At 37.2% G+C, this 107647-nt stretch overlaps 5 protein-coding genes and 1 long non-coding RNA gene across 9 annotated transcripts; 3 read left to right on the forward strand and 3 right to left on the reverse strand.

Moving 5' to 3' along the window:
* Positions 1 to 23026: 23026 nt before the first annotated feature.
* Positions 23027 to 28066, reverse strand: LOC140146298 (uncharacterized). The gene is made up of 2 exons (XM_072168095.1): positions 27993 to 28066; positions 23027 to 25783 (listed from the first exon to the last, which is right to left on the reverse strand). The coding sequence occupies exon 2, from the start codon at positions 25479 to 25481 to the stop codon at positions 23028 to 23030; it is 2454 nt and encodes an 817-aa protein (XP_072024196.1). The 5' UTR covers positions 25482 to 25783; positions 27993 to 28066; the 3' UTR covers position 23027.
* A 1650-nt stretch (positions 28067 to 29716) lies between these two features.
* Positions 29717 to 37592, reverse strand: LOC140136115 (uncharacterized). The gene is made up of 4 exons (XR_011856614.1): positions 37482 to 37592; positions 31409 to 31505; positions 30993 to 31093; positions 29717 to 29784 (listed from the first exon to the last, which is right to left on the reverse strand). It is a non-coding gene; the product is annotated as an uncharacterized lncRNA (long non-coding RNA).
* A 4467-nt stretch (positions 37593 to 42059) lies between these two features.
* Positions 42060 to 63333, reverse strand: LOC140146300 (meiotic nuclear division protein 1 homolog). The gene is given in 8 exon segments (XM_072168100.1): positions 42060 to 43422; positions 44933 to 45092; positions 46279 to 46329; positions 46331 to 46387; positions 50867 to 50982; positions 53448 to 53505; positions 55937 to 56002; positions 63163 to 63333. Coding segments are annotated over 8 exon segments (618 nt in total). The 5' UTR covers positions 63166 to 63333; the 3' UTR covers positions 42060 to 43315.
* An 87-nt stretch (positions 63334 to 63420) lies between these two features.
* On the forward strand, positions 63421 to 94760 carry LOC140146299 (uncharacterized). 4 transcript variants are annotated; one of them, XM_072168096.1, is made up of 9 exons: positions 63421 to 63665; positions 84789 to 84901; positions 85794 to 85860; positions 87632 to 87709; positions 87884 to 87959; positions 88150 to 88218; positions 88731 to 88810; positions 89976 to 90044; positions 91128 to 94760. In XM_072168096.1, the coding sequence occupies exon 9, from the start codon at positions 92743 to 92745 to the stop codon at positions 94045 to 94047; it is 1305 nt and encodes a 434-aa protein (XP_072024197.1). In that variant the 5' UTR covers positions 63421 to 63665; positions 84789 to 84901; positions 85794 to 85860; positions 87632 to 87709; positions 87884 to 87959; positions 88150 to 88218; positions 88731 to 88810; positions 89976 to 90044; positions 91128 to 92742; the 3' UTR covers positions 94048 to 94760. The 4 variants fall into 3 exon arrangements, with proteins under 4 accessions (XP_072024197.1, XP_072024200.1, XP_072024198.1 ...); XM_072168097.1 differs by lacking the exon at positions 87884 to 87959; XM_072168098.1 differs by lacking the exons at positions 85794 to 85860; positions 87632 to 87709; positions 87884 to 87959; positions 88150 to 88218.
* On the forward strand, positions 75553 to 75954 carry LOC140141030 (glyoxalase domain-containing protein 5-like). Its single transcript, XM_072162812.1, has one exon. It carries the CDS (start codon positions 75553 to 75555, stop codon positions 75952 to 75954), a length of 402 nt encoding a protein of 133 aa, XP_072018913.1.
* A 4841-nt stretch (positions 94761 to 99601) lies between the features above and the next one.
* Positions 99602 to 104529, forward strand: LOC140146301 (uncharacterized). The gene is made up of 2 exons (XM_072168101.1): positions 99602 to 103185; positions 103351 to 104529. Exons 1-2 carry the CDS (start codon positions 99704 to 99706, stop codon positions 103352 to 103354), a joined length of 3486 nt encoding a protein of 1161 aa, XP_072024202.1. The 5' UTR covers positions 99602 to 99703; the 3' UTR covers positions 103355 to 104529.
* Positions 104530 to 107647: the final 3118 nt, after the last annotated feature.

Below are 107647 nucleotides of genomic sequence, written 5' to 3' on the forward strand. Positions count from 1 at the left end.
AAGATTAGCAACACTCCTGAAATGATAACTGTCTCCTCTCTAAACTGAGAAGTTAACTGCCCTGTGAAAAACCATGGAAGTATGGAAAAACAAAACAAATTTCACTTAATAATTTCAATTTTATGTCACTTAACATCCAGAATGGTACAACATTATTGTGCAAAGTGTAAAGATAATAACAATGAAGCAAACATCAAAATAATGTCAAATAAGATTGTCAAAAAAGATGGTCAGAAAAGGTGGTCAGAAAAGGTAGTCAGAAAAGGTGGTCAGGTTATGGAAATTCCCAGGTGTGATCATAACCCGGGGGTGCCACTCATATACCATTGCATGTTGTCATCACTGACCAGACACTTTTATTTTTCACCCAAAACACTGACATGCCCAAGGGCTGAAAGGTAACCCTTACCACTGACCTGCTATGAAAAAAGGATACCCAAATCACTGACCACAGCCATGGTGCAAACAAAGGTACCCATATCACTGACCTTACATGTCCCAATGACCCTTTTCACTGACGAAGGTAGAAAGCAATATTTACCTAGTGTATTTCCAATCCCTTTACATACAATTTCTGTTATAATATGAAATAGCCTGGAATATCATCCTTAACACAAAATTGTGGTCATACTGCACTTTCTAAGGTCATAAATTATCCAATAAATTAATACAGATTCATGTAAAATGTAATATTTATTTCACCATGTCATGACTTAGTTGGTGTGAGAAATGCATCGTCTAAGCAGTGAAGCTTACCAACTTTAAGCTTATCAATTGGTCATGTGTGTGCCGAATTTTGCACCCTCTGGACTGGTGTGTTTTTGAATGGTACACAACCCGCGGCACACAATCGGAAGTAGAAACCCGGGAGTAGAAAGCAAGAAACATCAGCAAAAGCGATGAAAAACGTGATTGCATTTTCTTAATAAGCGTAGCTATTTACCTTTGATTTCAGTGCTGAATCCCGGGCCGAATCCATGATCCGCGCTAAGCTCTGAAATCTGAAATATAAAGCACTTTTTTTCCCCGTTTAACTTCGGTTTTGCGCGGGTGACAAACAGCGATGGCAAATGTCACTTCACGATTTCCAAAAGGCATGGTTCCTGTCATATCTGGTTCAGCAGTCAAACGTATGTCGTAATCCATTCCGATTACACAGTATCTGTACCTTGTACAAAATTCGTAGTCTCTACGCCCGTCTCTACGCAGCCCGCTCGGCAGCATGCACAAACATCACCGAGTTTTAATCATGGTACAAGACCGGGCACAAGACTAATATATTACACTTACAGACCCGGAAGTAAGAAGTTGTTTACAATCAGGAACGAAAACAGCGGCTGACGTCAAATGCTGGACTTTGATTTTCATGAACCCAAAACGCCGACATATCTATTGTAAAAAGGTACCCTTTTTCCAGAAAACACCAAAATTGAGACCCTTTTCGCGTCCCGCGCGGGACGTGGCCTATGCTTAAAAAGATACCCTTTTACCGCGAAATTTTGGTCGGTGATGACTTCATTGACGGTTCAACTGGCACCCCCGGGGATCATAATTAACTGGTACCTTAATTCTTTTGCGCACTGTCTTGTACAATGTGTCCTATCCATCGCAATAGGGTCGATGACGGTCATGACGTCTTCTTGAACCATTTTTTGATCTCGCATTATTTACTCACCATATTCAATCAGGCTTACATGCGCTGCGCAGGAGACCCTGATTTTCAGCATGGTACTGATTAAAATCATTAAAAGTACACAAGAAGACAAGCAAGCAAACACGGATAGCCAGAATGGAGTCAAGTGACTCTCAAAGTAGAGTAAACTAGCACTGACTCTCAAAAGTAGTCACCTGTGACCTGACTGTCACAAGAGTCGTCGACGGAGTCAAGAAATTTATGACTCTTCAAGAGAGTCAGACTCTGGAATAGTTTGGCTGTTTACACTGTGGAATGTATATTCTCCCATTCCATGGGATGGTGGTTCGGCCTAAATTTCATCCTGTCTGACGATCGCCTGTATGGCGTGAAACTCATAGTAAAGTCTCCTATTCCGGTAAATCTATCAGTACGACAGCAACTTGGCTCACCGTTCCGGTAATTTTTACCGGCATGACCTCTGCTGTTACGTAACGTAATGTTGAAAATCAGGTGGCAAGTACGGTTTTTCAGAAAACATCAAAAAATTGGAATACACGAGTCGTTTCTCCCTTCATTTCCATATTGAGCCCATAGCTAAGATATGAAACATGAGTATAAGGCAAACAGTAACGTGTAAAAGTCCAATTATTGTTGAGAAAATGAATGTTTATTGTGCGTAAATATACTGCACTGTCTTACAAAATATAAAACGTAATTTCAAGCCATTTGACTGAACTTACAAACAGTTTATAAAAGATTATTGTTGAACGAGACACTGAATTAGAAATAACATTGCAAAAGGTGCGAGAATAGGTTACCAGGTTGTGATGGTCTAGTGGCTAAGCCCGTGCCTGTAGTGTGGGAGGTTGGAAGTTCGAACCTATACCATAGCGGGGTGTTTTTTTTGTTGTTGTTTTTTGAAAATTATGAAAATATTTAGGAAGGGTTTCTGATCATTTGAAGTAGAAATAATGAGGTAAAATGAAAGAAAGCATTTTTTTTTTATCTTGACCGCTTAATGGTGTTCTATTGAAGATAATTAAAGTTGCTCTAGACAACGAAACGCTGATTCCAATTAGGTGTATGTCTAGGTAGGGTGTAAGGACGGTTAGTCCTGGCCCTGTCCTACAGACCCGTATACAATTCTCAAGGAAGAAAGTTTGAAAGTTGATTCGAGTAGGGTATGTATAGGTCTTCCAAATTCTACTAGGTGGAAAATTCCAAACCCGAGCAAACTCTGTATATGGCCATTTTTCAAAATGGCCGCCAAAATGTACTTATGAACCAGGTAAAATGACTATAACTCTGAAACTACTTGACCTAGAGGGGTGATTGAGGTGTCTACCCCGACTAAATCAAGGCTGTCTGATAGAATGAAGGGGGTTTCATGGATGTCTGAGGTCCATGACACCTGGAATCCAAGATGGCCGCCCGTAGCAACCATAATCATCATATTAGCCAGATGATATGACAATAATTCGTAATCTGCCTGACCTACAAGGGTCATTGAGGTGTCTATCCCCACTAAATCAAGGCTGGCTGAGTGAATGAAGGGGGTTTCATGGATGTGTGAGGTACAGGACACCTGAAATCCAAGATGGCCGCCCATAGCAACCCTAAATCATCATATTAGCCAGGTGAAATGACAATAATTCGGAATCTGCTTGATCTACAAGGGTCATTGAGGTGTTTATCCCCTCTAAATCAAGGCTGGCTGAGTGAATGAAGGGGGTTTCATGGATATCTGAGGTCCAGGACACCTGAAATCCAAGATGGCCGCCCATAGCACCCATAAATCATCAAATTAGCCAGGTGAAATGACAATAATTCGGAATCTGCCTGACCTACACGGGTCATTGAGGTGTATAGCCCCATTAAATCAAGGCTGGCTGAGTGAATGAAGGGGGTTTAATGGATGTCTGAGGTCTAGGACACCTTAAATCCAAGATGGCCGCCCGTAGTTACCATAATCATCACATTAGCCAAATGAAATGACAATAATAATCGGAATCTGCTTGACCTAGAAGGGTCATTGAGGTCTCTATCCCTACTAAATCAAGACTGTCTAATTGAATGAAGAGGGTGTCGCGGTTGTCCGATGTCTAGGACACCCACAATCTAAGATGGCCGCCCATAGTAACCATATAATATTCACATTAACCAGGTGAAATGACAACGGTAACTATTTAATATAGAAGAGCAATTAAGTTGTGTAACTTCGCTGAATCAAGTCACACCAAATCCAGATGGCAGTCATAGCAACCACTATAAACCAAATGAAATGTCATCAATTAGAACCAATGTAGGCCTACCTAAAATCAAGGCTAGTTTCCATGGTTATCTGAGGTCTTGGACCCCTAAAATACAAGAAGATGGCTACCCATAGCAACCAAATGCATATTTCCACAGTTATAACTCTTGCAAATGATTTGACTCGGGGTAGAGGTACATGAAATGTTGCCCACTTAACCAATGTTACGTTAATGATTGTTAATTTTGTTTGTTAATGTTACAGGTGAGTAGAGATTGACAGACATGACAGAGGAAAAGGAAGAAAGTACATCTGAGATCGATGGACTTAATCTCCTTATTCCCAAGCCTGCTCATGCTCCTCCAAACCATGAAAAATGTATCATTTGTCAAAAGAAGAGCAAGAAATCACAGTCACTTCAGAGTGGTGAAACTGGTAGGAAACGTGTATGAGCAGTGACGAAAGGAGCTGAACTCAAAAACGATGATGTTCACAAAAAGCTTAAGGTTCTGGGACCTGATTATATATTCAAGTACCATAACATGATTGCATGTTATAAAAGGTATATACAAATACACGAAACGTCCACATACCACCAGAGGAACCTCGGGTAGATGAGGGTCCTTAAGCCCACCTCATGCCAGCGCCAGTCACGCGCAGCACCTTCGTTCCCAGTGCAGGGCCAAGTAGCAAAACCAAACCTATTTATATTAACTGTGCGATATGTTGCTCTGATAGGGTACGAATAAAAGAAACAAGAAAAGAAAAGACACATTTTCAGGGTCTGGAGGAGCATGAGCAGGCTTGGGAATAAGGAGATTAAGTCCATCGATCTCAGATGTACTTTCTTCCTTCTCCTCTGTCATGTCTGTCAATCTCTACTCACCTACAAATGTATAACATTAACAAACAAAATTAACAACTAACATAACATTGGTTAAGTGGGCAACATTTCATGTACCCTATACTCCGAGTCAAATCATTTGCAAATGTTATAACTGTGCAAATATGCATGTGGTTGCTATGGCTAGCCATCTTGTATTTTAGGTGTCCAAGACCTCAGATAACCATGTAAACTAGCCTTGATTTTCATAGGTGCATTGGTTCTAATTGATGACATTTCATTTGGTTTATAGTGGTTGCTATGACTGCCATCTGGATTTGGTGTGACTTGATTCAGCGAAGTTACACACCTTAATTGCTCTTCTAGATTAAATAGTTACTGAGATATTGTCATTTCACCTGGTTAATGTGAATATTATATGGTTACTATGGGCGGCCATCTTAGATTGTGGGTGTCCTAGACATCAGACAACCGCGACACCCTCTTCATTCAATTAGACAGTCTTGATTTAGTAGGGATAGAGACCTAAATGACCCTTCTAGGTCAAGCAGATTCCGAATTATTGTCATTTCATCTGGCTAATATGATGATTATGGTTGCTACCGGCGGCCATCTTGGATTTCAGGTGTCCTAGACCTCAGACATCCATGAAACCCCCTTCATTCACTCAGCCAGCCTTGATTTAGTGGGGATATACACCTCAATGACCCTTGTAGGTCAGGCAGATTCCGAATTATTGCCATTTCATCTGGCTAATATGATGATTATGGTTGCTACCGGCGGCCATCTTGGATTTCAGGTGTCCTAGACCTCAGACATCCATGAAACCCCCTTCATTCACTCAGCCAGCCTTGATTTAGTGGGGATATACACCTCAATGACCCTTGTAGGTCAGGCAGATTCCGAATTATTGTCATATCATCTGGCTAATATGATGATTATGGTTGCTACGGGCGGCCATCTTGGATTCCAGTACGCATAAAGAAAAACATTGCAAACGTGTTGCAAAGAAATATTTTCAAATGATCATAATACTGACGGGCCTACACACATACACCACAGGCCTAGCAGAACAAAAAAGAAACAAATCAAAATGCTGTAGGATTCGAACCTTCAACCTATCGCACTTCAAACCACGGCGTCAACCACTAGACCATCACAACCAGCTGTACCATACTCGTATCTTTTGCATTCTTATTTCTCATTCAGGAACTCGATCAACAACAATATTTTTAAAAGTGCTTTTAAGTTCCATCAAATGAGGTGATATTACTTTTTATATTGACTTCAATATTTTGTAAGTCAATGCAGTATTTTGCTTGAATAAATATATATCAATGGAGTCAACTGGTCTTCTGACGATTATTATTCGATATAATGGACAAGGCCGGCTAGTGACACTTGTCGCTAACGGGACACGCACGATTGCGACACGGCCGTTTTGAGAGTAACTTTCCAACCTACGACTCGATTATTCCACCAATCATTTTCGCTGAAATTTTAATACAAGCTCACGTTAGTTAATATCCATCATTACAGAAAAGCATACGAAAGGGCGTTTACCCACTGTTGTAGATACAACCATTTTGGTGATCGTGACGTGCAATTTTTCTCATTTCCTCTGCCACTTTGGACATGTTCAAGCTTCTTTATTTTCAATATAATTCAACTTTTACTCGGTTTTTGTTCTTTGCACAAAGCGTTTGGTATCTTATCCGTGATCATGGTACGTAAATTAAGCAAAAAACGACATATGTCTCCCATTTCTGGAGCTATTTCGCTAAAACATGTTTGCCGGCCAAATTTTCAACATTTAGTTCCCATTCCTTTTTTAAAGGAATTTTTATTTTTAAAAATATTTAGGGGGGATCTTTGACCCTACAGCTTATGACGCACCATTAGATACCAAGGGGGGGGCTGGGTAGTTCTTTGAAAAAAAAAATTTTGTCGCGCCATCTGAGCAAAAAAAAAAAATTTGCTCCACTTCAGACTAAAAAAAAAAAAATTTGATCCACCTCGGACCAGAAAAAAAAGATTTGATGTCAAGGGTGAAAAAAATTTGTCACAGAATAGTGAAGAAAAATTAACCTCATATAGCTTTTATATTGCCAATTTTTTTCACGCTTGGCTGAATTTGACCCTTTTTTCATCAAGAATATATTTTAGCTTCAAACTGGTACGCATTATTTTGTGCGCATTTGTTTATGAAAAGTTATTATGTGAGCGGGTCTGCATGAGTGAAAACACTTGATTCACCAAATTCCACCCCATTGTCAAAATTATTATAGAAATCTGTGCCACATGACTGCTTGAGAGCATAGGCGTAGATCCCGGGGATAAATCCCCAATATTTGCTAGGGTGGTCCATCATACAATCATCCCCAAAGTTGGCGCCTGTATGTGGGTTTCTGACAAAATTAACCTAAAACAACCAATTTTTGCGGCGCTTAGCGCATTTATTCCATATTTCACCAGTTAAGCTTTAATATGCCAAAATATTTGGCGCCAGAAGAGGTTCATTATACTTCAAGAAAATTTTACACATAAAAAAAATATTTTGTGGCACTCGAAATTTAGTTGCAACAAAGCGTAAAAATGATTAAAAATATGGACAAATTTTTACAACTCGACAAACAAATTGTTGAAAATTAAATAGGACTTTACGATTGCAAAAAAAAAAAAAATTTGCCTCTCCGAGGTGTTGAAAAAAAAAATTTTGCTTCATCCAGGGGCTAAAAAAAAAAATTTTGCTTCACCGAGGTGCTAAAAAAAAAAAATTTGTCACGACCCCAACTACCCAGCCCCCCCTTGATATCAAATGGTGCGTCCCTATAATACCAATCACAATAGTTTATTAAGGGGTGATGTAGTTTACCATTAACGCAGGCATCCAAGGGAATATTGACCCCGACCATAGACGATCTTCTCTACCCCAATCTTCCTAGAGCCTTCACCATTTCGTTGGGGGCAAAATGTGTCTATATCTTTGAACTGGTTGGACATAGGGGAATCTTGACCCAATGTATTTTCAGATGCGGCAAATATTCAATCAAACAAATAACTGAAAATAGTGGAGTAGCTACAATCACTTTGCTACAAAGTTTTGGAAATGTGTAGCAATTTTATGCCACAGACTTATACAGTGAAGTGTGCAAATGTAACAAAAATCAAGTAGTGCAAGCTGATAATGCTACGTGTAAAAAAATGCCTTGCGTCCAACGCTGGGAAGAGTACTCTTTTGGTCTATGCCCTAGCCAGTTGAGACAAAGTCAGTCGATGTTGCGTAGCTATGTCAATGCTCAATTGAGCAAGCACAATCAAGCACTGAACCCTAACACGGCTAGAGAACACAGAATACTATGAATCATAGGGTAATGAGAAAAATATGAGCTTTCTTCTGATACCAATATCTCAGTTTTTATGAAGAAATTTGGGGGACGAGGCCCGGGGGACGAGGGTGTTGATTGGGTCACACCACTTTTAATAAACAAGTGCCCCTTTACATTTTCTTTATAGAATCCAAACAAGTGCCCTTTTCATTTTCTTTATAAAATCCAAACAAGTGCAGTTCAGATTAGTTTTATTTCATCGCAGCATTAGTATAAGTAAAGAATAAATGTAATACATGTACTGTTTTGGAATTAATTAGTATCAATATACAAAAATGCAATAAGAAATAATTAATAAACAAAATGAGATAATTATAGTAATACAATGTAGATTATAAGTAATATTACCGGGTGTCCCAAAATAAGGTTACATGGAGATTTTTGAAAATAAAGTATAATGTTAACAAATAAAATTTCTTTTTCATAACATAACCTATGTACCTTTTAAGATACAGAGTTGAAACTAAGCAGACAATTGAATACCTGAGTGGAAGAAGGGTCCAACTCCATTTTACCAAAATGAGTTTATCAGATCTTAAAAGACCTGTACCATTGCCATTGCAACATATATCATTTCCAGTGGTGTAACTAGACATTTTCATTTGGGTGGGTGGGGGGCAAGCGGGGGGCAAACATAAAAAATGAGGGGGCAGGAATCCAGCACCTTTTGGCGACAAAAGAAGTGTATGGTAGAAATGCGCGCGAAGCGCGTGAAAATTTTTGGCATATTGAAGCTAAATTGGTGACATATGGTAAAAAAGTGGAATAAATGCGCGCGTAGCACGCAAAAATTTGTGTTTTTTAAGGTTAAAATGACCAGATATGAGGTTAATTAATAACTCTCAGAAGTAGGCCTACTTTAACTTTTTCATTTGGGGGGGGCAAACAGGTGGCAAGGGTTCAAAATGGGGGGCTCCAGCTTATTTCCATCTTTGCTAGTTTACGTTTAACGCCCAGGGGGGGCCACTCATATAAAAAGTTGTAAGCATGCGTGTGATTGTGAACAAAAACGCGAATATGGGTGGTTTTTTCTACTGCAACACGGGCCCGTGTTAAGGGTCTCAAAATCGTTGATTATAGCAAATAAGGGTGTCATTTTTGACACCATGTGTCCGTGCTAAGGGTAGTTAAATCTAATCACATTCCTACAATCGTCATAATAAAATATACTGCCCTAATAAATATGCAGGCGATAATTATGTTGAATAATGATAACTGAGTAGGCCTAAGCCTACCAAATCCAGTTAGGAATTATCCAATTAGAGTATAATAATAAAGGAAGTAAGAAACCTTGAAAGTTGATGTCTTTTACTTTTTTCTTTAAAATTGATCATGCATCCTTGCTAAGGGTTGGATTTAATCCACTTGTAACTTTGTCCTTGTTAAGGGTATGGTTAACAAACCATTATCCTTGTTAAGGGTCATTTTGAAGACACAATGGTTGTCCTTGTTAAGGGTGCTTACAACTTTTATATATGAGTGGCCCCCCTGGGGTTTAACGTGAATGCAACCGTACCTTGATTTCATCTATTTTAATGTTAACTCATAACGTGAATGAATGCTTAATCAAGTAACAAATATGTAATCTTAGTCAAACGACAGTATATCGCAGGATTAAGACCTGAAAGCCCTAGCTGAGATAGCTGCCCCATAGACATTAGGCTAATTTCTAAATTCTATATTGTACACATCTATAAGTATGACATCTGGCAGCTGTTGCAGATGTGGCTTCCTTGCTCCAAACCCCTGATGTCTAGCTACTTTCTCTCCTACACATACAATGTATGAATATTTTATGCTAAAAATACATAACAAGGATTTAGGGAAATAATGCCCCTGTGCGCAATAGCTGCTGGCTGCCATATCTTTAGATTGTATACAATACAGAATGCAGATAATGTCATATGTCTATAAGGCATCTATAATGAAAGACAGAGATAAAAAGACTAGCGTTAGCGTCTGAAATTCTTACAACTACACAGAAAATGCTGTACTACTGCGAATGTCGGCAACCAATCATGGCACACCTTTGCCCCAACGTCAGATGAGAACTAGTCCGTCTGTCTTTCATTATATTGCAGATAGGACCTCCTGGCACTAATTCCTCGAATTATATTCTAATGTTTACATGGTCTAGGTGGCCAGTGAAGATTTTCACATTTTGGAAGTCATGATATTACAATATGCACAGATAGACAAACCTACATCTTTACCAGCTATATACATAAATCAAACATTTTAGAAAAGACCCAAGACGAAAGTTTGTTCAGCTTATACAAGGCAGAAAAAATAAGACTCATAACAATGTATTTTGATATAGGATGGCATGCACGTTGTTGGGGCACAGTGATTACGCTAGTTGTGTGTTGCGTAATGCATGACTGGCGCAGGCTTATGTGAATTTTGGCGAGCTAGAGTTGGGACTTTATCGCCGTGCGCAAAAACCCTGAATAATTTTCGCCTTATACAAGCCAAACAAACTTTAGTATATAGTCTCAGGAAAAAACAGCAACTTCATTTGTTGTATTTATAATAACATTAATATCAAATAGAATGCAAGTAAAAGACAACCAACATATATATTTGACACGATCTGGTCCATGGGGGCCAAAGGTGGCAAATTTGAAATTGAGATAAAGGCAAAAATATTGAGTAAAAAACTATGAAAATACATAAAAAACTTCATAACTTAAGGACCAAGTATGCTAGACATTTGGTGTTTTCAGTATATGATAGCCTAATATTTGCACAAGGTACTATTGTAACTTAATTTTCAAAAATGCCTCCTTTGGCCCCATTACGCTACTTGCGGTTCCGCCATTATGCACTATGTGCGGGGAGAGCCTCGAACTGGCAGCATACATGAAAGGAAGAATTATGTAACCTTACACAGAGCGTTATGACTAGTTCAATTCCCATTCATGTATGCTGCCAGTTCGAGGCTCTCCCGCACATAGTGCATAATGGCGGAACCATGCTAAGTAGCTTAATGGACTAGATCATGTCAAGTATGTTGTATACAATGTTATAAACAATTTTCAAATACTGAGCAGAAATTTATTTTGGTAATACATGATAGGAGACCCATAGCCATATACATTGGTACATTTATACAAAATATAACAAGACTTTAACCCTAACCGTACCAAACACCAAAAAACCACAGTTCACAAAGCATATGCACAGGCAGGTATCACACGTGATGCGATTGGGTCATCATGCGAACAGTCATATGGTCACGGAAAGCTTAGCCGGGCAAGCTACTCCCCCGTGGCAAGGTAGACCCGTGCACGTGTCTGGCGCCCGAAGGGTCGGTGGTTCTAAACCGCACCCGAGAAAAAGTTTTCTCTTCTTCTTCTTTCTTTCTTACTTCCTTCCTTCCCCCTCACTAAAAAGCAGCTAGGGTGTTAGGGTTAATGATCATAAATACAAGAAATTACTTCTATAGAAAAATTATTGCATTAATACGGCAAGGAAAGAAAGAGAATTTTTAAACTTTTTTGCAATGACTTACCATAGCAACTTTAAAACAATGAAATGTCATTGCATCTTAAATTCTGCTGTAAGTAGCTTTATGACTAAAAATCATTTTAAATCAACAAAATTAGTGTATTTTGTGCTTGTTTTCTGCATAATTTCTTATCAAACAGGGAATAACTTAATTATACCTAAAGCTTTGGCAATGGATTTTAATTTAGTTTAGAGTGATATTATAGTCACCAAACAAATCTGAGCATTAAGAAATACCTGTATTTGACTGTGTGATGGCCAAATATTGCCATACAATTATGGTAATTGATCAAGGTCTAAAAAAAAGAAGGAATTTTGACCCTTTTTTGCATATTAGCAACTGCAGACTTATATCATTATGTCACAAATTCTGCCAAAAAATGGCTCAATATATGACCAAAAATCATTTCAAAATCTAGAAAATAATGTGCTCTGTTTTCTTCTTACTACAATTTCTTATTATACAGCGCCAGTCTTGCATATTCGTACCTAAACTATAACCAATTACGCATAATTATGTTAGGAGCGAGTCAAATCTGAACAAAATCCAGCATTATAACCTTTGCTGAGGACCCCCTCAATATTTTTCATATTTCTATTTTTACACGATTATATTGTACATTATTACACCAACATACCCTGCAAAAATCAAGACTCTAGGTGCTGTAGTTTTGTCAAAATCAAGATTTGGAATAAAACGCAGGAACCATTGTTTTATTATTATGATGGAATTATTAGTCGCACGCATACACGATGTTCTTTTTTTGAACGAGGCGGCCGCGGTCGTGATCTACACAACAAAGGATCGTACCATAACACGACCGAAGGAGTGATACCTATTGGCGACATCAGTGCTGGTAGTAAATTCCAATTTTCGTTGCTAGCTTTGCCTTAGTTGTTCGGCTCAAAAATGAAAGGGGATATATATCTGACAGGAAAAGCTAACATTTTATGGCAAAGAAATGCTAATCTATTTTGTATGAAAATGTTATAATATGGCTTTAATCTGGTATTACACATCAGTTTTGCATTATTCATACCTGAACTTAAAAGGGCATTTCGTGATCCACAGCATCATCCCCCCACTTTTCTCAAAAAAAGATGAGATTTTTATATCACTGGAAACCTCTTGCTACATAATGTTTATGTACAAAATATTTCTTGCAGATTAATTTGTTTAGCAAAGATATCGTGAAATTTGAATTTCGTTCTGGTGCACCAGAACGAAATTACAACACATTGTCTATGGAGCAGTGCCCCGAGCAGTGCAATATACATAATCATGCATAACTCGCAACCGCACGATCGGAAGCAACTGAAATTTTGGGAATAAGCTTTTTTGTGGATATCTACCGAAATATGTCATAAAAAGAAGATGCTAGGATCACGAAATACTCCTTTAAATCAACAGAATCCAGCATTACCTGTATTTGACTGTTTGATGGCCTAGGCATTGCTTTTTGAGGGGGGGGCACATTGTATATTTTATGGAGAGGCACAGATTTTTGAATGCATCTGCACCCAATGCAAAATACAGTACCTGATAAAAAGTCTTTTGCATATACTGCCTTTTACATTGGAGGGCAGGAATATCTCTTATGAAGGAAGGTGTTCACCTTTTCCTCTTTGTTGTCTTATTGTAAGCCCGGGGGGGGCACTTCCATGACAGATATGCATCATGTGCCTCGGGATAGACCCCCTTTTTCAAACCGGCTTGTACCCAATGACCCCTTTTTTTGTGTTATGGTCCTATCTATTACACAATGACCCACTTTATAAAAATTCATGTACTCAATGACCCCCTTTTTCTATTTCCTGCTATACCCAATGACCCCCCTTTTAATTCCTAAATTTAGATGGTATTTGTGTTTTCCTCCAGAAATAATGAGATTTTAACCCATTTTTCACATGGCCAAGTTGTTTTTACGCAGTTTGGCACTTATTTATGTGTACTTAATGATACTCTTTTGGCAATCTTGTACTCAATGACTCCCATTTTACTTTTTATTACCCCAATGACCATCCTTTTTTCAAAGTTTCATACCGAATGACCCCATTTTTATTCAGGTTGTGTACTGAATGACCCCATATTTTTGTAATTGTGCATTTGACCTGAATGCCCCCCTACTTTTAACATGGCGAGGCACATCCCTGCCATTTCAGATAGGGATTGTAAGTAGTCATGAAATAGCCCAAATGTCCTATCTTTTATCCCCACATATTGCACACTTCTGAGGCGTGCATCACTATGTATTCTTTGATGTTGCCTCAGATGTTGCCATAGGTTAATTTCTTATGGCAGATATTATTCACCTCTTCTTTTTTGTTGTCTTATTGTGTGTAGCCATGTGCTGGGTCAAATGATGTCCTATCTTAAAACCATCCCCGCATATTGTACACTTATAAGGGCGTGCATCACTATGTATTCTTTGATGTTGTGTCAGATGTCCCCGTAGGTTGAATTTCTTATGGCAGACATTACACTCATGACGCTTCTCATTCTTGTGTACGCTTTCGTGTATAGCTTTTTGACCAGGACGCGCAAAACGTGCATCACAATATGAACATTTGTAACGTTTGTCTCCAGTATGAATAGCTTCATGGTATTTTAAATTGAGTGCATTTTTGAACTGTTTATCACAGTATTTGCACTTCTCAGTGTCCTCTGAATGTGTTCGTTCATGCTTCTTTAGAGCATGTTTTACCTTGGCCCTATAACTGCATTTGCTGCACGCAAAAGGCTTCTTGTCTGAGTGTACTGTTTTATAATGACGTAGCATTCTCTGCCTTAAAAGGAAGCCCTTTCCACATATATCGCAAACATGCTTTTCCCCCTTTAGCTTTGCATTATGTATCTTCTCATGTTTGTGCAACCCAGATCTGTATTGGAAGCTCTTTCCACAGAATTTACAGATTCTGCTGCCATGCAAGTTTTTATGGCTTTCAAATGCTTTCTTATTTTTGCACAATATCCCACATATCTCACACTTCACCGGCCCAAGATGGACCATTTCATGTTGATAACAGCTCTTACTACTCCTAAATTTCATTTCACAGTATTGACACTTGAAGGCATACAAATATTCTTCATGGCTTCGCTCATGTTTAAAACCTTCCCTCCCGGTAACAAACATGGCATCACAATATCTACAGGAAAATTTCTCTGTGCAGCTTAGCTGGTGTTGGTTACGCTCGTCTTTTGTATTGTGACTTTTTCCACATCTTTGGCACCTGTTTGTCTCTGCACTATGTATGCTAAAATGTCTCAGAAGTTCCAATCTTTTTGAGAAAGTCACATTGCAAAGAATGCAGCGATGTGATGTCTTGTCATCTGCTTCCTTAGAGTCTTCATCTGCATGTGATGTATCTTTACATACCCTTTCATGTTTTTCACACATAGTCATAATCTGAAACTTGTGTCCACAATGTTTACACACTTTCCTGCATGTTTTGAGATGTAATTTGAAGAAACCTTTTTGTCTGTAAGTTTTTACACACCTACTACACTTAAGCTTCTGGGGATGAGTACTTGACTCTGGTAGAATATCTTCATCACTGGAATTACAGTCAGGCATGCATACTCTTCTGTGCCTAGTCAAGCTATGTTTCCTCGTGTAAGTCTTGCTGCACTTTTTGCACTTAAATTGTCTCTTTACTTTATCACTTGGATCAGAGTCGGGCTCTGACACCCTTGCACTAAGCATAGTTTTTTCTTTCATCTTTTCTGGTAGAAAATCGTCATCACTGGAGCCATCATTTTGTTCTGTTTCCATGTCATCACTGGAGTCAGATTTATCAATGGAGTCAGAGCTTGGTATCCAGTTGTCTTCACCGCTGTCTGCTTTATCTCTCTCAGCTTTCTTATCAGCTGAATTTGGGTCAAGTCTTTGCACCTTTTCATCGGCAGCTTTCCTCATCCTCTCTTCACTTTCATCATTACTTGATTCATTTTCTGCGTATGTGATTCTTTTTGTTCTTCTCCTTAATTGTTTTCTGAAATCTTCATCATGGTCACTAGCATTGCCAAATTTGTCTTCTTCAACTTCCCTGTTGACACTTCCGTCACAAATTGAACCAAATCCTGTTGTTGTCCTATCTCCACATACATCTTCCATGACTGTAGATGCTTCAACATGAATATTATCATCTTTTGAGTTAACTGCTTCTGGTATGTTTTCATGATCTCCATTCCCTTCATCATCAAAATTGTCACTGTGTTGGACAACACACAAGTTCTGAGCTTTTTTTTCTTTCTCCTTATCACAATTTTCACATCCTTCAATTTTGTTATTATCAACTTCCCAATGTCCTTTTGCACTCACGTTAGTTTCCCCCTTCTCACTATTTCCTTTTTCACTCTCTATCATATGTTCAACACCTTTTGCAACTTCTTTAACAAATGAAACAGCTTCTACATTCTCTTCACATTCTTCTTCATTTAAGTTACATATAGCTTCTTTTCCTTTCACATAAACACCCTTTTTATGCTCTTTAATAAGGTCAACCCCATTTCCACTTTCCATATCAATCAAGTCAACTTTATTTTTCTTATCAACGATCGCTTCACTTCTTTCAACATTACTATCGTCACCCTTTCCACTTTCTGAGTCAGTCAAAGTAGATTTGTTTTGTTTCTCACCACTTTCTTCAGTTTTGTCTTCAATATCCTTTCCACTTTCTTTGTCGAATACATTACCTTCTTTTGTTTTCTCATTGTCAACTTCTTCACTTTCAATCCGGTCATTCGGTCCATCTTCATTTTCTTCCTCAATATCACATATTTCACTTCTTTCCATTTTGTCATCAACACCTTTTCCGCTTTCTTTATCACTCCAGGCGACTTCTTTTACTTTGTCAATGCCTTTATCACCTTTGTCTTCAATATCCTTTCCACTTTCTTTATCAAATAAATTAGCTTCTTTCACTTTCTCTACAGCATCTTTTTCCCTTTCAATCTGGTCATCAACATGCTGCCCATGATCCTCATCAATACCAAGATTAGCTTTGTTTGCTTCCATGTTATCCACTGCTTCGCTTTCTTCAACTTTGTCATCCACACACTTTCCACTTCCTTTATCATTCATGTCAACATCTTTAACTTTCATATTATTGGCTTTATTACTTTTGCTTTCAATGTCCTTTCCAGTTTCATTGTCAGATATATTAGCTTCTTTCATGTTTTCAACAGCATCCTTTTCACTTCCAATCTGGTCATCATAGTTCTGTCCGCATTCCTCATCAATAACAAAATCAGCTTTGTCTGCTCCCTTATCAACCTTTTCAGTTTCTTTCATTTTGTCTTCAGCATCCTTGCTACTTTCCTTATCATGTGAATTAACTTCTTTTCTGTTTTCATTATTGCAATGTTCCCCTTTTCCAATGTCGTCAACACCCTTGCCAATTTCTTTATCAATCAAATTAGCTTTCTTTGCATTTTCATTAACATCTTTGTTGCCATGTTCACTGTTCCTGCCCATATTCTTTGACTCGCTCACACACAATGCTACATCACAGAACTCTTCATGTAGTTCACATTTGACCTTTGTCTCAAACTCCTTCCCACAAAACATACAGGCAGGCATGCACCTTCTTTTGTGTCTCTTAAGTTCAGCCTTCTCCCTGAAAGTGGTTTTGCATTTTGGGCACCTGTACTTCCTCACATCTGAATGCCATGGACTGACTGAATGGACCAACAGCATGTGTTTTGTTAAAGAACCAGCATATTTGAATGATTCATTACATGTTCTACACACCAAATTTGTGTTTTCCTTGGTCATGCACCTTCTCCTGTGCGCGGTCAATTCACTTTTCCTCTTGAAAGCAGATTGGCATTTCGGACACGTGTGATTCTTTACATCTGAATGGGCATATAGCTCATGATCTTTAGCAGAATTTGCATGTTTGAAAGCTTTATTACATGTTCTGCACACTAAATTTGGTTTTACCTTGGTGATCTTCTTGGCACATTTTTTTGCCCGATTCGATCCCGACAACTTTGATTTTTTCTTTGTTCTTTTTTTCACAGGGATTGGCTTTGGTTGAAAATCATCATCACTGCTTTCAGCATTTGGTTCAGTTTCCCAATTGTCATCATCAGAGTCTGCAGCAACTGTGGAGTTTGGTTTCGAAGTGCCTTCAATGGAGTCTGCGTCTTCTTTCCTCTTGTCATCACCATCTATCACAGTTTGTTTTTCAATTGAATTAACTCCCGCGTCTTTTACTTTATCTTCAGCACTCGCTTCACTAGCATTGCGTTCTTGCTCTTCGTTCATTTCAATACTTAAAGCTCCATCAGCAGTAGAGTATTCTCCCGCTACTTCCTCATCAACCTCCTCTCTACTATACTCATCAATTGATACCTCATCTTTTCCTCCAATCTTATCAGCAGCATCTTTTTCACTGCACTCTACCACCTTACAAATTTTTTCATGCTTATCATACTCTGCTTTTGACCGTTTCCCTTTTCCACAATGGACAAAAATTTGTACACAAGTTTTCTCATGCCTCTTCAAGTACTCTACTTTCTGGAAAGAGAAGCCACACTTTCTGCATTTGTACTTCATTCCTTGAGCCACCATATGAAATATGACACAACGTTTCTCATGCTTCTTCAAGTAACCCATTCTATTGAAAAAGAAGCCACACCTTCTGCATTGATTCTTAACATCCAAGTGGACCACCTTATGAAGTACCAAGCTAGCAGCCCGTTGGAATGATTTTCCACATGTTGTACACTTTAATTCACCAAAACTTTTAGACCTTTTATACATTGCAATGCTCTTCACAGGACTTGATACTGCAGGTAAATCTTCATCACTGGATACATCATTTGGTTCCAGCTCCACATTATCATTATCACTGGAGTCAGCTTCATCTCCTATCTTGGTATTATCATTTCCTCTTTTGTTTTCAATTGCATTACCTTCATTATTCTTCTCATTAGAGCCTTGATTTTTATCTGAACACCTATCAACTTCTATTACATCCTGAAGAATCTGTCCAACTTTATCACTATCATTGTGGATATTACTTGCAATATCCTCTGACCCAGTCACATGCTTTGCTGCACTACAGACCACTTCATGCTTATCACACTTTTCCTTAGATTGTTTTGCTTTTCCACAATGGATACAAACTCGCGCACAGATTTTCTCATGTTTCTTCAAGTTTCCCATTCTCTTGAAAGAGTTGCTGCACTTTCTGCACTTGTACCTCACACTCGAGTGGACAACGCTATGATTTGCCAAAGAAACAGCCTGTTGGAATGATAATCCACATTTTGTGCACTGTAATTCACCAAACTTTTTAGATTTTTTCTTCTTGGATATGTTTGCCACAAGATTTGACTCTGGTTCACAATCTTCATCACTGGAGAGAGTTATTGGTTCCATTTCACAATTACTACCATTGGAATCTCTTTCATCATCAATAGTTCCATCTTCTCTCACTTTTCCCATCATGGTTCTTTTTTGAGACTGCATCTGGGTGTTATCATTCTCTCTACTTTCCTCTTCAATTGAGTTACCTTCTTTATCTATATTCTTCTCAGAGCCTCGATTTTTATCAGATTCTTCTTCTATCACATCCTGAAGAATCTGTCCAGTTTTATGACTATTGCCATGGATACTTCTATTGCCAATATCCTCTGACCCAGCCACATGCTTTGATGAACTACAAAATACTTCATGTTTATCACACTCCTCCTTAGACTGTCTCAATTGCCCACAATGGATACAAACTCGAACACAAGTTTTCTCATGCCTCTTCAAGTACACCATGCTCTTGAAAGAGATGCCACACTTTCTGCACTTATACTTAATAGCTGAGTGCACCTTCTTATGAAGTGCCAAGCTAGCAGCCCTTTGGAATGATTTTCCACATGTTGTACACTTGAATTCACCAAACCTTTTAGACCTTTTATACATTGCAATGCTCTTCACAGGACTTGATACTGCAGGTAAATCTTCATCACTGGATACATCAATTGGTTCCAGCTCCGCATTATCATTATCACTGGAGTCAGCTTCATCCCCTCTCTGGGTGTCGTCATCCTCTCTACTTTCCTTTTCAATTAAACTACCTTCTTGATCTATATTTTTATCCTTAGAGCCTTCATTTTCATCTGTACAACAGTCAGATTCTTCCATCACATCCTGACGAATGTGCACAATTTCTCCACTATCACTATGGATACTCCTATTTGCAGTATCCTCTGACCCAGTCACATGCATTGCTGCACTACAAACCACTTCATGTTTATCACACTCCTCCTTAGATAGTTTTGCTTTTCCACAATGGACACAAATTAGCAAACAGAATTTCTCATGGTTCTTCAAGTCTCCCATTCTCTCGAAAGAGTAGCTGCACTTTTTGCACTTGTAATTCAAATTTGAGTGGACCACCTTATTGTGAGCTAGCACACAAGCAGCCCGTGAGATTGCAGTATCCTCTAACCCAGTCACATGCTTTGCTGCACTACAATCCACTTCATGTTTAACACACTCCTCCTTGGATAGTTTCGCTTTTCCACAATGGATACAAATTAGTAAACAGAATTTCTCATGGTTCTTCAAGTCTCCCATTCTTTCGAAGGAGTAGCTGCACTTTCGGCACTTGTAATTCATATTTGAGTGGACCACCTTATTGTGATTTGCCAAACAAGCAGGCCGTGAGAATGATATTCCACATGCTCTACACTGTAATTCAGCAAACTTCTTAGACTTTTTCTTCTTTGATATGTTTGCCACAAGATTTGACTCTGGTTGACTATCTTCATCACTGGAAAGAATTATTGGTTCCATCTCACAATTGCTCTCGTTGGGTTCTCTCTCATCTTCATTAGTTCCATCTTCACTCACTTTTCCCATCATTGTTCTTTCTTGAGACTTACTGACTTCCTGCATCTGGGTGTTATCATTCTCTCTACTTTCCTTTTCAATTGAGTCACCTTCTTTATCTTTATTCTTCTCATTAGAGCTTTGATTATTATCTGTGCAGCAGCCAGATTCTTCTTCTATCACATCCTGAAGAAGCTGTCCAATTTTATCACTCTTGTCACAGATACTTCCATTGCCAGTATCCTCAGACTCGTTCACATTCTTTGCTTCACTACAAACCACTTCATGTTTATCACACTCCTCCTTTGACCGTTTCCCTTTTCCACAATGGATACAAACTCGTACACAAGTTTTCTCATGCTTCTTCAAGTATGCAATTCTCTTGAAAGAGATGCCACATTTTCTGCACTTATACTTAATATCTGAGTGCACCTCCTTATGAAGTGTCAAGCTAGCAGCCTGTTGGAATGATTTTCCATGGGTTGCACACTGTAGTTCACCAAACTTGTTACGTCTTTTCTTCTTGGATATGTTTTCCCCAAGATTTGACTCTTGTTGACAATCTTCATCACTGGAGAGAGTGATTAGTTCCATTTCTTGATTGTTAATGCTGGAACCGCTTTCATCTCTATTCATTTCATCTTCTCTAATTTTTCTCATTATGGTGCTTTCTTGCATCAGTTCACTGTTGCTCTTGCGATTCACACTTTCTTTGCCCTTCGCTGTTTTCTTACTTCTCTTGACGCCCTTTCTGTTATCTTCCTTCACACTACTATTTCCATCACTAAGATGAACCAGTTGATGACTTTGAAGTGCATCTAGTCTTGTAAATGTTTGATCACAGTTCTTACAAGTTAAAGGGCTCTCTTCATGGTTCTTCTGGTGTCTCAAGAAATCTGATTCAGAAGTAAATGCTTCATTACATTCTGAACAGTACTGTAGTTTTTCACACATTACTTGGGATGTTTTACTTGGCAATAAATTCACAGAGTCATCAATGTCATCTTGTTCTAGATTTTGGTCTCTATCGGCTTGAATGTAAACATCACATATTCTTCCATGTCTCAAAAGTTTATCAGAACTGGCAAAGGTTTCCCCACATCCTGAGCAGATATACTGTTTGTTCTCTATAGAATTGTTTTCATTATGCACTTTGGGACATACTATTTGTAATGACCTCATTGGCAACATTTTCATAATAGAATTGTCCCTTTCGTCTCCCAACTTGTCTGGAAATATTTCAATGATGTCCTGATCTTGAGTTTTGTCTACTTCAGCTTGATGATACAAAAAGTCACACACTTTTCCGTGCTGCAAACAAAGATGAGAATTGGGAAAGTCTTTCCCACATCCTGAGCAGACATACCCTTTGTGATGTAATAATAAATCAGGCTCTTCAAGTCCCAACAAACCACTGTCATTGTATGGCAGTTTTTTACATACTATCTGCAATGACCGTACTTTCACAACAGAATTGCCTGTTTCATCTCTTGAGTGGTTTACAATGTTGTTATCTTGATTTTGTTTTGTTTTCGTTTGACTGAGTAAAAGCTTGCACATTTGTCCATGCTTCAAACAAAGATCCGACTTGGGAAAGATGCTACCACATCCAGAGCATGCATATACGTTCTTGCTTAAATGACTCCTTTCATGCATCTGTAAATTACTAGTTCTAATAAATTTCTTGCCACATGTCTTGCATACATATCTTGGTTTTACCATCTTTTGTTTTTTGTTACCGAGTGTTTTCTTTTTCAAACAAAAGCTCACAGCAGAATTTTCAGCTTGACTTCTTGTAAGCCTTCGTGAAAGATCAGAATGGTAGAAACCTTTCCTATAACCAAAGCGTCCAATCGGTTTCCTAACTAGGTGACTTCTTTCATGCAATAATAAACTGACATTTCTGCTGAACATCTTGCCACATGTAGCACACTTAAATCTTGGTTTTACAATTTTTCTGCTTTTGTTACCATCATGTGTTTTCTTTTCATGCAGTGCAAGTGCCGCTTTTCCTGAAAAGAATTGACCACACTTGGTACATTTTACTTTAAGATCAAGTTTCCTTTTGAGAGAGGTGCTTTTGTTTGAACTCTGATTTGAAGTAACTTTACAAAGTTTCTGATGCCTTGCACAAGCATCAGATTGGGGGAAAGTTCTACCACATTTTGAGCAGTTGAAAGACCGATGCTTCTTTTCATGCCTCTCTAGATGGTCAATTCTAAAATACTGTTTTCCGCAAACCTTGCAACTCCTACCAGCAATCTTCTCCTCTGTGATATGAATTTTGTTATGCCTTAAAAGCCAATTTGGTCTGGTGAATTCTTTGCCACATGTCCCACAGACATGTGAATTCATTTTGTGCTTTTCAAGGGCATCCTTTCCAGCAAAAAGTATATTACAATGTAAACATTTCACTGATCGTTTACCACTTGCAAATTGGCAAGTTTGCTGATGCTTTGTCACCGTATCTTTCCGGGAGAAAGTTTGACCACATAGTGGGCATGCGCAATCATTTGTTCCTTCTGCAACATGCATACTTTCATGCCGTATTAAATTACTTCTAAAAGCGGTACTGCTTGCCACATGTTCTACAAGCATTCTTCTTTTCTGTGATCTTAGGCTTGCTTTTAGCAAGTATTTTCAATGCATGCTTACGTAGTGTGTTATTACCTGACAAAGGTCTAGCAAGTTGTGTCAAATTCTTCTTATGGTGAACTTTCATATGTTTTGTAAGTACATCTTTTCCTGAAAACAGTTTGCTGCATTTTGAGCACTTCAACTTGGCAACCTTTTGTGGCAAATAATGTTTCTTACGGTGCACCTTTATTATATGTTTTTTGAGTACTTCTTTTCCTGGAAACATTTTACTACACTTTGGGCACTTCAGCTTGTTAACCTGTTTCTGATTACGTCTGCCACCTTCGTTGATATGAGAAACACCCACCTCATTGCTTTTGCTGGGAAGTTTCTTTCTCGATGCAAGCTTGCAGAATTTCTGGTGTATTCTGAGTACAGCCACTCTAGGGAAAGATTCCATGCATGCAGGGCATGAGAAAGATTTCTGTCTCCGATGGGTCGTCACGTGTTTGTCAAGATTGCCTTGTCTAAAAAACTGCTTCCCACAAACACCACAAGTATATCTTCCTTCCTCAGACATGTTACTCTTTTGTCCCAACTCAGTACTTTGATCCTGTCTTAATAATTCCATTGCTTGAATATGCGACTCTGTAGCCCGTATACCAGCATTTGCAGGTTCTTCCCTTTCAATAGGTCCCCTGTGTCCTTCAGTTCTTTTTTTACGGTGCACTAACATTACATGTTTTATAAGGGCTTCTGTTCCTGAAAATAATCCACCACATTTCAAGCACTTCATAATGTTATCAGGTTCATTGTTGTTACCATTCATGACTTCAAAAGAACCTTCAGTCCTATTAGTACCTTCATCAGAAGTACCTTCAGCAGATCTACCTTCAGCAGAAGTATCCATCCTATTTGTTACACCTACATGACCTTCACTTGATACAGGGTTGCATGCTTCCTTATGTTCTTCCAGTACGCCTGCTCCAGAGAAAGCTTTTCCACATGTTGTGCATTGGAAAGATTCTTGTACATTGTGGGTGTTCAAGTGTCTTTCAAAGTTGTCTTGATTTCTTTGTCTTGAACCGCCACTATTTTGACTCAACTCAGTGCTTTGATCCTTTCTGATTGGTTCCATTGTTTGAAGACGAGGTCTTGCACCTGGAATATAACCATTTGCATCTTCCTCATGCCTAGCATCAGGACCAAATGTCACCTCTTCATTGCTCCCTCCTAGACACCGCTGATCACTTTCTTGATCTCGATGACCTATGCTACCAATATGATGCATAGCATCTGGTCCTCTAATTATCACGGGTATACATCCACCAACTGCCTCTGTACTCATCACACCTTTTCCTACTTGCAATGTAGTCTCCTTGCCAACCATGTTACCTTTCCCTTGCAGTGATGACAGGCTAATGTCACTTCCTGCAGTTTGTAACTCACCATGTGCCGGTGCCCCAACAGTACTCACAGTTTGCTTGTTAACAGATCCTCCAGACATCAGATCTAATCTTTGAACTTGAACATTTTCACTTAGGGCTGACAAGGAACATTCTCCTCTCATGTACGATTCAAAAGTCGTAAGATCTCTTGTGATATGATATTGAACTTGATCCTGATCCCCCCTCTGATCTTCCTGTACCTGATTCCAAGATTGATTCCTTTCTGTCCCATGGGCACCTTGATGCTCTGTCATCTGGTGAGTTGGAACTTGTCGCACTGGATCCTGTGTTTGAATCTGTTGTACTGGAGGCTGTGTTCGAAACGCTCTTCCTTGATTCCGAGCTTGCTCCTCATTTATCCGACTCAAAGATTCATTCCTCGTCCAATTCTGATGCACAGCATTAAAATCCAACTGGTCATCATAAAATCTCCTGGCATATTCTATACTGGAGATTGGATTTACATCTGGATTCTCTGTCATCTGGTGAGCTGGAGCTTGTCGTACCAGATCTTGTGCTTGAATTGCTCTTCCTTGATTCCAAGCTTGCTCCTTATTTATACAACTTAAATGAGTAAGCGTTCTTGCAAATGGGGACTGATGCATAACATTAACATTTGGTACCCACTGGGCATTATGAAATCTCCTGGCAGATTCTAGACTGGAATTACTTTGCATATTAGAGATCATATTTATACCTGGGTTAAACCCTTGGATTGCATTATTTATTTGTGGATTCATTTGACCAATAACTGAATTGATTTGATGTGTACTATTTACAGAGAAGTCTACCAGTGGATTAACAGAATTAGGTGTATTTACACCTGAACTGGTTTCTTGATTGACCTGACTTGCATTTAGTATAGTGGGAGAGGAAGATGAGGAATGCCCTTGGTCGTAACTTCCATAAACATGTTGTTGTATACGACTATTTATTGCCTGTACCAGACGAGGGTACTGTATATGTATAGGTGGATCAGCACCAGACATTTTAACCGTTTTCCCTTTACAACTACTGTAACATTAAAATACACAATATTTATACATTACTTGTTATTGGTTCAACACTGCAGAAAGTTCAACAATATCAAAATACGAGATTGTACACAAATCTGTCAATACAGCTGACAGTTTAAAGATTTCCCAAGTAGCTCACATAATTGAATCACCTTACACTGCTTGAACTTGTCAAGTTTTTTTTCCCCACAGCTTTGCAGTTCTACGTTCTGACTTGTTCTCACTTGTTCGTTGGCAGATATCGGTCAATCTCTACATACAGTTCACTGTGATCCCTGTGATGAAAAATGTAAAACATTAGTTATTGTTGTTGCATGTTTCCTCTTTCTTGAGAGTGCATAAATACATAGTTTCCTGTGTTTTCATTGGATAAGCGCCCCAATTTACTGACATGATATTTCTCATATCATACCCCCTGAGTGCATCAGGTGAGTAGAAAACAGTGCATGTGTAGTTAGTGCGTCCCATGCGCGTATAGAAGCACCGTATCAGGTAAGGACATACGCATGTGCAACTCTGCATGACAACTCGCACAACAACAACTGTTTCATAACTATCATGGCGCTTCAATAATCGGCTACAAAGCCGGTGTCCATATTGAAACACGGATTTCACTGAAATTTGCCACTCCAAATAATACAGAGAGCTTTCCTGAATGAAATTTGCAGTGAAAAAAAGTGGGTTTCAGTGGTCTCAGCAGAGTTGAGTTGGTGTGGAAAGTGTCAGTGCTGGCTTTATTGGAGAATTAGGGCTACTTTATGAGGATTATCGTGCAGACAGGTTTTAGTAAAATTGCTCCAGCCAAGAATTACGCCCGTGAATATTTTTTTTCGTTACGTTACATTATTTATATGGTATGATAAAATCGTTATTAGGTTCGGTTTAGGGGTGATATGGATTACATCTAGTCTCGGAGTCGGTATCAGGCTCGGGCTATCGCCTAGATATAATTCGTAACACCCCAAACCTCACCTAATAACTAATAGTACTATAATTTGTGCAACTTTGAGTTTGGTAGTAACATCAAAATGTGTCTCTGTATGTGAGAGGGTGTTCTGACTTTGCCACCTTTACTCCATATATTATGCTAGGATTCCGAAATGGTGCGTGCGTTTCAAGGCTAGACAACCCAAACACACAGTGAGATCACTACCAAACTTAAAGCGATGCCAGGTATAATAATTATTTTTGAAAATCACAAATTTGCTTGCTATAATTATAGCACGCAAATTAATCTGTATATTTACCTAGGGTCACGGGCAGAAGCTTTGAAGCGTGTGCTGCATTGGCTTAGCATGGTTTCTTGTGTGTACATATGCGGCACGTTGATCGCTGAGCTAACGCAGAACAAGCTAGTGCCGGTGACTCGAGGTAGATATATAGACTATAGTGGACATTTCTTCTGGAAAGATCACCTAATACACTCTTCAGCAAGGCGTTCTAAGTTAACCTAAAAAGGTTCTTGAGATGTCCTGTATGTAGAACCTTAAATGTTTCTACAGAGAAACAAGATGCCTGGATGACCCCTTTTGGGGTCATTTCCATTTTCAAGCAACATATCGTCACTGGGCGGGAAAAAACCTCATACTTTTTGCCCCTGAACATAGATGAAGCAAACCATTCAATATAAAGTCTACATCTACAAGGCTTTATCCATGTTCAAGGGCTTAAAGTAAATATGAGGTGTTTTCTGCATGTACTTTTGGCCCTTGAACATGGATGAAACAACCTCTTCAATACAAAGCCTACACCTACAAAGTTTTATCCATGTTTAAGGGCCAAAAGTACATATGAGGTTTTTCCCGCCCAGTGACGATATTCTCTTGAGGCTTCTAAGCACATCCCAAAATGTAATTACCCCATTTATTACACGGCAATAAAAATCAAAATTTGTGCAACTAAACTGGGCTTCTTTTGGTATTTCAGTTTTAAAATTGGATGCATGGACTTTGAGTTAGGCGTAAAAAAAATTTTTTGCAAAAAAAAAAACGGAAAAAAAAAGTCAGTGTCAAGCCTTATGTTTTAAAAAGTCAGTCGGGTTACGCCAATCAAACAATTTTTTTAGGCCTTACTGCCATGTAATAAAGGGGCGTAATTACTTTTTTGGGATGTTTTTATATTTATAGTTTGATCAGCTCGTAATCGGCGTAAATTGTTAGGTTTTTACCACTACGCCGAAAAGTAGACCCATGTTAAGAGTGATATAGTTGACCTGTCTGGTCTATATTGTGCGTGTTAAAAGAAAATAGACAACATATAGGACTTACATGAAAAATTTGTGATGCTTTTGGCAAGATGTCACAAGAAAATTCTCGAAATATAATTAGAAATATTCATCCGTAATGTTATATGGTCTGCCGATAATGAGCTGATCAAACTATATCAACAAAATATGGAAAAACTGTCCTAAACAAGTATAATATTTCTCTAGTGCCACTCCACCTCCAGCATGCAATCACATGTAAGTTCAGGTTTAAAACTAACCTGTCTTGATGCCTGTAAAAGTGGGTCCTCTTCATGTGTACTTGTTGATGTAACTTCAGATGATCTGCAATGATTATGAGCGAAATAGGTCAATGATGCTGTTGAGTGTTGACCCATCAAAGGCTGGCTATGTTCAGAAATTTTATTTTTGAAAGTCAGTGTTTTTATAACCACTACATACATAGGTTATAGTGGTTATTGTAATAGGCTGATGTTTTTAAACTAAAAATAGAGACAGTGGTCCCAGACAGGTCGACCAAAGATATGAACAAGGGAAGAGGCCTATGCACCATACAATGGAACAAAAAAATATTGATACTTAATCATTTAATACTATAAGGGTATACGAGGTATTGTTGGTCGAAGCAGCCAAAAAATTGATTTTCATTATCTGAATCAATATATTATTAAAAAATAACACTTTGGTGTTTTGCAAAAGTTCATTCTACAAACCATATACTTTGAAAACTTGCTTAATTTATTGTTGTTAATGAGTTATGTACATTTTACAAAAGTGTTGTTGTTTCAGCCCTCTTTACAACATAACTCAGGACCACAGGACCTACAAAAGTATATCTGTGATATTTGAATTCTTCTACATGCTCGCTATGAATGGAGCAAATGCAATTTTTACAAGCTGACCTCAAATGACCTTTGACCATAGTGCGTGACCTTGAACACCACTATTACATGAAAGTTTCCACAATGTAGCTATCAGCCAAACAACTAAGAAAATACTATAATACTAAAATCCACAATGCTTTGCTATTGGCCCCAGTAAGCGACCTTTGCGATTGGCCCCAGTAAGCGACCTCTCGCCAGCAAACTTTGTCTTTTTCGAGGCATGTCAATTGACCTGTTCATGGAGTATTTACTGGTAAACAATGTGCAATGGAATTTGGCCATTATCCACCTTTCGCCGCTATTTGACGGTGAACATTTGCATCGGTAAAATGCAAGGGATTCAACAGAAACACCCTATATGTTTATTAGCCAAGTTGCTGATATTGCTGATGTTCAAAGTGATTGAAAATAGAAAAATTGATAAATTTAGTACTATTGGGCTATTCTAAATTTGGGACGCAACTCCCCCCCCCCCCCAGGCCAAGCCCGAGGACTTGTAACAAGCTCTGGCCGTGTGGACATGATAAGAAGAACTTCAAGTTGACAAAATAAACAATGAATTTCTCAAGTTCCATTCCTACCTGCCCACACACCTCAATAATTCAGGGGTAGCACTAGGCTGCATTTGAGGGTCTCTGACTCACCAAAATACAGTTCGGACCCCCTATTTTTTGCAAGTTCAGGGGTTCCTGCAGACTCCCAGTTTTATAATCTAGCGCTACAGCAGACATACTATTTATGCTGCATTTGTGCAATTCTGACTCGCCAAACTCTACTACGGACCCCCTTTTTAATTTTCTGCAAGTTCTGGGATTCCTGCGGACCCAGGAGTGTTTTTTTCTAGCACTACCCCTGCACCTCATCAGCAATTAAGTATCTATTCAGTTAACCCCTGAGCACTACCTGCCGATCTAACATTGCCTTTGGTGGTCAATTACATGATATCTTCATTTTAATCACCAATCAGAATGGAGCTTTGCAAATAATTCACCCCCATTTTTTGTGTGGTGAAATTATTCTAACAATGTTGCTGATTGGTCCAATTGATAATGAAAACTTCTTTTTGGCCAATCGGCAGGTAGTTCTCATGGGGTTAATACTGACCTGAATTAATGTCTGTAAAAATGGGTCCTTATTAAATATACTTGTTGATGTAACTTCCAGTGACCTGCAAAGATTATGAGCAAAATAGATTATCAACCCTAGAACTACTGAGTCATATTTTGTAACATAGACTACATAAGGGGAATCCCCTAATTTTATATTATAAATGTCATATACCGTTATATTTGGTACCATTGTATACAGCAATGGGTCTCCTCTATCCAGTGATACCAATATAAGTACAAACATTCCCTACATAATGTCGCTATGACGTCATAATTTTGATTTTAGGGCACCCATGGAAATATGAGAAATTCTGGCTATGTACATAAAGTAATAGTATACATGTAGGCAAAATTGATTCTCGACTCAAAATACTACACAAATACGTTTTTCACCCAATTTTCTCATAAAAGGAAATAACAATTTCAACCAAACTTACAATTAAAAATTTGGTAGCTATTGGAATAATTTTACAACAGCAAAATAAAAATCACTCATTTTACTGTAGAAACCAATGGTGGGCCTCACCAACCCACCTCTATGGTCATCCTTCATGGCTGGACCTACTCCTGGGTAAGGTGCTGGGGTAAAAATTTTATCACTAAAAATGCACACAAAGGATGGATCTACGATTAGCTTAGGCAGGGCCTCAAATTTGTTTTTTCTTGCAGATACAAAATCTTGGCGGGGGGGTACTATTTCTAGTAGTTCTACGGTTAACATTGTAAACAAATCTATATTTTGCAGAAAACTCCACTGAATTTGGACAACCAGTTCAAAAGATATAATGAGCAGTTACAGAGTTTCCAAAACAATAGAAACAAAATGAAATACTTCCTTTGTTTGGCTATATCTCAAAATCAATATTTCCGACTTCAGACTGATTTTGCTTGATCACATCACATAAAACATTTGAGTAAAATATAATTTTAAGAAAATCCGAGGTCATGGGTCCAATTTTCAAGGTCTCAGGCAGTTCTGAAGGCCCATGCTCTAGCTAGTTCTTTAGCTTCACTTTAACTAAAACTTCCAAAATTGTCACTCTTTAGCTTAATTTGGTCAAATTTTAGTTAACTAGACCCCCAAAATATGTTGAGATTATACTTCAGTTTCCCCGCAAATCAGTTCGTAGTTCCTAAAGTTTGGCTCTCTGCACCGCACACCCCTAGCAGAATTAAAGTTGAGTCACCACTAACCCATCCCCACCCCTGAGTTAATGTTGACAGAATCATGTATACACCACATTTTATATATCATTCTTTTCCTTACTTTAATATAGCAATGTGATATTTCCCACCAACAGCTCCACTGGTAAAGATTTTAATATTGACCTGCCAGAAAGATCCTTTGGGCTTGTTATCTTTAGTCACCTGTAGTAAAAGAAATAATACAATACATATTATTTATGACATTAATTTTTACATTTTAAAGTCAGCAATTTGTTGCGTAAATTTTCTTCACAGTTAATTTGGTCAAATAACTAGACCCCCAAAATACAATCATGTTGAAAGTACACTTCAGTAATCCCAGCAAATCAGTTTGAATCTCAGTTCCTAAAGTTTGGTGCTCTAAGCTACACATCGCTAGCAGAATTAAAGCTGAGTCCCCACCAACCACCCCCAGTTAATGTTGACAAGATATTTTTACACTGCATTTTACAAAATAATCATCGTTCTTTTTCTTACTTGCATGAAATTTCCCACCAACAGCTCCACTAGTAAAAATTTAAATATTGACCTGCCAGAAAGATCCTTTGGGCTTGTTATAAATACATGTAGTCACCTGTAGTAAAAGAAAATACAATAAATATTATTTATTACATTTAATTTTTACATTTTAAAGTTAGCAATTTGTAGCGTAAATTTCTTCAGAGTTAATTTGGTCAAATAACTAGACCCCCCCCCCCCCAAATACATGTTGAAATTACACTTCAGTTTTCCCCCAAATCTCAGTTCCTAAAGTTTGGTGCTCTAAGCTACACACCCCAAGCAGAATTAAAGCCAAGTCCCCACCAACTACCCCAAGTTCATGTTGACAAAAAAAAGTTTACACCGCATTTTACAAAATAATCATTGTTCTTTCCTTACTTTATTAAATAAAACAGCGCACGCCCGGTACCCATCTATGTCTGAAATATCGAACGATGCGTTGAAGCGTAAACGCATAGCCGGACAGACAGACAGACAGACACACAGAGCTCATTATTTTATTAGTATAGATAGCAGCATGGAATTTCCCACCACTGGCAGGCGGCGGATGACATGATCGAGCCGGCAACTTGTGAAACCGCCTGGCCGTATGGCATTTTCCAATATACTCGGTTAGTTTTGTGGGGTTCATTATCGAACCCCAACGGTTTTAGCTTGTATTTATATTATTTATCAACATAGGCCTATTTGTTTGTGATATTTCAAGCGTTTTAAAATTTCAAAATAATCCCATTCAATTACACGGTTGACGATGAAAATTTACTGAATTTAGAGAATGCAATGCGGCCACCACCTGACCACTGGTAAATATTTTAATATTTACCATTGGTTTTATGGGGCAGGAAACTATCGGAAGTCGCGGGAGCCAATGTTGAAAAGTCACCCAAATTTTTTCTTAACCACTGATTTCTATGGGACAGGAAATTGTCTAAAGTTGCGGGGAAAATCTTCAAAAGTCACCCAATTGGGCTACTAAATCACGGGTTTGGCAACCCTGCCCATGTTGTAAACTTGCAAAATGCTCACCCCTATTTAGGGAATGGGCAAGGCCAAAGGTCAGGCCAAGGAGCACGATAAACGTTCCCATGGTGAAATCAATACTAATTTCAGAAGATCTATTGTCAAAGTTGATGGTGCCAATTAGGACATGGTCTCAGATTTGAAGCAGGTTTCACTGCAAAAGTGTGTAAAAATTCACCCCAGAGTGAAAATAGCCATGTTAAATTTCTAAGGTGTCTTTTCTAGGGTAAAATTGTTTGTAGAACATGATTTTTTTATCAAAACGTGTGTATCGTACATCGTTTTGCTACAAAATGTTGATTTGTGGCCGATTTTGCCCGAAAAACACACTTTTTGGGTGACAAAAATTTTCACATGCCAACTTTGTATACTCATAGAGTCTACAATATACATAGATATGGCCCTTTAAAATGTTAACATATCAGCTGAGGGTACTATTTGATGGATTCAGGTATTTGTCTTGTGATTGACTTAATGATTTGCGCGCCAGAATCATTCAAATATGACATGCCTCGTGACAATTGACATGCCAAAATAAGCCGTTTTCGGCAAAAAAATTGATTTGAAAAATTATAACTCTTGATAGGAAGGTGCTACAGTGATGGTTGACCTACCAGTCTATGCAGTATTTAATTGGCTTTCATTTGCTACCTAACTTTGTTCATTTTAACTAAGGGACAGACTTGCAAAATGTAAAAATGTTTCCCCTACCCCTTAAAATTTTGATGTGTGTAAAAATTCCCGCCATTTATAAAAATCGGGATAACAAGAAAACTACAAGAGCTATAGGCTTGAAAAACTAATCAGTTATGCACAGTATAAGTTCCTACTTGGGTATAACATTAATATTTTTCCATTCCTTCTCAATTTTCTTTTCTAATTTTTTTAACAATTTGTGAAATCTGTAAATTACGTAAAATTTGGCATTTGAAAAATCATAAAAAAAAAAAATATAGAGGCGACATGTTTAAAAAACTAATCAGTTATTCCCATGATACAGTACTACAGGGATATAGTACCAAACTTGTGCTAAAATGCATATTTTTTGAGTTCTAATTTTTTAACAAATTGATTTCGCCACCCCATTTTTGAGCAAAAAGCGGAACAATTAGTACCTGTAATATTGCGCAATCATGTGACCTATATTCAATGTGTGTGCACCAAAGAGATGTCAGACTTGCACTACAACATGAAGTGAGCCTTGCAGAGCCTTTATAAGTGTGCCAATAGAGTTCAAATATGTTGTGATGATGTTGTCAATTATGGATCTCATATTTTTATTTACGTCAAAAGCATATGCCTCTACTGTAATGCTCATATCAGGAAAACAATGACAGATTTTGCATTTCTGACTTCAGAAAAACTAATCAGTTATTCCCATGATACAGTACTACAGGGATATAGTATCAAACTTGTGCTAAAATGCATATTTTTTGAGTTCTAATTTTTTTATCAAATTGACTCGCCACCCCATTTTTGAGGAAAATCGGGAACAATTAGTACCTGTAATATTGCGCAATCATGTGACCTATATTCAATGTGTGTGCACCAATCAGATGTCAGACTTGCACTACAACATGATGTGAGCCTTGCAGAGCCTTTATAAATGTGCCAATAGAGTTCAAATATGTTGTGATGATGTTGTCACTTATGGATCTCATATTTTTATTTCCGTCAAAAGCATATGCCTCTACTGTAATGCTCATATCAGGAAAACAATGACAGATTGTGCATTTCTGACTTCAGAAATGAATTCTGCACAAAATTTCAGTCTAGAAAACATATTTAAAACAATATTTTTTGAAACTTTATATTTTGCCATTTTTGGCAGTCAAACCTGCTTCAAATCTGAAACCGTGTCTTAGGCAGTCTCAAGTAGTCTGGAGTCAAGATCACAAACAGTAGGTGATTCACTGTATGCATTTCAACTCAAGTGGTTTCTGGTTAAGCATAGAACTAGAGGGGGGTGCGCGCGAAGCACGCATGGCCGGGAAGCGGCCAGAGAGGCGTGCCAGCGCCACTGGTGGATTTTGTAATGTCAGAGAGGGGTTGTCATGGTCACATAATACTGATATATATGTAAATTAATTAATTTTTAGCCTCATTACTCGGATGCAAATGGATAAATATCATGGAAAAAGTTGTCATGAGGATTTGGAAATCAGCCATTTTGCCGATGACCCGCACATGAATATTAAAATGTAGTGCCGCACATGCGCAGAGGCCATGAAAAACAAACAAGGCGGTTCTCGAACCACGAGTCTCGCCTGCTTTCGCGATTACTTTTGGTAGAGGTAAATGAATTTGGTGGTTATCGGCTGGGCACGATTATCTGGCTGATGGTGACCGTATACCCATTAAGTTTAATGCGCATGCAACAGGTTTTACTAATTTGACTTCAGATGACCCTGGTGACCCTGAAATGACCTTCCAAAAAATTTGGCTTTAAATGTTGACTGTACCCACCGAATTTCATGCCTATCTGAAAGTTTTACTAATTTGACCTCAGATGACCCTGGTGGCCTCGAAATGACCTTCCAAAAATTTGGCTTTAAATGTTGAATGTACCCACAAAGTTTCATGCCCGTACAACAGTTTTTACTAATTTGACCTCAGATGACCCCAGGTGACCTCGAAATGACGTTCCAAAAATTTGGCTTTAAATGTTGACTGTACCCACCAAGATTCATGCCCGACCAAGTTTTTACTAATTTGACCTCAGATGACCCCTGGTGACCTCGAAATGACCCTCCAAAAATTGGGCTTTAAATGTTGACTGTACCCACCAAGTTTCATGCCCGTACAACAGTTTGTACTAAATTTGACCTCAGATGACCCCTGGTGACCTTGAAATGACCTTCCAAAAATTGGGCTTTAAATGTTGACCGTACTCACCAAGTTTCATGCCAAGACAACAGTTTTTACTCATTTGACCTCAGATGACCCCTAGTGACCTCGAAATGACCTTCCAAAAATTTGGCTTTAAATGTTGACTGTACCCACCAAGTTTCATGCCCGTACAACAGTTTTTACTAATTTGACCTCAGATGACCCCTGGTGACCTTGAAATGACCTTCCAAAAATTTGGCTTTAAATGTTGACTGTACCCACCAAGTTTAATGCTCGTATAACAGTTTTTACTAATTTGACCTCAGCTGACCCCTGGATGACCTCAGATGACCCCAAAATGACCTTCCAAAAATTTGGCTTTAAATGTTGACTGTACCCACCAAGTTTCATGCCCATACGACAGTTTTTACTAATTTGACCTCAGATGACCCCTGGTGACCTTGAAATGACCTTCCAAAAATTTGGCTTCAAATGTTGACTGTACCAACCAAGTTTCATGCCCATACAACAGTTTTTACTAATTTGACCTCAGATGACCCCTGGTGACCTTGAAATGACCTTCCAAAAATTTGGCTTTAAATGTTGACTGTACCAACCAAGTTTCATGCCCATACGACAGTTTTTACTAATTTGACCTCAGATGACCCCTACATGACCTCAGTAACCTTGACGCACTAACCAATACAAACCGGTTCTGTCTCGGGTCAAGATGCACCCACCCACCAAGTTTGAGGAACGTGCGACTCATAGTCTCCGAGAAAATAGGCGGAAGGCAAACTTTAACCAAAACTTTAACCAAATTTGTCACATCCACACACACACACACCCCCACACCCCCACATACACACGGAAAAGTGATTATATAGTCTCCTGCCTTATCAGGCGAGACAAAAAACAAAATGGCAATTCGCACACCGATTCTGCCACGGCAATTAACGCGACATTTAAGATCAATTTTCTTCACTTAAAATCAGTATTTGCAAAAACCAACATCCAAAATAATAAAATAAATTTATTTTGTACTGAATTCTGAAATTTTGTAGAATTTTGTTGCCCGGCTCAATGTTCCTAGTAACTACCGTAAGTTATAAAGTCAAGTGCTTTTCCGCCCAATTGGGTGTTTTGTGTTCTAAATTCCGGGTCTAAATTCGGGTAAATCCGCACAAATATCCGGTATTAGGCGCTTTTTTGGAAGCTTAAAAAATCGGGCTACTTGAGAATCCTTTACCGCGGCCTGGGGAGTCAATGCGCCGCGCCTTGACGCTGAAAAGTTTTGGCAACACTGAATGAACGTCGGACAACCCAAAATGCTGATGGCATATTTGATATTTTATAATAGCAACAAGGTGAGTGTGTGACATGTGAATACTGGCGGTAGTGTATGTTTTTTAAACTTGCAACTTAATTTTTTACGGCACAAAAAGTTCATATAAATTTCGGACAACCAAAAATATTTTCGGACAACCAAACATCTTTTTGAGGTTGTCCGGCGGACAACCTCAAAAAAATTCTCAATTCGAACGCTGGTCACAATCGGTGGATCGGATTGGTTGAAATCAACGCCACGTTTTTGACCTTACAGGGGTCAGAGATATGCATATTCATGTATGAAAACAGCGATGCGGATATAGTTGGGGATCGCATTTTTAACTATCACTAAATGTTTCGGAATTGAGGTCGCCTAAAAAGTAGACCGTTTCGGCCCGGGGCGCGGGGATGTCACATTTTGAACAGTATTGTCAGTGAGCGATAAGTGACCAATTTGACGTTCAGCACAAGCATGACAAGTCAAGTGTTTAGCCTTAAAGTTGTTTTTTAAAAACTTCCGTGGTCGTACCTGTGCATATCGCGTACACGAGCGTAAACGCAAAAGCAATAAACAATCACGCTGATTGGCTGATCAATGCACTTGACAACAAGCCGGCTGATTGGTCTTCGGCGAGGCGCGTAGTAGACGACCTTGTCACTTCTACGCGATCGCAATTCACCAGCGCGTACCCGGACCACAGAAGTTTAAAGAAAACAACTTTACTCCGGTGGTCATATTAACATTACAATAACAAGTCAATGCCAGGCAATGCAATATGTGCATAAAAAATAAATGATAAAGTACATGATGACATAGAAAAACAAATTCATTATAAAACCGGATGTGCACATTGCATACAAATATACTCACCTAATTGTTGCTGTCAGAAGCTAGAAGCAGAAGATAATTAAGAAGTTCTGCACTATTCTGCAAACCAAGAACCAAGAAAGTAAGAAAACGATGAATGTAAACACCGCGAGCATGGGCGAGCCACCATTTTGTTCTTTGGGTATTTTAAGCCCGTCGCCTATCATGCACGTCATACAAGAATTAGCTACTGATTGGTTTAACTGGAATTCCATATTTGGCGATATCGGTAAACTTTTTTTTTCGTTTGTTGAGTTACAATAATTTCTCCTCCAGTACGTATGAAATCGGGGCCTTCGCTCTTTCAATGACACTTTCCACATTGATACTGAGAAAAAAGTGTGTGTGTGTGGGGGGGGGGGGGGTGCTACCACTGAAAAATTAATTGGAAATAAACAAACAAATAAATAAACAAAAACAAAAACTGAGTGAGATCGGGGGTGGGGTGGTACGAAGGGGTATCAACAAGTTCTAAGCCTCACCTAGAAGGTACGGTATAGCAGAATTTCCAAATTTGCATTGTAATTAAAAAGTATGTTGTCTTATAAGGTTATGCACGGATATTCATATATCTGCCATTTTATTATTTTCAAGTGTGGTCCTTCGAAAGTCTTCAGATTCAGCAAAGATCCAAAAATGGATAAACAAGAAGCTCGTTCAGTGCAAGTGATTAAATAGCTTCATAAAAAGGGCATGACACCCAATTCCATCCATGAAGACATGGTCAGCACACTTGGTGATACCTCTCCCAGCTATTCCACCATAAAGAAATGGGCTGCTGAATTCAAGCGAGGGAGGGAGAGTTTGAAAGATGAACCAAGGTCCGGAAGCCCAAGATCTCCAACAGCACATCAAGTGGATGCCATTCACCGGATGGTGCTGGAGGACAGGCGCTTGACCATCCAACAAATAGCTGACAAGATGGGTATTAGTTATGGTTCAGACAGTGCAAAGTGGTTTGACTGACACCTCAGGCATGAGCAAGCTGTCCGTAAGATGGGTGCCGAGAATGCGGACTCCAGATCAGAATCTTGCCAGGCATAATGTTTTGAAGGAACTTCTGGGCGTTTTCAGACTGATCCAGATAATTTTTACTCCAGAATTGTCACCCAGGATGAAACATGGGTTCGTCACTTTAAACCACTGAGAACCAAAAAATCAAAGCAAGCATCATGAACTCCACCTCCAAGGAAGTTCAAGCAAGTGGTTTCTGCTGGAAAGATCATGGCTTCTGCTTTTTGGGATAGTGTCATTGACTACATTCAAAACAGGTGAAACCATCACTGGAGAGTACTACGCATCAGAACTGCAGCAGCTAAAAGAAGCTATTAAAGAAAAACGCATCTAAGTTGCAGGCTGGGTTTCTTCTGCTGCAGGACAATGCCCCTGTCCATAGAGCGCAAGTTGCAGTGGCTGAAGCTGTTAGGTGTGGCTTTGAATTGTTGCCCCACCCAACTTATTCACCAGATCTGACTTCTATCTGTTTCCAAAACTCAAATCCGAAATTTGTGAACGCCATCATGAGCCTGTCAGATAATGATGTCATCGAGGCTGGCCTTGGAGTCCTACTTGGAGGTCCAAGATGAAGCTTTCTTCCACGAGCGCTTCAGAATGCTGGAACACTGTTGGACAAAGTGCTTTGCGGACAAGGGGGACTATGTTGAAAAATATGTTGGAACCATGAGTCTACGAACAAGCCTTCTTGTTGAGGCTTAGAACTTTTTGATACCCCCTCCTACTTACTACTCATAGGTATACGGGGATGTGTCGCTCTTCAGGGAGGGGGGGGCAAATACAAATTGAAAAATATCTTTGTCAAACGACCAAATCTACATGAAAGCTTAGCTGGGTGACTCCTTTTGAAATTCAAAATCCTTGTGTGACTGATCACAGTTAGATTATATCTTCCATAATTATAGCCTATACGACCACATTGGTGTATGGATTTCAATTGGAATATACTATTTTGCTTCACTGAATCATGCTAGACTGAATCATGCTGTGGGAGCATGTGTGGCCGAGTGGATAAGGCGCCCGCCTCATAATCCATAGGTTGCGAGTTTGAGCCCCGCTCGTGCCAACGTGTTGTGTCCTTGGGCAAGGCACTTTATCCTCATTGCCTACGGGGGGATGGGGTTGGGTTGGATTGGATGTTTGCATAGTTGTTTGTTTCAATGTTGCAATATTGGCGCTGATTAAGCTGCTGCCTGCAAAATTGCATTGTGTCTGTTTAGGTGTGTACAATTCTAGCAATTTGACCTGCGGGTCACCATTAGAGTTTGAAATAAAACCTTCCCTTTTTTTTAGACTTATGTCTTATGAAAGTGGTTGAAAATATTGTGGCCAACATCATTTTCTATTAAAATTTGTGGGTTTCTTTTGGACAAGGTCCTAACTGCTATAGCTGCCCCATAGATTTAGTTCATTCTGCATTCTATATTGTACTCACATCTATAAGTACAACACCTGCAGATAGGACTTGATCTCCTTCAAACATTATTTTTTATGCTAAATATACAAAATGAGGTTTTAGGGAAAGAATGTCCTATTTGTCCGGAGCTATAATTTTATAATGTGTACAGTACAGCAAGCCAAAGAATTAAGGTACCAGTTGTGTTCACCCCTGTATATCCTAAATAAAGACAAATATGTGACGTGTCATGTCAAAAGGAGACACTTTTGGGCAGGTTATCAATTTTGATGTTTTTACATATCTTAAATATAGAGATATTTTGTTCCACAACGCCGTTTTGCCCAATGAAATCGGATATTCCTAAGTCAAGATATTGAGTTCGTAAGTTATGGTACTATAAAATTGGAAATTGAGATATTGGCCTTTAAAAATATTATTGACAATGTTGAGAGTAGGAATTACCTTGACATATTTCTCAAAAAATACAAGATGCCAGGTATATGCTGGTCTGAAACTATCAGACAATATTTTGAACATTAATAACATCACAAATTCGCAACAAACCCAAATTGTGAAAAAATCGCCCTCACGCAGATTTTTGGCTATTTCTCCATTTACGATCCTGCCCAAAAGTGTCTCCTTTTGACATGACACGTCACATATGTTAAAATTAAAACAAGCAGCCGATGCCTGTACTCTTTAGCTCTGATTTAAGACCTTATTTTTTTGAAATTGGTTGAGAACTAAAGAAACAGTGTTCTAAAACCTAATAAAGAAACAAAATCAAAAGTTGCACTTTTGTCTTCTAATCAACGGAAGCACGGCGCTAGTCCTCTTGTTCACAAACGCTTTATGTACAAATCAATAGGACATTCAATGGAGCAAAGTGCAACTTGTAAATTGGCATTGTCCTTGGGTTTTTGGATCGCCGTGTCTTTATTTCTCGAACAATTTCAACGAATGATGTCTTAAATTCGAGCTAGAAGATGTAGATATTGGCTGCTGGTTCCAATTATGACATATCTGTCTTTGTTTAGGATATACAGGAGGTGATCATAACTGGTACCTTAATTTTTTGGCTTACTGTATATCGTCGGCCGTATCACAAACTGACGTATTTGCAAAATACGCATTTCGAGAAAATCTATCTAGCGATTTTCATTTGCTGCATAATCTTGATTAAAATATTATTGTCGATTAAAACCAGGTTAACAGTAATGCAAATATACCATATCACTTATCACTATCAGAGCATAACTTATTCTGCAAAAAAATCAATATTAAATCAAATATGTCACTATGTGAAAAGGACTAATGTCAATTTCGCCGTTCAAATGACAAATATGTCGTGCAAATACGTAAGTATGTGAAACAGTTGCGCAAATACTTCAGTATGTGAAAAGGACAAAACAGCAATTTTGCCGTGCAATGACAGAGTCGCGCAAATACATAGCGCAAATACGTCAGTATGTGAAACTGCAAATTCTTCAAATTGCAGATACGATATACTAGGCTTGCGCAGTATAGGTGATCGGCAAATATGTCGTTATGTGATGCAGACATTTCAAGGTTTTGAAAATACGACATAATTAAATTAAATACGTCAGTATGTGATACAGCTGACGATATAATGCAGAAATTGTCAAATGTCTATAGGGCAGCTATTGCAGATAGGACCTTCTGGCTATAATGCCTTGTCGTTGGGCAGGAAAAACCTTGTGTCATTGACCGGACCCCTGAACATGTTTAAAGCAAAATCTCTAACCTGTTAGCAGTTTTGTTTTAAACATGTTCAGGGGCAAGAAGCACATACAAGGTTTTTCCTGCCCAACAATTGATTGAAGGTTAATATGTCACTTGGTATCTTTGTCATGTCTTCTTTGTTAGCTTTTGATGCAAGATGTAAAAAACAATAATAAACAAAGAACTATTATAATTATGTTATATCTTTCAAATACATATTTTATTAAACAATAGTAAAAAAAAGTATTTTACAAATAATAGAAACATGTTTCCTGAGTGTATAGGGATTAAAGTAAAACAGAGGGGCTCATTATAAACACTAATGCAAAATTTGACAACCATCCATGTCCTTTGTTTTGCATAAATCTATCTGATAACATAGTGTTTTTCTTATGTGATGTGCACATAACTGTAATGTGGATGGCTTTTGGGGGTGGGGGTAGTTTGTTTTGGTGGTTTTTTTATATATAAAATAAACAGCAATTATGCAGGATTTTAATTGGAATTTCATGGATATTTCACAAAAATTTCTTTTTGCTTATGTCTCAAAAATGGGTATTTGCCACAAAACTTTATTTTTACCAAAATATCTACAAATCATCTTGTAGGTTTAAGCATTCCTCATCTTAGTTTTAAAATCTAAAAATATGTTTGTGAAATACAATGTGGGGAAAAAATGCAACATTGCAATTTTTACGGAACCTGTTGCCCCTGCTTTATAACAGAAATTCTGTGAAAAAAAACCATTAAGATCTGTAAAAACCAGAACATTCTGTAAAATAATCCCCAGCAATATTGCTGTTAATAAAACTGCCAGCAAAACTATTAAGATCTGCCTATGGTGCACACACATAGCTCCTTGGGTAAATCCCAAATCCAACAAGGGTAGGTGTCCTTATTTTCTGGTGGGATTTTTACGGGAGGGCACTTTTAGTTTGTGCCTAAAATTTCAGTCAGGTCAAGGGAACCTATATGTGACATGATCAAGGGGAATGAGTCAGATATCGCTAATATTGTTTTTGAGATATTTGCAAAACCAGTGTGCAAATTCTTTTAATTATTATTGTTTTATTTATATTTTTCAGCCATTGATAAATTGCTCATAACTCGGTAACCAGATGTCGGATTTTGATGGGGTTTGCATCAAAATGGGGCATTCGTAATCTGCCAGAAAATGATGTAAAAAATTTCTAATTTAAGATTGCCGACATGTGACTCATTCCCTTGATCACGTCACATATGCGCAATTACGCGAATCTTTACAGTATTGCTTTTTTTTCAATGATGATTTTAACCGTGCAATTATTCAAAATATTGGGGTACATGTAGTTTCAAAAAATATTTCCATTTCCCTTTTTTCCTTCAAATTAAAAAAATTACTGCCCCTTCTTTCTGTAAATAATTTGGTGATCTATTTTCCCTTGAAAATGATGTGATTTTTGTCTGTCCCCCCCATTCATACTTGTTCCTTAGTGAATTGTTTATCAGTCAGTTGAATATGTGACCAATAGACTGCTAAAGTTCAAATCAAAACTGGGAAAAAAGACATAATCTCCCACATACAGAGTTTGGATTTCAAAAGGAGTCAAGCATTCAGGTAACCCCGTTTGAAATTCAAAGTCCTGTCTTCCATAGGGAGTGTATGGATTTCAACTGGAACAGCCTAAATAGTGTCACATTTTCAGTCAATATAGTCAAAGTCCTCTGGAATTCCAAACTGTTTATCAATCACTTTCTCCTCCATGTAGAATTTCTTTTTGCACCACGACTTGATTGAAAAGATGTTGTCTGTGGGAAAAATACAGAAAAGCATGCAATTTTTAATATAACGGCATTGTTATATGCATGCCAGGGGTTGCATTCTTACATGTCTGTTCATCCTGGGACCCCTTACTTTTGGTTTTGACCAATTGGTCCGATCAAAATTGCATGGACCCCTTTATAATTACAATGCAAGGAAGCTTACAATATGCAAATCCTTTGCCGAGTTGCTCATAATACAATTTCGTCATTGTCGAAAATAAAAAAAAAAGAGACCAAGTATTTGACCATTTTCAAAGTTCAGCACTTTGGACCCCTTAAAATTCTCATTGGACCTCTGAAATTTGGGTTAATTGCAAGGCTTAAAGGGTCCGAAAAAAATCAACTGCACCCTTTGAATTTTAAGCTCACGCTATCTCTGACCTTTCAAGTAGGGTTGGTTGGTAGTTGTTTTTTTCTGGAGGCTAAAATTTAACCAAAATCTGACAAATCTGAAAGTAATCTGAAAAACTTTTGTAAACATATGTTCTAAACATTTTCAGCCAAAATTAATCTATTTTGGCCCCAAAACGAAAAAAAAATGCCAGTTGCCCAGCAGGGAAACCCATAATGTAACTACAATCTGTGATGTCCTTATTACCTTTGGCCTTGTTTATGTTCAAAATGAACAAAAATATTGGCGCATTGAAGGACTGATATTAATATAACTTCTCAAAATATTTTTGGTATCCACAAAAAAATGGGTCAACAATGCCACTGGCCCTATGGAAGACATGACCTTAATCTCCCACACAGCGGGTGTAGATTTCAAATGGAGTACCCTATTTAGGTAACCCCATCTGAAATTCACACTCCCTGTGTGGCCCATGTCTTACACATAGGGTGTATGGATTTCAAATGGAATAAGCCATTGCATCTAAGACAAAACTGACTATGTCCAAAATGGATGATTCTGATATTTTCTGATTTATCAGTTTCATTCTCTCTGAAAAAATTAGAGAGTCTAAGGGTGGCCTTAACCCTGGAATTATGGAAACTTTTGGGCTTCATAACTTCTAAATTGTTGGTCTAAAGTATATTAAAGGTAAATTAGAATGGAAATGACTTGATGAATCCATCTGTGAGGCCAAATTTGGGCAAAAATGCTTAGTTTTGGAAAAAAAAATTTTGGCCTAAATTTTTTTCGGTCACTGTAACATATTGTTTTGTTTTTTTATTAATTTTAAAACTAGATAAAAATATCTTTGATTTTTTTTTTTTAATTTTGATCAACTTCACCAAAGATATTTAAAATTTGGGTGAAAATCTGGCTTTTTTATGATTTGGGGGCAAAATTGAGCATTTTCTAACAATTTTGGTGCAAATTTCTCAAAGTTGGAATAGACATTCGATATATTTTATACTTTGGACCAATAATTTAGAAGTTATGAGACCCCAAACTTTCCATAATTCCAGGGTTAAAAGACCACCATTAAGGCCATATCTTCCACAAAGGGTGTATAAATTTTAACTGGAACAGCCCATTTATAATACCCACCTGTCCACCTATTGACAGCCTCCTTAGCCATAACTGTCTGTGTTTTGACCTCTTCTAATACTTCCGGGTCACATTCTCGATATTTGTCAAGATCAGCTTGTAATTTAGCATTAAGGGATTCTTTTTCAGCCAGCTGTTTGAGTAATTCTGTTCTACTATCCTGAAGGGGAAAAAAAGAATTAACAATAATGTATTGCAGTGTTTAGAAATACTAATTTCATCACTTTACAAACCTGAAGGGAATACAAAATATATTAACCATTATAAAAATTACACACTTTTATGAAGTAATTTATCAATTAACTTGGTAATTTGTGACCAGTCCCTATATAAGGATCTTATTTGCTGGAGGTGAATTTGAAATGGGCTGGGCATATATCTTCATGATACCTCAACATCAGCTTCCCCACCAAGCCTACATAAATGGCTTCAGCATAAAAAGACTAGCAGGTCGTCCACCAATCATGGAAGGACCAAATTCAGAGGGACCTGGAAATGACCACACAAGAAGCAGAGACACAAGCAGTAGACACTGGAGGAGGCTTACTTGGCAGGGGGCAAGGGAAACCCCCTCACCCATACTAAAATGTTAAAACCATAGGGTTAGGGTTAGGATTTCGAAGTGATTTGAAGTTATGACATGAACATTTTAATAAACTTTTGTGCATGTAGCCAACAGCACTTGCTCTGTCAGATCTGTGCACATGTGTAACTGTGTGAGCTGCCAGTCATGTTGTGGCAGCTATTATTGTGGCAGCTTTTAAATGCTGAGTCGGTACTCTCTGGGACCAATTTCTTTGTAGAAACTACATAGTGTTGTTTTTTACATACCAAAGGATAACTTTGAATTATTTGCTATTGCACTTTTGAAATATTTTTTGCAGGCAATTAAAGTGGTAACAAAACAATATGAGATAATTCCATCAAAAACACAAAATTCAGCCACACAGCCCATTACAAATCAGTTTCAATAGTTCAAACATGTTTTCTCCAACATAATATTTTCCAGTTTTGCTCATGATTAGTCACACCATTCTTTCTGACCCAAATTGGACTATTCCGGTTAAAATGCCACACCCCTGTGGAAGATATTGGAAATATCTTCCACAGGGGAGTATGTTTTTCAAATGTAATTGGTCAGGGTTAATCATTTTGAAACCCGTAACCCCTTATATTATGGCTTCACCTACATCTTCCAAGTTACCCAACTGTCTATTGTATTCAAAACTCATACTCCCTCTATAGAAGTCATTAACTAAATTTTCCACAGGGGGAGTGTGGATTATTAAATGGAATAGCACATTTTACTTGTGATCTATGTGGGACAAAACTGCCTTCATACTTACCGAGTCCTCTCTGCCAACAGGCGCTTGTTTAATTTTTCTCTCAGTTGCAACTTCGTTTCTTCTCACTTTCTTTCAGCTGCTCTTCAAGGTCATCAATCTTGCGCTTTCTCTGTCAAAAAGAATTAAAACAGTAGGATACAAATTTACACTAGACTTAGCTGTGGTCTAAGACCACGAACACAGCCGTGTTGTGACCCCTTAATGACCTTTGACCCCAAAATATATAAAGCCGCCCATAGACAGTGGCTAATGTCAATGTATGGGTGCACGTGGCACCACTTTGCTATGTTATTTGTGGCAGAAGGGGCATTTTGAAGGTTTTCGTCTCAGACCGGAAGTGACCCCTTAATGACCTTTGACCCAAAATAAAAAAATACCACACATGAATTGGGTAACCACAATTCATGTGTGAACATATCGTTACTGTCCTATGTTTTTTAGCAAATAAAAATTTTTGAAGGTTTTTCGTTTTATACGGAAGTGACCCCTTAATGACCTTTGACCCCAAATCTGTGAGGACCCCATAGACACTGGGTAATAACAATGCATGTGTGCAAGTGGTGCCACCGTCCTACGTAATTTGTGGGAGAAGAAGCATTTTAAAGGTATTTTAGTTTTATACGGAAGTGGCCCTTAATGACCTTTGACCCTAAATTTAAAAAAAATACCACATATACACAGGGTAACTACAATTTATGTGTGAACATACCGTTACTGTCCTATGTTTTTCTTAGCAAATAAAAATTTTTGAAGATTTTTCGTTTTATACCGGAAGTGACCCTTTAATGACCTTTGACCCCAAATCTGTGAGGACCCCATAGACACGGGATAATAACAATTCATGTGTGCAAGTGGTGTCACCGTCCTATGTAATCTGTGAGAGAAGAAGCATTTTGAGTTGAAATCACGTTTTTGACCCCTATGACCCCTGCGTGACCTTTGACCCCACGAGTTTCATATGACATGTAGGGGCATGGTCAATGATGGTTATGACCAAGTTAGGTCAAAATCGGTGTAAGCATGTAAGTGCTAGAGCAAATGAAGTGGTCGGCAGAAAGAAGAAAGAAGAACTAGACTTAGCTGTGGTCTAAGACCACGAACACAGCCGTGTTTTGACGCCTTAATGACCTTTGACCTTAAAAATATAAAAGCGCCCATAGACATTGGCTAATGTCAATGCATGGGTGCAAGTGGCACCACTTTGCTATGTTATTTGTGGCAGAAAGGGGCATTTTGAAGGTTTTTCGTCTCAGACCGGAAGTGACCCCTTAATGACCTTTGACCGAAATAAAAAATACCACATATGAATTGGGTAACCACAATTCATGTGTGAACATACCGATTACTGTCCTATGTTTTTCTTAGCAAATAAGAAATTTTGAAGGTTTTCGTTTTATACGGAAGTGACCCCTTAATGACCTTTGACCCCAAATCTGTGAGGACCCCATAGACACTGGGTAATAACAATGCATGTGTGCAAGTGGTGTCACTGTCCTCACGTAATTTGTGGGAGAAGAAGCATTTTAAAGGTATTTCGTTTTATACGGAAGTGGCCCCTTAATGACCTTTGACCCTAAATAAAAAAATACCACATATACACAGGGTAACTACAATTTATGTGTGAACATACCGTTACTGTCCTATTTTTTCTTAGCAAATAAAAAAAATTGAAGGTTTTTCGTTTTATACCGGAAGTGACCCCTTAATGACCTTTGACCCCAAATCTGTGAGGACCCTATAGACACTGGATAATAACAATGCATGTGTGCAAGTGGTGTCACTGTACTACGTAATCTGTGAGAGAAGAAGCATTTTTAGTTGAAATCACGTTTTGACCCCTATGACCCCTCGTGACCTTTGACCCCACGAGTTTCATATGACATGTAGGGGCATGGTCAATGATGGTTGTGACCAAGTTAGGTCAAAATCGGTGTGAGCATGTAAGTGCTAGAGCAAATGTAGTGGTCGGCAGAAAGAACCTGTAAGAAAAAAGACACAGCCGTGACTAACGTCACGGCTGTGTAAAGAAAGAAGAAAGAACGAGATCTGATTGCGTTCGCCTGCGGCCGCGAGCATGCACAGCCAGCAGTGACAAATGAGTTATGACCCGAGTCTGTGAGAACCGGAAGTGATCCCTTAATTACCTTTGACCCGGCATAAGTATTACATAGTGCTTAGGATGTCATAAGGAATATTTCTGGTGAATTTCAGCTTAATCGGAACTTATACATGGATTTTGATTTTTTTTAAATTTATGATTGACCTTTTGACCCCCTTAATGACCTTTGACCTCAATGAAAAAAAACCCTTATGTACACCGACAAAATGCATTGTTCCAATTTTAATTAAAAAATTCTACTATGTTTAGTTGTCGAGATAAAAATTCTTGAAGTTATTTAGCTAAAAACAGGAAGTGACCCCTTAATGACCTTTGACCCCCAAAATAAAAAATACCATGCATACATCAAGTAACACTGATTCAGGTATGATGATTATATTACTCTGGTCTGTTTACATTTTGAGATAAAAACTTTTTTGATAATTTTTGTTTTTGACCGGAAGTAACCCCTTAATGACCTTTGACCCCAAAACTGTAGGCATCCTAAAGACCCTAGCTAGTAGCGATGCATGTGTGCTAATGGCGACTCTCTGCTATGTAATTTGTAAAGACAGTGATTTTTTGAATATTTTTTACAAATTTTTCAGACTTTTACGGAAGTGACCCCTTAATGACCTTTGATCCCAATTCTGTGAGGAACTTTTAGACACTGGCTATAGATGATGCATGTGTGTAAGTGGCGCCACGGTGCTATGTAATATGTGGGAGGAGTAGCATTTTTAGTGAAAATCCAAGTTTTGGCCATTGACCGGAAGTGGATGACATTTGACCGGAAGTTGATCATGTGACATCTGTGGCACCACCAAGCAGTTCTACTGACCAAGTATGGTCAACATACCTGAAAGCATGTGGCTACGATGGCTGATTATGATGTTGACAGAAGAAAGAAAGAAAGAAGAACGCGGTAAAAACAATGCACAGCGCCGATGGCGGCTGTGCAAAGAAGAAAGAACCTGTAAGAAAAAAGACACAGCCGTGACGTACGTCACGGCTGTGTAAAAACAGAATTTGTAATGATTACGAACATACTTTCATACTTGTAACAAAATATTTTAGGTCCTTAACACTAAAGACGCGGGTGACAACTGAAGACGACAAGTTTCAAATTTTCTTTATGAATTAAAAAATTCAGAATTGTACATTTTCATGATCATATTTGGAGTCAGCATAAAAAATGCATTAGAATGAGTACGAACAAGCCTAGTATTGGTTCAGCGGTTCTTAAGATAGCTCTTGATATTTTGAAAAAACACCTCAAAACTTGTATGTTGAGTCCTCATCCATTTTCAGAGGCTCAAAAGCCGAATTATAATGTTACGCTGGTCCACAATTTTGTGACACTTTGCAAGACCGATTTCTGCAAATCAACAACATGGATTGATGCTGAAGTCAGCATCGAGTCCTTCTTGGTGACTTTTTAAGGCTTATGTGGGCCTGCAATGTAGCTTATTAGGCTAGGTCTTCCCTCAAAAAGGCAACGTTGACCCCCTAAATGGCTATTCATTGTATTCCATGTTGAACTAATTCAGTTTCTTGTTGAGATGGGTGGAGTATTCATGAATAAAGCACATAGCATTCCACTTGTGGGGGGGGGGGGCAAAACCCACTGGTGGGACAATATATTTTTCCTGAAAATCAGTGACTTTTGAGATATTATCACCTTCTTCAATATCTGGATGGTGCCAATAGTTATTTTTGCTACAAGAACTGAGAACGAATGCAACTTATATGTGATTTCATCTGTGCTCTTCTAATTTAATTTTTTCAAATGACTGGCCCAAACCAACGTGCATTGGTGAATTAGTGATTATACAGGGATGTAAATGGGCAAAATATCCATTTCCTGAAAATCCATCTGGTCCTTGGACAGGTGGCCGCGGGTTTGCGCATGGTATGGAACATTTAGAGGGGTTTGTCCGGGGACTACGTTGTTTGAGCATATTCTCTAAAGCGAGGGCATCCGTGAGCAAATTTGTTGCTAGTGTTTCTTGAGCAAGTAATACGCTGCAGTGTATTACCCACCTCCTTAAAAATAATTTTGGCTCTTTTTATGACGAATTATCATCCTCCAATTACGGAAATGAAAAAAAAATTAATTTCCAGATTTTTTTTATTGCCAAATTTCTGGAATTCCGGCAATTTCCGGACGATTTAAATCCCTGATTATTAATACCTGATCTTAAAATAATATTTAAAAAAAAAATAATACAAAAAATACACAAGGCAGCCTTTGGATCACAAGTTGCATCCATTGGGCTATTGCAGTTGAAATTCATACACCCCATAGAAGACACAACCTTAATCTTCCACAAAGGGAATGTGAATTTCAAAAGAGGTTACCTCAGGGGTTACCTATGGGTGACTCCATTTGAATTCCACACCCCTGTGTGGGAGATTTAAGGTTATGTCTTCCATAGGGTGTTTGGATTTCATCTGGAATAGCCCATTTGCTATCACACATGTACTTACAATGTTACTTGCTTTACTTGGAAAGGCCCAAAAGTAATTGGATGTACCAATTCTGTCAGAATCTACCATGTTATCATCAACCAGGCTCTGAAGAACATCTTTTACTGACATAGAAGCTGCAAGAATAATAACATATGTATTTTGTGACTTGTGAGAATATTTTTTCAGCATCTGCCAAGAAACTGATGAGGCCCTTTTTATTTAGGATGAGGGGTTAGACCCTTCAAAATGGAATCTTTACGGTGTGTGCATTTGAAGGCCCATAGAAAACTCAGGGAATAGTAAGTGGGTCAACCCATTGATCACATGTACAAACATTTTTTTAAGGTCATGGCCAAAATTAACTTAATAAATAAAGATGTGATCTTTACAGATCCTGTATGACTTCATTCACAATTTGCAAGCAGTTTAGAAGTGTAAAGAAACTTTTTAAGTATCTTTTCCGGATGGCAACATTTCTGAAAGAAAAGAAAAATTCTCTTAAGGGATCTGGAATGAGCGTTTTAAGCATTTCGACAGTATTTTTTGTGGGACAGGAGAGCACATCAGACATATCGAATTTCTTTTTTTTTTTAATTGAGTATAATCCCACCCCCAATTGTGAAAAATGTTCACCTAAAAAACGGGTGGGACTATACTCGGACCAATACGGTATATATAACAGTCTTCGAAGTAAATTTTATAAATCTAAAGATATATTCTTAAAGTGTATCTAGCTGGGAGGAAAAGCCGATGACCAATTGAAAATTTTGACCTTTCATATTGAAGATATGGATTTTTTTCCCAAAAAGACCTAATTATTTTTTGTGTTTTGGGAAAAAAATCCATATCTTCAATACGAAAGGTCAAAATTTTCAATTGATCATCGGCTTTTCATCCCACCTACATGTATACACTTTAAGTAAAGTTTACTTTGAGTACTGTTCAATATCAAAAATATCAATTTTTAATCATTTGCCATAAAATGTGTATTACATTGCGAATTTAAAAAAATCAAAATTAGTTGATATCAGAAGGACATTCCTCGTATTCAGAATGCAATTCGATATGTCTGATGTGCTCTAATGTCCCACAATAAATACTGTCCAAACGTTCATACCCCACCCTTAATTTCCAAAATTTGGGTGGCATTCTTTTGTTCAGTAAAAATTTTTTTCCAGATTTTCAAGATTAGGGTCGGTGTACTAGAATAGCTGCCTTTTGGCTATAGTGCTATATAATAGTGCAGACCGGAGTGCAGGATACCATGCCCAAAGTTTAGATGCACGGTGGACCCGGTAGACAAGTTCAGAATGAATCTAAATTAGGTTATCATTTTGTCAAGTGGCATATTTTAAGACTGGGTACAAGAAAATTGGTTGACATGAGGGGTGTTTGATGCACCCCATCGGTCGGTCAAGGATGTTAACAAAAAAATTTTTTTTTGCCTTTGGGATGAGGCTGTTGATTGGACCATTCTACTTTCAGAATAAACAAGCTATCCAAAATATCAGCCTCTGATAGCCATTTTGATTGGTTGCAAGGAGGGCTTCAATATGAGATATTATAATCAGTAGGGCTGAAGGGGATTATGGTTAAAAGTACTATGAAAATTTTAAAAGCTCTATTTTCATTGGTTAATCTGATAATAAATGATTAATTACCATGTATTTAAGGGGGCTGTTAGCTAAGAAGGCATTTTTGGCTATTTTGGACTTTTTGGATAAACAATCATCACTGGTGTATACCTATAACAATTCTCAACTCAAAAATCTATTTTTTTTTCGTCGCCGCATCCACCGTTGCCATGGTAAAGGCGGCCATATTGGATTTTTATACACTTAGTTATTCAAGTTTTTCAGAAAAATTAAAACAACAATGAGTCTGAAACCACCAATATTTAACTTTTTGAAGCATAATAAAGAGAAGTACAGAGCCCTTTTTCACAAAATTTGCTCCGTGTTTGTTTTTGGCCATTTTTGGGAAAAAATCACCATATTTCAAATTTGGAGGGGTTTTGTTAAAAAAGGGCTCTGTACTTCTCTAGATCACTTCAAATACACCTTTCTGCCAAGTTTCAAGTCATAATGGCTGAATTCCCATTTTGAAATAAACACATTTTAAAAATTACTAATAATAGCCAGGTGAGGAATCATGAAATATAGTAAATATACTAGAATATAAATTTGTTGAAGCAAAACTAATAATAAAGTATATATAAATAATAATAAAGTAAATAGATGTTAAATTATGATTGTAATTGCCAGGTAAATATTTTTGTAAGTAATTCTTTCACATATCGCACCTTGAAAAACAATAAAATACATTAAAATTCAAATGCATGGATAAGAATAGGAAACGAACAAATGTTACCATATTTCTCGACACCTTGTTCACTTCAAATAGCCGAAACTTGGCAATGCAACATCCGATTTTAATGGGGTAAAAAATATTTTAAAGCTAAGACTCTGCTGAATTTAATAAGTAGCAAAACTCAAATTACACATATATGCTCATTTTAGTCATTTTCTTACATTTTTTTTAGCTAACAGCCCCCTTAACCAATCAGAGCAACTCTAAGAAATTAGAAGTGATTACTTACTAATACCCTTCACTTTGGGACAAATTTTCTCCAATTCCTTCAACTGGTAAACTTCTTTCTGGTGGTAAAAACAAAAACACAATTTGTGAGAAATAAAAAATACACATGTCGACTGCTCAGTGCCAGAAGTGTGGAAGTGCAATAGCTGCCATGTGTAGCTAGATGAGTATAATATACTGTGTGTAAGTTGCCAAATGTTCACAGGGCAGCTATTGCAATTACCCACTTTTGTTACTGAGCAGTTGCAGTCTCCACATTCATAAATGCCAACCAGTGAAAAAATTCACTGACCATACAGTATTTGAACCTGGGACCTTTGGGTTACCGGACCAATGCTCTACTTAACCGAGTTAATGGACTCCGATGGGAAAGAGCTGTCATGTAATTATGGAAGAAATTACCTAAAATCTTAAACAAGGTGTGTTAATTTCATATGATTAAATAGTTGACTCCATTTGAAATCTACACCCCCTCTGTGGGAGATTACGGTTATGTCTTCCATAGGGGGAGGGGGTATATGGATTTCAAAGTCTGCAATACATGTAGCATAAGGCCAAAAAAAAAAAGTTGTTTGCTTGCCCTCGTCCGACCGACCGTCTCGGCAGTCGCGACCGTAGAACTGGGGTTTTTTTTTAAAGTTTTTTTTTTGCGATTTCCCAAAAATGGCATGTATTTTTCGTCTGAAAAACCGATGATTTAAAAGAAACGTTGTAAAATACCATATCCTGCATGTTTACATGTCCGGCTGTACCTGACTGTCGGGTTCCGCAATTTCGTATACCACCAGTGGCGGCGCCAGGAAATTTTTTCGGGGGGGCATTAGGGGGGCAAAGTGAATTTCAGGGGGGGCAAAATCAACAAAGTTTGCGTAAAATTACCGTAAAAAGTGGAAATTTTCGGTATTTTGCGTTTTTTCTGGGGGGCAACAGGGGGCAAGAGTTCTGACTGGGGGGGGGCATTTACCCCCCCATGCCCCCCCGTGGCGCCGCCACTGTATACCACCTCAGCGTCGAAGCTCTAATACAATTTGCTATCCACATGCACATTTCGGACGGCGCATCTAGGGATGAGTTTATTTACAGGCAAAATATAACCGTGCATATCGTGCAAGAATGGATACAATATAGCAGATGTTAAAATATGGTAAAAGTAGATAAAATTTGAAAACAGTTGTACCAGATATATTCATTTCTTGTTTATAAATATTTAGATTCATGATATTTGTTCAGTGTCGACTAGGAAGTAACATTGCACTATTTTTTTCAACATGTTTGTTGAGGCTACTTTTATTAAGAGCATAAATCGCTCGGTATAAATATGATTTCACTTTAAACATGGCGGACACAACACGAGTAGCGATAGCTGTACAGGTGAAGCAAGGGACCGAACACGCTGATTAATATGATAGTTTTGAAAAGCAGAAAACACTACATGTAGGAGAATTGTACACTTCATTAAACGTAGGCCTACATGTAGAAGAGCTACAATTGTTTAAGGTGCAAGTGGCGAGCACATGTACAGATGCTGGACCATGGCGTGATGTTGCTGCTACGGAAATGCTTGAACCATTAATTGCATTCGGTATTCGCCATGTCTGTTTCTGGGAAATGGAAAGAAAAAAAAACAAACTTTTTCCGACCGACCCAATTTTTAAAATCCATTCGAGGGCAAGCAAACAATTTTTTTTTTTTGGCCTAATCAGGCATGTAGCTTTAGGAAGTGGGGTTTAGTTGTGTGCGACACATCCACCTATTTTTGTGAAAATACATACAGGGGTGTCCAAAAATTATAGTACATGCCACATCTTTCTAAAATCCTGATCTAGCCTAACTGTTTGAGTACATGTATGGCAGACAGGAATCCCAGGTCTGACAGTTAACTTAAAAGGGCATTTTGTGATCCACAGCATCATCCCCCCACTTTTCTCCAAACAAAGTTGTGATTTTTATACCACTGGAAACCAGTGTTTACTCTCTCTGGAAATTGAGTGCGCCAAATGAAGCATTTCTCCCCAAAATTGACTCAATTTTGTCTCAGTAATTCCTCAAATTGACTAATTGTAATACAGCATTGCAAATTGTTGTGGGCCAAATATAATTTTCACTGGGCCAAATTTGAGACATACAGCCTCTGAGTAAACACTGCTGGAAACCTCTGGCTAATTTGTACAAAAAATTTCTTGCAGATTAATTTGTTTAGCAAAAATATCGTGAAATTTGAATTAAGCTATGGTACCCAAAAACGAAATTATAATACATTTTCTATGTCCAGCAGTAATACACATAATCATGCATAACTCGGAAACGCAAACTCAGAATCAACTGAAATTTTTGGAATAAGCTTTTTTCGTGGCTATCTACTGAAAAATGTCATAAAAAGAGGATGCCAGGATCACAAAATACTCATGTAAATCTAGGGTATTAATAATATTTCAGTCTTAGCAACTCTTATAGGACTAGTGAACCTTACACAATGCTTAGGAATCTTACCCTTTCATAAAACAGCTCCAGCATTCGCTCTCTTTTTTCATCTAGGCTTAACCCTTTTTTCCTAGACTGCAAGAACAAATAAATGCTGTGTTATTATGATTAAATACAAATAGAATTACACAGTTCATAATTAAGGGTATATCGTCCTCACCCTCACCGATTTTTGGAGATTTTCAAATATTTTTGTTATTTTTCTTATTTGTTTCCTTACTTTATTTCTACAATTGTTGTGATGAAAAGACATGTTAAAATATTCTTGGTTGGTTATCATTTATTCATAACCTCATTAACAGGGTTTGATTTACTTTGAAAAGCTTGCATAGCAATTTTTAGCGAAAATATTATTTAGGTGATGTTCTTATAATATTAGCATATGTTTACATTGTAAAATATTGCTATACAAGCTGATATTTGTGTAGCAGGTAGTCCAAAATGGGGAGCATGTTGCTCCACGACACAAGTTAAATCGAACCCTGCTCATTAATATACGCAAAGCCTGTAATCCAATCAAAAGAAATTGATTGCTTGACCGCGCACTAATTGTGAGGTCATTAATAACTCACAATGACTTCGGACGCGCAACAATGACTTCTGCGCGCGTGCGTGTATAACGCACACGCCTACGCGCTTCTGTGATTGGTAGCTCTTGTTGTCGGCGCGAATGTTATATTCGCCTGGTAGATTTTTTTTGTAGGGTAGGTTACAACAATGATTAAAACTGGTTGGCCTTCGCACTTGATTATTAGTTTCCTGTTTAAGATTTTGAAAAAGGGATGAGGTGATTAAGACACACGAGGTTAATTATTAATTATCTTTTAGTTTCTTTATTTAGTTTGAACTATTACCAGCAAATATTGACTCGTTTTGACTAGAGCGGGCATTTAATTATTTCACAACAATTAGTCCAAAACACGGTGGCCGGCGGAGCGGGCCCGGACTCATAATCGGAAAGGTTCTTGGGTTCGAGCCCGGCGACGCCATCGTGTTGTGCCCTTGAGTAAGGCACTTTATCTCGATTACTCCTCTCCACCCAGGTGTTTAAATGGGTACCGGCATTCTTAAATGCTGGGAAGGTAACAGACTCGCTGTGGAGGAGGTGTAGCGATCCCCCTATAGCAACATTACATGGAGGAGTCTGGCCCAATCGCCAATGAAAGAGAGATGGGCACTCCGATCACTGTTTATACAGGGTCGTCTCCTTTACCCTTTACCTTTACAACAATATTTGATTTTATAAATAAGTGAAGGTGGAGTTGTACTTTTTGTTCATTCATCATTATTGTTGATATTATATATTAAAGTCAGAAAATGGCAAGTAGAAGTAATTATATAGTTGAAAGTTATTTCAAAGGAGAAAATTAGAAATAAAAATAAAATAATTAATTATTTTGAGATTTTCAATTTTGGATGCGGGCGGTAAACAGGAAACTAATAATCAAGTGCGAAGGGCCTTATATTTAACAGCGTTTTATGGCATAAAATAACACAAAATGCCATTTTGATTTGTTCAAAATATTAGACACGACCGTAATGAATGACAATAATAACTTTGCACTATCTATTTTTAGGTCAGTGTGTGAAATTGTCGGGTTTTGTTTTGGGCCTCGATATTTTTCCTCGGGAGCTACCGTATACCGCTCCCTCGGAAAAATACCTCCCAAAACAAAACCCTCCGATTTCACACAATGACCACAAATTAGATGGTGCACAGTTATTATTGTCTAATAAACACATTGTAAACACTTTCTTCAAGCAAGCCTAGAGAGGTAGATACATATTATTTATTTTATATTGTCAATATTTGGCAACATTTTAATGAAAACAATTAGCACTGAAGACACCCTCCTATGGCACCTGTTACAACTTGAGAAAAAGTCCTCAAACGTTCCAAATTTGTAGTTACTACATACAACTGGACACTGATCACTGAGTCAGTCATGAACTGACTTGACTGCATCAGTGGCAGTGCATGACTGATGAATAAGTAGGTATGCTAGGTGAATTCAAATTTGCCATCAAACTGCTTCATTTTATATATCAAATTAAAGCCCTTGAGTAAACAAAGCCAAAACTGAAAACCTTTTTTTCATAGCACTTTCCGTAGCAAAGTTACATCTTGTCAAAGATTGACTTTCATCAAACAATGTCAAAAAGATTCAGCTAGCAAAATTCCCAAAAACGGCATTTCGGGGGTGTTTCTAGATCTTAAGCTGAATTTATACTCGATCGCCGAGCGATGCGATTAATCGCTTTTGAAAAAGGCCATGCGTTTTAAACTGGGTACACCAATAGGGTGGAGCAGTACTTTTGTGCGAGATTTTTTTATGCTAATTATTATTATTTTTAAGTCAAGGGTGTCAGCTACCTAGACAAATTACCTATCAATTTAAAGCTTTTGATGAGACCTTTGTATTGATACCATAACATTTTATGTTGCATTTACCTTTCTCAAGTTATTTTGATTTTAGTGAAAAATTGACTGGGTGGAGCCGAGGATTGATATGGAGGATTGATATGTAAATTTAACTAAAAATTTCATAAAAATGGGGGTATATTGATATATTTGATTCTTTTAATTGGTTTTATATTGTAATGTCTTAAGAACAATTATTTAGAAACTAAAAAAGGTAACTCTGTCCTAGAATTTAGTGAATTTCTAGTGCAAATGACTTGATTACAGAAAATGCCTTAAATTGCACTGTTTGTGTGTAAATCCCTATTCGGAATGCCTTAAATGTGTGTTTCAAATATGTTCGCACACACCCCAACCTGTAGCAGGTATCACAATAAAAGTATACATTTTTTAATGCTCTTGAGCCAAGGAACTCAAATATGATGTTCTTTTTAGCATAGGGTATAATATGTAAAAAAATATATCCCACTGAACATGGAACATTTTTTATGGAAAATGTTACTATTCAACTTCCACTACCTCCCTAACCAATCTTCCTACTGGGAAACTAAGATCATTTTTGGATTCCCTGTTTAATTTCCTGTCAGGAAATGTATAGTTTTCTTGTACTTATGGGTTTAATTAACAAACAATTATATTTGCATCAAAAAGCGTGCCGAAAAATCTACCAACTCAAAACACATGGCCAAAAGCGATTAATCGCATCCTGGGAATTAGAACATTAATGGCAATTACTGTGTATTTCAATGCGATCTCCAAACAGTCATTTAACCATGAAGATGGCTTGATACCACTTTGATTTCTGGTACAGAGGAACATCATAGAAGTATTTTGAATATGTGTGAGTTTGATTATGGTGTCTCATTTTCCACATAATAAAATTTGGGTTGGTATTTAGGACAATTTTGTGTGTATTTCAATGGGAAGTGGACAAATTGCGTCAAAAAACATCAAATATTCAACAAGCCATAACTCAGAAACGACAAGGAGTTGAGACCTACCGTTTGAAATGTGTTCATTTGACCCATAGGTCTATGATATAAGTGATTTTAAAGAAAATCTGAGAGGGTAACCAGCCGAATGCTGGACGGTTCGCACCCTTTCAATTTCGGACCCGTGCACTTTCGCCCCTTTCTATTTCGCACCGTGCACTTTCGCCCCTTTTTATACCGGGTATTGTGCTGCTGTCATGCTGTTGATTGATGCACGATCGATTGCTTGAACTCCCGGCAATGCGGCGTAGTATGTGTTTAGTACTGGGCCGTCGGGCATGCACTTATCAAGTCAAATATATTACAGGCCATATATTTTAGCAGCAGGCTTACCCAAAATAATGAAATAATTAGAATTCAATGATAAAAATAGTAATAATAATAAATAGTAATAATAATAAATTTATATTTAATTATTAATTATAATATGTATAAAAACAGGGAAATTTGTTCCAACTGCTGACCAAAGGATGGATCCAAAAGGATACAAGTGTCAACAAGCAATGGATAACTTAAAAACAATAAAAGTATGACACAAAATCCAATGGGGGAGTAACACAAAACATATAAACAAAGTTAATTTAATAATAATAATAATAATAATAATAATAATAATAATAATACACCGTACTGGCCGTTGAGTATAGTCCCACCCGTTTTGGGTGAACATTTGTCAAAATTGGGGGTGGGACTATACTCAATTCAAAAAAAAAAAAAAAAAAACATTTTTTTCAAAAAAATTTCAAAATGCATTCAAATTCAATGCATTTTGAAATCATTAATAGAGTATAACATGAATACAAATGATCAATTTTCATATATTAAAAATACAAAACATCTTGAAATTTTTTTTTTTTTTTTTTTTTTTTTTTTAGGTCAACCATGAATGATCCTAGCATTTAGGTCTAGGTCCAGGGACACTACAAAACCGAAAAAATAAACAACAAAAAAAAAAAAAATTTTTTTTTTTTTTTTTTTTTTTTTTTAATTTCTGAAATTTTTCAAAAATTTGGGGGTGGGACTTTACTCGAAGGTGGGACTATACTCGCGTCAGTACGGTAATAATAATAATAATAACAATGATAATAATATAAACAAAGTTAATTTAAAAATACAATATGATGATAATAAGAATAATATGATAATAATAAGAATAATAATAATAATAACAATGATAATAAGGGGCTGTGCAATAATTATTCCGCCCGGGGTTAATTTCCGAACGGCCCCCCTCTCGGCCTGCCAAAAATCAATAACCTGTCAATCATCTTTTGTGCTTTGATCTAATTGACGGTATCCGCGGAGCCGCGGATTATATTGATTAATCAACTATGAAAAGATTGTCGATTCATGTCATGTTGGCTTTTAATATGTGATTGCATTTTTAATTAACGTGGTGAAAATATCATGACTTTCTAGGCTGTATCTGAATTCTCTAACATATATGCTATGCTGATATAATAAACTAAACTAAACTTCTGAGAAAATGTGTAACTAAATTCCAAACTCTAATGCAATTTCTTGCCTAAAGAGTCCGATTAAAATTACAAATAAAATGAACCAGAAAACTCTAATGCAATTTCTTGCCTTAAGAGTCAAATATAAAAGATTAATTTAATTAGCTGAAAATCTCCAATGCAATTTCTTGCCGAAGGAGTCATTTCAACATGTTTAACTAGTATAAAACTCTAATGCAATTTCTTGCCTAAAGAGTCTGCGTGAATGAAAAGTTCATTGAATAAATTTAAGGTAAAAGAACTCTGATGCAATTTCTTGCCTTTAGAGTAATGAAGATTCGAAAGAAAGATATACACACGATTATTTTATTATATTAAATAAATAAATGCGACAAAGGACAAATGGGAACAAAGTCATTTCTCTTATTGGAAGGTAGGGTGGCCCTGAAAAGGCGTTTGTTTTGCTTGTGCGCATTTGTCTTTGAGAAATTTGCTAAATATTTTTTTCCCATTCTAGTTATATGTCAAAGAAGATCAATTCGGCAATATAAAGATGGGATAAAATTATAAATTATAAGCCATCAAATATTTGGCCATATCAATATTAGGCCCTATATAAATTTTATAGGCCATAAATTATTTACATTGTAACAGTAAATTATATAGCCATTAATCAAGTACTAATAAGGTAGCATAATTCTAATAATAATATAATAATAATAATAATAATAATAATAATAATAATAATAATAATAATAATTATATCAAAATAATAAATAGGCCTAAAATAAAATAAAATATAAAAATGAAATAAAATAAAACAGGCCTAAGTAAAATAAAATAACAAATCAAAAACATAATGAATACCAATCTTCAGTCGAAGCACATTTAATATATTGTAATAATATAGACCTATTAAATTCAATCGAACCGGAGAGTCCATCAACATCCCGTGTAAACATACTATTTGCTTGCACTAAACAGTCAACCAATACTATACACATACAACACCCCACTGTACCGCCGGGAGTTGAAGCGATCGATCGTTCATCATCAATCAACAGCAGCACATTACGCGGTTTAAAAAGGGGGCGAAAGTGCACGGGTGCGAAATTGAAAGGGGGCGAAAGTGCACGGGTCCGAAATTGAAAGGGTGCGAACCGTCCTGTTTCCGACCAGCCAACCTTTTCTGAAAATTAGGTGATTTGATATGGAATGACTCTGCTGTCAATAAAATTGCTTTGAATTAATTCATCATCAAAAGTTAAAAATCGAGAAAGGTAAATTAATTAGCAAAATAATAGATCCAGATGGTTGTATATGATTGGTTCACGCATTCACGTGTCAAGCGATATCGCTGGGAAGTTGAGATTTCTTCAACTTGCAAAAGTGACGTCGTTTTTGCCTCCGCGATTTGAATCGATTGATCGGCTTGACGCTCTGGAAATGTAAGTAAACATTGAGCATGCGTAAAAATTGCTTTTCTGCAAAAGCGATTGAGTATAAATTCAGCTTTAGTCTCATTATGATAGCAGATTTTTTTAATGGAACTGCTATCAAAATCCCTCTAAAATTCCATGTGCGAGCTGTGACTTATCACCATAAAAAATCATATATTTGGGTCAAGTGAAGTATAGAAAATATATTTATGTAGGTTTCTTTCTTCGGGCACTTGTTTTAAATTTCTATGTAAAAATGCATTGACATTGTCGGCGAATTTGGCTGAGCTGACTAGCAAATGTGTTTGCCTGGCATACCTAGAATAAGACGGAAGTTGGTATTGGTTAGACTCGCTGAGTCTCATGGACGCCGTTCCTATGTCCATCAGACTCGTATTTCCCATTTTGGATGTCAATGGGAAATACAAACTTAACTATTTGCGCCAGTTAGAAACTTGAAAAAAAATCTTTAAAATTTTATCAATGTATATAAAGTGGTACCAACCTTATTGTGCTTGCTAATTTAAGACTCGGTTGAAACAAAATTAAGGATCGAATGCATTTTAGTGTCAAAAAAGGCAAAATTATCGTCAAAGTTCTGCCGAAATCGGCACCCTTGCGAAGGGTTCAGAATTCGAATCGGGAACGAAAATATCCGATCTTTGCGATCAAAACCACAAAATTACAACTTTAAACATACTATTGGCAAAAGACATTATTACCAAACAATATAGAATAGAAAATTTGACATCATTTTCTCAAAATATTGAAGAAATTTGCTCACTAGACATCGAAAAAGTACGCAATCCAATTCCCGTTCAAACGCGTGAGAAACTGAAAGTGCATAATCCCGACTAGTATTGGTAAGCTTAAAAAATATTATCCATTTTTGGCATCAAAATGCAATCAAGCAAGCATAGCCTACCATTTTGACTAAGATGTAGACGTTCACAATCGTATAAAACAAAGTTCACATAGTTTTTCCTCAAATGTATATCCAAGAGCTCTTCTAAATCAGGCAAATTTATCACTGATTTTGATTTTATTTCAGGCGCTGCAAAACATAACCTATGACCTCGTACCGGATATGGAAGTTGAATATAATTTCGTTCGCCACTCTGTCGGTCAGCGACGAGCGATTGACTTTAAACCAATCAAAAGGGAGTTTTTCCCAATGCAACAATATTTGCTCTATCTCATTGGTCAAAATGACTCGTCGCTTCAGCTGAAGGGCGGTGTGTCTCAAAACAAACAAGCAATGTAAACAAAATTTGCAGGTCTTGCAATTGCACTTCCTTTTATGCTTTACCAAAATATGTTTACGTGCTTGGACGTGGAGTGCCGAATCAAACTTTATGAATTATGAGCGAATGTTTCGCCACATTTTATACGACTGACGTTGACTGTGTAGAGTAAGACAGAACATGAGTAAGTAAAGTATAAAGGCGATCCTGACTTTTAGACGGAAACAGGATACCTCGCCCACACGCAACTTCGCCTACACGGCATCTCGCCTACGTGCCATCTCGCCCCCTATGCAATGCAATGCATTGCAATGGCGGTTGTGGATGTATCATGACGATCGATGTGACCGGAAGGGTCGTGTGTTCCTGTGTTGGTAGCAGACTATACGATCAAGGATTCGTTCCAATGAATGCACGGGAATATTCAACAAATTTGTGTGTGTGTGTGTGTGTTTTATAAATTGAGGCCCCTACCGTCAGATTATGTTCGGTTTTTAACACACCGTGCTGATGTGATTATAACAATATTTTTAAATATTTCAATATGTGTATGCATTTTTCAACATGCATTTTTAATAATTTGATAACTTCGTGTTAAAGTGTGTTATACGTGAATTTTTATGAAGATAATTATAAAGAAAAATATGGCAGTCTTAATTTTTTAATACCATTGATTGTTAAAACTTTCAGCCTACTTTTAATAACTTGATAACGTGATAAAGTGTTTAAAATAAATTTTGGCCATTTTCAGCGAGCAGGGCCTGTGCTGTGCGTTTCGCCCCTTTTTACACCACAGGTATTTGCTGCCGACGAGTGCTTGACAGCCCTGCGTGACTGCCAGCGGTGACAGTGCCATTGATTTACCCATGTCATACCCGGCGATTTCGCGGAAGTCTTTACTTGCCAGCGTGTTGGAGGACGGGTAGTGTGCGCAACAAAGAAATTGTAATTGCGGGCCGTGTTAAAACATGTTTTGTGCTTGTAAGTCCGTACCATGCACACGAAGACGAAGGAAAGCCATTGAATTATGATACAAAATCATAAGGGTAATGAAAGTTGATTCCAAGTTTCCCATCATCGTCATCACTTTTTTGCATTATATTAGCTTATATTTTCACGAACAATAATTAATTTAATATGTCCGAAATTTAGGCCTTATAAATGTATTTTTATGTTAAATCCTTATGTATTTTACTTTTACAGATATGTTTTCATGAACAAAAGAATCAATTAGGCCCTATTATATGTGTTATTTTATTTTACAAATTATGTTTACTTCATATAAGTTCATACTTTTAAGTGTTAAATTAATTATGGCCATTATGGCCTAATAATTTATATAATATGGCCAAAAAAGCGCTTGCGAGTTTTGTGTATTTTTATTTAATTAACCGAATCATTCATTTTACCGGCTCAAACTCACTTAAAATAAAGTTAGAGATGTTCAAAACTTTTAAAACTTGCAGTCCTATAAAAGATATTAAATCAGAGAAGATCTTCTTTGACATAGCCTAATGAAACAATCAAGGAAAAATACATTTTCAAAGACAAATGCGCACAACTAGCAAAACAAACGCCAGCAGCATGCAGCTTTGAGATATTTTGTGGGAGGCTGTGCAGTGACTTATGCCCCATTTTGCACCGCGTGTTAACGGCGGATATTCATTAGCTACCATACACGAAAACGCCGGGTGTGATTATGTTCAATCAATGCTACCATGATCCAAGCACGCAAAAATGCCAGAATACACCGATGTACCTTCCTTGACAAGGCCGGGCCCCGGTCTTTCTTACGCCATGTGAGATACTAGTAGTGATCATATATCCTGAGCTAAGCATAGTTTGGTAACTATAAAGAAAAAAAGGTCCTACTCGTCCAACTGTCAAAAAGCTGAGACGGTTAAATAATAGCATTGCATGAGTACGACATAGAGTAGGCCTACTAGCTTAAACATATAAATCATCATTATCAGTTTGTTTTATAAAGCAAAGTTTCAAATTATACGACATGCATGAATAAAGTACACATGACATAGGTTTCACGTATCTTCCAAATCTAGGTTTATCAAACTCCCAGATTTGGAAGTTATACATTTGTATGAAGTGGTCCTTTTTTATTATTATTCATTTTTTGCATTTATATTAAACAGGACAAAACACAAATAACTTGAGAAAAAAAGATAAAAAGAATAAAAAACAACATACACAACACAAATACAAAAGCATCTCTAACATTATAATATATGACTAGTTTATGCACATTTTAAAAGTTTTATACTTTGTTTGTCCGTGGGCACACGAGAAAGACAATAATATGTTATATTTATGTAATTACTAATTTTCTTGGTTGTTACATTATTTTCTTACACAAAACATTCCCATTTCATACGAAGTCTTCAATAATGTGTGATTTGCATAAAAAATAGCTTCCTATTTAAATGCTAGTTTTCACTGATAGCTCTTATATATTAGCTCGTACTGATCGCATTATCCCCTTTTAATTGCGAGCCAAACAAATGAGGTAAATTTAAAACGAAGAAAATTGCTATTTCATTCCAGCGCCTACAATCTGTGTATTAGCTCACGATCATATTATTATCTCGGGGCGGAGCTAAAGGAAAATTATGGACCCAAACCATACCGATCAGATAGGGCCTACCATGAGTCAGACTCAGATGCCAACAACAACCCACCAGGAACCACGGAAATCCATCCAAAAGTGGCAATATAATAAGAAGTTAAGAACACATGCAGTAAAACATAAAATCAGACCAAATAAAAGAGGCGAATAAAAGTAAAACAAAATTGTGACTAAAAATATTTAAAAAAAAGTAGAACCACATAACAAAACAATAACATAACACATAACAAAAAGTAGAAAAACAAACATAAAAATAGAACAAAAAGGCCTAAATCCAAAAGAAAGCAAGAAAAGCAAACGCAAAAAAAAAAAAAAAAAAAAAAAAGAAAGAAAGAAAACCATAAAATGGAAAAACAAAAATAGGACAAAAAAAAGCCCAACCCCCAAACATGTCAGAAAACAATACCAAATAAACAAAATCAAAAGGAAACAGTACAAAATACAGACAGACATAATATTAAAGGAGGATTTCGTGATCCTAGCATCCTCTTTTTATGACATTTTTCAGTAGATATCCACGAAAAAAGCTTATTTCCAAAGTTTCAGTTGATTCCGAATTTGGCGTGTGCGAGTTATGCATGATTAGGTGTATTACACGGCTCGATAGACAATGTGTTGTAATTTCGTTCTGGTGCACCAGAACGAAATTCAAATTTAGCGATATTTTTGCTAAGCGAATTAATCTGCAAGAAATATTTGGTACATAAACATTATGTAGCCAGAGGTATCCAGTGGTGTAAAAATCTCAACTTTTGTTGGGAAAAGTGGGGGGATGAGGCTGTGGATCACGAAATGCCCCTTTAATTGATACAGACAAAATAAAACAAACAAAAACGCATAATATACAAAAAAAAACAATACGATCGTACCAAATTAGTATGTAGTAGGCTACAAAACATTACAAAATAAAGAAAAGGATAACCAAACCAAAACGAGCCAAAATATAACTAGAAACGTAACAAAAAACAAGCAAAAAGCCATAGACCTATCCCAAACAAAGAAATTATTCACCAAACAAAGAAAAGCATAAACAATACACTAATTAAAGGAAAAAACTAAATTGAAAATAACCCAAAACCCACTCAGACAAAGCTCTAATAAATCCAAAGCGAAGAAAAACAAATAAACATCTTAAACAACATAACAAATTATAGCAAGAACCAAGAACAACAACAAAGCCAAACACTAAAAAAACATTACGAAATATGAAAGAAGAATACAGACGATGGTGGACTACATTATTCACTGTGGCAACAGCCAATATCGTAAACAAAACAGACAATATGACGGCAACACTGCCTGGACATTGGACGCCCCGTGCTGAGTTGTGTTTTTAGCTCTATTGGCAAAAAAAAAAAAAAAAAATGCACAAAATATATTTCTCAGTGAATGTATAAATTTTCACATAAAAATAAATATTTTTGGATTCAAAATAAATGAAAAAAAAAAAAAAATTATAGCCGGGAGTGAGCGGGACTCGATCTCGGGACCCTATGCACCGCAGGCGAGACCCGTTACCGTTAGACCAAGCGAACCGTGATACACAATGGGGAAATTTTAGGTATATATCATAAACATACCGTGCGATATTCATACAAAACATTCAAAAAACAGTACTTACAATGAGGTTCACTGGCGAACCTCAACGGATTTAGACTGATAAAATAGTGCTTAATAACATACGTACAGTTTTGGAATAATTTGAGACATTTTTGTGTTTACGTGTAAAACCAATGACAACGTCAAAATTCAGCCAATCTTGGCCGGCCCCCCCTGGAAGAATATTACAAATTACCCAATAAAGAAAACATGCAAAAGTCCAAAAGACTAAATAAAAAAACGGTACCGTAGGAAACGTAGGCCTATTAAATTTTGATGCACTATACTTTCCTTATTTCGAGGTAGTTATTTCGAAAACGCAATACTGAGCTACTATTCTAATTGCCGATATAGCTAAATTAGGTGAGGGGGAAATACAACTATTATACTTCGCAACTTCAAATCACCACAGCACCATCATCAAATCATCACCTATCGACACCGGGCTATTCTCAAGACTACAACAGGACGTGGTCACTATATTGTCGTCCATTCAATGGGGGGCGATTTAATGAATACATCATTGATAGTACGATCTGAATACACACACATCCTGTGCGCATCGATCACATCCACAATGCCATTGCGTTGCATTGCCATAATAGCTAATTAGGGGCGAGATGGCACGTAGGCGAAATGGCGTGTAGGCGAAGTGCATTGTGGGCGAAGTGTCCTGTATTCTTTTAGACCACCCGCGCTATATAGGGCTCATTCGGGCTCATTTCATCAAGGTTTAATATTCTAACAAGCTTAAACTAAAAGTTTCATCTAAGGAGTCAAGCTTTAAACTATTAAGCAAAAATATCCAACAAGTTAAAAACAATTTTTACCCGTTTTTTAACAAGCTAAAACCAATTTTTGAAAAGAAGCTTAAAACATCAATTTTTTCATCGTAAAAATCATCTAAAAAGTCTTTAAAAATACAGTGACCTACCTAATATTACTAATCTATGTTTCCGATGATATCCAAGAAGATAAAATATTGTGAAAGAGGGCAGGGTTTTGAGTAATGAGGGAAATTTCGGGGTAAAATACATTACGTTTTTCTAGAAATTCGCCATCTTGAATAAATGCTGAATTGCGTCGCGCAGTAAACGATGTCAGACGGCCAGACGCGCTTGAAAATGAATGATACGCTAGCGTAAATTACCGTCAAAACGAGCGTACATCAAGCGCTTGTGCTACGCGAAAACTTTGGAGCTGGCATCACGGTTTTGTTACCAGCTCATTTACGTCAAAATAGCTATTAAAACATGAATTTTGGAACAAAATAAAGCTTGTCCGATGGAATAAAAGGTATGTTTGTACAGTTGATAACATGTTTAACCTTGTTGTGAAAGTTTAACATGATAAATTTGTAATTTTTACCTTATATAGCTCGGGTGGTCTAAAAGTCAGGATCGCCAACTGGTATAAAATTGACGTGAAGATCATGTATTTGGTCTTAGTCTTAGATCATGTAGATAAATAAGCTTAACTTTTGTTGGGCCCTTCGCACTTGATTATTAGTTTCTTGTTAAAGATTTTGAAAAAGGGATGAGGTGACTTTTAATTATTAATTATTAATTAGGCCTATCTTTTATTTTCTTTATTTAGTTTGAACTATTACAAGCAACTATTGATTCGTTTTGGCTAGAGCGGGCATTTAATTATTTCACAACAATATTTGATTTTATAAATAAGTGAAGGTGGAGTTGTACTCCTTGTTTATTATTGTTGATATTATTAAAGTCAGAAAATGGCAAGTAGAAGTAGTTGAAAGTTATTTTTAAGCAGAAAATTAGAAATAAAAATAAAATAATTAATTATTTTGAGATTTTCAATTTTGGACGCGGGCGGTAAACAGGAAACTAATTAATAATCAAGTGCGAATTTGCTGAGGAAGACGCCCTCATTGAATTTTTAAAATTCCTTTTTTTACACGATTAAATTGTACTTTATTAAACTGCAAAAATCAAGACTAGTCTAGGTGCTGTAGTTTTGTCAAAATCCGAGATTTTGAATAAAACGCCGGAACCGGCGCTTTAGTGTATTATTACGATGGAATTATTAGTCAAATGCATACATGATGTTCCTGCATAACACACAGTACGTACACGGCGTGCGGGTCTGCGGGATGGTGAAATACACAACAAAGGGTCGTACCACAACATGAGGAGTGGTACGCATTGGCGACATGTGGGCTGGTGGTATATCCGAATTTTCTTTGCTTTGCCGTAGTTGTTCGACTCAAAAATAAAAGGGGATATAATGCAGTAAAAGCTAACATTTTATGGCAAAGAAATGCTAATCTATTTTGTTTGAAAATGTTATGGCTTCAAGTTTTAACTCTGTAAGCTTCTAGTTCACCACGTAAACTTGTATGGCTCAAAATTCGGACCGCTCGCCATTAAGTTTACTGACTTCTGTGGTTTGAAATTTGTTCACGTTTTAATGATCCCAGATTTCCGGTCGATTATTTTAGCTGTGTCACGTCACGTGCATGACGCTTGTGGGAACCAGCCTAGCCTAACTTCAGTAAAAAAACACGATCGCCGATATCGATGTGATGTACATGTAGGACTTGCATAGGATTACACAGAGATATTTGACCATTTCTAGGCAAGTTGGCCCTACTTTGTCAGCGTTATGTGAAAAAGGACAGTCTTAAGTATATGTGCAACGCTTTTGATGTTTTGGGAGACTGTGAGGGATCCCAACAAACGGAAGACGGAGCCTATTCTTAACTGTGTAATATTCCTTCAACACGCTGCTCGGGAACAGTCTTATACGATGGACAGATAGTATCAGTTTGTGAAGGAGGACATCGCATCGTATAAGTTCCTTGTACATGTACTTGTAAGCTTCTGTACTAAAAATTTAACGAAGTTAAAATGTCAGAACGCAAGAAAAGGAGTCCTATCTGATTGGCTAGAAATTGATCGCTAGATCGCTCAGTCATGAAGTACAAACTCAAAATGTAGAGATGTTTTCAATTCTATAAAAATCAATATTCTATTATTGATGCAGAAAAAGAAAGTTGATGCATATAGACTTGTGATTTAATATTCTATATAGCACGTGGATCTGAGCTGAATGGGCTATGCATGTTTCTTTTATATGATTATAATTCTCAAACAGTTGAATATATCACATTTTTAATGTACGATTTAAAAACGTTATGGTGAAAATGCAGTAAAATATATGTGTTTAAAGAAAACAGCAATCGCTGCTGAGTGTATTGAATTTCCAGTTAATGTATTGAAAACAAAACCTGGGTTTTACCTGACAACAAATCGAATTTTTTTATAATGGCAACCAGTGTTGTTAATTTACCGGTAAATTAAAAATGGCGGTAAATTACCGGTAAATTACGGTAAATTACCGGTAAAAAATGGTAAATTAAGTAAAATAAGTAAATTATAAATGAGCTTTAAAATGGCAAATAAAAATTCAATTCTTTTCATATTAAGAGCTACATAGATTGTACACAGTCCTGTTTTGTAAAATATGCCTCTCCAGATGAAAATTAGCTTCATAAACAAAGCTGAAGTTGAAAGAAGTGAATCAAAAGTCATGTTGTATTTGCGTACATTTTTAGAAAGTGTTTTCATTTTTCTCTCATAAACAGACACACACAGAGCCTGGCACTCGGCACTACTCCCTATTCCAGAAAAATACAGCACTCATTTGGAATTAAACAAATATTAATTATCTTGTTTTGATGAATGAATTATGAAACATAGCTAAATCCTAATCCTTTACTTAGTTCTAACTGTTTGGTCAATTATTGGGAAATAAGGGCTGATGTGTTTTTAGGGTGTTTTTCGTATGCTGTGACAACCAAGCCCAAAGACCAAATTCAAGATATGCATTTAATTTTTGGAAGACACATTTTCTAATATCTTTCATTTTATAACCAATTATCACAAATGACATAAAATATTTAAATTATGAGCTAACTCTTAGCCTTTACTCAAGATTTTGAATGCTTAAACTTGTGCCAAGTAAGAAAACATGCAATTTTTTTGTCCATTTCCCTGCAAATTGGCCAAATATTAAAATTGCCAGGTAGAACTAACTAAATAAAAGGATTAGGATTAAACTGTTTCATTTGGTAAAACAAGATAATATTTTTTAATTCCAAAACATTTGTATTTTTTCTGGGATAGCTAGGGAGTAGATACCACTTGAGAAAACTACATTTTGTGTACATTCAGTTTTTATGCAATCACATACTTAATTACTTATTTTCATTTTCATGGTAAAAACACTTAGGCTGTATTTCATGATTGATGGTAATGAACCTGACCATTCATATTAGGATCTGAATAAGATTTTCAAGGATGCTAACTATTCCATTAAAGAGTGTTAAAACTTTACAATGTAGAATGAACGATAATGTTTTAAAGCATATACTCAAAATACACAGGGAACACTTTGGTAAAACAGAGACAAATAGCATTTATTTTCTGAATGATTGATATGAATCAAAAGGGTAGTTCACTCACATTTGTGACAAAAAATCTGAGAAATTTTACCTTGAGTTTGCTACAATTTGTTTTTGTTTATAAGTTTTATTTAGAAAGTTCACAAGATAGGCAAGCCATGATCAATGGAGTCAGGACTCAATGGAAATTTAATATTAGTATGGGCTGAGACTATTATACCTATTATAATAGTCTTAGGTATGGGTTGGGGAGAGGGGGAGGTTGCTGCTTTCAATGCTTTCATAATTTCATTAGCCTGGTTTACTATAAGACTTAATAATTTAGTGAAAGTTTTGAGGTGTTATTGTTTTATTACTTTTTTTTATGAGTGTTAAATTTACTTGCAAGTCACAAGAACATCCTGATCGGCTAAATGCACAATCACTGAAACTTTCCATGCCTGCGACCTAAGTTAATTTGTACATTATATAGCAGATAGTAAAGTATTGGCAGTTATAGTAACTATACATGTAGGTAGCTACAAAATCATTATTCCAACCTAAGTTATGCAAATATGGCAAACAATATTGTCATTTAATGTAAAACAAACAAACAAAAACAATATTATTAGAAGTTTTAATAAAAAAAATCCTTTTATTTCATATTTTACTTAATTTACTTATTTTACCCTATTTTACCACGGTAAATTAAGATGGCGGTAAATTACCGGTAATTTACCATGTAAATTAACCGGTAATTTACCGACTCACAACACTGATGGCAACATCATATGGGGTACTGACTGAGCATGCACATATATCCTAAAAACGTGGAGAATAGAAACTCTGCGGTATCTCATATCGTGTAAATGATATGCTTAGCCTGAGTCGCTCAGCCTATCTCGAACAAAATCGCCATGCGTAGCTGTTGAAAAACGAGTGGATTCACCGTACTATCACAGCAATTTTTGACACAAAGATATAGGGATGATGACGCTGTGCGTAGTGCTAGCCACTGCACTGATGAAGTAGTTTCCTCGAAGATTTCGCAGTCTAAATATCAATTGTATCTAAACCATGAAACAAAGAGTTGTGAGTATGTACAGCATACCGCGAAAACATGGCATGTTGCCTATGGGGATCGACGCTAAGTCAGATACTGCGTGAGCTAACTCAAAAATTGCGCAAGCGCGAGCGTAGACAAAAGAAACTTCGCGCATAAGATGAGCGATGTCGCCAGGTCTGAACGCTTTACCAGCGTCAGCTGAATACGAGTACGCTTAGAAGGCACAAGCATGAAAAATTGAAATTCCAATCTGTGTGTTATTAATCTCAGATGTACAGTCTCAATGACTTTCAATTATGATATATTAAGGTACCAGTCATCTGTATCTAAGGTCCATATCCTTTAGAAACAAATACTGTATCATTTCAAAATTAAAATAAGCAGCCAGTACCTATAGCTCTGATTTAAGACCTCATTTGTTGAAATTGGTTGAGAATTAAAGAAATAGAGATAAAACCTAAGGAAGGAACAAAATCAAAATTGCACTTTCAATTTTATGTTCCAGTTCAGTCTAATCATTGAAAGCATGACACTAGTTTTTATGTGCTAAACAATGGAAAGCACAGCGTTTGTTCGTTCGAAAATGCTTTGTGTACAAATCAATAGGGCATGCAATGGAGCAAACTGCAACTTTTGAATTTACATCTTCCTTGGATTCTTGGATCCTCATGTCTTTATTTCTTGACAATTTCAATGAAAGTGCATGGTACAATGTAATAAAAACATCACCTAAACATTGGGCACTTGCGCTAAAAATTGCTATGCACATTTTCCCCCAAGTAAATCAAACCCTGGCTCAGGGATTGAAAATGAAATTAAGACAGCGTTCAAGCTTTGACTTACGTTTGGCGGACACACGTGTGAAAAAAGTATTTAGGGGTGAAAACAATAAAAATTCTTGATTGTTTATATATTTCCAAGGGTAAAATATCATCTAGTTTCAGATTTTGGTACTTAAAACTCCCTATCTTTTATATATTTCAAGAAAAATTCAATTTTATGTCCGATTTTGGCCGAAAATAGCCGTTTTGGGGTGACAAAAATTTTGACTTGCAGATTTCCTGTGAGTGTATGAACATGAAAACTATCAAATAGTGCCTAATTTTCTATGCTAATTGTGTAACAAGGGTACAGTTGTGATATTAAAAGCATTGAATGGGACCCATATATTTTTTAATTTTTGTAGCAGGGGTAGAAACTTGAGGGTTCGGGTGACAATTGATTTAGAAAAAAATACAATATTCGCATCATTTTCGATTTGAAAAGGCCGTATCTCCACAATGGTATGAGCTATAGGGATATTTTAAGTGTTTGTTTGCTCAGTATTTCAATAGCTAAATGGTGATATATCAAACAAGTAAGCTAGATATACAGAAAAGAAAATAACTTGCAAAATGCTACCCCCACCCCTAAGCATTTTGAGAGCGTGAAAAAAGTCACGGATTTTGCAAAAAAAATAAGTCCTTCAAAACTGGGAGGCTTGAGGCTAAACAAAAGACATGTTGCCCTTACCAATGCCTCCCTCTAGAGCAACATGTTTTTTGTTTAGCCCTTAGTATCCCCATTTTGAAGGACTTATTTTTTTGCACCAATTTTGCTCAAATTTGAAGACTTGGGCAGAAATATGCCTGTACAGTGCTATGGGGAAAATTTTCAAGTTGATAATTATGCTTTTTTTATGTCTGATTCAGTTTCTACACAAAATTTCGCCCTAGAAAATGTTCCTTTAAGTAGGATATCTTTCACATTAAGTTTCCACCATTCTGTCCGCCAAACGCAAGTCAAAGCTTGAACGCTGTCTTAAATAGTGTTGGGTTACAGGAGTGAGTGATGAGCGCTACTGCCCATTGTAGCTGCAACCTTACTCTTCTTTCTGTACATATTCCAGGAGAGCCATCTGAAGAGCTGAAGTGGAATGAATTCAGACTGGTTCACATCTAGGTTATTCCACTATTCACATCACTAGCCAGGAGAAGGAACATCACTAATCCATATTCCAGAAAGCACTTGAGGATTGACTTTCCATGTACGAACACTACTACCCCCGGTTCAGCGCTCTTCAAGGAGATCACATTCTCAATCCTTCATAGAATTACAACCCACAAATGGCTGCTACGTACAAGTACTCATTTATCCCAAGAAGTGTCATACATGCAGTAGGCCTACATATAGACTGTACCACAAGAGCCCAACATCCAAGAACCCAAAGCATTCGAGAACCAGATAAAAGATCACTTTGAACACCATATAAAGCAGATCTCGCGCACACCAAACCAGATTCATCTTTTCCCACCAGGGGTGTTGTATCATACCCAACCAGAACCAGAACCACTGAATTCAGCAGAATTTTTTCCACAATGAGTCGGCAAGAGTCACTGGGATTTACCGTACAGCGGCTAGATCATCTAGTTTTAACTGTCGCCTCCATCGATACCACGGTAGCCTTCTACACACAAGTCCTAGGAATGGAAGAAATCACATTCAAAGAAACACGCAAAGCTCTACGATTTGGTCAGCAGAAAATCAATCTCCATCAGCGTGGACAGGAGTACGAACCCAAAGCGAAGCATCCTACGCCGGGATCGGCTGATCTTTGCTTGATCACAGAAAGTAGTTTGGATGCTGTGATGGAGCATGTGAAAGCTTGCGGAGTGGTTATTGAAGACGGACCGGTGATGAGAACAGGTGCCGTGGGTCCTATTAAATCAGTTTATTTTCGAGATCCTGATATGAACTTGATAGAAGTGTCTAACTATTAGTGACCTTTTTTTTTTTTTTGGAGGAGGGGAGGGGAGGGGGGTAAAAAAATATTATCCTGTTGTCTATTAAACAAGAGTTAAAGCCTAACTACAAATTTATCTGGCAATAAAAGTCAAATTTTAATGTTTGCCAATTTTTTTTAGTAAAGGCCCAAATACTTACAAAGATTAATTTTAGGTTATGCATGTTTTTGGAAAACATATTTTCAAATATCTTAAAATTATAACCAATTTTTAATATATCAAAATTAGCATAAAAATATTAAATTTATCATAGGCTTAGGAAGATTTTCAACATTGGGGGCTGAAACTTGAAAACATTATTACAAAATTATTGAGGGGGCTGAGCCCCCTTAAGCCTAAGTCTATGTTTATGAGCAAACTCGGAGCCTATACTCCAAATTTGAATACTTAGACTTGTGCCAAGTCCTCGAATTTTGTGACTGCAATTGTAAGAAATTCATGCAAAATTGCATGTTTTTGGCCCATTTTCTCTCAAATGGCAAAACAATTAAAATTTGACTTAGTATTGCCAGAACTAGAAAGTTCTGATTTTGGCAAAACAGAAAAATATTTTTTGAATCCCAAAAAAATTAGTGCTGTATTTTTCTGGTGTGAGTAATGACAGGAACTACATCGAGGGGGGAAAATTCTAAAACATTTATTGTATCATTGTAAAATAAAACAAAAAATACTTATTTTTTGTGTATTCTTCAAGAACAAAATGTCATGCACACAAAGTGCAATAATTAGACAATTATAATTTATATTACAGTTGACAGAGAATAAGAATTTATATAACTTGTTAAATGGTACATAAAATATTTTGGGCTCATTCAGTCATTCCACTTTTATGTCATTTTCTTTGGAATGGGGGTGGGGGTCATGAAATAAGAATTTTTATGCCAAAAATAGGGGGTCATGATTTTTTTACACCAAAAATATGGGGGTTATAAAATTATTAAGGGCTAGTGACTCAAAAATTTTGCATGTTAATGTGGCCATTCTTTTAACTTACAATCAAAATGTGTGTGCAATCTTTAGTTATTATAATGCAAATATATTTGCGCGCTTCCTGCACATTCTTTACACTTATGATCACAATTTTTAGCGCATTCTGTGCCCTTCCTTTACACTTACAATCAAAGTTTTTGCATGCTTTATGCCTTAGTTACAACAATGGATTAAGTTTGCGTGGGTGGAATGGTGGGTCATAAAAAATTTCAGCCCGAGATAGGGGGGTCATAAAAAATGTAGCCCACGATAGGGGGGTCGTAAAAGATGACTCCTGTCAGCGATATATTCATGACCCACCCTTCCGAAAAAAAAAAAAAATGACATCCCCTTATTTGATTTTTTTTTAATTGATTATTTTCGATGCATTGAACATTGTGTGACTGTATTAGGTTTAGCATTGTTTATTGCATAAAATCCCACTATTAAACATTGCTGTGCATTTTAAGTGGAAAAAAATGTGTTTAAAAACCCCTTGATCTAACATTGCCTGTGATTGGTCAATTACATTATATCATTACTTTAATCACCAATCAGAACGGAGCTTTGCAAATAGTTTTTTATCCGAAACATTGAAACACCAGCTACCCAAATATTGGGTATTTCAGTGCTTTTTATGCCTCCACCGGAGGTATTATGTTTCCTGGTTGTCCGTCTGTCTGTCCGTCTCTCTGTCTGTCTGTCTGTCCGTCCGAGCTTGCAAGTGCAATTTCTCAGAACTGGTAAGACGTACAGTGATGCAAGTTGGTGGAGGGATGGTCATTGGGGGTCTTCAAATTAAAGGAGGTTTTCGTCGCAAAATATTTTAATTAAGTACCTAATTTGCATAATTTATGCGTAATATGTCGTATGGGCATGAAACTTGGTGGGTACAGTCAACATTTAGAGCCAAAAATTTGGAAGGTCGTTTTGGGGTCATCTGGGGTCATCTGAGGTCAAGTTCCTAAAAACTGTCGTATGGGCATGACATTTGGTGGGTACAGTCAACATTTAGAGTCAAATTTTTGGAAGGTCATTCCAGGGTCATCCAAGGTCACCTAGGGGTCATCTAAGGTCAAGTTATTAAACTGTTGTATGTGCACCGGTTCAAATGATACGCGTCAAGGTGGAGGCATCGCGGCCGACGCTTTGCGTCGAGAACCGCGCAAGTCGAGAACCGCGAAATTCTAGTTTGCAGCTCAATTTTTAGCATATGTTTGTGACACGATCTGGTCCATGGGGGCCAAAGGTGGCAAATTTGAAACTGAGATAAAGGCAAAAATATGGAGTAAAAAACAATAAATACATAAGAAAATAGATAATCCAAAAACTTCATAACTTTAGAACCACACTGCAAAAACAGCAGAGCAACACTTAATAAACACTTGAACACTTCATAAACACTTGTTTGTACAGTGAAGTTATAGGGGTGTTAATTTATAAACACCAAAAATATGTATTTAAACACTATCTTGTGTTAAAAAACATAAACATCTTCATATTTCTAAATGTGTTTTGGTGTTTATAAATTAACATCCCTGTACCTTCACTGTACAAACAAGTGTTTATGATGTGTTAAAGTGTTTATTAAGTGTTGCTCTGCTGTTTTTGCAGTGCAATTATGCTAGACCATTGGTGTTTTCAAAAATGATAGCCTATTGTATGTAACTAGCGGGAGACCCGCGCTTCGCACGGGTCCCCGCTAGTTGAGTAAACGGGAGCGGTTAGTAAACGGGAGTGTTTAGTAAACGGGAGTAAACGGTGATGATAATCATGCTGTCTTGGTGTAGATTATTCATCCAGTAATAATCAGATAGCTTCAGATGTTGATGATCATGTTAGCTCCTGTCATGTAAGAAGCTAAACTTTTATTTAAGTGAATATTTAAGTGAATGACCCCTTTTTTCACCAGCTTACACCCAATGACCCCCTTTTTTTAATAGAAATTTACACCAAATCTGCAAATATTTTATTCGCATCGCGCGCATTGTGAACAAATTTAACATTTTTGTAGCAATTTCAGTTTCAAAAGGCAATTTTTCACAAAACGTTGCCCAGAAAGTTATATTTTACGGTTAATGGCACTGAATTTTAGCGTTCTCAGACATTTTCTTGGAGGTCCCCGCTGAATGACCCCCTTTTTGACCATAATCACCTTCTATAGACCCCTTGTGTCATACTCTGTTAGGGACAGGTACGTTACTTTCATATTCGAGTGCATGATGCCCCCCGCCCCCTCCCCGGCGCACCCTCCATCAGACACCCCCGATAACAACTATTATAGTGTAAAAGTGGTCGTGAAATAGCACCAAAAATATGTATTTAAACACTATCTTGTGTTAAAAAACATAAACATCTTCATATTTCTAAACGTGTTTTGGTGTTTATAAATTAACATCCCTGTACCTTCACTGTACAAACAAGTGTTTATGACGTGTTAAAGTGTTTATTAAGTGTTGCTCTGCTGTTTTTGCAGTGCAATTATGCTAGACCATTGGTGTTTTCAAAAATGATAGCCTATTGTATGTATAATGTAATAATTACAGTAACTCAATTGTCAAAAATGCCTCCTTTGGCCCCCATGGACCAGATTGTGTCACATTTTAACCCATCTGTAGATTTTTAGATATGTTACCCATTTTGGGTCAGTCACCCGCCTTTGCACAATATTTTCATGGGGCCTGAGAGCACATCGCACACCAAATTGCATTCTGAGTACGAGTAATGTCCTTCTGATATCAAATAAAAAAATTTGAAATTTGTGCAATATAGTGTAATACAAATTTTATGGCAAATTATTACAAATTTATATTTTTGATATTTAACATTTAAATTTTAAAATCTAATGATATGTATATAGACTTAGTGTATGTAGCTGGGAGGAAAAGCCCTCCATCATATGAAAATTTTGCCCTCTCGTATTGAAGATATACATTCCCCCCAACACCTAAAATATCAGAAGGATTCCTCATATATTCAAAATGCAATTTGGTGTATCTGATGTGCTCTCAGGTCCTGTAAAAATACTGTGCAAAGGTCGATATCCGAGCCCTTAAAGTTTAATTTCTGTAACTAGAGACCTTTCAAAAGGAGAACATATATACCGGTTCATGTAAGACCCAATTAAGTTTTAGCTAAATGACAATGATGTTATCAACAATATAAAAATTACTTCAATAGCTTTCATGGTGGACCCTCCCTAATCCTGTACAAAATGTATAATGAAGGCTGCAGTTAAATATATGGGGTCCACAAGTTATAAGTTCCCCCCCCCCTTAATACTTTTTTTGATAAATGTAAAATATTTTTCAATTTATTTAAAAAAATTATTAGGGGGAAACTTATAAGTTGTGGACCCTATAGTATGTATATTTTAAGATACTTAATTTGAGACCAAGCAAACAATTGAATACATGAATACAAAACCCACCCAAGTCCATGGGAAGTGATTTTGAGAGAAAAACATGTGTATCATTTAATTCCTTCAGTTATATTTACCTGGTCAATATGGTAAGTTTTATGTGCAAATGAGTGAGTTAAACTGTATTAAGTATGACGATTAGCATTTCAGGGACTTCGTGGGGTTCATTTTAAATTTTGGACTTGGGTGGTTTTTTGAATCATATACAAAGACAACAATGTTTGAATGAGATTACCACTAGTAAGATAATACAAAATAAAGCACACAGGTATGTATAATGTTGATAAGCATTCTGCCATGTAATATAAACCACACACTTTCCTTTATTAAACCCATTTTTTTTCAAAAGTCACTCTGAAGCAATGAATGTGTTACAAGCGGACTTTTATACATACTGGATTTCAATCAATGTGTTACAAGACTCAAATCATGGACTTGGGTGGTTCTTTCATACATGCTACTTTTCACATGCTCAATAGACACAGTGGATGAATTTGAGTTGTTTTTTCATACATATGACAGGCCTATGCATAGCAACAAATTCCCATGCTTAAATCAATTGGCCACAGTATGGACTTGGGTGGCTTTTGTATTCATATATTCAATTTTATTTTGCTTTTTGCAGTTCAGGGCCTCGATTCTCGTAATGCTTCTCATAACATTTGTTGCGAGAATCAATTTCTTTCTTTGAATCATGCAGTAGGTGAAGCGACTCAGATGGTTTTTGATTCCTGCAAACTGGCACAAAATCTAGGCCTTGCAGTTTGTTTATGATGTTCTCTCCTTTAAAGGCCTATTCAGTGATTTGCTCAACGTAGGATCATAAAATTTAATCAAAATGACATAAAATAATTGGACAAATTTATTCTTTGTTTAAATCTATATTCAGTGGCGGCGCCAGGTTTTTTTTTTTTTTTCAGGGGTCAGGGAAAGTGAATTTCAGGGGGGTGGCAAAATTGACAAATTTCAGGCAAAATTGCAGCAAAAAGTGGAAAAATTTGTAATTTTGGGTGGGATTTTACTGGGGGGCAAGAGCTATGGCTGGGGTGCATTCCCCCACCCCATGCCCCGCCACTGTCTATTGTTCAAAACATGATGTGTACAAGAGATAACATTTTAAGATGTAGGAACTTTGGGACACCTTCCATTTAACATAAACATGTTGAGTTATAAAAGAAAGTTCTGAGCAATGAGTAATGATTGTATACATTTTGAAAAGAAAATATTAAGCTCAAAAAAGGCCTCTCTATGTTTTAGAAGCAGTAAAATGTGTAATTTGTAAATCTTGTGAATGAAACTTATTGAATGAAAGAAGTAAAAACAGCAAAATGATATAATTTGATGTTGTTCATGTGTTTCATTATTTTATGGTGTTTTATACAATGCATGTTGTTTAGTAATACCATGGAAGAAAGAGATAAGAAGGAACCACAACGAACGCATTCACTTTGTCCACTCCCTTTACCGACATTTAATTGACATTGTTATTCATGAGGATTTACTTTGATCAATACCCAGCTAAATAGGTGATTGGTATTGTACTCCATGTATTTGCATGTCTTCTGGTGCGTGTCTGAAGGATGATTTGTACTAATGACCTTCCGTGCCATCACCCTATAGGATTTTCTCTGGTGGCGTGATCATCGGTCATTGATGGCCTACATCTTTTTCTTCCATTTCGCCCAATTTTCCCGAACTTTGATGACTTTTTTCTCAGAGTTGGCAGTCTTTGGCACTGAAGCAGTTAGCTAGTTACGATTATACACATATAAACTATTAAATTAAACAGGTTTCATGTACCGGACTCAACCGAAATATTGTACATTATTTTTTGCATCTATTTTTCATCGAAAAAGTCACCAAAATCTTACCTTATTTGCTAAAGATGAAACTCAGCAAAAAAACGACCGATTTTGATGACCTTTTCGATTTTTTAAAGGACATTTTCTACACAACACGATCAAGAAAACAGTTTGACTGTAGATCCCAAAACAAAGCTACTATACATGTTCAGAGCATCAGTGAAATTCCATAATCTTACTTCTGGGTAGCGTTTGTTTGTTCTTGGATGGGTTTGTTATAGTTTTTTCAGTAATGATTTCGCCAAGCATCGATCGCGGTAAATGGATCATACATGAAAGTAAGTACCATTGATAGCTTTTCTTTTCATGCGTCAATAGATAAGCGGATTAAAACTTGGCCGATCGAAGTCGTTGTGGTTCCTTCTCATCTCTTTCTTCCATGGTAATACATTTGTACCAATGTCAGTGGTGTAGCCTCATAGGGGCACAAGGCACAATCGGTTGCAAAATTCAGGAAATCCCATAGGAAAATTGCTGAAAAGCGGTTTTGCCCCCCCATCAAACTCAGTCCCCAATTGTGGTCGGTGTGCCCCCCCAACATGACCCACGCTAATCTTTCTAATTTATGCTAATGTTACATTATTGTTTTAAAGAAAAAAATTGTATCCAAGCGGTTACATTTCAGCCCCGGGGTGGCACTTCAATATGAAATGGATATAGGTGTAGGTCTGGGCAGTAAGGGGCATCCGGTGAGAGCAAAATATAAAAAAAATATTGGGCCATTGCAAGGGTGAGAACATGATTTTTGGCATTCAGTGAGAGCAAATTGTACAAAATATGGGGGTCATTGGGTGAGAGAGGGACTGTTTGGATCTAAATGGGGGGGCATTGGGTGAGAATATGACTTTTTAAATGGGGTCTTTGGGTGAGAGCCAAAAGAAGCCTCGAAAATTGAATTTCTTGTTCTAAATGGCTTTGTTATTTTGAAAGAATTAACAAAATCAGTAATAGACAACTTGTTGACACTAAGAGCATGTCCTGGTAATGGCCGGGGTCTTTGGGTGACAGCGATGGTGAAAAAGGGGTCTTAACAGCCCTACATACGCGTCACCTCCAAAGTTGGAGCCCCCCCCCGGATTTCAGCACATCTCATCAAAGCTCCCATTGGGCGCTTCCTTTTTTAAAGGAATTTTTATTTTGTGTTATGTTCAGACGGGCCGTGTGTATAATTTCCACATAGAGTGATAGACATACAGGATTAGTTAATCATTTATTTTTTAATTATTAAATTTTCTATTCCCAATTGCATTCATATAATTAACATCCGGGGGTGGCACGTACGTTACGTGATGGACACCATGCTCAGGTATGGACTCTCGAAACGCGCCCTAAATGAGTATTACTCAGCGCATGCAAAACATACCCTAAACAAGTATTTTGCCATTTTTTTAACACTAAGAAAGTAAAAATGTATGTTCAGGTTCTTAAGTAGTAATTTTGCTTGGAAAAGTATACCCTTTTTCGTGGTTTTTGACACAGGTACAGCACTGTACTTGCCCATTGCTATGCTGAAAAACAACCCTTTTTACTTGTTTTTGTACCCGAGCATGGTGCCCACATTGAAATCAGTGCCCCCCCTGGGATTAACATCATTCATAGGTTTAGGACAAGGTCCTATCTGCAATACTATTGAATAGCTGCCCCATAGACATTTTGATATGCATTCTATAATGTACACATCTAAGAATATCTGAGTTGGTCTAAGAAATACTGGCACTTTTTATCATCTCTTCAAAGTAGGCTACAAACATTATTATGTACCAATCAAAATACAACTAAATCAAGAAAATATTACAAATAAATTGGATTTCTTTGCACGTAAACTGCACACTTCAGTTTACTATATTTCTCACTGCATAATTATTTTGTACACATAAGCCCACGGGTAGATTTACCATAGGGCAGAGTGGGCACAGGCCCAGGTGCCACGGTCTTTGGGGCAAAAACTGATACCTGTGTACATTTGCGTGACCAAATTAATCTCATATTTGACTAAATGTGACCCAGATATCACACCACTGGAAACAACACTATTAAGTATAATGTTTGTTATGTGTTTACGATAACGGGGGTCAAAAAAGTTTTGTCTGTCAAAAGAGGGGGTCAAAAAAGTTTAGCAGTCCATCGAGGGGGGGGGTCAAAAAAGTTTTCAAGTGAAAAATTGGAGGAAGACCAACCCCCCCTACCAAAGTATTAATGAACACTCCCTTATCTGCTTATACATGTAGTTATAGGACAAGGGAAAGAATGTGTTTTTAGTCCTGTCTTTCCACGTAGGAAAGGGGTACATAAAAAGCAAAAATAAAAACTAACACAAAATTCAACCATCCCTCAAACAGGATGACGGCAGCTAGCATTAAATTTGGCGAACAAAGCTACATGCGCTGGGAACAATTCAAGCTGTAATGTGGAGCAACTGGATTGCAGATTTTGAATACTAACATCACATATTCCCATGCATGCAGGGTCAAAGTTTACTGACTGTACACAGACTGTATTTGCTCACTTTTATACAACTCTGGCTCACTTAATTGTCTTATCATTTTGTTTTATCACAGAATAAACAAGTCCATGATCACAGTTCAGTATAGTCAGCATAGAAGTATACACTACAGTTTGAATTTGGCTGATGTGTATTATAGTAAGCACAGGACACAATAAAGCTGAACTGGTAAGTTTATATTATTTTATTATAAAACATTAAAAACAAGATAGATCGTGAATGATGTTGAACATATGGATAGGGAATCAAATACTATATGCTCACTTTAGGGTACTAACATTGTATGTATCACATCTGGTAGTTGGTATCAAGCACATGTTTCAGTACCCCGTACATAACCTCATTGTAGTTTGAATGCGGATACAAATACACATGCACACTCTACACATGCAGTATATAGCTGCATGCCCATCACCATTCATGGTGCTGGTGTTTTTTGTGCCGGATAAAACAAATTCCTGGGACAAATTAGGCAATGCTCTTGAATTCCAATATTTGAATGCTTGTGCTACGTACATGTAGGAAATATATGTATCATACTATCATGCAAATCATACTATCATGCAAATATCAAACAAGTTACTCAGAAGCCAGTTTTGATCAGGATCTCTAAACGTTATGATGATAAGTTTATAAAGGTATACATTTTCAGAAAGGAAATGATGCAAGGAATCCAACTAGCATAACAAATTCCTGCAAAAATGAGCAGTTTTTGAGAAAATCACAAAATTTGATTTCACAAAATCTGAATGTCACATCTTTATCATAATGCATGCACAAGATCATTAAAAGTCATAATTTGTTTTGATCCATGAAAGAAGAAGAAGAAAAAACTTTCTTTTCTCAGGTGCGGTTTTGAACCACCGACCCTTTGGGTGCCAGACACGTGCAAGGGCCTACCTTGCCACGGGGTATAGCTTGCCCGGCCAAACTTTCTGCGACCATATGACTATTCACATGGGATGCCTGCCCGTGTCTATGTTTTGTGAACTGTGGCCTTTTGTTGTTTGGTACAGTGAGGGTTAATAATCTATTTTGCTCATACATGTACTCATTGCAGGTCATCTGAAGTTATACATCAACAAGTACATTTTGATAAGGAACTACTTTTACAGGCATCGAAACAGGTAGGTTTTTTAAAACTGAATTGTCATTAATTCATTGCAGATGGATGGGATGGGGTGCAGGGTGTTAGCTTCCCATCCATCCACCCATTATTTTGGACGAGCAGTTTGCTCCTGGGACAGGCAATAAAATTAATGCCTTTGACATACATGTATATGCTAAATTCTAAAAATAATGCATGAATAAATTACGTGAGAAACAAGCCCAGACTAGATATACCAAGGACGTAGCGATACGCTGGCGAAATGATGTAATAATCGCATTAACTATCATAGCAATAGGTGAAAACAATTTTTGAATATACTGCGCTGCACTGCTACGTTCATGTGGTACCTCTGTATTGAACCATGTCATATCACTCACACCTGTAAAATCAAATCAAATTTATTTATTTCCAAATACATTTATAAAAATGGAACATCAAAACAAACAGCAAACAAAAAAGACAATATGGAGGAGTTGACTGGAAGGCCAATGAGGCCTGAATAAGCCAACCCCTAAACAAAATTCGTTGCAAAAATAACAAGAACAAAAACACATGAGACCTAACATGCTAGACCAATAAGACAAGACAGACAGTGCCCAGAAAAAAATAAAAGAAAAAAAGTTATTCGTAAACTGAAATCATATTTCGTTTAAGCTGATTTTATTTATACTGTTCCAAAAAGTGGGTCCAGCAGCTCGGATGGAATGATCAGAGAATGCTTTTTTATTATTTGCCAAGTTGAGATCATTTACATGTCTTGTCTGGTAGCCGTGTATGTCAGAGCGCTTTGTAAAATAACCATTAAATAAATCAGGTAAATCATTCATAGAATATCTATACATAAATACGCCCAGTTCGAGTGAGTACATATCTTTTACAGGTAGTAGGTTATATTTTGCAAATAAGGGTCCTGAATGATGACTATTTGACACTGTTCTAATTGCCCACTTTTGTAATTTAACAAGTTTATCAAGATAAGGTTTACAGGTACTTCCCCAAATAAGTATTCCATAGTTGAGGTAAGGCATTACTAGAGTACAATATAGAGTGTGTAAAATACATTCTGGAACATAGTGTTTTAATTTGTTCATGAAACCAATATTTCGTGCTAGTGTTTTGGAAACACAATCAACATGATGTTTCCAAGTGAGGCATTCGTCTATTATGATACCTAAGAATTTGGTTTGTTTCACTCTGTGCAAACTTGTATCATCTAAAATAATATTTAAATCAGACTGTACTTTAACTGTTGTCATATGGGGCGTTCCTAATATCATGTAATTAGTTTTGATAGCATTTACTGATAATTTGTTTGCTTTGAACCAATTGCTAACTTCTTTAAGAAATAATATCTTTGAAAAGACTGGTATTTTGTTCAATATATAATTCCATACATACATTGTACACAGGTGATGAGTGCAACCTGCTTGTAGTGCAGCGCGGTGTAAAATTGTTTTCATAATTGCTATCGTAGTTAATCCGAATATTACATCACTTCGCTAGCGTGTAGCTGTTTGAATTGACTGAACCCCCTTAAGGTGCACTGCAGAAGTTTGGTTTATATTTTCAGAGTGAAATTTTGGACAGGCAGTTCTGGGGAATATGACGGCCACTTAATTGTCAAATCCTAGCTACATGTAAGACCCTGGGCATAGGTGGAGGTTGAACTTCAGAAATACATTTACATTGTTCATTCTGTCAAATTAATGACCAAACAAGTATTATGACCAACATTTATTGGATCAACACTCAACTCTGACTTCCTATTTCACTCATAATCATTGCAGGTCATCTGAAGTTACATCAACAAGCTATAAACTTTGATGAAAATTGATGAAAACACACTTTTACAGGCATCGATACAGGTTAATTTAATATAAAGCTGACTTTACATTGCTGGGGAGGGAGTGGGTTGGGATGGAACTTGAGAAATACACCGTTCATTCTGTCAAGTTAAGGACCAGACAAGTATTATGTGGCCAACATTTACTGGATCAACACTCAACGCTGAATTCCTATTTCACTCATAATCATTGCAGGTCATCTGAAGTTACACCAACAAGCTATAATACACTTGCAATTGATGAAGACACACTTTTACAGGCATCAATACAGGTTAGAAATTAAAAGCTGACTTTACATTTCACTGCTGGGGAGGGAGTGGGGGGAGATGGGATGGAACTTGAGAATTACACCGTTCACTCTGTCAAGTTAAGGACCAGACAAGTATTATGGCAAATATTTACTGGGTCAGCACTCAACAGCATCATTGACCTTCTATGTATTTCACTCATAATTATTGCAGGTCATCTGAAGTTACATCAACAAGATATATACACTCGATGAAGACAACATTTTACAGGCATCAAGACAGGTTAGTTTTGTAAAAGCTGAATTTACGTAATTACATTTCAATAATGGGAGGAATGGAATGGGATTGTTCATTATGTCAGTGATTTGCTTATCCAGACGAACATAGAAATCATCAACATTCAGATTTTGGTATCTTTGTCATTGTCATAAAAGTGCTATAAGCCTGCCAGTGGTTCAGCCAAAAGTGACGTATTTAAGACAAAATAAGGCATTTACATGAATCTGTAATTTTTATACTGACAGTATGTAAATTAGGAATATGTATTTGAATGGGGCTTCAACTTCATCAATACTGCTGTTTTTTGTTTGTTTTTTGCCAAATTTTTCATTTCCAAAATACATTGTACCAAATGACAATTTCAATTATTTTGATTTTTAATTGATTTTGATTTTTTTTTAACACTTGGGCTGGGATCACTGAATGGACTTTAAGGGCCAGAAAAGTGGCTAACATTTACTGGATCAACACTCAACAGCATCATTGACCTTCTATTTTACTCATAATCTTTTCAGGTCATTTGAAGTTGCATCCACAAGCAATACACTTGCAATTGATGAAGACACACTTTTGTAGGCATCAAGATTCAATACAGGTTAGTTTAATAAAAGCTGACTTTACATTTCACTGCTGGGGAGAGAGGAGATGGGATGGAACTTGACAAATACACTATTCATTCTGTTAAGTTAAGGACCAGACAAGTAAACTGAGCTCAAAAAGAAACTTATAATTTTTCACAAGGTCATATCTTGAAATCCTGTCCATCAAATTGAACCAAAATTACACACAGATTTACTTCAATACTCTACTCTTAACACGTGTCAGTAACCAAGCAGTTATCCAACTGACACAACAGCAAAATGCACTGACATGGGACAGCTTCCTGGAGCACATTCACAGCCCAGCCCTGTTTCATGAAAAAAGTGTATGAAAAGCAGAAAGCAGCACCGTTTTATCATCTGTGCAAGGATCTTGTGTGCATTCTCACAGATTTTTTGTCCTGGGTGCCAAATGTTGGGCTGTGAAAGTGAAGGAAGTCCAGGAAGCTGTCACATGACAGTGCATTTTGCTGTTGTGTCAGTTGGACAACTGCTTGGTTACTGACATGTGTTTTGAGTAGAGTATTAAGGTAATCCTGTGTGTGATTTTGGTTCATTTTGATTGACAGTATTTTAAGATATGACCTTGTGATTCAGAAGTTGTAAAAAATTATAAGTTTCTTTTTGAGCTCAGTTTATTATGTGGCCAACATTTACTGGGTCAGCACTCAACGCTGACTTCCTATTTCACTCATTATCATTGCAGGTCATCTGAAGTTACACCAACAAGCTATAAACTTGCAATTGATGAAGACAAAGTTTTACAGGCACCAAGACAGGTTAGTTTTATAAAAGCTGAATTTACACTTCAATCCTGGGGGGGGGAAGGGATGGAACTTGAGAAATACACCGTTCACTCTGTCAAGTTCAGGACCATACAAATATTACGGCTAACATTTACCGATCAACACTCTATGTCACTCATAATCATTGCAGGTCATCTGAAGTTACATTAACAAGCTATAAACTTGCAGTTGATTGAGACCAATTTACAGGCATCAATATGGGTTATAAAGCTGACTTTACATTTCACTGCTGGGGAGGGGGGGGGATTGGATGGAACTTGAGAATACACTGTCCATTCTGTATTGCTAACATTTACTGGGTCAACACTCAACAGCATCATTGACCTTCTATGTATTTCACTCATAATCATTGCAGGTCATCTGAAGTTACATCAACAAGATATATACAATTGATGAAGACACACTTTTACAGGCATCAATACAGGTTAGTTTATTTAAAGCTGACTTAACATTTCACTGCTGGGGAGGGGGAGATGGGATGGAACTTGAGAAATACACTGTTTGTTCTATTCCATTTAAAATCCACACTCCCCCTGTGGAAGATTTGGGAAGCATCTTTCACAGGGAAAGTATGCATTTGAAATGTAATGAGCACATTAGCAGCTCCATTTGAAACTCACCCTCCCACAGTGAGTTATTCATGTTGAATCTTTCTCAGAGTGTGTACGAAATTCAAATGGAGCTGCCTAATTGTTCATTCCATTTGAAATTCATACTCCCCTCTGTGGAAGATATTTCCAAAATCTTCCACAAGGGGAGTGTGGAATTTAAATGGAATAATCCATTGTTAATAATTATGTGTGACCAAAAAGCAAGTGAAGAAAATGAGTGTTGTATTTTTGCTATCAGGCAAGTAATTCATGTTTATGCATGTATGGGTTAAAACTATACTGCAGAAGGTTACCTCTGGGGGTCAAGTGTGGGATACATGAGTGAACTTGCAAAATGAGTAATCATGCACAAAAGTAAGTTTGCGGTGCAAACACGGCCAAGTTGAGCGCTCTGTGTACCAAGCTTTGAGTTTTAAGGCATGCGAGTGCAACACACACGCAGGGCACATCTTGAATCGCCTACCTGAAAAAGAAACCAAGGAGTATTTTGTGATCCTAGCATCCTCTTTTTATGACATTTTTATCCACGAAAAAAAACTTATTCCCAAAATTTTAGTTTATTCCGATTTTGTGTTTGCGAGATATGCATGATTATGTGTATTACACTGCGCCATAGGCCACTGTTGTAATTTGTATACCAGAATTCAAATTTGACGATATTTTTGCTAAACAAATTAATCTGCAAGAAATTTTTGGTACATAAACAGTATGTAGCCAGAGGTTTCCAGTGGTATAAAAATCTCAACTTTTTTTGAGAAAAGTGGGGGGATGAGGCTGTGGACCACAAAATGCCATTTTAATAGAGAGATTGCGATGTTATATACGTGTATTTATATGTCAGGTATTAACATGCAAACAATAACAAATGACTTTTTTGTGTTTGTGTTTGACCACAGGGATCACATCAGTGAGCAGTAGAGTTTGACTGTGAGTCTTTCAACAAGCAAGTTACACCTTCATCGCAACAAAGGCCTACTGAGCTGTGAACAAAACTTGACAAGTTAAATAGTGCAAGGTGATTCAATTATGTGAACTACTTGGGATATTGTTGAACTTTCTGCAGTGTTGAACCAATGAGTAGTAATGTGCAAATATTCTGTATTTTGATGTTACAGTAGTTGTAAAGGGAAAAGGGTTAAAATGTCTGGTAATAATGATCCACCTATACATATACAGTACCCTCCTCGTCTGGTACAGACAATAAATAGTTGTATATGACAACATGTTTATGGAAGTTACGACCGAGGGCAACCCTCGACTTCCTCTCCCAATATACCAAATGCAAGTCAGGTCAATCAAGAAACCAGTTCAGGTATAAATACACCTAATTCTGTTAATCCACTGGTAGACTTCTGTGTAAATAGTACACATCAAATCAATTCAGTTATTGGTCAAATTAATCCACAAATAAATAATGCAATCCAAGGGTCTAACCCAGGTGTTAATACAATCTCTAATATGCAAAGTAATTCCAATCTAGAATCTGCCAGGAGATTTCATAATGCCCAGTGGGTACCAAATTTTAATGCTAGGCATCAGATGTTTGCAAGAACTCTTACTCAGATAAGGAGTAATCAAACTTCAGAAGAGGCAGGGAATGAACAAACATTGAATTGTACAAGGAATGAATCTTTGAGTCGGATAAATGAGGAGCAAGTTCTCGCTATAGCTCAGTATCAAGGAAGAGCAATTCAAGCACAAGATCCGGTACGACAAGCTCCAACATACCAGATGACAGAGAGTCCAGATGTAAAATCAATCTCGAGTATAGAATATGCCAGGAGATTTCATGATGCTCAATGGGATCCAAATTTTAATGCTATGCATCAGATGTTTCCAAGACAGGTTGCTGAGATTAGGACTAATCAAATGTCAGATGAGGCGAGAAATGAGCAACCTTTGAATCAGATGGGAAATGGCTCTTTGAGCTGGCCAAATGAGGATCGTCAGATAACAGAGTCTCAAGGTGTGCATGGGATAGATAGGAATCGAGTACAGGAATATCAGAGGGGGAATCATGATCAAGATCAGATCACAAGGGATCTCACAGCTTTTGAATCATACATGAGAGGAGAATGTTCTTTGTCAGTTCTCGGTGAAAATGTTGCAGTGCAAAGGTCAAACTTGATGTATGCCGGATCTGATAACGAGCAAAATGTGAGTACTGTTAGTGTACCGACACACATTGAGTTACAACCTGCAAGAAGTGGCATTGATCTGTCATCACAGCAAGAAATATGCGGTAGCGCATTTGACAATGAGCCCACATTGCAATTACCAAAAGTTGAGGTGAATACAGAGCCAGATCATGGATTTACCCCTACAAAAGGCACAGAGCCAGATGATATGAATTCCCTTAGTAGCATGGTTCATCATGAAGAAAGTGATCAACAATGTATATGAGGAAGCAATGAAGAGGTGACATTTCAACTGTTGCAGAATACTGAACGTGCTGCCAGACGTGATGATGTAAATGGTTATGTTCCAGTTGAAAGACCTCATCATCAAACAATGGAACCATTAAGAAAGGAACAGGCCACTGAGTGTAGTCAACATGGCAGATCAGGGGAAGGAAAACCAGGCAACTTTGAAAGGCACATGAACACCCATGATGTACAAGAATCTTTTCAATGTACTACATGTGGAAAAGCTTTCTCTGGAGCAGACATACTGGAAGAACACAAGAAGGCATGCAACCCTGTATCAAGTGAAGGTTATGTAGATGTAACTAATATGATTGATACTTCTGCTGAAGGTAGATCTGATGAAGGTACTTCTGATGAAGATACTAATAGTACTGAAGGTGCTTTTGAAGTCATGAATGGTAATAGCAATGAACCTGGTAACATTATGAAGTGTTTGAAATGTGGTGGATTATTTTCAGGAACAGAAGCCCTTGTAAAACATGTAATGTTAGTGCACCGTAGAAAAAGAACTGAAGGACACAGGGGACCTATTGAAAGGGAAGAACCTGCAAATGCTGGTATACGTGCTACAGAGTCTCATATTCAAGCAATGGAATTATTAAGACAGGATCAAAGGACTGAAAGTAACCTGTCCGAGGAAGGAAGATATACTTGTGGTGTTTGTGGGAAGCAGTTTATTAGACAAGGCAATCTTGACAGGCATGTGACTACCCATCGTAGGCAGAAATCTTTCTCATGCCCTACATGCAGGAAATCTTTCCCTAGAGTGGATGTACTCAGAATCCACAAAACAGTCTGTCAGCTTGCAGCAAAAAAGAAGCTTCTCAGCCAAAGCAATGGGGTTGGTGCTTCTCATAAAATCATCAGTGAAGGTGGCAAACATAATCACAAACAGGTTAAGAAGTTAAAGTGCCCAAAATGTAGTGAACTGTTTTCAGGAAAAGAAGTACTTTCAAAACACATAATAAAGGCGCATTGTAAGAAGAAGAAGAACTTGCCACAAAAGGTTGCCAAGTTGAAGTGCTCAAAATGTAATAAACTGTTTTCAGGAAAAGATGCACTTGCAAAACATGTGATGAAAGTGCACCGTAAGAAGAATTTGACACAACTTGCTAGACCTTTGTCACGTAATAACACACTACATAAGCATGCATTGAAAATACTTGCTAAAAGTACGCCTAAGATCACAGAAGAGAAGAATGCTTGTGGAACTTGTGGCAAGCTGTTCCATTTTAGAAGTCATTTAAGACGGCATGAAAATCTGCACGTTGCAGAAAGAACAAATGATCAGGCATGCCCGCTATGCGGAAAAATTTTCTCCCGAGCAGATTCAGTGACAAAACATCAGCAAACTTGCCAAATTGGAAAACGCTCGGTGAAATTCGTTTGAAATGTAATAGACTATTTGCTGGAAAGGAAGCCCTTGAAAAGCACAAAATGAATTCACATATCTGTGGGACATGTGGCAAACATTTCACCAGACCGCATTGGCTTCTAATGCATAAGAAAATTCATATCACAGAGGAGAAGATTGCTGGTAGGAGTTGCAAGGTTTGTGGAAAACAGTATTTTAGAATTGACCATCTAGAGAGGCATGAAAAGAAGCATCAATCTTTCAACTGCTCAAAATGTGGTAGAACTTTCCCAAAATCTGATGCTTGTGCGAGGCATGAGAAACTTTGTAAAGTTACTTCAAATCAGAGGTCAAACAAAAGCACTTCTCTCAAAAGGAAACTTGATCTTAAAGTGAAATGTACCAGGTGTGGTCAATTCTTTTCAGGAAAAGTGGCACTTGCACTGCATGAAAAGAAAGCACATGATGGTAACAACAGCAGGGAAATAGTAAAACCAAGATTTAAGTGTGCTACATGTGGCAAGGTGTTCAGCAGAAATGTCAGTTTATTACTGCATGAAAGAAGCCACCTAGTTAGGAAACCGATTGGACGCTTTGGTTATAGGAAAGGTCTCTACCATTCTGATCTTTCACGAAGGCTTACAAGAAGTCAAGCTGGAAATTCTGCTGTGAGCTTTTGTTTGAAAAAGAAAACATTCGGTAACAAAAAACAAAAGATGGTAAAACCAAGATATGTATGCAAGACATGTGGCAAGAAATTTATTAGAAGTCAAGTAGTAATTTACAGGTGCATGAAAGGAGTCATTTAAGCAGGAACATATATACATGCTCTGGATGTGGTAGAATCTTTCCCAAGTCGGATCTTTGTTTGAAGCATGGACAAATTTGCAAGCTTTTACTCAGTCAAACAAAATCAAAACAAAATCAAGATAACAACATTGTAAACCACTCAAGAGATGAAACAGGCAATTTTGTTGTGAAAGTGCGGTCATTGCAGATAGTATGTAAAAAACTGCCATACACTGACAGTGGGTTATTGAGACTTGAAGAGCCTGACTTATTATTACATCACAAAGGGTATGTCTGCTCAGGATGTGGGAGACACTTTTCCAGCTCTCATCTTTGTTTGCAGCACGGAAAAGTGTGTGACTTTTTGTGTCATCAAGCTGAAGCAGACAAAACTCAAGACCAGGACATCATTGAAATATTACCAGACAACTTAAGAGATGAAAGGGAAAATTCTATCATGAAAATGGTGCCAATGAGATCATTGCAGATAGTATGCCCCAAAGTACATTGTGAAAATAATACTATAGAGAAAAAACAGTATGTGTGCTCAGGATGTGGGGAAACCTTTTCCAGTTCTGATCAACGTTTGAGACATGGAAGAATATGTGATGTATACATTCCAGCCGATAGAGACCAAACTCAGGACCAAGATGACATTGAACTATTGCCAGACCACTCTGTGAATTTGATGCCAAGTACAACATCCCAAGTAACATGTGAAAAACTACAATACTGTTCAGAATGTAATAAAGCATTTACTTCTGAATCAGATTTCGTGAGACACCAAAGGAACCATGAAGACAGACATTTTACTTCCATAAACTGTGACCAAACATTTGCAAGACGAGATGCACTTCAAAGTCATCAACTGGTTCATCTTAGTAAAGGAAGTAGAAGTATGGAGGACAATAGCAGAAGGGATGTTAATAGAAGTAAGAAAACAGTGAATGATAAAGAAAGTAAGAATGGTAATGCTATAGAAGCCATCAAAACTGGTAAGAGCAGCAATGAAGCTATACAAGATGTTGTTAACTCTCAAGAAAGCACCACGATGAGAAACATGAGAGAAGATGAAACTAATACAGATAAAAGCGGTTCCAGCATTATCAACCTGGAAACAGAATCAATCACTCTCTCCAGTGATGAAGATTGTCAACAAGAGTCCAATCTTGGGGAAAACATGTCCAAGAAGAAAAGATGTAACAAGTTTGGTGAACTACAGTGTACAATGTGTGGAAAATCATTCCAAAGGACTGCTAGCTTGGCACTTCATAAGAAGGTGCACTCAGATATTAAGTATCAGTGCAGAAAGTGTGGCTTCTCTTTCAAGAGAATAGTGTACTTGAAGAGGCATGAGAAAACTTGTGTAAGAGTTTGTATCCATTGTGGAAAAGGGAAACGGTCAAAGGAGGAGTGTGATAAACATGAAGTAGTTTGTAGTGAAGCAAAGCATGTGGCTGGGTCAGAGGATATTGGCAATGGAAGTATCCGTGACAATAGTGATAAAATTGGACAGCTTCTTCAGGATGTGATAGAAGAAGAATCTGGCTGCTGCACAGATAATAATCAAGGCTCTAATGAGAAGAATAAAGATAAACAAGGTGACTCAATTGAAAAGGAAAGTAGAGAGAATGGTAACACCTGGATGCAGAAAGTCGGCAAGTCTCAAGAAAGAACCATGATGGGAAAAGTGAGAGAAGATGGAACTAATGAAGATGAAAGAGAATTCAACGAGAGCAATTGTGTAATGGAACCAATAATTCTTTCCAGTGATGAAGATTGTCAACCAGAGTCAAATCTTGTGGAAAATATATCAAAGAAGAAAAAATCCAAGTTTAGTGAATTGCAGTGTACATCATGTGGAATATCATTCTCATGGGCTGCTTGTTTGGCAAATCATAATAAGGTGGTCCACTCGAATGTGAGGTACAAGTGCAGAAAGTGCAGCTACTCTTTCGAGAGAATGGGAGACTTGAAGAACCATGAGAAATTCTGTTTGATAATTTGTATCCATTGTGGAAAAGCAAAACTATCTAAGGAGGAGTGTGATAAACATGAAGTGGTTTGTAGTGCAGCCAAGCATGTGACTGGGTCAGAGGATACTGCAAGTAGGAGTATCCATAGTGATAGTGGAGAAATTGTGCACATTTCTCATAATAAGGTGATCCACTTAAACATAAATTACAAGTGCGGAAAGTGTAGCTACTCTTTCAAGCAATTTGGAGACTTGAAGAACCATGAAAAAATCTGTTTGGTAGTATGCATCCATTGTGGAAAAGCAAAACTATCTAAGGATGAGTGTGATAAACATGAAGTGGTTTGTAGTGCAGCAAAGCATGTGACTGGGTCAGAGGATATTACAAATAGGAGTATTCATGGTGATGGTGGAGAAATTGTGCACATTCCTCAGGATCAGGGTGTGATAGAAGAAGCTGACTTATGTACAGATGAAAATGACTGCTCTAAGGATAAAAATATAGATCAAGAAGGTAGTTCAATTGGAAAGGAAAGTTGAGAGGATGACGACACCCAGAGAGGGGATGAAGCTGACTCCAGTGATAATGATAATGTGGAGCTGGAACCAATTGATGTATCCAGTGATGAAGATTTACCTGCAGCATCAAGTCCTGTGAAGAGCATTGCAATGTATAAAAGGTCTCAAAGTTTTGGTGAATTAAAGTGTACAACATGTGGAAAATCATTCCAACGGGCTGCTAGCTTGGCACTTCATAAGGTGGTCCACTCGGATAGTAAGTATAAGTGCAGAAAGTGTGCCATCTCTTTCAAGAGAATAGGTTACTTGAAGAGGCATGAGAAAACTTGTGTATGAGTTTGTATCCATTGTGGAAAACGGAAAAGGTCAAAAGAGGAGTGTGATAAACATGAAGTAGTTTGTAGTTCATCAAAGCATGTGGCTGGGTCAGAGGATATTAGCAATGGAAGTATCCAGGACAATAGTGATAAAATTGGACAGATTCTTCAGGATGTGATAGAAGAATCATCTGACTGCTGCACAGATAATATTCAAGGCTCCATTGAGAAGAATAAAGATAAAGAAGGGAAATCAATTGAAAAGGAAAGTAGAGAGACTAATAACATCCAGCTGCTAGAAGTTGTTAACTCTCAAGAAAACTCCATGATGGGAAAAATGAGAGAATATGGAACTAATGAAGTTGAAAGGGATTCCAACGATAGCAATTGTGAAATTGTGAAGAGCATTGCAAAGAAAAAACAATCTAAAAATGGTACAACATTGAGGAAAACATTTCAACAAGCTACCAGTGTGGCTTTTCACAAGGTGGTCCACTCGGATATGAAGTACAAATGCAGAAAGTGTCACTTCTCTTTCAAGAGGGTAGAGTACTTGAAGAGGCATGAGAAAACTTGTGTACGATTTTGTATCCATTGTGGAAAAGGGAAACGGACGAAAGCAGAGTGTGCTAAGCACGAAGAAGTTTGTAAGGTGATACAATGCAGTGAAAAAGATGCTGCTGATAAGAAGAAAGGAAAAGATGAGGACTCAATTGATGAAGATAGTAAAGAGGATGTTGATGAGGAAGTAGCGGGAGAATACTCAACTGATGATGGAGCATTAAGTATTGAAATGAACGAAGGGCAAGAACGCAATGCTAGTGAAGGGATTGCTGAAGATAAAGTAAAAGAAGCTGGAGTTAATTCAATTGAAAAACAAACTGTGATAGATGGTGATGACAAGAGGAAAGAAGAAGCAGAAAAAGAAGCTACTGATATTAAGATTGATGGAAATCATGGGGAATCAATTGATAAAGATAATAGAGAGGATATTAATAAAGACGTGGAAGGACGAATGACAAGAGAATACTCAATTGGTGACGGCATATTAAATATTGACACAAATTAAGAGCAAGAACGCAATGCCAGTGGTCCTGGTAAAATATATTTGAAAACTAGATTGCGAACAAGAACAGGGAAAAGTAGATACAAAGAATGGGAATCTTGTGATGATGAAAGTGAAGAGAGTCCTGATGAGAAAGTAAAAGGAGTAGAAGTTAACTCAATTGAAAAACAAAATGTGAGAGATTCGGATGACCAGTGCAAAGAAAAGGAATACTCCAGTGATAGCAGTTGGACACAGGAACCAAACACGGACTCCAGTGTTGCAGCAGATTCCTATGATGACATAACAGACCAAAATGAAGAACTTAGTCCTGAAGAATTTCAGCCTAAGTCAAACCTTGTGGAAAAAAGAACAATGAAAAAGTCAAAATTGTTTGCATCAAAACAAACAAGAAAACGTGCAAAGAAGGTAACTAAGAAAAAAACAAATTTAGTGTGTAGAATATGTAATAAAGCTTTCAAATATGCAGCGACTGCTAAAGATCATGAGCTCTATGCCCATTCAGAGGTGAGGAAGCACAAGTGCCCAAAATGCCAATCTGCTTTCAAGAGGAAGAGTGGTTTGAATGCTCATGAGTTATATGCCCATTCAGATGTGAGGAAGCACAAGTGCCCAAAATGCCAATCTGCTTTCAAGAGGAAGAGTGGTTTGAATACACACAGGAGGAAAATGCAATGTAAGAAGACCAAGGACAAACCAAATTTTGTGTGTAGAACATGTTATAAAACTTTCAAAAATGCAAAGTCTGCTAAATATCATGAGCTATATGTCCATTCAGATGTAAGGAAGCACAAGTGCCCAAAGTGCCAATCTGCTTTCAAAACGAAGGGTAGTTTGACTGCACACTGGAGAAATAAGCATTGTCAGAAGACCAAGGACAGACAAAATTTAGTGTGCAAAATATGTAAGAAAGCTTTTAAGCTATTGGTCCATCCATGGCATTCAGATTTGAAGAAGTACAGGTGCCAAAAATGCCAATCAACTTTCAAGGAAAGCGGTGAATGTAACAGACACAAAAGAAGGTACATGCTTGCCTGTATCTTTTGTGGGAAGGAGTTTGAGCTGAAGGTCATGTGTGAACTACATGAAGAGTTCTGTAATGTAGCATTGTATGTGAGCGAGTCAAAGAATACGGGCAGGAAAAGTGAACATGGAGAAGGCAATAAAGATGTTATTGAAAATACAAACAAAGCTAATTTGATTGATAAAGAAAGTGGCAAGAGTGTTAACGACATAGGAAAAGGGGAACATTGCAATAATGAAAAAGGAAAAGAAGATAACTCACATGATAAGGAAAGTGGCAAGGGTGCTGAAGACAAGAGTGAAAAGGTTGATAAGGAAGCAAACAAAGCTGATTTTGTTATTGATGAGGAACGCGGACAGAACTATGATGACCATATTGGAAGTGAAAAGGATGCTGCTAAAGCCAATAATATGAAAGGAAAAGATGTTGACATGGATGATAAAGAAAGTGGAAAGTGTGTGGATGACAAAATTGAAGAAAGTGAAGCAGGGAAAAATATGGAAGCAAACAAAGCTAATCTTGGTATTGATGAGGATCATGGGCAGAATGTTGATAACCAGATTGAAAGGAAAAAAGATGCTGTAGAGAAAGTGAAAGAAGCTAATTTATTTTATAAAGAAAGTGGAAAGGATGTTGAAAACAAAGGTGATCAAGGCAGTGAAAAAGGAAAAGAAGTTAACGTCAGTGATAAAAATGATGGAAAGGGTGTTGATGACAAAAAGGAAAGAAGTGAAACAGGTGATATTGAGGAAGCAAATGAAGATGGCCCGAATGACCGGATTGAAACTGAAGAAGTTGATAATGAGAAAACAAAAGAAGCCAATTTATTTGAAAATGGAAAAGATGTTGAAGACAAAATTGAAGAAAGCGCAAAGGGTTGTAATGAGAAACAAAACAAATCTACCTTGATTGACACAGAAAGTGGAAATGGTGCAGACAGATGTGTTGAAGAAAGTGAAACGGTTGTTGAAGTGAAAAATGAAGATGACTTGATTGGTAAGGAAATTGGAAATGAAGAGCATGAAGAAAGTGCAAAGGGTGTTGAAGATACAATAGAGAGTGAAAAGGGTAATGTTGAGAAGGAGGAAACCAAATTGAGTGCAAAAGGAAGTAGGGAGGTTAATGATGACAAAATTGAAAAATGTGGAAATTGTGATAATGAGCAACGAAAAAAAGCTCAGAACTTGTTGGGTAGAGGAAATGGAAAGGGTTTTGAAGAGATGATTAAAGAACATAAAAAGAGTGATACCGAGAAGGGAAAAGAAGCTAGACCAATTGATGAAAGTGAGAATGGACATGGTGAAAAGGTGAAGTCAACCACCAGTGATGAGGAGGAGGAGGACTCTTTACTTTACCGATGTACAACATGTAGTTTACCATTCAAAAATCCTTCTAAGTTAAGATGTCATATGGTGACACACTCCAGTAAGAGAACATTTACGTACAAAAAGTGCAGCAACAGTTACAAAAGGAAAGATCACTTGACTAGGCATAGAAGGGTATGCATGCCTGAGTCAAATGTGGGATCTGATGAAGAAAAGGAGGAGACATGTAATGTTGAAAGGTCAAGTGATATCCAACACAGTGACAATTGTGACAATGGTGATGAGAATGGGGATCATGAAAACTTACCAGAAGCAGTTGACTCAAATGATGACAATATTCAAGTTGAAGCATCTACAGTTATGGAAGATGTACTTGGAGATAGGAAAATAACAGGAATGGATTCAGTTTGTGGAGGAAGTGTCAACAGGGAAGTCGAAGAAGACAAAGAGGCCAATGTTAGTGACCATGATGAGGATTTGAGAAAAAGATTAAGGAGAAGAACAAGAAGAATCACATACGCAGAAAATGAATCAAGTAATGATGAAAGCGAAGAGAGGATGAAGATGGCTGCTGATGAAAACGGCCAAACACCTGACACAAATCCAGCGGATAAGAAATCTGAGAGAGATAAAGCAGACAGCGGTGAAGACAACTGGATACCAAGCTCTGAATCCATTGATAAATCTGACTCCAGTGATGACATGGAAACAGAACAAAATGATGGATCCAGTGATGAAGATTTTGTACCAGAAAATATAAAAGAAAAAACTATGCTTAGTGCATGGGTGTCAGAGCCTGACTCGAATTCCAATGATGATAAAATAAAGAGAAAATTTAAGTGCAAAAAGTACAACAACACTTACAAGAGGAAAGCTCACTTGACTAGGCACAGAAGAGCATGCATGCCTGACTCCAGTGATGACGATATTGTACCGGAGTTGAGTACTCGCCCCCAAACGTTTAAGTGTAGTAGGTGTGTAAAATCTTACAGACAACAAGGTTTCTTCAACTTACATCTCAGAACATGCAGGAAAGTGTGTAAACATTGTGGAAACAAGTTTCAGTATATGACTACGTGTGAAAAACATGAAAGGTTATGTAAAGATACATTGCATGCAGATGAAGACTCTAAGGAAGCAGATGACAAGACATCACATCGCTGCATTCTTTGCAATGTGACTTTCTCAAAAAGATTGGAACTTCTGAGACATTTTAGCATACATAGTGAAGAGACAAACAGATGTCAAAGATGTGGAAAAAGTCACAATACAAAAGACGAGCGTAACCAACACCAGCTGAGCTGCACAGAGAAATTTTCCTGTAGATATTGTGATGCCATGTTTGTTACTGGGAGGGAAGGTTTTAAACATGAGCGAAGCCATGAAGAATATTTGTATGTCTTCAAGTGCCAATACTGTGGAATGAAATTTAAGAATGATAAGAGCTGTAATATACATGAAAAAAGTGGCCATGGGCCGGTGAAGTGTGAGATATGTGGGATATTGTGTGATAATAAGTATGCCTTGTATAGGCATAACAAAAGTAGACATCAGGACGGTTACCTATGTAAATTCTGTGGAAAAAGCTTCCCTTCCAGACCTCGATTGCAACATCATGAGATGACCCATACTGAAAAAGGGAAAAAACATGTTTGTGATATATGTGAGAAGGGGTTCCGTTTAAGAGAGACAATGGTATATCATTATAAAACCGTACACTCGGACAAGAGGCATTTTCCATGCAGCAAATGCAGTTATAGGGCCAAGGTAAAAAAAGATTTAAAGAAGCATGAACGAACACATTCAGAGGACACTGTAAAGTGCAAATACTGTGACAAACAGTTCAAAAATGCACTCAATTTAAAATACCATGAAGCTATTCATACTGGAAACAAACGTTATAAATGTTCATATTGTGATGCACGTTTTGCACATCCCACTGGTAAATATGCACACGAAAGCACACACAAGAATGAGAAGCGTCACGAGTGTAATGTCTGTCATAAGAAATTCAACCTACGACAACATCTGACACAGCATCAAAGGATACATAGTGATGCACGCCCTCATAAGTGTACAATATGCGGGGATGGGTTTAAGATCGGACATCATTTGACTCAGCACATGGATACACACAATAAGACAGCAAAAAGGAAGAGGTGAATAATATCTGCCATAAGAAATTCAACTTACGGAAACATATGAGGCAACATCAAAGGATACATAGTGATGCACGCCCGTATAAGTGTACAATATGCGGGGATGGATTTAAGATAGGACACCATTTGACTCAGCTTATGGCTACTCACAATAAAGAAGAAGAGGTGAATAATAGCTGCCATAAGAAATTCAACCTATGGCAAAAAAATGGACACCATTTGACTCAGCCCAGGACTCAGCATATGGCTACACACAATAAGACAGCAAAGAAGAAGAGGTGAATAATAGCTGCCATAAGAAATTCAACCTATGGCAAAAAAATGGACACCATTTGACTCAGCCCGGGACTCAGCATATGGCTACACACAATAAGACAGCAAAGAAGAAGAGGTGAATAATAGCTGCCATAAGAAATTCAACCTATGGCAAAAAAATGGACACCATTTGACTCAGCCCGGGACTCAGCATATGACTACACACAATAAGACAGCAAACAAAAAGAGGTGAATAATAGCTGCCATAAGAAATTCAACCTATGGCAACATCTGAGGCAACATCAAAGGATACATAGCGATGCACACCCTTAAGTGTTTAATATGTGGGGATAAAAGATAAAACATTTGACCCATTACATGCCTACTTACAATAAGACAAGAAAGAGAAAAGGGTGAACACCTTCCTTCATAAAAGATATATCAGTCCTCCAATGTAAAAGGCAGTATACTTTTCATCAGGTACTGTATTTTGCATTGGTGAAAAGGTGAAAAATCTGTGTCGCCATGAAATATACAATGTGTTCCCAGAAAATGTGTTGGCCATCACACAGTCAATACATTTTTTCAGCCAATTTAATGCTGGATTCTTCAGGCGTCAATATGTTAGACCAAGGCACTTAGATAATACCAGATTGTATTAATATTATTCTGTTTGATATTTAATAAAATATGAAATTAAGTTGCTGATTTTTTTTTCCAAAATGATATATGTGGTATGTAAATGTAGGTTTGTCAGGAAATGTTATCAACATGTACATATTTGTATGTGATATCATGACTTGCAAAATGTTCTCTTTTAAAAATCTGAACTGTTCACCTATAATCGTACACACTGTAAACGTAAGATTTTTGAAAAATAATTAGTCATTTAATTAGTCATGCAACCAAATGACTAATTAAATCAAGATAAATTGCAAAGTCATAAATTCGTCATTAGTCATGCAATTTCTTATTCTTTATTGAATATTGTAAGTCATGAAAATATGTTGAAATGATGCAAATTAATGTGAAATGATATTACTGTTCTTTTAGTATTATAAATACATAATTTCAGCATTATTTTCCTGGGGAATACTTTTTTTTTACTAACTTACGTTTACAGTGCACAGAATTAAAAAGACCAGTTCCCAGGGCTTTAACACGTAAATGGAAGGTTGATTCAACTCGCAGAAAATGACGGTACTTTTACAAGAAAAAAGCAACTTTTCTAGGTAATGTTGACATGGTACCTTCTATTCAGGAAAGAAAGGAGTAGTAGTTTGATTTGGAGTAATGAATTAAAGAACAGGAAGAACAGGTTGACAGGAAGTTATAGGAATTAATGTTTGGTTTGCTGTTTCAGTGTGCATGTTCTCATCATAGATGGTTTGGTGGACTGCCATGACAGTCCAGTGTTAGAAATATGCCTAAAAAAGTCAGAGGCCAGCCGGGCATGTAACTAAAAAGTTACCGGCCAGCCGGGCCTGCAACTACACTGCTAGTCAGAAAAGTTACCGGCCGAGTCAAAAAGTTACAGGCCAATGGCCGGCTGACCGTCCCTATTTCGAACGCTGCATGACACATGATGGCTGTAATAAAACGTGATCCTAAAAATGCCTTCCACCCAAACTAATTACAAGACCTCTTGTACATTGAAGCTGGCTTTCTCTTTTAGAGGGAATTTGTATTAATTCTGTCTTTTAGATGTCTCATGGGGTTGCCCCCTCCTCTACGCCACTGAGTGTTATGTTGGCTTTGCATGCTCTATGCAACTGCTCTTTGCATTTCCATGCTTCAACTTTCTTACTACAGGGTGAGTCAAAAAAAGTGCAATAGAGCAAAGAATCGATATTTATGCAAGAACTAAGTCAAACTTTCCCGTTTTTGAAAAATTTTATAAATGCCACACTCAAAAGTCACCTTCTGTGAAAATATGAAGTGAATCGCGACTACCGTTTAATTTTTATAAGTCCTTTTGCTGCGATATCCAATTTCGTTATTTGTCCACGAGATACCATGTATTTTGAATACGAGCACACAATGCATGGCAAAGGCACTAGCTCTGAAACTGACATCAACTTAAAAAAAAAGGTTGATTTTTGCGTTATTTAAAAAAAAAAAATTTTCGGTTCAAACAAACTTTCTAACATAACTTTAAGTCCTTCATACCTCACTCGACTCCTACTCCAGTTTTTTGATGCCAATATGTCCAACTTATTGGATATTTGTAATTCACTCCACTTCAATTTGTGCGCATTTTATTTTTTTTTAAACGCCAACAAATTTGTTTGTTTTTGATTGAGAATAAACATCTTTAAAGTAAAGGTAAAATGAAAATAACAACAAATAACGTTCTTTTCTTTAAAATAGACCAAGGACAATAACACTTTGGGTGCTCCATTTAATTTCAATGCCAATGAAGTTAAGAAAATGGCAGTTGTTCCAAATCTACCTTACACAGAGTGTGCTGACATTCAAATTTTAGATGTCTCTTGGACAAACATTAAAATGCTAATTCCTTTATTTCTTCACACAAGGTTGCTGATGAATATATCATATATAAAATGTTTTCAAACCTAAAAGGTTCAACTTGGTTCTTTAATAAAAATGGATTCTTTTCTCTATTGCACTTTTTTTTACTCACCCTGTATTTGTCATTGTATAATGCACTCAACATTATTATACTATAACACTTTGTATATTATTTTGTATTGCATTTTTGTATATTGATACTAATTAAAAAATGCCTACTCTGTATTACATATTCTAATCTTGTACCAATGTGTGCTGTGATGAAATAAAAACTGAACTGAACTGAATTTGTTTGAATTTTATAAAGAAAGTGAAACGTGAAACAGTTTATTAAAGGGTGTGACCCGATCAACAGCCTCCCCCACCTCATTTTGCTTCATCAAAACAGATTTTGGTATCAGAAGAAAGCTCATGTTTTTCTTATTACCCGTTAAAATTTAATGCCGCTATAAAAAGTTTTTAATTGCAATTAATATTATTTATTAAGAACTGCGTGGTACCACAATTTCTGAATTGTTGAAAAACTACGTTTCCCGCCATTTTCCAGTCGATTTTGATGGCAGAACTGCCAAAAACTATCATTTTATGTTGACCTTTGATTTTCAAGAGGCCATAGGTCAAAAACCTCTGTTTCAGGAAGTTTTCAGGATTGACTTTATTTTATGTGTACACATTCATATCAATGCATTGGTACTTTTTATTTCAAATGTTTAAAACAATTTGCAATTCCATCTTTTTACCATGTAAAATTAAAGTCAAAATTGAACAAAATCATCAAAATAATGGATTTCACGCAAAATATTGCATTAAGATATAAAGTAATCTACCAAAAAACGTTTCAAAACGTAAAAAGTGGCCCAAGTTTAAAAATCTTTCCTGTGTGGCTTTTCACCCTTTTTTAAACTTGGTCCCATTTAGTAAAGTAGTAATAACATGAAGAATGAGTCCTAATTTTTACATACAACAATGTGCTCTTATAGGTTTAAGACTGTTCAAAAGCGGTGCAATATGACGTAGGTTATGTATCATCAAAAACATTTCAAGGTTTATGTTTTATTATATCGCGTGTTCATAAAGAGTAGTAGAGTATTATATATACTTAGCAAATTGACTGTGTGTCAACCTGCTACATATAGGCCCTACATCTGTACATAAGGCGCAGAATCGCACATGACGATGAAGAATTTAACAAAGTGAGTATTTGCTACAAAATACATTATAACGTCTATACGGAAAAACTTCAATTACGCATACGAACATTAATTCATTTGCTCTACAAAATAAACACTGACAACTAAGAAAACCAACAAGTAGCCTATAGATGACTTCGTATGGGTCTTTAAAACTTTCATAAATGGGACCAAGTTTAAAAAAGGGTGAAAAGCCACACAGGAAAGATTTTTAAACTTTGGCCACTTTTACGTTTTGAAACGTTTTTTGGTAGATATTAATTCTGTTTTTGAGGTAAAAAAAAAGTGGTTCTTTGTAGCCATGCGAGGTGAACTAGTTGGATATCCATATTTCGCGGTTAATGGTTCTTTGTAGCCCTGCGGGGCAAACTAGTAGGATATCCATAATTTTGGAGTGAGTGGTTTTTTGAAGCTCCGAGAGGCAAACTAGTTGGATATCCATATTTCGCGGTTTGTGGCTCTTTGTAGCCCTGCGGGGCAAACTA

The sequence above is a fragment of the Amphiura filiformis genome, chromosome 2 (genome assembly GCF_039555335.1).
Source record: "Amphiura filiformis chromosome 2, Afil_fr2py, whole genome shotgun sequence".
NCBI lineage: Eukaryota > Metazoa > Echinodermata > Ophiuroidea > Amphilepidida > Amphiuridae > Amphiura > Amphiura filiformis.

Coding starts and splice junctions, on each gene's coding strand:
- LOC140146298 (XM_072168095.1), bottom strand. CDS start 25,481: ATGTCTGGTGCTGATCCACCTATACATATACAGTACCCTCGTCTGGTA.
- LOC140141030 (XM_072162812.1), top strand. CDS start 75,553: ATGAGTCGGCAAGAGTCACTGGGATTTACCGTACAGCGGCTAGATCAT.
- LOC140146299 (XM_072168096.1), top strand. CDS start 92,743: ATGGAACCATTAAGAAAGGAACAGGCCACTGAGTGTAGTCAACATGGC.
- LOC140146301 (XM_072168101.1), top strand. CDS start 99,704: ATGCTTGCCTGTATCTTTTGTGGGAAGGAGTTTGAGCTGAAGGTCATG.